Genomic DNA, 113,677 nt, shown 5'->3' with positions numbered 1-113,677 from the left:
TGCACTCCCACCAGCAGTGTATGAGGGTTCCCTTCTCTCCACATCCTCTCCAACACTTACTGTTTCCTGTCTTGTTAATTATAGCCATTTTGATGGGAGTGAGGTGATATCTCATTGTAGTTTTGATTTGCATTTCCCTGATAGCTAATGACATTGAATATCTTTTCATGTGCCTGTTGGCCATCTGTATATCTTCTTTGGAGAAATGTCCATTCAGATCTTTTGCCCATTTTTTAATTGTGTTGTTTTTCTGTTGTTGCAATGTATGAGTTCTTTATATATTTTGCATATTAACTCCTTATCACATATATGGTTTGCAAATATCTTCTCCCAATTGTTAGGTTGTCTTTTCATCTTGTTGATGGTTTCCTTTTCTCTGCAGAAGCTTTTTAGTTTGATGCAGTCACATTTTTTTACTTTTTCTATTGCTTCCCTTGCCCAGTCAGACATGGCAATTGAAAATATGCTGCTAAGACCAATGTCAAAGAGTGTACTGCCTATGTTTTCCTCTAGAACCCTATGTTCATCACAGCATTATTCACAATAGCCAAGACTTGGAAGCAACCTAGGTCCCCATCAAGGGACAAATGGATAAAGATGTCGTATACTACTCAGTCATAAGAAATGATGAAATCTGGCCATTTGTGACAACATGGATGGACCTTGAGGGCATTATGCTAAGTGAAATGAGTCAGAGGGAGAAAGTCAAATACTGTATGATCTCACTCACAAGTAGAAAATAAAAACAACGACAAACATAAAGACAGGGATTGGATTGGTGGTTACCAGAGGGGAAGAGTGGAGGGAGGAGGACGAAAGGAGTGAACAGGCACATCTGTGTGGATTGTAATTAGTCTTTGGGTGGTGAACATGATGTAATCTACAAAGGAATTGAAATATATAACAATGTACACCTGAATTTATATAATGTTATGAACCAACGTTACTGCAATTTAAAAAAAAAGAAAGAAAAAGGACATTAGGTAAAAACCAAGGAAATCTGAATAAAGTTTATAATAATGTATCCATATTGGCTCATTACTGGCAACAAATGTACTTTACTAATGTAAGATATTAAAATAGGGGAAACTAGGTGTGCAGTGTATGCAAACTCTGTACTATCTTTGCAACTTTTCTGTAAATATAACTATTCTAAAATAAAAATTTTATTCAAATAAAAAGTTTTTTAAAAAATTTAAAAAGCATGAGTATAGCTTAGTAAAGTATACTATGATCTTAAAAATAACCCAAAAAAAGACAAAATATATCTCTTACAATATAGAACTAAAATCTACATTCAACAATTAGATTTCTCCTCAAATTCACATAAAACACTTATAAAAATTATAAAAATTATCCAGGTACTAGGCCATTGAGAAATTTTCAACAAATTTTTAAAAATAGGTATCTTATGGGGGCTGGCCCCGTGGCCGAGTGGTTAAGTTCGCGCACTCTGCAGCAGGCGGCCCAGTGTTTCGTTAGTTCGAATCCTGGGCGCGGACATGGCACTGCTCATCAGACCACGCTGAGGCAGCGTCCCACATGCCACAACTAGAAGAACCCACAACGAAGAATACACAACTATCTACCGGGGGGCTTTGGGGAGAAAAAGGAAAAAATAAAATCTTTAAAAAAAAAAAATAGGTATCTTATAGACCACATTCTCTGAATATGTTAAAATTCAATTAGAAGGTAATAAAAAATATAAGTCCCCATCCACTTGGAAATTTTTAATAATTCTAAATAATTAATAGATCAAATAAAAAGTAATTATGAAAATTTAAAACACTTAAGAAATTAGTGAAAATATTCCATATCAAAAATTGTACAATGCGGTGAAAGTGTGCTTTGGGGAAATTTATCGCCTGAAATACTTATATTAAAAAAGAAGTGGGGCTGGCGCAGTGGCATAGTGGTGAAGTTCATGAGCTCCACTTCAGTGGCCCGGGGTTCCCAAGTTCAGATCCTGGGCACAGACCTACACACCACTCATCCAGCCATTCTGTGGCAGCATCCCACATACAAAATAGAGGAAGACTGGCACAGATGTTAGCTCAGCAACAATCTTTCTCCAGAAAAAAGAGGAAGATTGGAACATGTGTTAGCTCAGGGCCAAACTTCCTCACCAAAAAAAAAAAAGAAGAAGAAGAAGAAAGGCTGAAACCAGAGGCACCAAGTAGCCCATTAATGAGATTAGAAAATGACTAAATAAAACCCAAAGAAAGCAGAAGGAAGGATATAATACATATTAGAACAGAAATCAATGAAACAGTAAACAAAGAAACATTACAGAGGATTAACAAAGCCAAAGTCAAAAAAATAGCAACCTCTTAGGAAACTAATCAAGAAATAAACTAAGAAGAGATTTTACACTTTCCAGTGCTTGAAAAACTCTAAAGAGGCATAATATTTCATGACATGTGAAAATTACATAAAATGAAATTTCACTGTCCAGTGGAACACAACCACGCTTGTTCATTTACGTGTTGTCTGTGGCTACTTTCACACTCATATGGCAGAACTGAGGCGTTGGGACAGAGATAGTATAGCCTGGAATACATGACTGGGCTGTGTGGTCCTCAGCTCCACAGGCTCAGAAAGCATCCCTCGGCAGCACACGGATTGCCTGTCAGGGTGAATTTGTGCTTGTAAAGTTCAGTGCCAACTTGTTAGTTTATAAGAGACTGTGTTTGTGTTGACCTCACAGTACAGCATCTGGGAAAACACATCATCAAAGAGTTACATACGAGCCTGGGATTAGAACAAGGACAGCGCAGTAATTTTGAGAAGCTTTTCTCAGTTCCTTTCCCTGATCAGGGTTTTACCAATCTTTGCTTTTTTTTTTTTTTTTTTACTGCAGTAACATTGGTTTATAACAATCTTTGCTTTTCGGAGGCTTCTTTTTTCTGAGTTCCACGATTACAGACAGAATATTAAAGAACCTACTAAATTACAATGTTTCAGTCAGCCCCTCTGATTTTTATTTCAAGGTCACCTTGATTAGAACTTTGAGCCTTCCTAGGTGTTATTTAAAAAAACAAAAACAAAAACCTAGTTAGATCTAAGATCCATTTCAAGTTAGTTTTTGTGCACAATGTAAGGTCTGTGTCTAAACTTTTTTTTTTTTTGGATGTGGATGTCTAATTGTTCCAGTACAATTTATTGAAAAGACTATTCTTTCTTCATTTAATTGTCTTTGCTCTTTTGTCAAAGATCAATTGACTGTATTTGTGGGGATCTATTTCTGGGCTCTCTATTCTGTTCCATTGATCTAATTGTGCATTCTTTCATCAAAACCACATTGTCTTGATTGTGGTAGCTTTATAAAGTGCTTTAAAGCTGGGTAGAATCAGTCCTTAGATTTTGTTGTTCTTCTTCAGTATTGTGTTGGCTATTCTGGGTATTTTGCCTTTCCTTATAAAATTCATAATCTGTTCATATCTATGAATTTTGATGTTAGATTTTTAACTTTATTTTAAAATATTTTAAAATTTTTATTGAGACTTTTTTTGACCATGTGTTATTTAGAAGTATGTTGTTTAATCTCCAAATATTTTGAGATTACCTAGCTATCTTTCTGTTATTGATATCTAGTTTAATTTCATTATGATTTGGGAGCATATTTTGTATGATTTTTATTCTTTTAAACTCGCTAAGGTGTGTTCTATGGCCCAGAGTGTGGTCTATCTTAGCGACCATTCCATGTGAGTTTGAGAAGAATGTGTATTCTGCTGTCGTGCGATGGGATATTGTGTAAAAGGCAATTAGATTCCAATGACTGATGGTTCTGTTCAACTACATCCTTCCCGATTTTCTGCCTGTTGAATCTGTCAATTACTGATATATGGTTGTCGAAGTCTCCAGGTATAATAGTGAGTTCATCCGTTTCTCCTTGCAATTCTAGCAGTTTTTGCCTCATGTATTTTGATGCTCTGTTGTTAGGTGCATACACATTAAGAATCATTATGTTTTCTTGGAGAATTGATCCCTTTATCATATGTAATATGCCTCTTTATCCCTGATAATTTTATTTGCTCTGAAGTCAGCTTTATCTGAGATCAGTATAGATACTCCCATTTTCTTTTGATTAGTGTTAGCATGCTGTGCTTTGCTCCTCTCTTTCCTTTTTTTTTTTTTTTTTGCTTGAGGAAGATTGGCCCTGAGCTAACATCTGTTGCCAGTCTTCCTCTATTTTATACATGGGTTGCTGCCAGAGCAGGGCTTTGATGGGTGGTGTAGGTCTGTGCCCAGGATCCAAACCCAGAAACCCCGAGCCACCAAAGCAGAGCACGCCAAACTCAGCCACTATTGCCACCAGGCTGGCCCCTATCCTCCCTGTTACCTTTTAACCTATCTGTGGCTTTATAATAAAATGGTTTTCTTATAGGCAATATATAATTAGGTCTTATTTTTTTATCTGCTCTGACAGTCTCTTTTAATTGGTGTATCTAGGCCATTCACATTTAAAGTGATTATTAATATAGTTGGATTTGTCACCTTAGAAAGTGAATTTGCCTGTTGTCCCCAAAATGACTTTATTCAGGAAGAGCCAAAAGTTGCAATTTGGGATGTGCACGCTATGGCAAACCACAGGCAAACTGGAAAACAAAGCAAGGGAGCTGCTTTTATAGAGAAAAAGGGGGAGTAGGAAGGAGCTGCTCTAAATGAAAATCCATTGGAGGAAAGTAACTATCGAGGGCAGAAATGGCTTCCCATTGGCTAAGCTGTGGCATTTCCCATTGGCTGGGCTATTGCCCAGTGGCAGGGAAATCTTCCTTCAGTAATAAAGTCCTTTCACTTCCTATCAGAGATGCAAGTCTGTCTTCTCCAGTTTGGAGTAATTGACATGTGTGATGGGGTGAGAGCTTCCTCTACAGGCCTTCCCAACTCCAGTTTAGTTAAGGTTCTTTTATTAATTTCCACAAATTAATACGCACCTTGTGTGTAACTACTTTTTATTCATTGTACTTATTTCTTCTTTAAAATCTTCCCCTCTTTTTCTGTCTTCTCTGATTTAATTAAGCATTTTATCTGATTCCATTTTTCTTTCTATTTAGCTTATCAACTATGCTTTTAAAAATATATTTTTAGTGGTTATTTGGAACTAATCTGAGTCCACCTTCAAATAACACTATACGGCTATACAGGCAGCATAGGTACTTTATAACCAAGTATTCCCAATTACTCTCTCCCATCCCTTAAGACATTGCTGTCATTCATTTTAATTATCCATATGGTATACTATCCAATACATTGTTGCTATTATTACTTTGAAAAACAATAACCTTTTAGGTTAATAAGAATAAAAGACTTGACTTTACCTTCACTGATTTCTTCTCTGATCCTTTCCTTTCTTTACGTAGCCCCGAGTTCCTGATCTATATCATTTCCTATCTCTCTGAAGAACTGGTTCCAGCACTTCTCGCAAAGCGGTTCTACTGGCAACAAAATCTCCTCCACGGCAGGTCGGCCAGTAGCATCGAGTCCTTCGGACTCCTAGAGAGGCCCGACCGAGCCCTGGGATCCGATTGGCGGGCGAGCTGGGTGGGGCGGAAGTTCAGGCGGGCGTTTCCGTCGGCGCGTCTGGCGCGCTGCTGCCGGCGTCGGACCCCCGCCCCCTGCGGCGGCGGAGCTGAGTGAGTGCGGCCGGGCGCCCGGCGCGGGCAGAGGGCGGCGTGGAGGCGGAGCGCCGGGCTGTGTGCGCGGAGGGCGGGCGCGCCGAAGCCCGCTCCCACGTGCCGGGCTCGGGGCCGCTGCGCGGGCGGCGGCGCGGCGAGGCCTCGCCGAGGAGGCGGAGCGCGGGCGGGGGGCGGACGGCAGCGGCCGGGCGGGGACGGAGGGGGCGAGTTCAGTGCGAGGACGGGGGTGGGCGGCGGGCCACGGGCAGCGCCGGGACTGGTCCCCCGGGCCTTCTTCCCTCCGTGGCGCTCGCTAGACGCTGCCCGGACGATGACCGTTAAGGTTTAGTGTTTTCCTGTGTGGTTTGCAAACACTAGGCGAAGCGCTGCGTGCGTTTTTCTCACGTAACTCAAAATAGCCGGTGACGGTCAGCGGGGGTGTCGCGTCTGATGGTCTGTGGGGAAACTCGAGTCGCCCCCCGGAGACCCTTACACTAGCAGGTGCTGGGTCCTGCCGGGGTCCAGAGCCCTGCTTCCGACAGCGCTCGGCGCCCCTCGGATGGGTCCGGAAGAGGAGGCAGAGCGCGTTAGGAAGGGCCGTCTGTGAATCGAAGAGGGCGCGCCAGGCCCGGGCCAGGGCTGGCTGAGGGTCAAAGGCCGCCCCTGGCCCACGTGGCCTCCGGTGGAGACTCAGGGAGGCCCGGGAGAAAAGAAATGGGCATCGGTAAGCGTGGGGTCACCTGCTAGTCAGAGAAAACCTTCCGGAGGCCAAGTGATGGTCAGAGGCTTGAGTGGCGAAGGTGGCACAGACAGGCTTTGTTCCCGGATGTGCCTGAGGTTCTCTGGGTTTTCCCTCAGGGACACTCTAGACGGAAGTGTTTCTCCTTGTTTCCTTTTTATCATCAGGGAGGAAAAGCCCTTCTTAGAAGCCTCTTGGCAAACTTTCCTTCACATCTTCTTGACCAGAACTGGACCTCGTGGTCACCTAGGGGCAAGGGAAAGCTGGGCGAGAAAAAGGGCGCGTTTCTGCCTGGACTAAGGGGCTGTTTGCTTGGAAGTTTGGCTGGGCGGCCAGCTGTGTATCAGAGGCCAGTTGGGAAGGTTTTCCTGGGAGTGACACCTGGCGTCACATGTCAGTCTAAGGTAAAACCAGACCACGTTCTAAAAGTCATGTGTCCTGGTAGTTTCCGTTGTGCACCCAGCGGGCTTCAACCTCTCCTGAATGTTGGACCTGTATAGCAAATGCCTTCATTCTCCACTTGTAAGTCTAACACCATGTGCAAAACAGCTTTTAATTTTTACCCTTCAGATATACTCCTACAGTCTTATCTTTCTGAGTAAATGGAAATTTTATCATTTCAGTTGCTTGGGCCAAAGATCTTGGTATCTCATCCCACGTCTAATTCATCAGCAAACCTTGTTTTATACCTTTGAAATGCATGTAAAATCTGACTACTTATCACCTGCTACCACCCGTCTAGTCCAATACACTGTCATTTCCAGCTGGATTATTGCTAGAGTCTCCCAACTGGTTTTCCTGCTTACACCCTTACACCTCCACCCTGACCCCCTAGTCTTTTGTCAAAGCAGCAGCTGGAGAGGCCATGTGTCACGTCATGTCACTCTGCCCAGGCCTTCCAGATGCTTTTCGTCTCATCCAGAGTAAAAGCCTAAGTTCTATAGCCTGTGAGGCACCCCTGTCTCCTCTCCATTGCCATCCCATACTCTGCTTCAGCTCCTCTGGCCTTCTTGCCCTTCCTCCAACACATCAAGTGTGCTTGGGCCTCACAGCCTTGTCACTTGTGCTTCCCCATGCCAGGGATGTGTCTCCCCTGACATCTACATAGTGCCTTCTCTCACTCCACCCAGATCTCTACTTGGATGTTGCTCTATCACGGTGCCTTCTGTGGCAGTCCTGTGTGAAGTACCCACCACCAAATGCTGCCCATTCTTTCTGTCCCTTATCTGTCACTTGACACAGGTATTGCATCTGTCAAACTGTTCACTTGTGCACTGCCTTAGAGCAGGACCCTGGTCTGCTTGTCCTCAGCTGTTTGCCCACTGCCCAGGACCTCTTAGGTGGGCCCAAGCTGCAGCCCATTGTCTCCTCTGACCAGGTGCACTGCCAAGGATCTGGCATTTACGTGGTGGCCTTGGGATGCTGTCATACCATGGAGCTGCTTGGGGGACCTCATGGGAGGCAAGGGGATATGGTCTCAGGCTGCTGGATGCTCAGTCTTTCTGCCCTTCCTGGGGTTTTCAGGCAGCCCAAAACTGGGTCTCTGCTGCCACAGACCTCTTGAGGTCCAGGCCCAGAAGTCTCAAAGTTGCTGGGGGAAACAAGCCCCGTCACAGTCTTCCCTCTCCCTGCAGCTCTGCCTGCCTCCTCGAGACAAGCTGCAGAGACCCAGTGATGGCCGTCAAGCATCTCCTTCCTGGTGGGCTCCAGGTAAGTGGTCCTCATGGAGACTCCTCTCTGTGGCCTCAGACTTTTCTTGCCTGGAGTCTCTCCATGGTTCCCTCTATCAGAGGCTAGTCTCAGAGGGTAGACAGCTCCCTGTTCTCACCGATGTCTTCAGCCCCTGAGTTGAAGTCCCTGAAATGTGCTCCACACTGTGTCTTCCAATCCCTGAACTGGGAATGGTGGAGGGCAGGGGCTGGGCAGACAGAGGCAAATGAAATGGTGCCTGCCTTGGAGAGCCCACTCTCAGAAAGACAGGCTGGTACGTGTGCTCAGAGTCGTTTGCCTGTCCTGAGCCTAGTGTCTCCTCCCCACCCACGCCCACCCTGGGCTTGCAAAAAGATCTTGTCATTCCAGGTCTTGGTCTCCTTTGAGGATGTGGCTGTGCTCCTCTCCCAGGAAGAGTGGGGCCTTCTGGACCCTGCTCAGAGGGGCCTCTACAGGGACGTGATGCTGGAGACCTACAGAAACCTGGTCTCGCTGGGTAAGGCTCCTCCCCAGAGCTCAGCTCTTGGCTTCCTGCTACATGAATGGCCCTGGGGACTGGGGCTGGGCTCGAGGCTCCTCACCTCCCTGGGCCCAGACATGGGGCATTTCTGACCCTGGGCCGAGGCAGGCCTGGTCTGCACAGAGGAGGGGACGGGCAGTGCCGGGGACACCCCCGCCCCAATTTTTTTGTAGGGATACAGAAGGAAAATGTCATTCACTGGTCACCAAGTGTATTTACATCCCCTGAGTTAATCTTCATTCATCTTCGAGGTCGGTGGTGAGATGCACTGTTACAGATTAACTTAAAGCTGACAAATATCTTAAGTTCCTTAAGTTCAGACAGGCAGTCAGGGGAAGATCTGGGATTTGACTCCGTTTGGTTTCAGTGCCCTGCCTTATCCCAGAATGTGCTGCTGCCCTTTAGTCCTTCTGCTGGACATCAACACCTCCTCAACCACGAATCTTCTACTGTGATGTGTTCAGGCCCCAATTCTATTCCTTATCCATGGCCCCCAGAAGAACTGGGTTTGATTTTTTTTCATCTGGGCCGGAGGCTTGCGTCTGTCTCCATGGTTTGGAGACCGGGTGACAGAGGAGGTCACGACAGGCGTACAGGCACTGCCCACAGGGCAATCCTGCCCTGGACCTGGATGACTGATCAGTCTTGCTTCCTTTCTCTGGGGCAGGACTTCAAGGTTGCAAATCTGATGTCATCTCCAGGCTGGAGCAGGGGCAAGAGCCATGGGCCCCACACTCACCAAGAATTGAGGCGAGCTGGATCTGGAGGCTCAGGAGTGAAGGTGAGTCTGCAGGGACACCCCCTGCTCTCCTGCCTCTGCTCCCGGTTCTCCAGGCCCTTCTCCATGGCCTCTGGACTGAATCTCTTGTTAGCACCAGGGCTTTGCTTTCATTCTCCATCTTCTCTCTCTCCTCTTTTCTGGCTGTTAATGGCTCCTATTCTGTGCCCATAAATGGGTTCCTGTTTTTTTACCCTAGAAAATGCTCCTACAATCCCAGAAAAGAGCTCAGGTGTCTTTCCCTAGCAGCTAGCTCCCTGCCCTGGCTACCTCCCAGTTTCTTCCATGTCACCCACTCTTCCTCAGACCTTGCTGGCCAGCTCTGCCTTGGCTGCTTAGAGACACCACTTGGGGAGACCACCTAGAGAGAGACATGCCCTCCTGCTCAGACTCTCACTCCTGCCATTGCTTCCTCACGGTTCCCAGGCCCTTTGTGTTTCCATGTGAATTTTAAAATCAGCTTGTTGATTTCTGAAAAAAAGCCTGCCGGCATTTTTGTTGAGATTGCATTGAATCTATAGATCAATCTGGGGAGAATTGACATATGTTGAGTTTCCTGACCCATGAAAAAGGTGTATGTCTCCATTTATTTATATCTTAGTTTCTCAGTAATCTATTACAGTTTTCTACATGCAGGCATTTTATAACTTTTGTCAGATTTATCCCTAAGTATTTCATAGCTTTTGATGGTATTGCACAAGGTGTTCATTACTTGTATGTAAAAATACAGTTGATTTTTGCAAATCATTCTTGTACCCTGCAACCTTGCAGAGCCCATTCATCTAACCTTGTGCTACATAGCCTTTTGTACACCATGGTGGATGCATGCCATGGGAACAGTGGGCATGTGGGAGAACAGGTCCCTGTTGGCAGGAAGGAGGTGCAGGTAGCAGAGGTGCAGTAAAATAACTGAGTGGTAGCATGGCCTCTCTGTCTCTCTCACCTGATGAAACAGAACCAGTTAAACTTACTTTTGGGGTCCCCCTCAGTTTCTTCACATGCAGTGTACCACCCTCTGTGGGTTAACAATCTCTTAAACATTGTCCCCTGATGACTCTTTTCTGTCCTGTCGTTCTTCCTTGCCTGTACAAAGAGGTAGTTTATCTCCCAGGAGATTTCCCAGAGCCTGTGATGCAACCTCCCATATGGCTTCTTAAGGGCTCAGTCTGTGCTAGGATGGTAGATCCTTTGTATGAGTTATTTCTAATTGTCATATAATCTACAAGAATGAAACTTCACAGCATTATTTTCCCTATTTCATAGGCGAGGAAGCTGATGATCAGAGAGATTCGTCAGTTACATCTAGCTGGGGAGCACTGGGGTTTGAAGCAGGGCCACTTGGGCTCCAGAGACTGTGTGGTTCCTTCTGCACCACTTGAGACCAGTGTGGACTTTGTCCTTCTGCCCAGTTGCAAGGGTGTTCCTGCTCCTTCAGCTGAGAATTTGACATGCTTCTCCTCCAGGTGGCTTTGTGGCATCCTGTGGTTTTGCCTCCTGGGCAGGAGGAGGAGCCTAAAAAGGAACAAAAAGCAGTGGGGAAGTAGGGGTTGCAAGGACAAGGAAGCCCAGGCAGAAGAGTTTGTCAAGGACAGGCTGGTCAGTTAGTCAGGGAATGTGGATGAGTTCAGATATGTCAGTGTGTGCCAGGTGCTCAGCTGGGCTTTGGCTTATGATGGTGAACAAGCTAGGTGGCATCCTTATGTCTCTTGAGCCCATAGTATGCAGGGGAGAAGAGGCCTGAACAGAGACACATGTTCAAGAAGTGGACAGGACCACATCAGGTAGGGCCTGGCAAACTGCGTTAGATGTGATTCTTATCCCAGGGGAGTAGAAAGCTGTGAAATGTGTATTTAAAAATAATTATTTTTATACAGTGAACACGTATCATTTTAGGAAAACAACAAAACTGAGCCATGTAGGGAAGTACAGCCGTGAGAATAAAACATCACCCCAAATCTTGCTGCGCAGACATGTTCATTCTTGGCATTATATGACAGTATTTCATAGACCCAAATGCATTGGCTCAACCAGATGGAAATTTGTTTGCCTCATTTAGCGGAGTCCCTGTTTAGTGGGTTCTCTGTTTGACATGCTTCTTCGGAGGCTGGTTTGCGTGTCTGGTTTCTCTCCCATCCTCTGGAGCAGCATGCCCAAATGCTCATCTGCAGGTTTAACACTGGGTCAGACGCCTCTGTCCTCAGGCTTGTGAGAAGGGGAAAGAGAGTGGAGGAGGCAGATCGACTGCTGTGGAGGCTCTGGCCTTGAAGTAGCCCGCCTCGCTTTCACTCACATTCCACTGGTGAGAATTCAGTTATGTGGCCACACTTCATACCATTATTTTCCTAGTTGTTGCTCTAGAACTTACCATGTACATGTTAACTTATCAGAATCTACTTCTGGTTTATACTGACAATTCCAGTGACATGGAATTGTTACTCCTGTATAGCTCTATTTCCTCTTCTCCCTTTTTGTGCTCTTTTTGTGCAATTACATCTATGTATGTTACAAACGCAACAATACATTTTTATAATTATTGCTTTATATAATTTTATGTCTATTATGGAAAAGAGCAAGCATATGTTTATAGTTTGCTGCTGTCATTTCTTTACTGCAGTACAATTCTGCTGTCACCCACCTCCTTTGTGCTGTTTTTGGCACATGTAATACATTTCTATCTGTGATACCGTGATTTATATTAAGAAGTATGTATTTGGTCCTTGTCCCCATTGCTGGCACAGAACTCCTAAAACCCTTGGAATTTCCTAAATGATGAGAACAATAAAGATTGCTCTCTTGCGGGCCAGTCCCATGGCTGAGTGGTTAAGTTTGCACGCTCCGCTTCGACTCGCATGCTCAGCTTCGACAGCCCAGGGTTTCACTGGTTCAGATCCTGGGCGCGGACCTAGCACCACTCATCAGGCCATGCTGAGGCAGCGTCCCACATGGAAGAACCAGAAGGACCTACAACTAGAATATACAACTATGGTTTAGTGAGCTTTGGGGAGGAGAAGGAAAAGAAAAAGAAGATTGGGAACAGATGTTAGCTCAGGTGCCAGTCTAAAAAAAAGATTGCTCTACTGCTTTTGACAGTGCCCTGGGGTATAAATAGCTCAGCAGTCTGATTCACTTAAATTTGGGCAGCATTTTTTTTAAGTCAGCCTTAGAGGTTTGTTCCAACTCCAGGAGGGTGGGTGGAAGAAGGGATCCCCTGCCCACTCAGCCACGCTCACCAGCGATTTTGTGTCTTTAACTTGGAGTTGGAGGGAGCAATAAATGCTGGTGGCCTAACCTCCTGGTGAGAGACGGTGAGCCTTCCTTGGGAGCTAAGGGGAGAGGGAGCCCCTTCTTGCCCCACCTAACTGGAGTGGAGCATCTGTCATGCTGAGCTGAGAGGATGGGGGCGGAGTGGGTCATGGTTCAAATGCCACACACTCAGAGTTCTTACCAAGTTTTAGTAGATTTTCTTGAATAAATATTTCTTCGTTTGCTTTGGGTTTCTTTTTTAGAAGGATATACTTTATTTTATTTTTTTGCAGAGGAAGATTTGCCCTGAGCTAACATCTGCCAGTCATCTTCTATTTTGTATATGGGTCACCACCAGGGCATGGCCACTGACAGACGAGTGATATAGATCTGCGCCCAGGAACCAAACCAGGGTCATTGAAGCAGAGCATGCCACACTTAACCACTAGGCCACCCGGCCCTCTACGTTTGCTGTTTGCCCTTAGGACAATTTCCAGAGACTTTATTTTGTGTGTGTCTGAGGAGGATTGGCCCTGAGCTAACATCTGGTGCCAGTCTTCCTCTACTTTATGTGGGACGCTGCCACAGCGTGGCTTGACAAGTGGTGCTAGGTCCCTGCCTGGGATCCAAACCTGTGAACCCCAGGCCGCCAAAGCGGAGCACTCAGACTTAACCACTATGCCACTGTGCTGGCCCCTCCCGAGACTTTAAATGGTTCTTAGTTTGGGGCTTTTTTTGGTTTGGGGTTTTTTTTAATAGTTCCTGCCAGCTTTGCTTGCTTTCCTGTGATGTGGATCCAGAGTTCTTTACACTGTCATCCTGGAAGTGGACTTTCATGGCTTTCAATTTTGAAGAACATTTTTGCTGGATGTTAAACTAGGTTGGCGGTTACTTGCTTCAGCACATTAAAATGTGCTTTGATCTGCTGTCTCCCACTTCTAAAGTCAGAAAGTCAGTCTGCAGTCTTATTTTGCTTTGAATGTGACCTGTCTTTACTCCTGCTGCTTTTAATGTTTTCTTTCTTTGGTTTTCAGCAGTTTGACTATGTTATACCTAGGTGTGGTTTTCTTTGAATTTATCTTACTTAGGGTTCTTAGAGCTTTTCGAATCTATTGTCTGTAGACTTTTATCAGTTGTAGAGAATTCTAGGCCAGTATTTCTTAGCATCTCTCTTCTGCCCTGTTCCCTTTCTCCTCTCCTGGGATGTGATTGTACACACTGCGCCTTTCTGCCATGTCACACTGCCTCCTGCACTCTCTTCTGTATTCCCTGTTCTTTTCATTCTCTCCGTGTTTCAATCCGAATACTTACGTGCCTTCCTGTTGAGTAATCATCTGTTCTGTTATGTCCTGTCTGATAATAAGCTCTCTCTCTATTGAACTCTTAAGTTTTCATTTGATTTCTGGTGTTTTTCTTACATATTTCTTTGTTTTCTTACATATACTAAACATAGGTTTGGTTTGCTTTTTTCTTTTTATCTTGGTTCATGACTAACTGAATCAGCTTTGGGTTTGTTTCTATTGTATATTGTTTTTCCTCTTGGTTTCTTGTCATTTAGTCTTTTTTAAACATGCCTTCTGATATTTAATTGAGTGTCAGTTATTATAGATAAAGAATTATAGAGGCCCTATATGATGTTACACTCTTGAAAGAGGATTAAGTCTCCTTCTGGCAGATGGATAATGTGCCACTGTGCCACCTTGTCTGTCAGGGGGTTCGTCTTAGGCTTTGTTAGGGCTGGTCTGATACTCAGAAAAAAAATTCCCTGCTCATTGGTGACCTTTGAGGAATGTAAGAAACTGATTTATTATGCTGGACATTGGTAAGTAAAAGAATCAAGTATTTATTCTGCCTTTACTAGATATATTAAATACCTCAGGATAACTAAACAATTGATGAGTAGAACTTTCTCTTCATTGAAGTTCCAGGTGAAAAAGAATGAATGACAGGATTAGAAATCACTATTTTGCAATCCCAAATTTAAAAACAAATATAAATAATGATTACTAATGGCTGTTAACATCACAAAAAGAGAAGCAACAAGACATTTTGCACCTCCTGATGGGAAAATATTCTACCACATGTGGAGAGGTTTTTGTGTTAAAAAAAAAAAAAAAAAAGAAATCAAGCCTAAATCCTGAGATATCAACTAAAATACCTACGTACAGAAGCAGCTAATACTACCACATCCTTCCTCTAACCCTGCGTGAAGAATATCCAACAGCAGGCGTCTTCTACCTATGGCAAAAGCTAGGGGATTGCCTCAAAAAAAAAGAAATAGCCCTAGAGCAAAGACCTCCAAATTTGAGCATTTGGGGGTGCCCTGGCCTTATAGCTACCACCTCACTCAAGTGCCCTTCCAATTGGCAACACCACTCATACACAGAGTTCCCAAGCATCTTCTTAGTGCCTCTGTTTAAAATACAGACAGGCAGGGGCCGGCCTGGTGACGTAGTAGTTAAGCTCGCATGCTCCACTTCAGCAGCCTGGGGTTCACGGGTTTGGATCCTGGGCGCAGACCAGCACACCACTCATCAACCCACACTGTGGCAGCATCCCACGTACAAAATAGAGGAGGATTGGTACAGATGTTAGCAACAATCTTCCTCACCAAAAATTAATTAATTAATTAATTAAATACAGGCATCCAGGGGCCACCAGATATCTGAGGGAAATGGCAGGGTGAACCAGTGTGAGACATTGCTTCGTGATTCACAGATCACTCTGTTCTGTGATTTGTCATTTTTTTCACATTCTTTATTCTGTTTCCTACCTGGTGAAATACAACCTCTTGATTAGGATCACCTTTTTAGACTCTGGTCCTAAGATGCTGAAGGCTCTTAATACCTCAGATAACCCTGACAGAAGCCACAGGAGTTTGGGTGTTTGCCATCCACAACCTGCCCCTTCAGGCTACTTATGGGTTTCTAGAATAAATTATCATTTGCTTTTTACCTTTAATACTTTGAATATTACAATAAGTCCCTTTGAAATACTGCGAGTGGTTCACTGAAGTCTCTTAAGACTACTTAACCCAATTTTGGACCCTGTCCAGTTAACATTTTCGGCTCAGCCTTCCTGTTCTGGCTAAACAGCCAGAAGTAACAGCCTGTTACAGCTCTGATCACACCACTGTCTACAGGAGAGATTCCACTGTGCTTTTGTGGTATCTCAAATAGGGCTCCCCTCTGCCTGTCCTGACCTGGCCTGTCCTTCCAACGGTCTTTGTATCCATGTGATTCAATGATTTTGTCTGGGTTTGGGGTTTTTTTGTTTTGTAAATTTCCTTTCATTGGGACTAAATTCAGTGGTACTACAGTTTTTACAAATTTTCAGGTCCTTTTATTCATTGGGAATGTGTGGGGTGGACTGTTGCACACATTTGGCTTTTTTGCCTGTGCTGTGCCTGCTATTTGAATGAGTAGGTTGCTTCTTCATTTCTGTTTTTCTCTATTTTCCCTGCTTTGCTTCCGTGAAACTAAGTTGTGCAGATCAAATGGTTTTTCTCATTATCCATTACTCTGTATACCCTACATTCATTATAAGTCATTTATCATTCATTTATTTTTTCAACAAATGTTTGGATACTTGTTATGTGTAAGCCATGAAAGATACCTTGTTCACAAAGTTTACAGCAGTGACAGGATCACCACAGGCAGTGAGGTTCCCCGCCACCACTCCCTTCTTCCTCATCGCCCTCCTCACCTCTGAGAACTTTCCCCTCCGGTCACACCTCACTGTCCCTGCCCATCGTGCCAGTGAGCCTGTCTGCAGATGTCAGCCTCTGGCCTCGGGCTTCTTCCTCCCTCCCTCCCACACCAGCTTTCATTGCTGTGATGGCATGCTTCCCTCTCCTCTGCTTTCTTCTCCTCTTCCCAGTGAGGTTGTTTGTGGTTTTTTGTTCTGAGAATCCACTAAACCCCCGGGAGACAGTTGTTTCATATAAGTGTTCTTATTTATGCTCTAATTCTTTCTCCTGTAGTAAAACGCAAGTAACTCATTTTTTCTTCATTCTTTCAGGTTATGAGTCTAGGATGGAAAAGAAGGAGCTAACTCCAATGCAGGAAATGTCCGAAGAAATGGAATTCCAGAGAGCAAAATCAGAAAAATATTTAAGGAATATTTCCAAGGAACCTGATTTTGAAGGGATGAGTAAAATTGAGGGCAAATTAAAGAATTACTGGAGAAAATCTTCAGTGGAAGGACTTAAGAAATCCTTGTCCCAGAACAGCAGTTTCAGGCCAGTGACAGTGACACATGTAAAAACCCCCACAGGAGAGGAATGCCAGAGATTCAGTGCTATTGAGGTAAACTGCGCTGCAGACCGAAACCCTGTCAGCTATCATAGAGTGTCTAGAGGGGAGGGTCTCCTTCAGAGTGTGTCACGTGTAGAAAACTTTCAACAAAGTAAGGAGCTCGTTAACCTCCAGAGTTTCCATCTGGGAGAAGGAGCATTTCAGACAGACGTGTTTGTGAGTTCGCCCAGGCAGAGTTTAGTTCTTAGTGAGAACCAGAGGATTAACAATCCACAGAAACCCTGTGAGTGTACTAAGTGTGGGAAAAGTTTCCGTCAGAGTAGAGCTCTTGTTCAGCATGAGAGGATCCATGCTGGAGAGAAGCCCTTCAGGTGTGGTGAGTGTGGAAAAGCTTTCAGTCGACGCTCTTTCCTTAGCAAACATCAGAGAATTCGCAGTGGTGAGAAGCACTACACATGTGGTGACTGTGGCAAAGCTTTCAGTGCTCGTTCGTGCTTTGTGCAGCATCATAACAGTCACTCTGGAGAAAGACCCTACAAGTGCAGTGAATGTGGGAAAGCTTTCAGTACACGTTCATCTTGTACTCAACATCTTAAAATTCACACTGGGGAGAAACCTCATGAGTGTAATCAGTGTGGGCAAGCCTTTAGTCATAGCTCTAACCTGATTCATCATCAGAGGATTCACAGTGGAGAGAAACCTTACAAGTGTAAGGAATGTGGGAAAGCCTTCAGTAGACAGTCACACCTCGTCCAGCATCAGAGAGCTCACTCTGGAGAGAGACCTTACGACTGCACTGAGTGTGGCAAAGCCTTCAGTGCACGGTTGTCTCTCATTCAACATCAGAGGATTCATACGGGAGAAAAACCCTATGAATGTAATCAATGTGGAAAATCCTTTAGCCTGAACCGAACGCTTATTGTCCATCAGAGAATTCACACTGGAGAGAAACCCTACAGGTGTAATGAGTGTGGAAAATGCTTCAGTCAGCGCTCACAAGTTATTCAACATAAGAGAATTCACACTGGAGAGAAGCCTTATATCTGCAACGAGTGTGGAAAGTCATTCAGTGCTCGCCTGTCTCTTGTCCAGCATCAGAGGATTCACAGTGGAGAAAAGCCTTATGGGTGTAACAAGTGTGGGAAAGCCTTCAGTCAAAAGGGACATCTTATTCAGCATCAGCGAATTCACACTGGAGAGAAACCCTATGAGTGTAGTGAGTGTGGAAAGGCTTTCAGCCAGAGCTTTAATCTTATTCACCATCAAAGAACACACAATGGTGAGAAGCCCTATGAATGCAACGAGTGTGAGAAAGCCTTCAGCGTGCTCTCTTCCCTCGTTCAGCATCAGAGAGTACACAACGGAGAGAAGCCCTACGAGTGCCACAGATGTGGAAAGGCCTTCAGCCAGGGCTCACACCTAATTCAGCATCAGAGGAGTCACACCGGAGAGAAGCCCTATGAGTGTAACGAGTGTGGAAAAGCCTTTGGGCAGATCTCTACTTTAATTAAGCACGAGAGGACGCACAATGGAGAGAAGCCCTATGAGTGCAGGGACTGCGGGAAGGCCTTCAGCCAGAGTGCACACCTGCTCCGCCACCGGAGAATCCACACTGGAGATCATCCGTACGAGTGCAGGGACTGTGGGAAGGCCTTCAATGTTCGCTCCTCTCTCATCCAGCATCACAGGATTCATACTGGCGAGAGGCCTTATGAGTGTAGTGAGTGTGGCAAGGCCTTCAGTCAGCATTCACAGTTTATTCAGCATCAGAGGACTCACACTGGAGAGAAACCCTATGTGTGCAATGAGTGTGAGAAGTCCTTCAGTGCACGCTTATCCCTTATTCAACACAAGAGAATTCACACTGGAGAGAAACCCTACAAGTGCACAGAATGTGGAAAATCCTTCCGGCAAAGCTCTCACCTTACCCGACATCAGAGAATTCACAATGGAGAGCGACCTTACAAGTGTAATGAATGTGGGAAAACTTTCAGTCAGAGAATAAGTCTTATCAGTCATGAGAAAATTCATGAGGTTCATGTTGGAGAGCAAGCCTGTAAGTGTAATAAGTGTGGGGAAGTCTTTAGTGCACAGGCAGCTTTCATTCAGCATCATAAAGTTCACAGTGGAAAGTAATCGCCTTATTCGATCAATTCTTCACTGGTTTACATCAGGAGAGTCACCCTGATGACACTGCCACTGCTTAATGACATTCATTTCAGATATTCAGCTCTTCAGAGATTTAACTGTCTCCCAGTGAGCTCCTAACCAAAGGCAGGCTGCCAAATTACATGGTACAACTTCTAAGGCACTGTGCCTTCCCTGAGAGTCAGAGGATGGCCTCTGCTTGAGGACTTTAAACAAGTGCAATTGAAATACACTTATTTAGGGCGTGTTTATAGCACCAGATGTTAAAGTACAGTTAGGTATTTCATTTGGCCACTGGCTTTTCTTTTCTTTCTTCTTCATCATCTATTTCAGCTTCAAAAAGAGTAATTGGGATCCTTGCACTTTCAAGTGTGATGGAACCAGGTTGAGGCTTTCTTATGTATTTGTTTGGCCCTTTTCAAAATGTTTTTGTTCAATTGTGAGAGATATGGTACTTTAACTTCAAAAGTGTTACTTTTTTTCAGCAGCAAATAACCCACACAGGAGAGAAACCTCATGAGTATAAGCAAAGTCTGTTAAGGAATGAGATGAGGCTTGTGTGTAGATTCAAACAGTTGAGATCCTGCCAAGAAGTCAAATGATAAGTGTACAATGGGTTTTTCTGCAAGGTAATTTGGAAAGAAAAAACCCTGTGAATTGGGAGGAAAATAGGCATAAAGTAGATACGTGATGGCATGGGACACAACTTACAGATTCTGTTCTTAAAGCCAAGATTGGTGTATCCCATCAGTTCCTACAGGAAAGCAGGTGAGTAGCCGTAGCTGCTCCCTTTTCCTGGGCAGCTCAGCACTGAGCAGGGTGGCGGGGAGGGCGGGTCCTGCTGCTGCCACAGGACGGGACCAGGTGAGGCAGGGCCATGGCAGTGAGCAGCTTTCAGTAGGTGGATACTTGTGCAGGTTGTCAACGCGTGAGCTGGTGTCTGTGCTGGAAAGGTGCCTGTTCTTCTCTGGAGCCATGTTGGTCAACAGTGTCTCAGTGTCCTTCAGTTCTCACCTGGTGTTTGAGATGAGGGTAAATGTCCCAGGAGCTCTGTTTTCCTAAGCTCAGTCGTCAGAGTTGCTGCCCCTGTCCTCTGGGGCCTCTGCCCGATTCACTCACATGTGGTTCACTCCAGCATCCTTAGAACCCTGTTCTCCGGAAACTTCTATAGTACTGTCGTCTTATTTTGTGGAAGAAAGAAGATTAGCATGAAAATGGGCTGAAACAGGGTTATAAATATGAGAAATTCAGCAAAAGCAGTCTGTGAGAGAGAGTTCCAGAAACAAATCTGGCAACTGAAAGTGGCTATAGAGTCTGATGAGCAAGCTGGATGTCATATATGCAGACACTTCAGAAGGGGTTGACCACTCGTGACTTGGGATAAACTGTAATGGAACAGTGCTTTGTGTCTAAGAATCAGGGTAAGGAAGAGATGAAATGAAAGAAAAGGTAAGAGCAATGAATTATTTAATAATTGGACATTATTCCCTTATAATATTCTTTTCACTAGTAAATTGTTCCAGTTTTCCTATTTATTAAAGGAACTTCCTCTTAGAAGTTGGCCGATCTTTTCTCCTTACGTTAACCTGGCCTGTGGCTCAGGCCTTATTCGCCAGCCTTTGTCCATATAGTAGTAGTGGTGGTCTTTATTCATTTTAGGATTTTGAAAAGCTGATTGGAAAATCTGCCTCTTGGTGATAATCTTCCTAAGCACACTTCACCACAAATAGCTTTGACTTGTTTTTTTTAACTGGGATGAATTCCCTCTGAAGATAATGGTTATCATGTGCTGAAGAAAAATTCAGTCAACAAACCTTTGCCTTTTTTACCTTAGCGTGTGCCAGGAACTGTGATAAATGCTACTGGGTTTTCTCATTTAATCCTCGCATCAACTCAGTGAAGTAGGTACTTTGATTAACCCCGTTTTACAGTGAGACTCAGGCACAGAGGCAGCTCAGTGGCTGCACTGGCACCACGTGGCTCTACTTCCCGTGCTCCTGGAACACCTCCTGAGCACCTGCTGCAGGCTGGCACCCCAAGAGTTAAGTCACTGCTGGCAGGGAGCTTGCCAGTCTGACTAATTCTAGGTGGGAAGTTGTACATTTTACTCAAACATGGTTTGGTAAATGGGTCTTCCAGATGTGTTATCAATGAAGGAAAATGAGAAAACAGTCCAACAGTGGGTCTCTGGCTTACAACTTACTAATCATAGCCCAGTGGCCACGTTGCCCCTGAAAGGGGGAGAATAGCTGTCTTCCTAAGCTGGCTGGAAAGCTTAATCTCCTGAAGTTGTGTCAGAAGCTCCTTCTCACCCAGGTCTCTGGGCTTGAGTTTGGGATGGGGCCTTGGAGCTCTTTACCCAGTTACAACTTCTGCTTCTAGAGAAAGAACTTTTAGGAGAGGAGAAAAAGAAAGTCACTATTTTTTGCTCTGAGGATCTCTTTGGCATCCTTTCAAGAGACAAAGGATGAGAAAGCCATGGCAGTGTCCCCCTCAAGGTTGCATGATTAGAGTGCTAAATCAGGAGGAAATATTTTGGCTTTTTCTTTTTCACTCCCATCTTTATGTACGTTGGAGGTGTTTACTTAATTAAGAACATCAGCTTTTATTCTAATCCCATTTTAGGTTGTATGGCTAAAACATCTTTATGACTAATTTCTATGATCAGTTTGGATTGTTTTAGTTTTCAGCTAAAAATTTCATGCAATTTGTATTGAATTTTATTTACATAGTTGCAAATGTTCTCAATTCCAGTCAGAAATTTCTGTTACCCAGTTTCTTACTTAGCTAGGTGAAGGCGTTTCTGTCCGTTGGTAGCCAGACTGTCCCCTGATGGTGCAGAGCCTCTGTGCTACACTTGATGATTGGCACGGAGCAGTCGTCCACTCGGTGCCTCCTGGCTGTGAAACCAAGTAATTTAGTTACAATTAAGAAGAGAAGGGCATTTCACTTTTTCCAGTTTCTGGAGGAGTTTTATGCCAGTGCTAGCAGATGTACACCCTTCCAAGAACCCCACCATGGCCCACACCAGTGGCACAGGCCTTTGTCACCTGAAACACTCTGGAAGCAAGGAGACTGATGTTAGACAGGAGAGTTTTGAAATCCAGGAATTTGAGCTCTGCTCAGTAGACATCATACTCATCTAGTAACTCATTCCAAAGACGCCCTTATTCGTGCTGTTCCCAGAGGGAGCTGCTCTGTCTAGTCATGCCCGTTGCCCTCACAAGTAGGGTATTTTCAGGTCGCCCTGGAAGGCTGCTGTTCTAATGAGGCAACAGGTGTTTTCTCATAGTTCCCTCTTACTAAGTAGAAGGTGGATGATGGCTCCCACCTCATATGTCTGTGTATCAGTAATTCTTCCCACAGGCTGTGTGGGTCATGACAGCAAACAACTTAGGGTGGTTAATACTTTGAGATGTGGGCCTGATCTGCTGCTCAGTGAACTGGCAGAATTCAGCAGTTTGGATGGTCTGCTCTCCATGAACTACTTTTGTAGCCTGACTGGACTTGGGAACCAGAGATATTGGGAGGGGAGTGTTGAGAACGACTCTTACCTTCAAACTTGTACTCCAGGAGCTGCCAGAGTACTCAGCCTTCCTGGCAGACTGCGGTCACAGTGAGATGGTGGGCCGTGGAGCTCAGCCAGGATCTGCTCTGGGTGTGGGGGTCAGGAGTGGAGTATTTATAAGTCCAGGGTGGTTTTGTTAGTTCTGGTGCCTGGCTATTGCCAGAACATGGGATTATTGAGTAAAATTCCCAGAGACTTTGGGCAGCCTTTGCTTGAGGAGAAAGGATGCCCCAGGCAGTGGAGGTAGGTGCTGAAAGGTCACAGGAGCCCCTTCACTTTTCCTCTGGGTCTGCCTGTCTTACGGCATTTCCATTGCTGCCTTGGTGTGGTGGACTTAAGGTTGACCTATGGCCTTGACCTCCACCACTAGCCCTCCACCCACAGCTGAAGATGTGAGTCAGGAAGGGACTGAGATCTGGTCTTTCTGCTGTGAGAGATGTTCTGTCCTTCAGTGCCTGTTAAGTTGTTGTGTATATTCCTGTGACAATCCTACTGGTTTACCATGTGTAGTTGATATTTCAATTTTTCCCACCAATTCTTAAGGTTTGAGTTTTATATGTTTATTCACAAGCATTAAAAGGTAATGAGTGGATTCCGTTATTGCATTGCCCGTTTTCATGCAGGAGTGGGAGCCACCTGGTATCATTGAGAAACTGCAAGATCTTTAGGACTCAAGTCCCTGCTTCTGATCCCAATTTCTGAGGACCCAACTCTCTGGGCAGTGGGATTGAGCTGGGTTTTTTCACTCTAACACTGCATACGCACAGCATCTTCTGTGTATCTGAAGGTGGGGCCAGAGGAAAACTGCAGGATTGAAGTTTGAGGGGTTGTGTGTATTAGGACTCCTAGTTGGAGGTAACAGAAACCCACTGAAGATAACTTGAGCAAAGAAGGGAGCATTAGCTGTGAGGATCCAGGGATGTCTCAGGAACCCCAGGCAGGAAAACAGCTGGAGTCAAGAACTGGAAAGATTTCAGGATTTTCCACCCCTCTATCCTGGTTTCCCTACAGACCTGCTTTCTCAGTTTCCTAGTTCACTGGGCTAAAACTGGCCACCACAGTTACTGGGTTCGTATCTGCTGCTTCTGAGAGGCCTGCCGGAATAAGGCTGGGAACTGCGTGTTTCGATTCATATTCTAAGGAGAGCATTCTGGTCATCTCTGGTCAGGTGTGCACTCATAGACCCATAAACTTGCAAGACTGATAAATATGGCCATGGGTACAGAGTTTGGGGGAGGAACTCTGGCTCACCTGGGTTAGATGTCAACACCTATCCAGCTGCCCCTCTTAAGAGGGGCAGGGTGGCTGCAGGAGCCACTGTGTGTGTTGAGTGGGCAGGAGCAGGTCCTTGAAAAGGGTGTGGGGCATTGGAAAGCCAGGGAGATGACCTGGGGAGGAGAGTGCAGGACGGGAGCGCCTTGTGAATGGAAGGGACTAGAAAGGAACCTACTGCTCTCAGCAGGAACTTCCGAGCACCCACCCAGTGCCAGCTTTGCAGAAGGATAGGGTGCCAGAATTGGGGTGAGGGAGACCTGCCTCCACCTTAGCAACCTGCTCTGGCCATTCAGTCCTAGCAGCACCATCCTTGGGCATGGCCACATCAGCAAGACTTGGAGCATCAGGCCAGGTGCAGGCTGGTCCAGAGAGAGTTAGGATGAGCAAGGGAGGCAGTTTCTCTAAGGTGGTGCATGAGGATCCTAGGGCGAGGGCATCTGGACTGAAGTTTCACCTTCCCAAGACATGGGCCTGGTATGGGGGCATCTCAGTTGAACCTGAGGCCATGAGCTTCAGGGAAGAGCTGGGATTCAGGGGTCGTGTTCCAGGCCTGCTGACTGGAGAGGCTCGTTCTGCAGTGGCCAGAAGTTTTGGCAGGTGTCCTGTTCCTGGGGGGAGAGAGAGGGGGGACCATGTGGACTCCCATCTGCACCAGTGTCCAGCACCCAGGATCTCCTGCCTCCACCGCCACCTTCTGCCACAAAACCCACTAAAGCTTCTCCAGTGCTCGAGATACAACCAACCTGTATGGGAAGATGGGCAAAGCTCATTAGTAATCATGGATGTACAAAATAATGTCACCGTGAGGTGCCATATTACACTCATCAGACTGGCAAAAATTGTCTGACAATAACAAGTGTTGCAAAAAATATAGAGCAACAATTACTCTCATACAGTATTTATGGGAGTGAAATTGGAACAACACATTGGAAAATAATTTGGCATTATTAGTAAAGATGCACATAGCCCAAACCCAATTCTACTCCTATACATACATGCAGGAAACACTCTTGCATGAAAACCAGGAGATGTGTCTCAGAATGTTCACAGCAGCAGTGTGTGTAACAGCAAAATGTGGTAACTGATGTGTGTGGAAAGAAGACAAAAAGTTTTTTTATTCATACACGCAATAGAAAACTACATCACAATGAATTACCTACAGCTACCCTCATCAACATGCCTGAAGCTGTCATCTTACAGGAAGTGTGAGTTTTCCTCAGCACACACCAATTTGGTTGCTTCTAGCAGTGAAACTCCAGCAGACCCAGGAGATGAGTGCAGTTTGACCTGAATAGGAGTGCCCTGCATGGGAAAGAATGGAAAGATTTTGCCAGTTTGCTATCCACAGAAGCCTGAGTCATGTGACTGGGAACAGACTCAGGCCATTAGACTAGAGAATATAATGCCGGATTGGGCTGAATTCATGATATGAGTGCACGGATGGCAGACTGGAGTCTGTGCTAGCTTCAGCAGCAACAGGTTGATGGAAGTCTATTTGGTCGTGGCCTACACTGATGAAGCTGGCATGCCAGAACTGCCTGAGTTTACAATGGCGGATAGGGGCTCAGGGAGATGGGAATGCTGGAGTGGATGCTGAGGAACCTGCTCGCCTATCCCTGCCTGTGGCCCCCAGGAGGGTCTAGAGACACTTTCACCCGGGCTTTGAGAAGTGCATTGGTGAAGGGGTACTAACACCCGTGAAAGACTCTACAGTGGCTATTTTCTTTTGGCTTTTTGGGGGGTTTTTTTGGTGAGGAAGATTGGCCCTGAGCTAACATCTGTTTCCAATCTTCCTCTTTTTTTTTTTTTTATTCTCCCCAGAGCCCCAGTACATAGTTGTATATCCTAGTTGTAAGTCATTCCAGTTCTATGTGGGATGCTGCCACAGCATGACCTAATGAGCGTGTGTAGGTCTGTGCCCAGGATCTGAACCAGTGAACTCCGGGCCACCGAAGCAGAGCATGCAAACTTAACCGCTTGGTCACGGGGCTGGCCCCTATACTGGCTATTTTCTGTAGGCTAGGAATGGCAGTAGGAGGAGCTGTCATGAAAATGGGTTTCCTAACTCAGTGGAGATGGTCGAATGCCAGACAGCAGTATGTAACCCTTTCAAAGACGGGGAGGTTGTGTCACTGTAACAAGCACAGCCAGAGCAGTAATCAGAATGGTTTGACCAGACATTTTGGCCCTGGATAATAGTGATGGTGTCTCTAGGACTGAAATAGGTAGACTGCCCACTAAAGTCATTATCAGTACAAGTGGAAAGACATTAAATCTGGTGAAGAGATGCCTGAACTTTATGAAAGAAGAAGAGGCTAGGTTTCCCTTAAGGAAAGATGCTTATACTCTCTCAAAAATTTATACTGTATCTCATTCCCTTCCCCAAAGGACATATGGCCATTTACCGAAGTAACTGTACATTGGAGGACAGGAAATACCCACACTTTCCAGGGATGAGAAAGTGAAAATTAGCTTGGACTGAGAAGTTAAAAGTGTTACGCTATTCCTCTGGCTAGAATAACAGACACGGATAAAACCAGCTTCAAAGGTCATGGGAAACAGTAGTTCGCCCAAAGATATGCACAGCTGTAAGCTGTCATAACGTTTTACCTCTGCCTTCTTACTTACTGAGAAACTTTGTTCTCTAATGTCATAGGCTAACAGAAACATGTTAAAAATTGCATCAAGAACGAAACACTCCACTCTTTCCTAGTGGATGTAAGTCACTTTGACACAGAGAAGCAGCCTTGGTTTACAACTGGAATCACGGAGTTTTGACCACATCCCACATGTAAACTTTGTGATTTCCAAGAAAACAGGAGCCTGGGTCCAGACCTGATGATGACCCACTGCTCAACCCTGCTTTGCCACCTGCCCATCAAAACACTGCTTCATTTGGATTTCACCTGAACTCCAACCTTCCCCACAGTTCCGTAGCAACTCTGCTCTCGGGAGAACAAACACCCCCATAGTTCTCCCGTTTGTCACCTCGTGGCAATGGGCCCATAGCCCTGACTTTGTCAGAGTACAGGCTTGTTCCTGGTGGTCTGAGCTGGCACAGGGATTACTGGACTGTGGCTCTGAATTGACGTTAATTCAAAATACTGCTATTGTTCACCAGAGTAGGAGCTTGTGGAGTCAAGTGGTGAGTGAAGTTTTAGCTCAGGGCCATCCCACAGCAAGATCACTGTGGGACCTAGAACCGCGCCCCCCCCCCCCCCCCCCCCAGTATTCACCCAGATCCAGAAAACAGATGGAGTAGACATCTCACACCTGGCAGAGTCCCCACGTGAGTTCTCCGGCTCATGGAGTGGGGCTCTTGTGAAAGGAATCTGGATTAGGAGGCCTGGAGGTGAGTCCAGCTCCCTCCTTGTGGCTGGATTACTCTGGGTAAACTAACATCTCCCATGTGAGTTTTCTTATCTGCAAAATGGGGATAAGAATACCAATCCTTGAAGGGCTGCTTAGGGATTCGGCAGAACCAAGTGCGCAGAGTAGCCAGGGTGCTACTGAGAATGCAGTGGGCGCACAGCGGAGCGGAGGCCCCCTGCAGCCTTGTCAGGGCAGCAGGCACAGCAGGAGGAGCACACCACCATTGGTGGGGGACAGCCTGGTGACAGTCCTGGCTCCACCTCACTGGCCTGTTTTCTCGTTTGTGAAAGAGGCCATAATATAACTCGTATTACAGAGAGATTTATGTGGGACCTTTATAATGTTGTGGCATAATTTTTTCCCAAATACCACTCTCTCCCCTTCTTAAAAGAGAACTAATATAGTTGACTCATGGATTCATTTAATCAACAAGTGTAGATAATGAGTACCTATTCCATCTGTGGTTCTAGTCCCGGGGACAGAGCAGTGAGTAAAACAAAAGCTCTGCTCTCGTGGAGCATGCATCTATGGGGAGAAAGATGAAAAGCAATTAACTTGTCTGGTTCTGATGAATGCCCTGAAGGAAAATAAAGCAGAAAAGAGAACAGAATAGCTGGTCGTGGAACAGAAGAAGTAGGTATCCTTTCCATCCACCGTGGCCAAAGAAACATATCTAGAAGCTCTCATCTCAGAAGAATTTGGCAAGTAGCTGCAGGGCCCGGGTCCCCAAGCCCTGTAGGCATGGGTGCTCTGGGATGGTGACATTTGTTTTTCCCTCAACACTGTGGGGCCTTATTAAGGATGGTCACTGGCCATTATTTGCTTCTGTATCTTAAGTATTTTGTGTAGATCAGTGGTCATTACATGTTTCAAACCCTGGCCAACCATGGAGAAATTTCAAGTCGCTCATTCCCCACCCCTTACACCCATCCCACGCCCATGGGAGGCCAACCATTGGGAAGAGGGTGGGGGTTCAGGTTTCTGCTTTGGGGCTCACAGGCTTTTCTCTGCTGCAAACCTTCAGCACCCAGGCTTCAAGGATGCATCTGGGGCTGGCAGGTGAGGGAGAAGAGAGCAATGAGAGAGAGTGTAGGGTACCCAGAGCTCACCTATCCCAAACTTCCTCACCAAGGCGGGCAGCTGGTCGTCAGCTTGGGCATTCACTGTGAGCAAAAGTAGAGAACAGGCAACAGTAGCCCCAAGACCCAGGAGACAGCAGAGAGCCTAAGTGGGAGCCAGGAGCCTCAGGGAGCTGCCACTGACCCTGCCAGATCCATCTTCACACGTCCAGATGCTTGGGCTGTTCCATTTGCTCCTCGCGGGTTCAATCCCTGTTCTCACCCACCTGGACTTCAGGGTTGTAGTTCTAACTTTGTGGAATGAGAGGAATGAGATCAGGAAGGCGCTCTGTATTATTCACAATCCCATTTTCCAGAAACCTGCAACTGAAGGGGCCTTAGAGGCCTCCAGCTGCGTTGAGAGTCCCTTTTTCTGGGAATGAAGATTCTCTGCCACACTGAAACATCCATGATGTGTCCAATTCCTGAGCAGTGGGAAAGGCCTGCATTGCATCCAAAAGCCCCCTGGCTGCATTTTCAGGGCAGTTTCTCTGGCCTTTTTTTTTTTCCAGGTTTATTGATATATAATTCACAAAAATTATATGTATTTAAGGTATACAACATAGTGACTTTATACACCTATACATTGTGAGATGATAACCCCAATCAAGCCAGTTAACACATCTATCACCTCCATAGTTTTTCACATCTTTTTTATGTAATGAGAACACTTAAGATCTGCTCTCTTAGCAAATTTCAAGTATAATATACAGTATTATTAAGTCTAGTCACCATGCTGTACATTAGATCCTCAGAACGCATTCATCTTACAAGGTTGTACTCTTTGATCAACATCTCCCCATTTTCCCCACCACAGTTTCTCTCTGCTTGATGTCTGTTCCAAACTTCTTCATCAGAACACCAAACAACTTCCTAAAAACCATTAAAATGGAGGAAACACCACCCAAGTGAACAAACTCATGGCTAAAAACAGCCTCCCTCCCACCTACCCCAAAACTCTGAGAGCCAGCCCTCCCTCAGCACCCACATGGGAACATACAGCTCAAATACCCTCAGTTTCTGAGGTGAATACAACCTGTGGCTGTTCGAGCAGTAATGTCACCTTCCTCTGCTCCATCTCCAAGTGAAGGCTGAGAAAAGGAGGGAGGTGGGAGAGGGAGGACCAAATCTGGGTGAGCCAGGGGCATCAGCCAGGCAGTGAGGGGAAAGGGACAGAAAGGAACCAGGGCAGGCGTGACAGCAGGTGAGTGTGAGCACAGGGGCCATTCACATGCTGGGTGCAGAGTCCCAGGCAAGCAGAGTCAGAAGCTGAGACTGAGAAAGCAAAAAGCAGCCCAGTTGTACAGGACCTTGTGGATCGAGATTGAGCATTGACTGTAAACAGAGGGGGCACTGAAAGCTTTGAGGGTATTTGAACTGGATCCTGTTGGGACCTTGGACAGATGACTAATTTTATGGAGTGTTGCTTTAATCAGCCAAGATAAGAGACAGGGAAGTGGGTGTTACAGGCCTACTGGTAGGGAAAGGAATGAGGAGATTTTAGGGGTGATCCAGGTAAAGGTATATGTGACTTACGTGGTGGCAGGGAAATAGGGAAAAAGGATGTGTTAATCCCGGTGAAGTGATATGGAAATGCACCTATTGGAGAGAAATGGGTAAGGGAGGTGTAGGGTGATGCCAGGAAAAGGTGTTATCAGACTGAAAGGGATAGGAATCATCCAGGACAAAGATGATATGGTACTGAATTCATGAAAAGCGTGCAGGAGAAGGAACAGAAATGTTTAAGGGGCAAAATTGGAAGGACAGGTGACTGGATGGGTTTGGGGAGTGAGAAAGAAATAAGATCAAGGATAACCCCTCATTTCTTGTTCAGGTGTCTGAGTGGATCAACCAAGATAAATTTGGGGTATTCTTTTGGGGGGCAGGGGTAGATGAGATGGGAAAGAAGATGAGGAAGAGATGGTGCTCTGGGCCTTGCTAGGGCCCGTAGATTGGCTGAAGTTTGGAGTGGAAAAGTAGGGGCTGGTGTCCTGGGCAAGAGAATAATGGAGGGCAGTTAGAGGAAATGGGATCCATCAATGAGAGAGGGAACTCATTAGTGGAATCAGAGTGGAATCAGGATCCTGGTAATGTTGAAGCAAAAGAGAAATTCAGCGGATGGGTGATAAGTGGATCAAATACTGCAGAGGCCCTTTACATAAGGACCAAAAGTGTCCCAGGATTTGACACTTAGGATGTCAACTGGAACTACGAGTACAGCCCAGGGAGAGTGAGATAGGGGCAGGAGCCAGGCTGCAGTGGGAATGAACGGGTGTGGGCAGCAAGTGCAAACTTCTGCCAACACTGCAAGCTGAGAGGGCCAGGGTCAGTTTAGTAGTAAGGGCTATGTAAGGTCAAGAGGAAGGGCACAGAGGGAAGCAAGCTGAGGAAAGTCCTTAGGAGGGCATAAGACCACGAAGCACAGGCTCTGGGCTCTGCTAGTAGACTGCATGCACCTGTATGAGGATTTGGGGCGCACAATGGGGCTGTTGGGGGGATAAAGGCTAATCTTCAAAAGGTGGAGCTGCTTGAGGAGAGCATGTTAGCACTAGAAACACTCGAGGTCCTGGACAAAGAATGGGATGCCCTCGGGAGAAGTCATGGTGATATTGTTGGCACAATGAGGGAGCCAAGTTTCTGGTGTTAAAGCAGAGAGGGGTCTCCCCAGGATGGAGCCTTCAGGAGTGTGGAAATTAATTAGAAACCTCTACTAAACTGGAGTCACGGAGGCCTGTAGGGGAGCTCTCACCCCCCATCACACCTGTTAATTACACCAAACAGGAAGAGATGGGCGCTTGCATCTCAACAGGAAGTACCACTACTTTACTTCTGAAGGGAGATGTCTCTCCCCACCTGGTAACAGCCCAGCCAATGAGAAACAGCACAGCTCAGCCAATGAGAAGTGCCACAGCTCAGCCAATGAGAAGCACTGCAGCTCAGCCAATGAGAAACACCACAGCTCAGCCAATGAGAAACACCACAGCTCAGCCAATGAGAAACACTGCAGCTCAGCCAATGAGAAACACCACAGCTCAGCCAATGAGAAATGTCACAGCTCAGCCAATGAGAAACACCACAGCTCAGCCAATGAGAAATGCCACAGCTCAGCCAATGAGAAACACTGCAGCTCAGCCAATGAGAAACAGCACAGCCCAGCCAATGAGAAATGTCACAGCTCAGCCAAAGAGCAACACCACAGCTCAGCCAATGAGAAACACCACAGCTCAGCCAATGAGAGATGCTGCAGCTCAGCCAATGAGAAACACTGCAGCTCAGCCAATGAGAAACAGCACAGCACAGCCAATGAGAAATGCCACAGCCCAGCCAATGAGAAGCCAGTGCCACCCAGAACTCTTACTCTCCCTTCATGGACTTTCCTTTAGAACAGCCCCTCCCTCTCCCCTTTTTCTCTATAAAGTCAGCTCCCCTCCTTTCTTTTCTGGATTTGCCTATGGTTTGTCATGGCATGCACATCCCAAAATGCAATTCTTTTGGTTATTCCCAAATAAACTCATTTTGAGGTTTTACAAGTTAACAGGAGTGGGCAGTGACCCCCACCAGAGAAATCTTCCCCATCTTCTGACTCTCAAAGGGGAGCTTGTGCAGGTCCCTGTGAGAGTCAAGAGGTGAGAAGTGCATCCTGGAGGGAAGGGAACAGACGGGGCAGATGGGCCAGCAAGCATCCCATTTCCCCACATCCCTGACTTCCGATAGTCCTTCTGTCCCTCCCCACAAGGCTGCTATCACATCATTTTCCTTATGCTTCTCCCTCCCGGGTGAACTCTGTGCTGCACGGGGCCTGGAAATCCATGGGGAAGCTGGGGAGAGGGGACCTGGAATAACAGAGGAGATTAATTACCTTCTCTCTAAAGGGTCAAGGTCCATCCGTTGCCACTTTAGGCTCTCTCAGGAGAGTTCGCTCAGCTGGGAAATAGGAGCCCAGGTCGTAGTGTTGAAGGGAGGAGCAAAGGGACCTTGTGGGAGCCTGTCTTCTTGGGCATAGACTACTTCAAAATTTGACGGTCAGCACCCCGGGAATTAGTGTTCAAGGTCACAGGGTCAGTGAGCACAGCAGTAATGCCTAGTCTGTGACTGCTGGGTCACGTGGAAGGTACTTTCACCACACGTCCCAGTGGCCATCACAAAAACCGGCATCGGAACAAAGGATCTATCATACTTAATTCAAGTGTGTTTTTCACTCAGCACATTATAGTGGATTTTTGCTGTGTTTTCTTAAGACCTTGTCTTGGCCATCTTTATCTGTTTTTTCCCCTTATAATTTCTGATGTTGCTTCCTGGTGTTGTATTTATTGTGTTATTTTTCTCTTGCAGTAGATGTGCAGAATCTGCTGGTTGTCCCTTACTATCTTTCCATTCTCCCTATCCTTTTTAGAAATGGAATTTTAGCTGAGTATTTGCCCATTCAGACAAAAATGACGATTCTAAGCTGTGCTGCAGTGAGATGTGGCATGTGGGCCATGGGCGGAGGGATGTGTGCATCTTCTCAGTGTGTCCTCAAGGTCTCACCTTTTCCTTTTCCAACTGGCTGAGATGGGATGTGGTAGTGCGGCATCTTTGGCCACACAGGTGATGGCCATGCTCTGGGGAGGGTGGAGTCCTCAGGTGGAAGGGGCCTGTGCCCCTCCATCTTCAGGACAGCCACCATCCCCCCCCACCCCCCCCCCGACATGGACTGTCACAGGTGTAAAAACTATTTCTGAACAGCTCTCTGCCTTGCTGAAGCCGGTGTTAGTGTTGAGCCTCTTTACATCAGCTGAGCTTTATTCTAACTAATTAAGAATTTGATACCTGGAAGTAGGGCAGTGCCAAAACACAACCTAATACATGTGGAGTTGGCTCAGTGATCAGGCCATGAGGGCACAGGTGTTACAAGTGGAAAGCTGGCAACCCCTGCTATGCATGGAAAAGCACTTGGTATGACTCTTTCTTGTGATATATTAGGAGTAGACTACATGTGACTAAAACTATAGCCCTAGAGGAAATGGTTGAAAATAGTTCGAAATGTTGGCAAGTGTTGGTTACTTCTTGCCACTTTCAGCAAAGCCATCCTAGAGATGCAGGCTAGAAGAAGGCAGACAGAAGTGCAGGTGGAAGAGAGCACAGCTGGACAAGGGGATTTCCCTCTGCCTGTGGCTATGGATCTGTTCTCACCCGGAGTCTGGTAAGTGGGCCCCACAAGGCTGAAAACACCAGCTTCTTCTGAACCCCACATGAAGCTTTGAGAAAGCAAGGCTCTGAAGAGGCAGCCAATGTGCCCCACAATCCTCCCAAATACTCAGAGTTCTTGGCCAGATAACAGGGATCAGTCCAGCATTAAACCAAGCTTTTGCCCTTCTAAGCACAGAGCCCTTGTCACTGCACAGATCTAACGCCCATGAAGATGGTCCTGCCCACAGAGAATGGGCCTGTGTCTTGTGCATGGAAGGTAATTCTGTAAATACTTGGTGGATGAATGGCCAAGTTCAGGCTGCCATCTCACCTGAGTTTGTCAATACAGGTGGCCTCAAGGGAGCCATATTGAGCTAGAGAGATAGAGGAGGATGGTGAGGACATAGAAGCCAATAAATAAAAGATAAGGGTCTTCAGACTTAAACCCAAGACTAGATGGGGCATTTGAATCTGGAGCTGAATAGAAGTGTGTAGCCAAAAAGCTGACCCAGGCCTCCAACTGCCAATCAGGAAACCTCTGCAAAGCTGTGCAGCCTTGCCTAGGGTAGCCTCTCACATCGCTTTGAAAGTAGGTATGGGGATCATGGACAAGGAAGCCCCGCAGAGGGTCAGGTCAGACCTGATGAGGCCCAGAGCCGAGGGACTTCCTCCCGTAGCTGAGTTTGGGCACGAGGGTGCTGTCCCACAGCTCCCTGCCCTGCCAGGGAAAGGGTCTCCAGCATTTATACAGAGGTGCCCATGGGAGGACGCTGCAGACCCTGCAAAAGACGACTGCTAGGCTCGCTTACATATGTGAAAACTTTGCATTCAACACAACTATGCAGTGTACACAATAACCACATGCCAGACTTATTCTTAGACACTGCCAGCAGACCGAATGCTGCTATGTGTTTCCTCCTCCTTCTCCACACTGCAAGCTGGGTGTGTAGGGGCAGGCGACTTGCCCTTCAGTTCTAGGACCTGGTGGAGAGGCTGCACCTTGTCCAGAGGGACTGGATGAAGAGGCATTAGGGACTGGACGGGACTGTGGATTGTTCCTCTTGGCCAGAGGTGGCATCCTGATGCAGCAGGTAGCCACATGGAAAGGCTGTGGCAGAAGCAACTGTCATCCCTATTATCCATTCTCCTCCAAGTCAGCCAGCAGAACATCCAGGGGAGGCACCTGGGTCCCTGATCACTGTCTAGGGGAACTGCCATACAAACTTGTGATTTTACATGAGAGAAAAATATTTGAACCTCAAGTGCTAACACTGGTATTATCCAGGCTTCTAACTTTTCCAGCCCAGCAGTGTGAAGTGGTATCTCCTTGTCATTTAATTTGCAATTCTCTGATGGCTAATCAGCAGAGCATCTCTTCCAACCCAGGGTCTCAAAAATATTTCCTGTGTATTTTTTTCTGCTAATCTCATTTCTTTATGGTTCATATTTAGGTCTTTAGCTCATTTAGAGATGACCATTGTGTGTGTTGTTGGGTAGGAATCCGGTTCTGTTTTTCTCCATTGAGTGAGCTCATTTGCTCACACCTTCTACCAAACAACCCACCCTTTGGCCATTGAGTGTGGTGCCACTTTTATCATCTATTAAATTTCCATCTGTACAAAAGTCTGTCACTGAGCTCTTCACTGTGCTGTTTTGCTGTTTGTCAATTCTGTGCCAATACTGATAGCACACCCTCTCCTTCCCTTTTTAGGTTGATTTGGCTATTCACTGATGTTTCTTTTTCTATACACATTTTGAGTTTCCTCCTAAAAATTCAAGTAGAAGTTTGATTGGATTGCAGTAAATCTGTAGGTTAAATTGGGGGAAATTTTACATCCTTGAAATACTAAATTGTCCCATCCAAGAGCAAGAAATCTCTCTCCATTGATAGATCATCTTCTGTGTCCTTTACTAGAGTTTTCAAAGTGTTCTCTCTTTGGCCTAGAGTGCTCTTTGTTAATTCCCAGTGTTTTATAGTTTTTCTTGCTGTTGTGGAGGACATTTCATTTTTTGTTACATTATCTGATATGTTATTGCTGGTGCACAGAGATGTATTGTTCCTTTTTCTAGCTTCTTAAGATAAATGCTTTTGTCTTTTTTTTTTTTTTTTTTTTTTTTTTGGAAGATTGGCCCTGAGCTAACATCCGTGCCCATTTTCCTCTACTTTCTATGTGGGATGCCTACCACAGCATGGCTTGCCAAGCGGTGCCATGTCCGTCCCCCGGATCCTAACCAGCAAACCCTGGGCCGCTGAAGCAGAATGTGTGCACTTAACCGCTGCACTACTGGGCTGGCCCCTGCTTTTGTCTTCTTTAATAATGAAAATGTATTTAAGGTGATATACTTATATATTTTTCTCTAAAAAACATTCAGGGAATATTATATATTTTACAGTGAGTTTCATAGGTGTGAGAATGAGATGTTTTCTTTTCATTGCTTTGTAAATAGTCTGTAATTTTCCAGCTAATATCATTTTTGATTCAAAGGTTATGTAGACACTGTCTCGTAAATTCCAACAGTTAATGTGTTTTTGGTCAACTTTTTATCATGTATTTCTAATTTTGATAGTTTTATCCGCCTGTAAAATACAGAATATTTGTATTCTCTATGTCTAAGTGTATAATGAATTTTTGTAAATGTCCCACGAAATTCCTATTCAAGGAATTTTGGCTTTTCCATCTGTGTGTCGAATCACTTGCTGACGGCGGGATTCCTTTCTTCTACATATATCTCCATGTGCTTATCAATCTACAGCCTGTTCGACTCTAGGTACCCGGTATCCAGGCCCCACGACAGCGGCATATCTGGTTCTCCCCCCATTTCTAACAGGTCATCTTCCGCAGCTAGTTGTCATCTCGTTAGTTGCATGGATACACTCGACCCCAGGCCTCCCACCGCCTAGAGCGGCTACGCTGGCCGGGGCGGGGCGTGCCCGCGTTCCGGAAGTCGGGGCGGGACTTCCGGGGTCCGCCTCGGGGCCTTGCGGCTTCGGGGCTGCAGCTGGTGCGCCCTTCGCAGAGCGACCCCCGGAGTAGGGGCCTTCGCGCAGGCCGGGCTCCAGGTTGCCGACCCCGCGCCCGCGGGACTCCGCTGCCGCCGCGGTGGGTTCCGGGCCCGCGGTCCAGGCTCGGACGGGCGGGGGTCGCGGGGGCTGCGGAGGGGCGCGGGGGCGGCCGAGCCGGCGCTGGCCGGGGGCTGGTGGCGGGCCTGCGCGCGAGGCCGCTGCGGAGCGCGGGGCGGGTGTGCGGTGAGTGGTGTCCCGGCGCGAGGGGCGGCGCTGGAGGGGCCGCGGGCGTTCGGCGCTCACGCGGGAGCGGCCCGAGCCGGGCGAGACGTGGGGCTGCCGTTCAGGGCCGGGCGTCCCGCCCGGAGGGCCCGGCGGTGGCGGACTCGGGACGGGGGAGTCCGTTCTCCCCCGTGGAGCGGGCCCGCGAGGGCCGGGCCGTCCTGCGGTCCTTCCAGTCGTCTCTGTTCGGCGCCGGGTTGAGCCCTCAGCCGGGAGAGTCCGGTGCCTTGAGTTCTTGCACCGAAGTGCATGTTTCCTCGCTGACCGTCCTTCGCTCCTGGAGGCCCAGTCCTTGCACGGGTCTCTGCGTCTCAGAGTCACAGCAGCTCATGCGGTTAGATGGGGGCCACCAGGACAGTCCAGGCCCGTCCCCTTCGCTCCCTCTGCACAGTCTGTGCTGCTGTGTGGTGGAGCGTGACCACAGGTCCGGGGATTCGGTGTGGACGTGGTGGGGAAGGGCATTCTGTCTGTCACAGGTTGGTGTCAGTCCCCGAGCCAGAGCCGACGTGTACTGAGGTGAAAAAACAGGATGTAAAGCGAACATAGTTGGGTACAGTTTATAATAAAAAAATAAAGAAATATATATAGGTGTGTATATATATATATACATATATATATATATATATTTTTTTTTTTTGCTTGTGTAGGCTTAGAATAATCTGGAAGGGTGAATTAGAAGTTGGGAAGGGGAGCTGAGTGGCCGGCAGGGAGGTGTTTCGCCATAAGTCCTTTTTTACCTTTTGGATTTTGAGCCATCTTACTGCATCTGTTCAGTGACAGTGATAATGATTTCAGGAATTTTAAAATAAAATTAACTAAATAAGTATTGCCTATGATAGAGTCTTCCCTCTGGAGAGGGATACTGAAGGTCCCCCATGGCTGCGGCACCTGCTCAGTTCTGCTGCCGCACAGAGGGACGCCTTAAGTCGGTGCTCTGCCTGCCCTGCGCCGTCCCTCTGGGCACCAGGGCCAGGTCAGTCTCCCTGAGATGTTCGGTCAGTTCTGTCTCCTGCTAGCGAAGTGTGGCCAGCGCCTCCCATTCATCAGGCAGCCTTGGCCTCTCATAGTCTTTCCTGCCATGCCCCTGCCCCTGAGCTCTGCCCACACCTCTATCCCATTTCCCCTCTACCTTCTCCCACCTTTCTAACCAGACTTGTCCTAAGCCCCCTTCTCTGGGCCTGGTCTAAATGCCCCCACCTGCCCCAGGGCTCTGCCCCTTGACTGCTGCCTCTGCCCAGAGCTCTTGCCCACCTTACTGATGTATTTGCTATGACCTGTCTCCTCGCTAAGGTCCCTGAGGAGGATGGTCACTGCTGTGCCCTCACACCATCCCCAAAACAGACCCTGGTGTGTGGTGGGTGTTTGGGAAACACAAAATGCATGTCCAAGAGGAGAAATCCAGTCCTTAGATTGGAAGGCAGTGTCCACAATGGGCTTCTGACAAAATTTCCTGCCTCATCTTCTCTACCCCTAAAGGGTAGAGGGGTCAGTGGTAGCTGTCAATGGTGCAGTGTGAATAAGGGGCCAAGGGGTGCCACCACACTCCTGGGTGGGCCGCTGGACAGGGCATGGTGCATTTGTACAGAGCGAAGGCAGTGGGAGTGGTGGGGGGAATCAGTAACTCCGTCCATGTGGGGGACCCAACTTGTGTCCGGGTGGAAATGCCCTGTTTCCTGCTCAGGGAGCAGTTAGGACTGGAGATGAGCCCAGGTTTGGCAGTTTTCACAGGATAAGGGATGTTGATGCCTCAGGACTGGACAAATTAACCAAGGAAGTTGGTATAGATGCAAAAGTGAACCGTGGGGCACCAGCACGAAGAGGGAGGTGAGGAGGAGCCTGGGAGGGAGCTGCTGGTGCAATGGGAGGACAGCCCAAGAGAGTGGAGACAGGGACAGCCTCTGTGGGTGCCGTCAGGAGGGCACAACCCAGACAGACCTGACCACTGGAATGACTAACTGCACATCTGCCGCACATGCTGCCCAGCTTCTGAAACTGCTGCCCCTGCTGTGTGGGAGGCTGGTGGTCCACCCTCAGGGTGTTGTGTCAGGAACGAGGGTGCAGGCTTTGTGGGGGCTGCTCTTCTATCATGGCAGGCCTTGGCCCTTCCAGGAGGTGCCCACAGGGCACTGTGTGCTCATCTTGCCCTGGGTCAGCATCTTACCTATTCCTATCTGTGGCCCTGGCTCGGGAGTCTGTGTCCCCATGGCTGGCTCCCCCTCCCCCTGGGTCCAGGATCAGGGAATGTGGCATTGGTCCCTGACACCCAGCGCCACACCGTACTCAGGTCTGGGCTACAGGGTGGAGGAAGAGACCCCTGCCTGGTGGGAGGATGGGCCCCTGGAGCTAGCCCCTCTGCACACTCACCTACGTCCTTGCTGGTCTCCAGGTCCCAGCCATGCCCAGCCTCAGAGCTCGCCCCGAAGAGACAGAAATGGAGCCCTCGGTTCCTGGACCATCCCCTTGGACCCCCACAGCCCAGGCCTGTGTGAGTGATGCTCCCAGTGTGAGCCACCCTGGATCTGCCTTCCGTGGTCCCCTCTGCTGTGGCAACACTGAGCCAAGAACCACCTCCCGTCACCATCAGCAGCCAGGTATTGGGAGCAAGTTCCTCACTGGTGCCTTCCCTCTGGGGGACCTCGTCCACCCCCAGGAGGTGTCTCTGTCATCATTAGGGGTGGGGTGCCTTGTGGACTTAAGAGGCCAAGACTGGAGGTCAGCGAGGAAGTTACCTGGCCCCTGGCACCCTAAGCAGGACACTAGTTTCCCCCCTGGCATAGAGGGGTCGTCATGATGGTCGTCAGCTGTGCCTTGTTTAGCCCAACCACCAGGCTGGTGGTGGTCCTATGACCTCAGAGTTCTGCCATAATCCAGGCCTTGGTTCTGTTCCCTCCTGGCTGCACTCACACTGCCCAGCTGCTCCCATCCCCTTCAGAAGCCTATCAGAGGGTCCTCCCTGAAGGCTTTCTGGCTCACCTCTTGTGGACCCTCAGCAGTGATTAGGATGGATACTCAGCATTAAGCTTTCCTTACTGACACTTGACAGTGGCTGTTTTACAAGAGGACACTATTAACTACATGGCACCTGTAATTACAGCCAGGACATCTGGGCGGTGCCTCTGTAGCATCCTGTGACATCCTGGTCAGACCCTGTGTGGCCAGGAAAGGTTGGCCTAAGGGCAGAGATGGTGCAGTTCAGTCCTGGGTGTGCTGGAGGAAGGCAGTGGATAGAGAGTGAGAGACCCCAGAAAGTGGCCCTGAGAGACAGACCTGCTGACTGTCTTGGGCAGAGGCAGAATGTCAACCAGATGGCCAAAGGGATGCCAGGCAGAGAATGGGAGGGAGGCCAGGACCTTGCTCCAGAAAAACACCAGGTTGATGGTACCTCATATTTAAAAAGCCATTGCAGAGCAAATTAGTAGAGTAGGCAGTTCCGAACACTCGTTCCTCCACATAAACATAAAAATACAAGCAGAAACTGTCAGGACCAACTTTGTCAGAAATCTGAAAGTCAGGTTTACAGCAACTAAGAGAATGCTGAATCAAGAAAAAGGCTACTTATGGGGCCAGCCCAGTGGCATAGTAGTTAAGTTCGCGTGCCCTGCTTTAGTAGCCTGGGGTTCACGGGTTCAGATCCTGGGCACAGACCTAAGCACCGCCCATCCAGCTGTGATGTGGCAGCGTCCCATATACAAAATGGAGGAGGATGGGCACCAATGTTGGCTCAGGGCCAGTCTTCCTCACCAGAGAGAAAGAAAAAGGCAACTTAAAAATGGCAGGAGAGCTTTGTGGTGTTTTTACTTGTTCATGCCCCAAACACTCCCTGGCTCAGTAGCAGTCTTAAAGTGAGCAGCCTGCATTCCCAGTGTGGGACCCTGGTTCTACTGGGAACAGAGCAGACCTTATTCAGAAATTATTTTGTTTGTTCTAACGTGTGTAGGATTAGATTAAGGTTTGATGCAAAGTGCTCATCTCTGTTTTGCCCAACTCAGAACTTACTCAAGGCAGAAAAGCAGTGGGCTCAAACAACATTGTAAGGTGAACTAAAACCCCACAGCCACTGGCAACATCACCTAACAGTACAGTTAACCATGTCAAGCCTAGGAGGGAAAGCTGGGGAGATGAGGGCATTCCAAGACCCCCTCATACATCAGGGAATTTAGGAAAGACAGGATGTGTGCTCACAAAAGACCTATGAAGGTTGTAGCTTCACCTCTGGCTGATCTCCAGGACCTGTGAAGGCAGGAAGCTGAGGCAGAGTCATAAATGATGTTGGAGAGGCGCCCCAGCACAGAGCCAGTCCACAGAGACTGTGAGAGATGATTATTTTTCTTTGAATGTTGGTGTTCAAGGAAATCTCTGTCAAAACACTAGCGGAACACAAGCTAGAGAAACAGAGACCTCAGTGACCACACAGGACAAGGAATGCAGTCCTTGCAAAAACAGTTTGGAAAGTCACTAAATGAACAGACAACTGTAGCCTTCAACACTCAAGAACAGAAAACCCTGGAGGAGGGAGAGAGTGATTTACAGAGTTACCACAGTATATATTCAGAAGTCTAGCCAAGAACACAAAGACGCAGGAAAATATGGCCAACCCATTCAAAGGAAGAGAAATTATGCCAGTTATTGTCCCTGAAAAAGCATAGCTTCTTGACAGACTTTAAATCAACTGTCTTAAATGTGGTCAAAGAGCTAAAAGGAAACGTAGAGAGAACTCAAGGAAACCAGGAAAACAAAATGAGACTATCAATAGAAGACTTTAAATTTATGTAGTTAGAAGTATATGATTTATATTTATATAACTATAAAAAATATAATTTATGTTATATATAATTATAGAAAGGAACAGAATAGAAATTCTACAGTTGAAAAGTACAATAACTAAAATGAAAAATCCACTAGAGGGCTTCAGCAGCAGATTTGAGCAGGCAGTAGAAAACCAGAGAACTTGAAGATGGGAGAATTGAAATTGTCCACTCTGAGGAGCAGCAAGAAGAAAAGTTGAAGGGTCTGGCCTGGTGGCACAGTGGTTAAATCACACGTTCCACTTCAGCGGCCCAGGGTTCGCCAGTTTGGATCCTGGGTGCGGACATGGCACCGCTCAGGAAGCCGTGCTGTGGTAGGTGTCCCACATATAAAGTAGAGGAAAATGAGCACAGATGTTAGCTCAGGGCCGATCTTCCTCAGCAAAAAAAGAGGAGGATTGGCAGCAGATGTTAGCTCAGGGCTAATGTTAAAAACAAAAATGTTGAAGAAAAATGAACAGCCTAACCGACCTGTGGGATACCATCAAGCAAACCAATATATGCATTAGGAGAGTCCAAGAAGGAGGAAAGAGAGAGAAAGGAGCAGAAAGAATATTTAAAGAAATAATGGCCAAAACATCTCAAGTTTGATGAAAGACATTAAATCTACACATCCAGAAAGCTCGACAAACTCCAACTGGGATAGATTCAGAGATCCACATCAAGACTCACTATAATCAAATTGTTGAAAACAAAAACAGAGAAGCACCCATCTCATATAAGGGATCCTCAATAAGATTAACAGCCAGTTTCTCATCAGGACCCATGGAGGTCAGAAGGTAATGGGATGACATATTTAAAGTGCTGAGAGAAAACAACCTCAACCAAGAGTTCTTTATCTGGTAACATTATCCTCCAAAATGAAGGAGAAATTAAGACATTCCCAGATAAACAGAAGCTGAGGATATTTGTTACCAATAGACCTGCCCTACAAAACATGCTAAAGGGAATCCTACAGGTTAAGATGAAAGGACACTAGACAGGGGGGCTGGCCCCGTGGCCGAGTGGTTAAGTTCGCGCACTCCGCCGCAGGCGGCCCAGTGTTTCATTGGTTCGAGTCCTGGGCGCGGACATGGCACTGCTCATCAGACCACGCTGAGGCAGCGTCCCACATGCCACAACTGGAAGGACCCACAACGAAGAATATACAACTATGTACTGGGGAGCTTTGGGGAGAAAAAGGAAAAATAAAATCTTAAAAAAAAAAAAAAAAAAAAAGGACACTAGACAGGGACTCAAAGCCATACAAAGAAATAAAGATCTCCAGTACAGGTAACTAGCAAGGGAAATATAAAAGCTGGTATTACTGTGTTTTTGGTTTATAATTCCACTTCTTATTTCCTACATGATGTAAAAGACAAATGCATAAAAATAATTATAAATCTATGTTATTGAACACACAACATATAAAGATGCATTTGTGACAACAGCACAAAGGGAGGAACAGAGCTGTATAGAAGCAGAGTTTTGTATGCTGTTGTAACTGAGTTGGTATCAATTCAAACTTGATGGTTTTATTTTGGGGATCTAATTACAGCATGGTGACTGTAGTTAACAATACTGTATTATATACTTGAAAACTGCTAAGAGAGTAGATCTTAAAAATCCTTACCACAAAAAAAAAGTACCTATGTAGGTGATAGATGTTAATTAATGTTACGGTGATAATCATTTTCCATATAATCATATATCCAATCGTCACATTGTACACCTTAAACTTACACAGTATTATATGTCAGCTGTATTTCAGTAAAGCTAGAGAGGGAAAAACAGCTGGGGAAACAAACTAGATTGTTTTAGGATGTTAAGATGTTAATTGTAATCCCCACGATACCACTAAGAAAGTGTCTTAAACTATACAGAACAGGAAGAAAGAAGAAAATCACAATGGTACACTGCACAAAATAAACTGAACCCAAAGGAAGACAGCAATAGAGGAAATGAGGGATAAAGAGGTAAAAGGTCAAAACGAACAGCGAATGGCAGAAGTGAGTCCTCCCTTACTGGTGGTTACGTCACATGTAAATGCCTTAAACTGTCCAGTCAAAGGCAGATATTACAGAATGGGCGAACAGGCATGACTCAGCTGTGTGCTGTGTACAGAAGGCTTGCTTTAGATGCAAAGACACACATAAGTTTAAAGTGAAAAAAGATATGCCTGCAAATAGTACCAAAAGAGAGCTGGGGTGACTTCGCAAATGTCAGACAAAATAAACTAAGTCAAAAACTGTTACAAGAGAAAGAAGGACACTGTATATTGATAAGAAGATTGAAAACATTTAAAGTCTCATCTCCAACCAATAACAGCAGGAAAATTGGAAAATTCACAAATATGTAGGAATAAAAACAACACACTCTCAGCCAAAGAATCAAACAAGAAATGCCAAGGGAAATTAGAAAATACCTACAGACAAATGAGAACAAAAGCACAAAATACCAGTAAAACTTACGGGATGCAGGGAAGGCAGTGCCAAAGGGGAAATTTATAGCCATAAAAGCCTACATAAAAAAGGAAGATTGATCAGTACTGAACTTTACATCTTAAAGAACTACAAAAAAGAAGAGCAAACTAAACCCAAGGCTATCAGGAGGAAGGAAATAAATGTTAGAGCAGAGATAAATGAAGTAAAATAGAAAAACAGTAAAGGATCAATGTTGATTTTTTGAAAAGATCAATGAAATTGACAAACCTTTGACAAAGAAAAAAGACAACAAAAATCAGAAATTAAAATGGGGACATTACTACCAACCTTACAGAAGTGAAGAGGAATATGAGAGAATACTGTTAACAGTTGTACACCAACAAATTAGATAACATAGATGAAAGAGAGAAATTCCTAAAAAACACAAATTAGGGGCCAGCCCTGTGGCCAAGTGGTTAAGTCTGCATCCTCCGCTACAGTGACCCAGGGTTTCACCAGTTCGGATTCTGGGCATGGACATGGCACTGCTCACTGAGCCATGCTGGGGTGGCGTCCCACATGTTACAACTAGAAGAACCCACAACAAAAAATACACAACTATTACTGGGGGGCTTTGGGAAGAAAAAGGAAAAATAAGATCCTTTTTAAAAAACCACGGAAATTAACAGGATCAGCCCCGTGGCTGAGTGGTTAAGTTCACATGCTCTGCTTCGGCGGCCAGGGTTTCACCAGTTGAGATCCTGGGCACAGACATGACACCACTCATCAAGCCATGCTGAGGTGTCTCTCACATAGCACAACCAGAAGGGACCTACAGCTGGAATATACAACTATGTAGTGGGTGGGTTTGGGGAAAAGAAGAAGAAAAAACAGATTGGCAGCAGATGTTAGATGCCAATCTTAAAAAAACACACAAATTACCAAAAGTGACTAAAGAATAGGCAGGAACTCTGAACAGACCTGTGGCAATTAAAGATTGAATCAGTAATAAAAACCCTCTTAACAAAGAAAAGCCCAGGACCAAATGGCTTCACTGGTAAATTCTACCAAACATTTAAGGGAGAATTAATACCAATTTTTCTCAAACCCTTATAAAATTTAGAAGAGCAAGGAAAGCCAAATAAAGACATCACAAGAAAAGAAAGTTACATATCAAGATCTTTTATGGCTATGGATGTAACACCGTCAACAAAATACAAGCAAACAGAATCCAGCAGCATATTAAAAGTATTTTACACCATGACTACATGGGTAATAACCCTGGAATACAAGAGTGGCTCAGCATAAGAAAATCCGTCAGTGTCATTTACCATGTTAATAGAATGAAGAGAACAAACCACAATCTGGATGCAGAAAAAGTATTTGACAAAATCAAACACCGTTTCATGATAAAAAAAAAAATACTCAGAAAACTCATAATACAAAGGAATCTCCTCAATATGATAAAGGGCATTCATGAGAAACCCACAACCAGCATCATACACAATGGTGAAAGATTTAAAGCTTTTCCCCTAAGATCAGGAAAATATGCCTGCTTTCACCACTGCTATTCAACATTGTACTGGAAATTCTAACCTGAGCAGTCAGGCAAGAGAAAGAAAGACAAGACATTTAAATTGGGAAGAAAGAAGTAACACTATCTTTGTTTGCATAAGACATGATCCCATATATAGAAAATCCCAAGGAATCTGTTAAAAGGCTACTAGAGCTAATAAATGAATTCAGCAAAATTTCAGGGTATGGGTCAACACACAAAATCACATGTGTTTCTATACAGCAGCAATGAGTAGTCCAAAAAGGAAATTAAGAAAATCAATTCTTTTATAATAGCATCAAAAAGGAAAAAAACCCTACAAATAAATTTAACCAAGGAGGTGAAAGATTTGTTTGCTGAGAACTACAAAGCATTGCCAAGAGAAATTAAAGAATACCTAAAGAATTGGGAAGACATCACATGTCCACGAGTTGGACTGCATAGTGCTGTGATGTCAGTGCTGTCTAGAGCAATCTCCAGATTTGATACAATCCCTATCAAAACACCAACAGGCTTTTTTACAGAAGCAGGAAAGTTGATCCTCAAATTCATATGGAATTACAAGGGGCCCCAGGTAGCGAAAACAAGCTTGAAAAAGAACAAAGCTGGAGGACTCATACTCCCCAGTTTCAAAACTTACTACAAACCTGCAGTAATCAAAACAATTTGGTACTGACGTAAGGATAGACATGCAGATCAGTGGCATAGAATTCAGAGTCTAGAAGTAAACCCATACATCTGTGCCCAATGGATTTTCAACAAGGCTGCCAAGACCATTCATTGCAGAAAGATAAGTCTCTTCAACAAACGGTGCTGAGACAAGTGAATATCCACATGCAAAAGAATGAACTTGTACCCCTACCTCACACATAGATAAAACTTAACTCAAAATGGTCCAACAACCTAAATATAATAACTAAAGTTGTAAAACTCTTAGAAGAAAACAGGTGAATTTTCATAACCTTGCGTTTGGCAGTGAATTCTTAGATACAATACCAAAAGCATGAGCAAAAAGAAGAAGATAGGTAAATTGGACTTCATCAAAATTTAAAACTTCTGGGCATCAAAGGACATTATCAAGAAAGTGAGAAGACATCCTACAGAATGGAAGGAAATCTTTGCAAATTGCGTATCTAGTAAGGGTGTAGTACCCAGAATATATAAATAATTCTAACAACAACAAGAGACAAACAACCCAATTTAAAAATGGGCAAAGTACTTGAATAAACATTTTTCCAAAGAAAATACACAAATGGTCAACAAGCAAATGAAAAGATGCTCAAATTCATTAGTCATTTGAGAAATGCAAGTCAAAACCACAATGAGATTACCACTTCCTGTACCCTAGAATGATTATAAGTAACAAGTGTTTTGAAGGGTGTGAAGAAATTGGAACCCTAGTACACTGCTGGTGGGAGTGTAAAATGATGCAGCCACTGTGGAACACAATTTGGCAGTTCCTCTAAAGTTTAAACAGCATTACCGTATGACCCAGCACTTCCACTGCTAGATATGTACCAAAGAATTGAAGACAGGTGCTCCAGCAAGTACATGTGTATCATGTTCACAGCAGCACTATTCACAATAGCTAAAAGGTGCAGACAGCCCAGATGTTCACCAGTAGATGAATGGATAAACAAAATGTGGTATATCCATGCACTGGAATATTGTCCAGCCATAAAAAGGAATGAAGCACTGATAGATGCTGCAATGCAGACAAACCTTCAAAAACGTTAGGCTAAGTGAAAGAATCCAGGCACAAAAAGTCACATGATATGATTGCATCCATGAGATGTCAGGAGGAGATATCCAGAGAGGCAAAATGCAGATTGATGGTTGCCAGGAGCTGAGGTGGGGAGGCATGGAGATAACTGTGATGGGAAAGAGGCATTGCTCTGGAGTGCCGGGAGTGTTTGGGAACTAGATAGAGGTGGTGATTACACGGCACTGTAAATGTACTAAATGCCACTGAATTGTTTGGTTTTTTGTTTGGTTGGTTTTTTTCTGAGGAAGATTCGCCCTGAGCTAACATCTGTGCAGTCTTCCTCTTTTTGCATGTGAGCCACTGCCACAGCATGGCTACTGGCGAGTGGTGTAGGTCCACACCAGGAACCAAACCCAGACCACCAAGGCGAACCCTGCCGAACTTAACCACTAGGCCACCGGGGCTCGCCCTGAATTGTTTATTTAAAACAGTTAATTTTATGTTTGTGAATTTCACCTCAATAAATTATTACGTAAAATGAAACAAAAGCTGCTGTGTGAGAGATGGAAGATTAGTGGAGCCCCCACCTGAATGTGCAGGGGCACCTGGGGGTCTGTAAGGCAGGTGGCTCAGTGAGGCACTGGGGGGTGCAGTTGCTGCTGTGCCACTGGCAGCATCCTGTGACCACAGGCACACGTGGCATTCGCCCAAGCTTGGCTTTCACTTGGGTACTTATCTAAAGTTGTTTTTCACAAACCTGGAAGCTACTCATCATGAAGGTCTTCAGTGAGCATTCTTCTTGGTTGATGCTGTAGGTTTAGTGTGTCCTAGAAGGGCTCAGAGTCCTCATTCTTTTGTCCAGTTGGTGTCAGTTGTGGGGTCAGCAAGGACAGTGCAAGCAACTGTGTTTGCCTTCAAATCTTTTGCTTTGCCTTTAAACCCAAATTTTACTGGATTTTTTGTTTTTTTAGATTTTCTTAAGGAAAACCATATTTCTGGTTTTGTATTTCTTTTCAAAAGAGGAACTTTCATTATTTCTTCCAAGAGTTCTTATGTTGCAGAGAATTACATCAGATTTAACAAATCCAAAGTGACTTCACCTTCCTCACCCACAGGACTCACTTTCCTTTCCTGTCTAAATAAAAGACTTCTAGGCCGACAGTGGCTCAGGCCCCAGGACTGTTTCCATTGCCGCCACCTGTGCCACACAAGTGACTGTCTCAGTCAGGGCTCAGCAGACTATGGCTGCAGGCCACATCCAGCTGGCCAGTGGTTTTTTATGAGCTGTGAGCAAAGACTGGTTTTGAGAGTTTTTAAGGGTTGTTAGAAAGCAGACCATGTGACAGAGAGCATACAGCCACAAAGCCTCAAAAGGGTCCTCTGTGACCCTTTACAGGAAAGCTCTGCTGACTCCTGTGTGTGTCATCCCCTTCTGGTCCTTTCTCCACATGCAGCAAGAAGAGAGGGGGGGCTCCCTGGGTCAGTTGCTGGGGGCAACAGGGGGCATAGTGAGCCCCAGGCCATCCTGTCCAGACCCTTGTTTCCTGCTGCACCCTCCCTTTGTGACTCCTGGGAGCCTAGCAGCATGTGGGCATTTCCTAGACACCCTGAGGCAGGGCTCCCAGCCTGAGGGACTGAGGCTCACTGGAGGACACGGTCAGCCTGTGTGCAGCGTGTGGCAGTGGGCCTGCCTCAGGGTCAGCAGGAAGGTAAAGCACGTCACCCACATAGGAGAGAGGCCTGGCACAGACTCCATGCAGGTGACTGGAATGTGAAGTATCAGCACCAGATGTGTGCACATCTGAGACATGCTGAGCATGTGACCAGCCAGGTCTGCCTTGAGATCACTCTGGTGACTCCAAGGAGAATAGAGGCATCCATATGAGGCAGGAGAAGTTCCAGGCAGTGTTGGCCCAAACTGAGGGGCAGGTCAGAGGGCCATGGGCCCAAGGAGGCTGTGTGGTGGGGGTCTTTCACCCACCCACTGAGCGCTACTGACTGCAGCCAGACGAGTGGCTGCCCAGACCCAGGACACGGAGCCCTGTCAGGGAGCGATGGGGGTTGTACAGGAGATGGCCAGAGGAGGCGCTCCAGTTAGGTATCTGAGCAGAGGCCAGGAGGGAGGGAAGGGGAGCGTGAGAACCATCCAGGGAGGCTGTTCAGCAGGTGGATCCTGAGGTGAGCGTGTCCACCTGCTGAGGGCACAGCGGGAGGAGAGGTGGGTATGAGCTTGGGAGGGCCTGGGAGAGTCTTGAAGTACCTGGTGTCACCGGGCTGTCTGGGCATGAGGGGAAGGTGGGGGACCAGGTAAGCTGCTCAGTGTCCAGGCAGGAAAGGCGGCAGTGGCATGGATAAGGGGTTCAACTTCAATGAGACGGAGACTCAGGATCTTCGCTGAGGTGAGAGATCCAGGAGAGCGAGCGTTTCCTTGTTCCTTCAGGCGGGAAGAGAGAAGGGCGAGGTGCCGAAGCCCTTCTGGTGTGGCGAGGAGGCTTGTGCATGTCTCCACCTTCCCAGAGAGATGCAGCCACTTCAGCATTGTAGCATAGCGTGAAATCGCCCAGCTAACCCAGTCAGGACTCTTAGCGGGTCTTAAGGGGTAATAGTGGCTTTGGCAGGGCAAGGCCTCTGAAGGGGCCCCTGTGGAATGAGACAGACTCTGATGCTTCACACAAGTCCCCAGCACAGCCCTCAGCCCACCACACCTCCAGAACCAGCTCTGCTTTTCTGAAGGGAGGGGGCTCCTTGCACCTGCTGGTGGCGGGCCCACCCCCCACACTGGCAACTCCTCAGGCAAAGTCTGAATGCCGTTAGTTGGCACTAGGAGGACAAATGGAGGCTTGAGAAACTGACACCATGCATTGTGGTCAAGAAAAAGGAGTAGAGCGTTCAACAGTGTAAGGCAAAGTGTGTACTGCTTTCCCTGTGCACATGGGAGGGGTGAGCACCTGGGTGTGGAACACACTCCAGGTAGAGCTGACAGGACTCGCTGATGACCTGCTGCGGGCAAAAGGAAGGCAGCTGAGGGGCACTAGGATTTTGGCCTGAACCAGTATGGAGATTGCTGGTGATTTTCTGAGATGGGGCTGAGGGTCAGTCTTCGTTGCTCGGCAGCCTTATCCTCTCGGAGCTCTCACAGCCCCTCCCTGGCCCCCTCAGGAGATCTGGGACTACCACCCCCAGTAGGTCCCACACCCCTAGACTCACCTGTGTATTATCCTGTTTCCTTCCAAGTGACTTTGTTTGTCATTTCAGATTGGGACACCAGGACTGAAGGCAAGGAATTTCTTCAGAAGGAGGAAGTTTCTGAGAATTTGGAACTACAGGCAGGAATGTCAGAAAACTATACCAGTGATGTTTCCCAGGCACCTGAGCTTGGAGAACTCTGTGACGATGTGTTAGAAAGAGACTGGGGAGTCCCTGATGACGAGACACGGGTGCAGTCCCTCTGCTGGAAGGGGGACTTCACACCAGTGGCCGTGCTTCCTAAGGGCCCTTTAGGAGAGAGTGAGCTGGACTCGGATGATTTTGAGAGAAACTTCAGTCTGAGCCCAAACCCAGTGGCATATCCGGGAGTCCCTGTGGAAGAGAGACTGCCTCCGTACGACCTGTGTGGCCAGAGCTTCCAACACGGCGTGGACCTGTTTAGCTGTGAGGGGCTTCGCACAGCTGAAAGCCCATTCATTTGCAATGAGTGTGGGAAAACCTTCAGCCAGAATTCAGTTCTTAGGAATCATCAGAGGTCTCATGTGCGTGAGAAGCCGTATGAATGCAGTGTATGTGGGAAGGCCTTCAGTGTGCACTCAAACCTCGTGAGGCACCAGGTGAACCATGGTGGAGAGAAGCCTTATGTGTGCAGTGAATGTGGAAAGGCTTTCAGCCAGAGCTCGAGCCTTAAAAAGCACCAGAAGTCCCACGTGAGTGAGAAGCCCTACGAGTGCAGCGAATGTGGGAAGGCCTTCAGGCGGAGCTCAAACCTCATCCAGCATCAGAGAATCCACTCCGGGGAGAAGCCGTACGTGTGCAGTGAATGTGGGAAGGCCTTCAGGCGGAGCTCAAACCTCATTAAACACCACAGGATCCACACAGGCGAGAAGCCTTTTGAGTGCAATGAGTGTGGGAAAGCTTTCAGCCAGAGCTCACACCTGCGGAAGCATCAGCGGGTCCACACTGGAGAGAGACCTTATGAGTGTAACGAGTGCGGCAAACCCTTCAGCCGGGTCTCCAATCTCATTAAGCACCACAGGGTCCACACTGGAGAGAAACCCTATAAGTGCAGTGACTGCGGAAAGGCCTTCAGTCAGAGTTCGAGCCTCATTCAGCACCGGAGAATTCACACTGGAGAAAAGCCTCACGTGTGTAGTGTGTGTGGGAAAGCCTTCAGTTACAGCTCGGTGCTCAGAAAGCACCAGATAATCCACACAGGGGAGAAGCCATATGAGTGTGGCGTCTGCGGGAAGGCCTTCAGCCACAGCTCAGCCCTCATTCAGCATCAGGGCGTCCACACAGGCGACAAGCCCTACGAGTGTCACGAGTGCGGGAAGACGTTCGGTCGCAGCTCCAACCTTATCCTCCACCAGCGAGTTCACACTGGAGAGAAACCCTATGAATGTACTGAATGTGGGAAAACCTTCAGCCAGAGCTCAACTCTCATTCAGCATCAGAGAATCCATAATGGATTGAAGCCCCATGAGTGTAACCAGTGTGGTAAAACCTTCAATCGAAGCTCAAACCTCATCCACCACCAGAAAGTTCACACTGGGGAGAAGCCGTACATGTGTGTTGAATGTGGTAAGGGCTTCAGTCAGAGTTCACACCTTATTCAGCATCAGATAATCCACACTGGTGAGAGGCCCTATAAGTGCAATGAGTGTGGGAAGTCCTTCAGCCAGCGTTCAGTCCTTATCCAGCACCAGAGGATTCACACTGGGGTGAAGCCCTACGACTGCACTGCTTGTGGGAAAGCCTTCAGCCAGCGGTCGAAGTTGGTCAAGCACCAGCTGATCCACACCAGGGAGTGAAACTGAGTGTGCTCTCCCTCCAGCTCACTGGCCGTGTCTCAGCCTCTCCAAGCTCCAAGACCTGAAGCCAGGCCCACCCGCTGCCCTCCACGCCACGTCTCTCCATCCACAAAGCTGGGCCTTCTTTTGAGACGTCCTTTACAGGCTCCCTTCCCTCCTTCCCCCTGCTGTCACTCCTGCCTCATGTGCCCTCTTGTTTCTTCTTTGTTTTGTTTTACATTTTATCATCAGACTGCCATATTTGTTAGGTGGGAAAAGATGATAGAGGCTGCATATTCATGAATAGAGTTTATTACTGTAATCAAACGTAACCAAAAAAGTAAACTGACGTTTGGTTCAGGATAACCACAGTAATTCTGTTGTGTGGTAATTAGACATAAGGAATGAGTTTTTTGTCAGTGGCTGTAATTGATATTCTGTTTACAAAGTCAGGCTGAGAGTTTTCAGGTCTGCTTGCTGTCACCCTCCCCCAGAGGTGGTGTGTACTCATTACCACCAATTCCTCCTCCTTTCCTATTCTTTCTGTAATTGCACACAGGACTCCCCCACTGTTCCCTTTCCTTTGTGTCCATCTGCAGTCTCAGGTCCTGCTTTCTCCTCACAGCTCCACTGTGACTCAGGTCCCCATGGCCCCACTTGGGGCTGCTGCACAATTATGCATTCGGCTGTTTCCCAGCCTCCAGTTCTGTGCCTCACGGTCCCAGCTGTCAGCCCTGCAGAGGCCAGCTCTCTCTGTGCCCGTCTTGTTCTCCCCACAAGCTCCCAGGCTCAGTTTTTTCCCAGGTCCATTCATCACTAGACATTTATGGAGCACTCGCTAGGTGCCAGGACCGCGCCCCCCTTCCCCCCCCCCTCAGTTTCCCAGAGCTGTGCTCCTGCTCCCTGAGCAGGGGCATCTTGGCCCAGAAGCAACATGTCTGCCATGAGGGAAGCCCCTGTATGCCAGCCACCAAGTCCCAACCTGGGGGTGTCATAGGATGGATGGATGGATGGGTGGGTGGAGCATCTCCTGCATTGTTCCAGGAGGAAATAGGCAGATGAGGTCAGGTTTGGTAGTTATGGTGGGAAGGTAAGTGTTTGGCTTCTATGTTTTCAAGGAAGTAGAGGCAAGGCTGTCAGTCACAGATGGGGAAGAAGTGGGAGGTTTGAAGAAAGAAGAAAGTGTGGAAGAGTTGACTCAAGGATGCAAAGGTTGGCCCATCAGCTTGGGCCAAAGGCTGCCTACCCTCATCTCAGAGACCATCCAGAAGAGCCCGTCACCACTCACCTGCAGAGGCACTGCTCGCCACACTCGCACCTCGGGTTTCCGCACCCCTTCCCCTCCACCGCAGCCCCCCTTTGCCAAGGCAGCACCCTAGACAAAAAACTGCCACATCGCAGTTTGGATGACAACCTTGCCTTGTTATCCTCCAGCTCACTTGGTTGGTCTTCTCATCTTGTGGAAAACTCCAAGGTGTTGACCCTCATGCTTTCTCATTGTCAGGTAACCCTCTGGCTTTATTTCTCCTTGTCCAGCCTGGCTCTGAGCATTCCTTCTTTCAGTAAATACTTGTTGAATGCTTGCTATATGCATATAAACAAGACAGACAAAAATGCCTGCCTTCAAGGAGTGTACGTGCCAGTGGGGAGAGAAAATGCCCTAATGGTAGTGATTGCTGTGAAGCAAACTAAGGAGGAGCTGGGGTGTGGCTCAGTTTTAAGTGGGGGCCTCACTGAGATGTCCTCTGAGCAACAACTTGAAGCAAATAATGACCAGTGAGATGGGGGGGGCGGGGGTCAGTGAGAATGGCCGGTTCAGAGGCCCTGAGCAGAAGTGGGCCTGGAACATTGAAGGATCATCAGAGGTCAGGTGGCTAGGAGTAGAGCAAGCAAAAGGAGAAGCAGATGAGGTGAGCGTGATGGCCTTATCGCGAAGGGCCTTGTGGCCATGACCAGGACTTTGGCTTTTATGGTGGGTGAGATGGGGAAGTGTTGGAGGGTTTGATGTGACTTCCATTCAACAAGATCATCTGTGTGGAGAAGACACTGGGGGCAAGCACATGTCTCTCTCTGTCACACCCTTCCTGACTCCTTTCACCCCTTCCCCAGCCTTATTATTTTCCTCAAAAGACCCTTAAGTATTTAAATTCCTGGTTTATATGGTAGAGAAACTGAAAGAGAGATTGGGGAGTGGAGACGGGAAGTGGAGAGGACAGAGAGGGAGAACCCATCACACTCCATGCTGGGACGGGGGTCTGAATACTGCTCCCACCTCCTAAAACGCCCATCCCTCTCTTACCGTGTTCATCCGTGGACTCCCGCCCTCCCTGCCCTGGCTACTACTCGCGTCTCAGGACGGCATTTGTTAAAAGGACTGAAATCGCCCAACAAGTGAGAGCTAGTGCCTACCCCGCCCCGTCTTGTTGCTGCCAATCCCCCAGTTCCTTCGTGTGGTCTGGGGGAGTTCTGGGTACTACAGAGGCAACTGCCATCCCTGATCACCCCGTGCAGGGGCAGGGCCAGCAATGAGCACATCACTAGGCGGCAGGTGGTAAACTCACACACCTACAGACACGTGCCTGTGACAGTGTAACAGCCATGATTCCAAATGGAGCTTCCCCAATTAAATTTTTAAATCAACATCATTTGAGAAAATGCACATTTGGAAAAGGGAAAAAGAGTTATCTCACAAAATTTCACCACTTAACACGTTCTCTAGGGACACCGCTGCAGGGCTGAGTCATGTTCACCAGGCTTTCTGGGGCCATCTGTGCCTGCATGCAGGAGGCTGAGAATCCCAAGCAGGAAGCAATGAGGAGGGAGCACAGCAACTGTCCAGGGATCTACCTCAGACCAACAGTGGAATGGGCAGTCTGAGCCTGAGTTTTGATGTTTGTTGACAGCATTTAGCCTTGCCCCCTACTCGCCCCTTGTGCCGACATAAGGGCACACTGGTAAGAAAGCCTGGGTGCTCCCTCCCTTGATACCAGCAGAAGATTCAAACCACTCTGCTCGAACGTGGGGGGCTCGCCCCAGCCCCACCCCAACCACAATAAACACCCAGGCCAGTCTCCTGTCCTCATGCTCTCAAACCACTTTGAACCCGTCCTACCGGCCTCAGTCATGTAAGGAATAAACCTTTTCATACCCTCATGGTGTGTGTGTGTGGCATCATCAGTCTTGACATCAGAACCTAATTTGGGGTTGGGTCCATCTGCCTCTGTAGGTGAACATGAGAACAGGACTTGGCACTGCGAGCAGACAGTCTAGATGATGGCAGTCATCTAGACTGTCTAGATCAGCCCAGGGAGCCACCTTCTCTTTGGCTCACTTGCCAGCCCTTTGCCTGCAGGCTGGTGTGCACTCAGCCGTGTTGCAAGTGTTGCATTGTTGAGTCCAATGGAGCCTCTGTTACAGATTTAGCTGAACAAAATCAGCAGGTTTGATAATTGGTGTTTTAGAGACAGAAGTATGGGTTTGGGGCCCTCCTTCAAGTGGCCCTGGGTTCTGTGTCTGATCCCAGGCCTATCTGTATGTGAAAACAGAGCTGTGACTGACTCGGCTCAGAGGAGAGACTCCACCCTGTGCAGGAGGTGCATCTTTTGGGGGGAATACACAACACTCATGAGAGCATATTTGGGGGGAGGCATTCGGTGGCATGCTAAGGAAGAAATGTATCAACGTGAGTGCAGTAGAGAGGCCCCCCTGAAGTATATCCAGTGACCCCAAGAAAGGAAGGAAACCTGGATACAGGGTGAGGAAAAAAACAACCAAAACAGAGGTCCACAATTTGACCCGCTGGAAATTCAGAATTTACTAAAAGAACTTATGTGACAAAAAGATGAAAGTCTTTCGCGTCTCTATAACATGGGTTCTGAATTTACATCTGAAGAAATGCACCAGTTGGCAAACCTTCAAGAGTTGATATTGGGTGTCAAATTACAGTTACACCTGGGGATCCCATCACATTTAAACACGGCTCCATAATTATGACAGAATCACTGAATATAAAATAGAGGACAGATGGTATGTGTAGGGTCACTTGCTCAGCAATAGCTGCGAGCCCTTTAAGAGCCACGTGTCCCGGGCAGGAGGCCAATATTCCGGGATTTGTAACAGTTCTGGGCCTGGCCAACCCAGATCAGAACTTACCTCAAGGAACACAGAGACCCTCCCCGTGATCTACGGTTCCTGGGAACACTGGCCTACCAGGGACAGCCCCTCTTGGCAGGCACAGAGTCTTTGTTGCCCGCCTATATAAGCAACCCCTCCCTGTTCACGGCAGCGGCTGCAGGTGCACAACGCCATCCCGCCAGCCTCTCCTAGACAGTCCCCAGAAGTAAGACCCAGTGAACCTTTATGTCTGGAACGCCATCTCTGGGTCTTGTCTTCAGTCTCTCCGCAACCTGACCTGCACTGCTCACGCAGCTGGACGTGCAGCCAGACAGCATGCCTCACCGTAACCATCGGAACTGTTGCCTTGCCTAAACTCCCCATCATCATAGCACTCACTGCCCTAAAGTATTCCATCGTGGGCATGGACGCTCCGACCCAGTAAGCAAGCAACTAAAATTTAATTAAGTCTTTGCCACTTACAAATTAGCTTGACAATATGGGACCCCATGGACCCCGCAGTTAAAATAGTTAATACAGCCCCATGTAAATTAAAACAGGGCATTTAAGGATTGAAACCCACGATACATGACTTATTTAAAGACCACACCCAATATTATTGAAATTACTGACTCCATCCAATCAGCAATTAAGTATTTGGCTATGATAGGGGCCGGCCCGGTTACCAAGTGGTTAACTTCGCGTGCTCCGCTGTGGGGGCCCAGGGATTCGTCAGTTCGAATCCTGGGTGTGGACATGGCACCGCTCATCAAGCCATGCTGCGGCAGCGTCCCATATGCCACAACTAGAAGGACCCACAACTAAAAATACACAACTATATACGGGGTGCTTTGGGGAGAAAAAAGGACAAATAAAATCTTTAAAAAAAAAAGGATTTGGCTATTATAGATTTGGCTAGTTTGTCCCATTCAGTGCCTATTTCAACAGCCTTTCAGCCACTGTTTGCCTTCACCTCTGAAGGGACACAACACTCCTTTTCTAGGATGCTCCCGGGGTACCTCAGCAGCCCTACTGTCACAGGCAGTCTTGGCAGACAAGATCTTAACTGCATCCACCTTCTGCAGGAGCACAGGTGTGACATTACATTGATGACCTCCTCCTCCAAGGAGATTCATTTGACATTCATTCATTCATCATTTATCAGGACACAAAAATACAAAGGAGCTCACAAAGAGGGGATGGCCCACTGCCCCAAATGTCATGCAAGGCCCTGCCACCTCTGTTAAGTTACTGAAAATGACTGGTAAACCAAGAGCCACTCCCTCCCTGATGCTGTCAAGAAACAGCCATTGACCCTCTTAACACCCACAATATCTTTTAGGTGTTTCGGGAGTTCTGGAGGCAACATATTCCTCATTTATAAATTTTGCTTAACCCCATTTATACTGTTACTTGCAAATCGGCCCACCTTAAATGGGGCCTCCTCCAACAAAAGACTAGAATCTGTCCAGATTGCAATACCACAGGCATCCCCAATACTGCCCCCTACCAAGACCCCTCTATCGTAGGGGCTTCAGCGCCCTCCTTTCATGCCCTCTGGAGTCTCGGGACCACCCATGATGGCCGTAAGTCGTCCAAGGGCTTCTGATGCAAGAAACTGCCCTCCTTGCCCCCATATTATGTGTCACTAGAGCTGCAAAATACTGGACCCTCCCGGAATTGGAGGCTCTCACAGTCCCTAAGCCTGTGACCCTCTGTCCTCAGCTGCCCATTCTGCTCTGGGTCATGGAAGCAGCCCCCCACAAGCTCAGCACTGCTGCTAAGGCCGCCTTCGTACAGGATGGGGCCAAACCTGGGTCCTCTGGCATATCCCACCTGCAGGAGGGGTGGCCTCCCCCATCCTCAGTCCCTTGCCAGATGCCAGGGTGCTGGAGGTCAGCCCTCCCTAGACCCCTCAGCTACTTCGGTAGCCCCTTGGAATGAACTAGGTGAACAGCAGTGGGAGTTCATGACTATCTGAACAGCACTGCCAGCCACAAAGGTGTGGAGCTCAGTGGGGAGCTGCTGCTCATTTCTGAACCGGGACATCCTTGAGGGTTGGCACAATTGGCCGAACTTCAGGCAGTTATCTTAACACTGGATGGCCTGGCTAACAAAGGGCCCCATCTGCACATTTTTACACACTCTTGTGTTATTGCCTAAGAGTTGCCCCCTTTGGGGTAAAGAACTCCAGGAATCTCTCTCCTCACAGATGCCCCAAAATACCAACAAAGGTCACTGACGACTCTGTGTATATGAGCCCGAGGCCCCGTCCCCTCTGGAGTTCCAGACTTTACCTACAGTGGCAGAGGCACTCACGTCACTTCTCAGAATACACAATGCCAGGCTCTTGAAGAAGGCATTCAGTGGGGTTTTCACCTCCCTTACCAGCCTCAGGCTGCAGGCTGCAGAGAGTGCCATAAGGTTTATTTAAACAAGCTCTAATTCAGTTAAATGAAACATGGTATGTCTCAGCCATAAAACGTCAGGGTGAATTGTAATGAGTGGTCTGGCCCCATTTTTTGATGTTTGCTGACAGTGTTGAAGCCTCATCTTCCTTTTTCTCCATGCCCACATCTGGACAAGCTGATAAGAAAGCCGAGTGCTCCTTCCTTTGACATCAGCAGGAGAGTCAAACCACATAAGCCCTTGCCTATGCGTGGGAACCCTCCTGCCGGCCCCATCTGCTGACCACAATAAAGACCAGGCCGGCATCCTTTCCTTGCTCTCTCAAGCCATTTCAGACCTGTTTGAGAGGCCTTCACCACTCTGCCCAGAGACCTTCATTATGTAAGTAATACACCTTTTCACACCTTCAAAAAAAAAATAGAAGCCCTCCTTAGCCACACCTTCGACGCTGCTCTGGTTTATGGACATCAACAAATTCCTCTGAATTGTGACTTCTCTGAAAGTTTCCTTCAGCTTCTTGTTTTAACTAAACCGTGGCTGCTTCCTGACCACACAGGTCGCCTGAAGCCCTCTCCCCGCCACCCCCCGCCCCATGCACCACTGGAACTGGAGACTGCAAGGATGTGCTTCCTTGCTCCTTTTTTCCACTTCCAGACACTCCTACCTCCAACCAACAACCCCAATTTCTTTGAGAACAACAAAGAAAGTAGCCCTAACAGCTGGGAGCAGGCCTGGTACCAACCGAGCCAGGATCTTCACATGCTTGGTAGTTCTGCGAGATCTCCTTCACGGACTCTCACAGCCCAGGCCCCACAAGTGGGTCCTGCAACTTGTGGGGTCAGATTGACATGAGGGAAGAAAAAGTCTCCCCCGAGAGGTCCCCGTCCACACAAGGTGAAGCAGAGAAACTCTGGAGCGCAGTGTGTGGGGAGTGGGGCCAAGATCCCCGGCAATACTGGAGCCTCCGTGGACCGGGAGGGAATTCCAGGGTCTGAGAGGAGAACAAGGCCCTGATGGCTGAGGCCACACGTGGCAGCTGTGGCAGCAGCAGAATCTCAGCTGGACCACTCACCTGGGGCTTGGCAGGCAAGGGCCGACAGTCCTCACTGGGCCTCCCTGGAATTAACACAAAGGCCTGGGGGCCCCCGTGTGGCTTGTTCTACATGAGGGTCTTCTGTATCCATGGGCCAGGCTCTGGGTTTTTCCCAACATCAGAACATCTACTGGTGAGACCACTCCCATGTGGAAATTTGATGTAAGAAAAAGGTGGCATCCCAAATCTGTGGGGAAAGGATAAACTCACAATATGTAGTATTGGGATAACCAGACAGCCCTATGGAAAAAAGATAAAATTAGATCCATTCTTCACATCATATAGCAGAATAAATTCAAAATGGAACAGAGATTTAAATGTAAAGAAACAAAACCAAACAAGTACTAGATGAATTCCTCCAGAACCTGGACGTTAGGGAAATTTCACTATGACTCAATCAAGAAACAATAAGGGAAAACACTGATAAATTTGACTGCAGAGAAATAAATTCTTGCATGACCAATAACATAGTCAAAGTAAAAAAACAAATGACAAACTGGGGGAAATATTTACAACTTATATTACAGGTAGCATATATAAATTAATTTACAAAAGATTATTTTAAAATTAGGGTTTCATTTTCAACAAATGATGCTGGAACTATTGAATAACCATATACCAACAAAATGAACCTCAACCCTTACCCCACACCATAAATATTTGAGTTAGTTTTTATATACGTATCATCAGGGGCTGGCCCCATGGCGTAGTGGTTGAGTTCGTGCGCTCTGCTTTGGGGGCCTGGGATTCACAGGTTTGGATCCCAGGTGCGGATCTATACACCACTCATCAAGCCATGCTGTGCCGGCATCCCATATACAAAGTAGAGGAGGATTGGCACAGATGTGAGCTCAGGGACAATCTTCCTCATGCAAAAAGAGGAAGATTGGCAACAGAAGTTAGCCCAGGGCTAATCTGCCTTGCCAAAAAAACAAAAAAAAAAGTGTCACTAACCAAAATGTAAAGTAGAAACTTCTAGGAGAAAACCTTAGTGACACTGACTTTGGCCAAGATGTATTAAATAGGATATGAAAAGCATAACTTTCAAGGAAGGAAACCAGTGAATAGGACTTCATCAAAATTTAAAACTTTTGCTCCTCAAAAATGAAATGAAATCAAAAGGCAAAGCACAAATGAGGAGAAAATATTTGTAAAACATATATCCAGCAAAGGACTTGTATCCCATCCTATAAAGAAGCCCTACAATTCAATTAAAAGAAGACAAATGACCCAATAAAAAATAGGCAAAAGATTTCAACAGACATTTCACCAAAGAATCTATCTTGGCAAATAAGCACAAGAAAAGATACTCAACATCATTAAGCATTAGAAATGCAAATTAAAACCACAATCAGACAGCACTCTGTACCCACGAGAAGGGCTAAGTTTTGAAACGACTGACTATACCAAGCGAGGGCGTTATGTGGAGCACCTGGAGCTGTCACGTCTGCTGGGGAATGTAAAGTGGTAAAAACACTTTGGAAAGAGGTTAGCAGTTCCTTAAAAAGTTAGACATACATCTACTATACCACCCAGCTATGCCACTCTAGATATTTACCCAAGAGAAACAAAAACAGGTCCACACAAAGACTTATATACAAACATTTGTAGCAGTTTTAGTTGCAATAGACAAAACATGGAATCAACCCCATGTCTAATAACAGGTAAATGGGTAATCAGAGTGTAGTATGTTCTTACAATGGATACTTCCCAGCACTCAAAAGGAACAACTATTGATACATACAGCAATATGGATAAATCTCAAAATAATTACGCAGAGTGAAAGAAGTCAGACCCACCCACCCCCAAAATAATATCTACTCTAAGATTCCATTTACATAAGATTATAGAAAGTGTAGACTGTGAGACAGTGACAGAAAGCAGATCAGTTGCCAGTGATGGGGGGATGATTTTAGAGCTGATGAATATGTTCATTGTCTTGATTGTTGTGCTGGTTTCACAGGCATATATTTATGCCAAAATTTTCATCAAATTCTACACGTAAAATATGTGCAATTAGAAATACCATATGATCCAGCTCTCCCACTACTGGGTATTTATCCAAAGAACTTGAAATTAACAATACAAAGAGACTCATGCACCCCTATGTTCATTGAAGCATTATTCATGATAGCCAAGAAGTGGAAGCAACCCAAGTGCCCAACAACTGATGAATGGATAAGTAAGATGTGGTGTGTATATATACTATGGAATACTACTCAGCCATAAAAAAAGACAAAATTGTCCCATTCGCAACCACATGGATAGACCTTGAGAGTATTATGTCAAGCGAAATAAGCCAGACAAAGACAAACACCGTATGATTTCACTCATTTGTGGAAGACAAACAAACACATGGACAAAGAGAACAGTTTAGTGGTTACCAGAGGGGAAGAAGGCTGGGGGTTGGGGGTTGGGCACAAGAGATGAAGGGGCACATCTATATGGCGATTAACAAATAATAATGTACCACTGAAATTTCACAAGGTTATAAACTATTAGGACCAAAATTTTAAAAATGTGCAATTTATACTTCAATAAAGCCATTAAAAAGACATAGCACTCAAATATTTTAAAAAATCAATGTATTATCAGCCACATAGTGTATTTCTCCCTATGATATTTCCACTTCTGTTCTCTGAACATGGTATTTCCAAATATCCTCAGTTGTGCACATTAATTAGGTTGAGGATGAATTGAATAATGATAGCTAATGAAATCAGATTAAAAGTACGTAAATTAAAATTGATTTTGAAGTCTACTCTTTATAACCATCTCTCTGGTATCAAATTGATTGCTTATTACAACTTGTCAAAAAACTATAAGGGTTGGGAGTTTTTTTGCAAATTTTAATCTTAAAACAATTGATCAATTGGTGCGTTAAATATAGGGTTTTTAAGATACCTGCAACTTACATCACAAAGGGTTAACATAATGGCGCTTCTAAAACCAGAGTTAAGAGGCCAACAACCCTGTAGGAAAACGAGCAAGTTCAGAGATGAATTAAGTGAAAATGGTCCTTAAACATATGAAAGGACGCTCAACTTCCCCATAAGAAAGATGCAAAAGGAAGCCACACTGAGATGCCATTTCTTACTTCTCAGATTGGCAAAATTCCAAATACTTGACAACATACTTGGTTCACAAGGCTGTCAGGAAACATCGCCCGTGGAAATGCAGGATGGTAAAACCCTATGGGGGAGAACTGAGCAACACACAGCAAAAACACATTACACACGCCCATTAACCAAGAAATTTCTAGGGATCTATTCCAGAATTAAACTGGCAAAACTATGAAAAGACTCACATAAGCAAAAAGCAAAAGCAGCGTTCAGCATCTGTTGGCAGCGAGCCGCCAGAGGCAGCGCGCATGCCCAGAAGCAGCGGGCGTGGCGGAGTCGGTCCCAGGACCACTAGCGGCGCCTCAGCATCAGTCGCCGCATCAGCCACTGTCGCTTGAACCGTGTCTGTGAGCATCTGTACTTCATCTTGACTTATTTTGGTAGGTTATTTTTGGGGTCTGGGAACACTCAAAAAATTTTCCCATATAAATTACTGGTAGTTGCTTCTTCACTTTACACCATTTCAGCTTATGAAGGGTTTCATAGGAACGCTCTACTTTCAGATAGCGGGGGAAACCTGTGTTTCAACTTAATTTAAAGCAGAGTAATATCCCAAATGGGATATATCCTAACAAGAACAACTGCAAAAGAATTTTAGACTGTTTTCAATAATTATACTGGTAATAATATTGACAGTTATTCTGACACAATTACATATAAATAATAAAGTAATTGTGTTAAGATAATTTGGATTCAAGATTTTTAATATAGACATCCCCCGGAAATATTGTGGGTTTGGTTCCAGATCACTGAAATAAAGTGAATGTCGCAATAAAGTGAGTCACACAATTTATTTTCCCCAGAGCATATAAAACTCATGTTAGGAGCTGGCCTGGTGGCGTAGTGGTTGTTTGTGCACTGTGCTTCAGCAGCCTGGTCTTCCTGGTTCGGCTCCAGGGTGCGGACCTACACATTGCTTGTCAAGCCACACTGTGGTGGTGTCCCATATACAAAATAGAGGAAGATTGCCACAGATGTTAGCTCAGGGCCAATCTTTCTCACCAAAAACAAGAAATTTATGTTTACACTATACTGTAGTCTATTAAGTATGCAATAGCATTACATCTAAAAAACCAATGTAGGGGGGCTGGCCTGGTGGCGTAGTGGTTAAGTTCATGCACTCTGCTTCGCGGGCCCAGGGTTTAGAAGTTCAGATCCCTGGTGTGGACCTACACAACACTCACCAAGCCATGCTGTGGCAGCATCCCACGTACAAAATAGAGGAAGATGGGCACAGATGTTACGTTAGCTCAGGGACACTCTTCCTCACACACACACACACACACACACACACAATGTAGATACCTTAATTTAAAAATTTGTTGTTACTGCTGTCGAGTCAATTCCAACTCCTAGCAACCCTGTGTACAGCAGAGCAGAACCCTGCCCCGTATTTTTGTGCCATCCTCTCATCTTCCAGAGCTACCTCAGACAGTGTTCCTCTGCTATTCACAGGGTTTTCAAGGCCAGTTTTTCAGAAGAGGGTGCCCTGGTCCTTCTTCCTAGTCTGTGTTAGTCAGGAAGGTCCATTGAAGCCTGTCCACCATGGGTGACCCTGCTAGTATTTGACATATCCGTGGCATAGCTTTCAGCATCACAGCAACATGCAGCCACCACAATGTGACAGCCAACAGACGGGAGATGTGGTTCCCTGACCGCGAAATAAACCCAGGCTGTGGCAGTGGGAGCACCAAATCTTAAACACTAGACTATCTAGGTTGGCTAATTAAAGAAAAGAAATACTTTATTGGTCAGGGTGGTGGATGCTGAAGGCTGGGGTGCCTGTGGCAATTTCTTAAAGTAAGACAACGGTGAAGTTTGCCACATCAATTGACTCTTCCTTTCACAAATGATTTCTCTGTAGCATGAGATGCTGTTCGATAGCATTTTTGCCACAGTTGACCTTCTTTCAAAAGTGGAGTCAATCCTCTCAAACCCTGCTGCTGCTTCATCACTAAGGTCATGTGATGTTCTGAATCCTTCGTTGTCACTTCAACAACCTTCACAGCATCTTCCCCAGGAGTAGATTCCAGCTCAAGAACCCACTTTCTTTGCTCATCCATAAGAAGCATCTCCTCATCTGTTCAAGTGTTATCATGAGATTGCAGCAATTCAGTCACCTCTTCGGGCTCCACTTCTCATTCTAGGTCTTTTGCTGTTTCCACCACATCTGCAGTGACTTCCTCCACTGAAGTGTTTCACCCCTCAAAGTCATCCATGAGGGTTGGAGTCAGCTTCTTCCAAACTCCTGTTAGTGTTGGTATTTTGACCTCTTCTCATGAAGCATGAATGTCCTTAATGGCATCTAGAATGGTGAATCCTTTCCCAAGGTTTTCAATTTACTTCACCCAGATTCATCAGAGGAATGGCAACTACAGCCTTATGAAATGTATTTCTTAAATAATAAGACTTGAAAGTCTAAATTACTCCTTGATCCATGGGCTGCAGAAAGGATGTTGTGTTCGCAGGCCTGAAATAACATTAATCTTGTTGTACCTCTCCATCAGAGCTCTTGCGGGACCAGGTACGTTGTCAATGAGCAGTAATATTTTGAAAGGAATCTTTTTTTCTAAGCAGTAGTTCTCAACAATGGGCTCAAAAGATCCAGTAAACCATGTTGTAAACAGACATGCTGTCATCCAGGCTTTGCTGTTCCATTTATAGAGCACAGGCAGAGTAGATTTAACATAATTCCTAAGGGCCCTAGGATATCTGGAATGGTAAATGAGCAGTGGCTTAAACTTAAAGTCACCAGCTGCATTAGCCCCTGATAAGAGAGTCAGCTTGCCCTTTGAAGCTTTGAAGCCAGGCATTGACTTCTCCTCTCTGGCTATGAAAGTCCTAGATGGCATCTTCTTTCAGAATAAGGCTGTGTCGTCTACACTGAAAATCTGTTGTTCGGTGCAGCCCCCTTCACCAGTGATCTCAGCTGGATCTTCTGGGTAACTTGCTGCAGCTTCTACACCAGCTCCTGCCGCTTCACTTCACTTTCATGTTATGGAGACGCTTCTTTCCTTAAACCTCACGAACCAACCTCTGCTGCTTCAGACTTTTCTTCTGCAGCTTCCTCCCCTCTCTCAGCCTTCACAGAATTGAAGAGTTAGGGCTTTGCTCTGGACTGGGCTTTGGCTTCAGGAAATGTTGTGGCTGCTTTGACCTTCTATCCAGACCACTCAGACTTTCTCCACATCAGCAATAGGCTGTTTTGCTTCCTGGTCATTCATGTGTTCACTGGAGCAGCAGCTTTAATCTCCTTCAAGAACTTTTCCTTTGCATTCACAACTTGGCTAATTGGTGCAAGAGGCCTAGCTTTCTGCCTATTTTGGCTTTCAACATGTCTTCCTCACTAAGCTTAATCATTTCTAGCTTTTGATTTACAGTGAGAGACATAAGATTCTTCCTTTCACTTGAACACTTAGAGGCCATTGTAGGGTTGTTAATTACCCTAATTTCCCATCTCAGGAAATAGGGAGGCCCAAGGAGAGGGAGAGAGATGGGGAACAGCTGGTCGGTGGAACATTTTATCAATTAAGTTCACCATCTTATATGGGCTGGTTTGTGGTGCCCCAAAACAATTACAATAGTAACATCAAATATCATTGATCACAGATCACCATAAAAGATATAATAATAATGAAAAAGTCTGAAATATTGTGAGAATTACCAAAACGTGACACAGAGACATGAAATGAGGAAATGCTGCTGGAAAAATGGTGCTGATAGACTTTATGCAGGGTTGCCACAAACCTTAAATTTTTAAAAAACAAAATATCTGCAAAGTGCAATAAAGCAAAGCACAATAAACTGAGAGAGGTATGCCTGTATATGAGAGATACAAATATAAAATCAAACAAGTTAATAACCACCTAGCCCTAAATTTGTATTTGAAATATCAATGTGAACTCATAATTTTGTTACGTTAAAAAAAAAATGTTTCCTAGCTTTGTCCTCTGAGAAGACCTAGAAGGAAAGAGCAACCCAGTAGCAACAAGCTCTCCTAGAGCCCCAGTTCTGTGCTCTAAACACCATTTCCCACCAAGATGGGCTGGAGCTCCTTGAGAGAAGTATGCCCATGCCAGGTCTCAGGATCCAGGGATTATGGGAGATGAGCCGGGGACATCTTGTGACATCAGAAACTGAAGAAGCTGTCGATGATCACAAGGCTCGTGTCAAAAAGACTCAGGGTGAACTTGAAGAGGCTCCCACTGGCCAAAGATGGGATGACAAGAGTATTAATTTTTAAAACTGTAATGGATACAAACACATCAAATATACTTAAATCTTTGAATTCAAATGATAATAGAAAAAAAAACTGGTCACCTCTGGAGAATGCTAGGAAGCCAATTCATTTTTCTGAAAGCTAGTAAATAAAGGCAATCATTAAGCATTTAACTTCCCTGTACGGACCTACTTCAGGACAACCAGTTGATGGAGGGGAGTTTGTCTTTGTAGACAAATACAGAATACACAAATACAGAAAGGATGCCAACACCAGAATGTCACCATCTTGCAAACTCCTAGTGAACTGCATGTTGGCAATGACTGTCAGTGGACTGTCACAGTACCCACTTATGAGGTATTCTTGCCCCAACCTGAACCTCACGTGCTTCTATCTCTAAGTTTGCAGGAACTTCTAGGGACAAAAGGACACCACAAGAATGCAAATGGCAAAATCCCAAATATGAGAAACTCCACAGGATGCATGAACTGACTTCAATAAATAAATTTCAAAGAGGAAAAAAAAGAAGTAGGAAGGGGCAACAGATTAAGAGATTTACGAGCCTATTGACCAAATGCATTGTGTGTACCTGATTTGAATCCTGATTTACACAAACCGGTTGTGAAAAATAATAAATGTATGAGACAAATGGGAGAATCTGAAGACTGATTAGATGTTTGATGATAACAAGGGATAATTGTTAATATTTAGGTGTGATAATGGTCTTCTAATTACCTTTTTTAAGAGCCCTTATCTTTTAGAGACAGATATGGAAACAATTATTAAATAAAATGACCTCCTGTATGGGATTGGGGAAGGAGGTAACTGGATAGGGAAATAGGTGAAAAGAGATTGGCTATGGGTCAATAATTGTTTCATGGGCACGTGAGTTCCTTATACTACTTCCTCTACCTTTGTATATCATTGAAATTTTCCATAAGAAGAAACTAAAAGGAAAAAAGAAAGAGTGAGGGGGGAAAGTGGCTCCCCACAGAGGGGCTCTGTCCCCCTGGTCTGCTCCATTTTTCTTCCCATCCCAGCACACTCGCTGCCTGAAGTCATCTTATTTGCATGTTTATGGTGTTCCCTCACCAGGACATGAGCTCCACAGAAAGGGGCTTACCACTGCACTATTCCCTAGAACCGAGGGCAGGATTGGTAATAGATGTGTCAATCGGATAAAGGAAATCAATAGGCTGGAAGATGGGTGAGTAGGGATAGTCACCTCGTGGACAAGTGTCTCCTCACACCCTCCTGACGTCCAGCAAAGGACCAGTGGAGGCACACATGTCATTTCCCACACACAGTCAGACCTGCGGGGTCAGTTTACAGAAGAATTACTGGATGAAAAGGCACGTCCCTTTGTGATGCAGATGGATATTGCTGGATTGGCGTCCCTAGTTGTCCAGATTTGCAGTCCCTGTGGCAGTGTGTGAAGGTGTGCATTTGTCAGTCATTCATCCCTCCACGTATTCACATATGTGCACCCACTGTGCACCAGGCCCTCTTCTAGGTACTTGGGACATGCCAGTGAACAAAATGAGCATAATCCCTATAGCACTTACCTTCCAGAGGGGTGTGTGGGAAAGATACTCAGGAGAGATTTAATTTGAGAATAAATTATTAAGAGTGATGTTTTAAGAGTCATTTGTGGGGCCAGCCCCGTGGCCGAGTGGTTAAGTTCGCATGCTCCACTTCAGCAGCCCAGGGTTTCACCAGTTTGGATCCTGGGCACAGACATGGCACCATTCATCAAGCCATGCTGAGGCGGTGTCCCACATAGCACAGCCAGAAGGACCTACAATTAGAATACACAACTATGTACTGGGAAGGGTTTGGGGAGAAGAAGGAGAAAAAAACAGAAGATTGGTAACAGATGTTAGCTCAGGTGCCCATCTTTAAGAAAAAAATGAGGGGGCTGGCTCCGTGGCCGAGTGGTTAAGTTCGCACGCTCTGCTGCAGTGGCCCAGGGTTCGGATCCTGGGCGCAGACATGGCACCACTCATCAGGCCACGTTGAGGCGGCGTCCCACATCCCACAACTAGAAGGACCTACAACTAAGATATGCAACTATGTATGGGGGGTTTGGGAAGATAAAGCAGGAAAAAAAAAAAAAAAGAAGATTGGCAACAGTTGTTAGCTCAGGTGCCAATCTTTAAAAAAAAAAAATGAATACAAAAAAAGTCATTTGTATTTCCTTTTTTGTCAACGGTTCATATTATTTGCCTAGTTTTTCTTAATGATTAGTGGAAACTCTGTATTTTAAGAAAATTTGCCCTTTTGCTATTATATGAGTTGCAAATATTTTTCCCAATTTGAGGGTTGTCTTTTTTGACCTTGCTTATGTTGGATTTTTTTTATGTAGTAAAATTTATGCTTCCAGATTTGATTTAGGACTTCTGCAGTGTGGACTATGTGATAAGAAAGAACGAACAGTTATGCATGGAAGGCTTTCCCAACACACATTAGACCCCCAAAGGTCAATGAAGATGAAGGTTTTAGTGGTAATTTCAAACACACGCTTTGAGAACTGTGGGATAGGATATGGTCAACACAACTGGTTGCCTATGAAATATGCCTTTCCCACTTCTTCCCTCCTGATAGAACTCCAGTTTTATTCAGCATGGTACTGTTCCCAGCTGAAAGGCTACATTTCTCAAGCCCCCCTTGGAGCTAGAGCTGGTCCTGTAACATACTTTAGGCCAATGAACTATAAGTCAGTCACTCAGTGCAGTTCTGAAAAAGCTCTTTACAACGGGATTGACGGAGCAAGTATTTGCTTTTGTCTTTTGCTTTTTCCCATTCTGCTTGGAATGTGGATGTGATGCTAGAGATGGAGCAGCCTTCTTGCAACAAGAAAGAAAATGACAATGAAAAACCACATTTTAAAATGGCCAATGGGAAATAAGGGAGAAGCTAGAGGCCTAGCGGCATTGAGGGGACTAGACAGCTCACATCGGGACTTCTTGTTCCTAGGGGAAAAAACACAATAAACACTTCTTTGGTTAAGCCACTGTTGTCAGGTTTCTGCCGTACATAGCCAATGCCAATCCTGAGACAGTAACATAATGTGTTAAATTGGCCGATGTAAACGCAACCTCAAAAGGACAAGTTCCAGCTTGGCACTCTAACAATGCACCAAAAGCACCAAAAATTTCAGGTGCACCTCTGGAAGCCCAGACTTTGGCCTCTCATCCTTTTCCAAAAGCAGTCAGGGATCCTGAGGGGACTGAGTCCAAAGCTACAAGCCAGAAAAGCATGGGAGCCCTAGAAGACCCCGTGGTCAAAAATCAGGGCAGGTTCAATGTCAGCCCAGCTCAGAGGCTCCCATGACCGTCTGGGACAATTCGGACATTTTTAAATGTAACTAATAATTATAATGGCAGTTAATTGGATCACGTAGAGTTGGTGAAAGGCCTTGAATTCACTGTGCACTCAAAAGAGTTAATAATAAATGAAACAAAAAAGCAGTTATAATAGAGTGACTAAATGTCTAATTCTCCATTTGCTTTAACAAATAGGAGTACGCGTGTGCGTGCCCAAGTGTGTATGTGTTGTCTATAAGTATAAGGTATCAGGGACCAATCAAAGAAGCAGAACCACTAGTAGACAGAAATTACATGCATACTATATACTATCTGTTACAGGGGTTGGACCTCACGCAACTGCAGGACATGAGCAGTTCCTGCAGGCTGCTGTCTTTGATCTGATGCTGGAGCAGGACAGGCAGTTGGGATGAGAAGACAAATGTGAAGTGGGGAGAGAAAGAACAAGCTGGAACCTACATCACGAGCTTGGACCTATGAGGCTAGACTGGAAACCCTTTGTTTTCCTGGATGATGTGGGTGTCCTGAAGAAGTGGGAGCCTTTTCTCCTGGAGCTAAACACAGCCAGGAATCAAGGAAGCTGAAGGATCCAGAGGAAGGCAGAGCAGCTGCAGACCTGTTGCTGTCCCGTGCCGCCCAGTGAGCCAGGGGATGTGTGTGAGCGGCAGTGGCACCTGCCCAGACCTTCCACAGCACTCACCGCCTCTGAACACACCCTGCATCCACATCTTTATTCTGTGTACTGCCTGCCTTCCCCATTCACATGTAAGGTCCACAAGGACAGGGATTCATGAGGAATGTTGCTTGTCTTGTTCAGTGATGTCACCCCAGCACTCAGGACAGCGCCTATCACACACAGCACTCAGTAAGTGCTGTGCTTGTTAAACAGAGACAGAAAAGAGGTGACAAACTAGGCACAAAAGAGATGAGCTGGGGGAAATACTAGTTGTTGAACTGCCAGAAAAACTAGCAAAATATTAGCTGTTGAAACTAAGGAAAAGGTATACAAGTGTTCATGGTATTATTCTTTCAACTTTTATGAACATTTGCAGAATGAAAACCTGTGGGGGAGAAAAAGAAAGGGTGTGCTGAGAAGGTCCTAGAAGCATCAGTTGGGACCAAGGTGGCTGGGACAGAGCTCACTCCTCGTTGTTAAAGGGTAAACTGAGGCATGTTAAACTCTTGAAGAGTTTATCTGAGCAAACACGGACTGGAACCAGCAGCACCAAACCGAGAGCGGTCAGGAGGGCTGTGCCGACAGGAGCCAGGGAAGAGGTTTCTAGAGAAGACTCGGAAGCAAAGCAAGGAGCCTGACTGGCTGGCTGCAGCTTGGCAGCGCCTTATTTGGCAAGCCTAGTTGGGGTTTGCTTCAGTAGGTACCAAAGCATTAGAGCCACCCCAGTCTAAGGCCTCCCTGTTTAATTACTTTAACACTGTCAACCGGCAAAACCATCCGGGACCAACAACGGGGCCAAAGTCTGAAGAGCCTGGTCCTGCGCTTCACGGAGCCTTGGCAGAGGGGACCCTGCGCCACTGGGGTGTGGGGTAGACGGAGTGCCCTCCGGCAGGCCGGCCTCCCTCTCCATAAAGCGGAACTCCCGCCCTCTCGGCTGTCAGGAGACGCGTGGACGCACCCGCACAGGGCTCGGTGCCCACGTGGTGCCCAGCGGCACACACACCCAGCCCCCGTCGACCGTCCGCCCCGCCCCGATCAGACAGACGGTAGCTCTCCGCACGGCAGTCAGGGCGCCGGCGCGCCCGCAGCCCCCGGAGCCTCTGGGCCCGCCTGCCCTTCCTGCCCGTCGGGCTCTTCCTGCGAGCCTCGGAGCCCAAGGCCACCCGCGCCGGATGGCGGGACGCGGGTGTGGCCTGCGCGTCGGGGTGCGTATCAGAAGAGCGAGACCCCTCGGCCAGTCTTCCCCGCTCCCCAGCTGCTCCTGCAGGTCGGCCCTAAGCGTTCCGGGCGGCCTTCAGGCACTGGCCGCCCGAGCCGCCCCTCAGGCGGGTGCGCGCGCCGCTGGACCGCCTCCGCCGGGCGCACGGCTTACACCCCCCAGACGAGGTACACACCGGTGCAGGTGGACGAGGAGGCGGTCCCTGTCACACGTGACGACCGCCGCCAGGCCCTTGCCGGGTCCCGGGCACAGCCACGAGCCACGCCTTCTAGGGGACGGCACCCGGCTGAAGCGGAGCAGGCACCACCCGGAGCAGAGACCGGAATACGGCGACGGACGCGCGGCTGGCGCTCCCGGAGGCGCACCGGAAGCTTCCTCGGAGCTGCCGGAAGTGCGGCCTTGAGCGGCCGGAGCGCGGCGTCGCCTCTCTAGGCATCACGGAGGCCTCGGCTCTCGGTGACTCAGGAGGGCGAAGCACAGCCGTCAGCCTGGAAAAAGGTGCCGGGCGGGGGAGGGGAGCCGACGGCTGGACTGGGAGGTGTCGCGCTCTAGGATTGGTGGCCCAGGAGGCATGGGCGGGGCCTGAGGAGGCGGGGCCCGCAAGGATTGGTGGAAGCGCAGACGGGGCGGGGCGTCCTCTTTGTCTGAGTGCGCTCGAGGCGGCCGCCCTTTAGCGCGAGAGGCTGCGGCGTGAATGGTGAGTGCGCTGCGTGTGTGGGTGCCGGCCGGCCGGGAGCGGCTCCTGTGGCTGACGCCGGAGCCGCGGCGTGGTCCGCGCGCGTCCGGGTCTTTCCGCGGCACGCGCTGCTCCCTCCCCCTGCGCGAGTTCCCTCGCCCTCAGGACGTGCAGGGGGCCCCTCCTCCCCGGACCCTCTCCGAGTCCCCCAACCCTTTGCCGCACCCGGACGCCCTCCTCACGCCCCCAGACCTCCACTCCTAGGCCCCCGACACCCTGGAGCCCCCCGCCCCCCACCCCTGGGCGCCCCCGACCTCCCCCCGCCCTCGATCTCCACCCGAGCGCCCCTGACACACCCCGACCCTCCCGGGTCCCGTGGACGGCGAGCCTGGCCGGAGGTCGAGCGGGGTGACGGGGGCCCCGGGGAGAGCGGTCGGCGCCCGCACGTCCCAGCCTGGCGCGGGGGCTCCCCGAAATGCAGAGCCGCGGGCGTCTCGGCTTCGCGGCAGGCGGGCCGGGCGCGGCCCCCGGACCCCTGCCTTCCCCCGCCCGAGCCCCGAGCCCCGAGCCCCGCCGTGTCCCCGCCCTCCGGCGCTCGGGTGTCTCCCCGCCGGTCGTCCGCTGTTCCGTGTTCTGCTGGAAGCGGGCGGCGGCGCTTCTGAGCGGGCTTTGTTCGCCGCTGTCCCCGCCGCCGCCGCGCCGCCCTCCGGAGGGGCTCCCGCGGTGGGGGCAGGGTTGGGCCTGGGGTCCGCGCTTTCCGCCCCCGCCGCTGGGCGAGGTCGCTTGTGCTTCCTTTGTGCTCTGCCGGTTCCTCTTCCTTTCCGTATGTGTTGAAAGTATTCTCACGTTGTCACTGGGCTCCTGTTAGGGCGTTTTGTTCTGCTTTGGGGGCTTTCTGAGATAGGAATTTTCAAGTTTTTAATGGTCAAACGCTTACTCTTAAGGCTTGTGGTCTTCGTGCTCTGTTTTAAAGGGCATTCCCACCTCAAGACTCTTTGAAATGACTCTTGTTTTCCCTGGTGCTTGTAAAATGTTGGGTCCATCTGGAATTTATTTTGGTGTGGGGTGTGTTGGGAATCTAGCTTCCTTTTTTCTCTAAATCATGCCGTTTCTAACACTACCTATTGAATAATTCATCTCTCCATTGATTTGGAAAACCGCCTTTGTCGTGTGTTGAATTCTTACGTGTCTTTGGACCCATTTCTGGAATTTGTGGTGGCTTTGATGTGCATGAGGTTTTTATTTTCGTGCGGTGGATCTGTGGGTCTCTGCCCCCCAGGCTTTCTGCTTTTGATCTTTTTCTTAGAAAGGCCCTTCCCACCTAAAGTAATAAAATTTACCTGAATTGTGGTTCAAGTTCTTTTTATGATGTAATTTTAACTCTTATTCATTCATGGCTCCTTTAGACTTTTGATAAAGGGTATGGGAAGATCTGATTTTTTTCTGTCGTATTTTTTATGTCTTTGCCTTTGCTTTGCTCTCTGGGAGATTTGTGGAGCTTTATGTAAAGGTCTAATTTTATTTTCCCTGAAGCATCTGTCCCCCAGCGGTTTGGATCACCTCCTCTGTCCCCCGTTTGTTTATATAGAGTTGGCCCTGCTCAGCCCAGTTCTGGCGCTGCCCCTTCTCGGCCAGGCCCACTTGGCCCTCAGCACCATGGCTTTGTGGGTACAGTGGGCAGAATCAACATTTATAAATGTTATCGTCACATTTATTCATCACATTTCTAAGTTTGTTTCTTGTTGCCCTTTGTGAACAGAATCTTTTTCCTTGTGTATTTGCTGACTGGGTGTTGCTGGTGCGTAGCAAAGCTGTCGGTTCGTGTGCTTATTTGGGATCATTTGCTGCTGAAGCTTTCGGGGTTGTGCTTTGTGCCCACAAGCAGCTCAGAGCTGCCTCTTCTGAAGGTGGTTTGACCCTGGAGGGTGGGGCTCCGTGGAGATGAAGAGGGGCAGGGCATTCCAAGCAGGAAAACCTGGGGGTGCGGATGGGGAGGACAGAGAGAGGGAGACCTGGGAGCCACCCACCCGAGACCAGGGACTCAGTGTGCCTGTCGCAGCCCGTCACTGTGGGTGGGGTCTTTGGAAGCACAGGCTTACTTGATTTTTGGCATCAAGACCATCTGGAATTTCGACAAGGGTGATAAGTTCCCAAAGCTTAGCTTACGAAACAAAATAATAATAGTAAACCTTGAATTGTAAGTTCTTTGCATCTCTGCAGTCACTTTTTTGTTGGCTGTCCGTGTTTGCGGCTGCTCAGTCATCACAAGAGCCGGAGCCGGCTTGGCAGAGTTCCTCACTGCAGTGTGGCTTCCTTCCACTTTCTTTAAGTGACCACTGCTGCTGAGAACATTGATCTGTTCTGCTTTTGTTTGGGTTAGTCCCTAGGGAGACCTCCCAAAACAAAATTCCTGCATCTGAAGAATGACAGTGATGATGGCCGGGTTAGGGTCAGGGAACAGTGTCACGGGTGCTGTTTGTACTTGCTCCTGTATTGGGGCCGCACGGCCTCCCCAAGCGGCTCATCAATGTCTGTTCTGACATTCAGTGGTGATGGTTCAGGTCCTGGGGGCCGTCTGGGGGCACTTGTCATGCCCACTGTGTCCCTTCCTGTCTAAATTCCTGTTTTTCCCGCAGAGCAAAGCCTGGAGTTGGGCTTCAGAATCCTGAGGGGCGCGGAGGGAGGGGTGCTTGTTAAAAGCCAATTTCGGTGCCCCATATGGCTCTGTGTTTTCCTGCCTTGCAAGTGTCCAGTGGTTTCGATTTGAGACTCACAGGGTTTTGCACATTTTTGCATCTGATCACAGACTTGTTCCAGAAGACCCAGACCTTTCTTACCAAAGTATAAGTAAAGAAAAATTAAAAATTAGTGCTACTTTTAAAATTTCTTTTGTTCATTTTTTATCAGACTACAAGTGTCTTAGTCCATTTGGGATGCTGTAACAAAATGAAACAACAGATATTTATTTCTCACAGTTCTGGAGGCTGGAAGTTGGAGAGCAGGTCCCCACACGGTCAAGGTGAGGGCCCTGTTCCTGGTTGCAGACTTCTGGCTGTGCCTCACATGGAAGGGGCGAGGAGGTCTGTGGGGCCTATTTTATAAGGGCAGTAATTCCGTTATGGGGCTCCACCCTCACGACCTAAGCACCTCCCAAAGGCCCCGCCTCCCAACACCATCTGTTTGGCATTAGGATTTCACCAAATGAATGGGGAGACACATTCAGACATAGCAACAAGCATACTTTGCGGTATGCTTTTTTCTCTTGGCAATATGCAAAGGTCATCCTAGGTAGAGATCTTTTGTTTTTATGCTTTTCTAGGACTCACCCCAGGTGGAAGTCTTTTCTGCTTCTCCCTCTGCCTCACGCATATTGACAGCCTAATCCAGTCGGAGGAGATGACTCCCAGTCCAGCAGCATCTGACTGTACCGGGCAGTTCTGAGCGGTCTTTTCACTGACCTTTCGGTCCTCATGAGGCCCTGAGAGGAGGTGTGTAATCTCCCTGTTTCACAGATGGGGACAAAGTGCACACATCCTTTATGGCCCTGGAGTCATTGTTTATGAAACAGGAGCATTGTTAACATGCTCTCTGCATCCCCTGCTTTCATTTACCTGTCAAGCCACCTGGCATAGCATAAATCTTTCTGTTAGCTGGTGTGTGACCTGTGTGTGGAAGGACCTTGGTGGCCTTGGTGGCTGCACCTAGAGCCTGTGTCCATCCCAGTAGGGCACCTACTGTCCAAGGGTGATCTGATTCTCCTAAATACTGCCAGGCAGCTTTCCTGAGAAAGAGTCTATTAGAGATTTAGAGATTCTGCTTTCCCATCCCTGCCAGCGGCAGATGCTGGTACTTGGTGTTGTTCTAAAGGATGTAAAGTTTGGTCTCGTTGCTCTTTTAATTTCATTCGTTTATTCAGTAAACATTGGGCCGCTGCCTGCTCTGCTGGGGCAGGAAGGGAGGGTCTGAGAGCTGGACAGGCAGAGGTCCCCAAGTGGGGTCAGGAGGAAACTCAGTGAGAGGGCAACATAGCCGAACACTGGCCAAGGGGTCAGAGCCTCCCTGGCAGAAGTGAGGCTGGGCAGGGTTCTGAGCAGCCTTGCAGGAGTCAAGGAGCGGCTGGAGCCAAGGACAGTCACTGTGTCCCATAGGGGGCAGAGGCAGGACTGTTCTGTAGCAGGGCCAGGTTCTGGGTGCACCTGGAGGGTGTGTTGGGAGTAGGGAGTGAGAGTGTGAGGAGGAAAGGCAGCTTCAGGACTGTGTCTTGTGTACCAGAGCACAGACCGAGCTGTGGGCAGAAATAGGGGCTCAGGGTTGGATGTTAAGTGTCTGAGATGCTATGGAACATCCACATGGAGATGTCCTGTTGGAAAGAAGGGGACCGCCAGCTCAACCACACCGAAAAAGAGCCCCTGGGCTCCACTGAACATTTAGGATTGTAGGATGACCACACCCAGTGCCAGGTATGTTCAGGACGTGGGGCAGGAAGCAGCTCAGGTGCACAGACACAGGACACAGGCAGGAGCAGGAGGGGGCCTGGCCCAAGGCCTTGTGGCCACATGAGGCAACACCTCCTGGATCAGCCGTACCGGCTGTCAGCACCCACTGGAGAGGCCCTGAATGGGGTTCCTATGGGTCTTCGTTGTTGGATCCCAGCCCAGGTGCAGTCGGGCTGTGGTGTGAATGACCGTCCACCTCTGCCAGGTCCCCAGGGGACCGGCGCTGGATTGTTCACGAAGGTCGAATTCTCATGCAGGTGAGGATGGACAGAGGCTTCTGCTAAGAGAGCAGTGTCCAGGAGACCTAGTGGAGACTGAGTTACAGGAGGACGGGGTGACCGACTGCCCCCACTGCTGACACTAGACAAGGGTTTGGCCATGTGGTGGTCATAGGACACCCTGACCAGGGCCACTTGGTGGGGGAGACCACTCATGGGGAGGCATCTAGACAAGGCTGTGGCCCTTGGGAGGATGACTGACCATGAGAGATGGCAGGTCTGTGGGTGACTCAAGCATGGGACAGGGTGAAGCAAGAGAGATGATGCTGTTCCTCGAGGGGGTGTGGGTGGTGGATATGCCACCAGGAGGGCGGGAGGCAGAACACATGGTGGCAAGGGCTTCCCCACTGTTGGTTCTGAGACCTGGAGAGACCCCAGACCCCTGCTTCTTTCGTATTCTATTCTTGCCTACTCCCCAGCATCCATCGTTCACAGGACTTCTAAGTAGTTTTATAGTCACTCCTTCGAAAGACTCCTGTTGGAATTCTAATTAGAGTTGCATTGCACTTACACACAGATTTGGGGGAATGGGCATTTTAGGTGAACAGAGGGACAGGGCAGTGAGAGGCAGCCACGGTTAGAAGTTCAGTGTGTATCTTCCCGAAAGTTGTCTGTGCAAACATATGCATACATCTGATGTTTTACACAGAAAACTGGGTCACGGCGCCCCCTGACTTCTTGCCCCCAGGCTTCCCTCCCCGTGGCCCAAGGTGTGAAACCTCCTGTTAGTGGAGGTGCCTGCTGAGTCGTGTGCAGAAGAAGGTTGATTGCATTCTTATACCGTCTTCCCTGGAGTGATCTGCTGGCTGGGCGTCTGTGTCCCTGTTGCAGACCCCCTCAGTGCTCAGAAGATGTGAACCCTGCTCCTCCGTCAGGAGAGCTCCCAGTCCCCCCTTTTTTCCAGCAGTTCGGATGTGACAGACATCTCAGCTTAACTTGTCCTATGTCCCCAGAGCCCACCCGCCCCCAGGCCTTCCGGTCAGGTGCTCAGACCAAATCCCTGGGTCACTCTGAACTTAGTCCACCAGAACCCAAACACGTCTCATGGTCCACTGCCAACTCCTGGTGGTGCCACCACCGGGCTGACACCCTTGCCTCATCGAGTACCACGGCCCTCGGGGCACGACCCAGGCATGGTGAGGCATCAGCGTGCCCACAGGAGGGCCGTGGTCAGGTCAAAGCGTGCAGGGCCTGGGGTGAGGTCCCCACAGGAGTGTGGGCCTCGAGCAGAAGCAGTCATTCCCAGCTTCTCTTCGTTGGGGGTTATCTCTGGAGGCAGCCTGGCCTGGCCCCCACACAGATCTAATGACAACTTAGACCTCTGTGGGTGTCCTTGTGCGTGGACCATGGACCAGGCCAGGTGAGCTGGGCAGGCGGCCCCGAGCCCTCACTGGCTCCCTAGCCACAGGTGTGGCTGGCCAACCATGAGGAGCCCAGGGGTCTGGGACACAGAGCCTTATGGCCAGACCCTCAGGGTGCACAGGCATCCCCAGGTGTCTCAAAGATGGGACCTTCCTGGGCCCATGGCCAGAGAGCCCCGCAACTGCTTGTTTTTGCAGCCCCTGAACTATGGAGTCAGAGTTCACAGGGGGCAGGGTCCCCCTGGAAGTCAGGGTTTACAGGGCAAGGCAGGGCTTCTCATGTGCCCCCTTCTCTTCCTCAGCCCTCAGGCTCCTCCGATTTCCATCTTCCTCAGAGACCCCAGGGCCCAGGTGATGGCAGCAGCAGGGCTCCTGCCGCCGCCGGCAAGACCGCAGGTGAGCGGCCCCTGAGGCCTGTGCAGCAGCCCTGCATTCCTCATGGTCCTCCTGTGCCCTCGGCTCCCAGGGCAGCCCAAGTGTCACGGTGGCCCCTTCCTGTCGACCCTTGACTCTCAGGGTGCATCCCCCCATCCCAGGGCGTCCCCCACCCACCTCCACGCTGCATGCACCCACTCTGTCTCAGATGTGGAGACTTACTCCAACCAGCAGCAGCCCCTGTCATTGCAGGCTGAGGTGACCTTCGAGGACGTGGCTGTGCTCCTCTCCCAGGAAGAGTGGGACCGCCTGGGCCCTGCTCAGCGCGGCCTCTACCGACACGTGATGATGGAGACCTACGGGAACGTGGTCTCGCTGGGTATGGCCTCTCGGCAGGCGTTGTCTGTGTCTGTGTGCCCAGCCAGGGGCCATAGGGTGGGGGCCTCAGGGTCACCTCCTGGGTGCTCAGCTCCAGAGGGAGTTCAGTACTGGCTGTCTCATGCCCGCAGGCCCTTGGGTGGGGTGTGGGTCCTCACCGATGTTGTGTAGACAAAAGGACTTTCCTCCCCACGAGCAGGACTTCCAGGATCCAAGCCCAGCATAATCTCCCAGCTGGAGCGAGGGGAAGAGCCGTGGGTGCTGGACGGGCAGGGGACTGAGAAGAGCAGGGGCCCAGGCAGTAGCCACTCAGGTGAGTGAGAGGAACTGGCTCTCCTTCACCGAGAGCTGAGCAGGTCCTGGTGGTTGTGGGCACTGACGGGAGACAGCAGGAGTGGCTTCCACCGCGGGCTTCTCCCAGCAAAGGAGCCTGCAGGTGGGGTGGTGCTGAGCCAAGCAGAGGCCGAGTGCAGGAAGTCCGTACGGAGGTGAGTACAGAGGGCAGTGAGCTGGGCATGCATAGGAAGGGCGAGGGAGAGAGTACCCATGTGGTGATCCCCCTGCCAGGTCCCTGGTCCCTGTCCTTATGGGAAATTCAGATTTCGAGGGTTCCCGGGTTGATTCAGAAAAGAACGAATGAAGCATCCTAAGTGTAGAAGGGAAGTTTCTCAACCTGATACTTAGAGTGAGGGCTGAAGGCGTGTGTGTGAGATGAAGACCCAGACCAGGGAGCCACCATCCCTGTATCTGTATAGCATTGTCCTGGGGGTCCCACACACAAAATAAGGCAAGATAAACAAACAAAACGAAACAAAACAAAACAAGAAAACTAAAGCTGTAAGAATTGGAAAGAGTGGGCTGGCCCCGTGGCCGAGTGGTTAAGTTCACGCACTCCGCTGCAGGCAGCCCAGTGTTTCGTCAGTTCGAATCCTGGGCGCGGACATGGCACTGCTCATCAAACCACACTGAGGCAGCGTCCCACATGCCACAACTAGAAGGACCTACAACGAAGAATATACAACTATGTACCGTGGGGCTTTGGGGAGAAAAAGGAAAAAAATAAAATCTTTACCAAAAAAAAAAAAAAAAGAATTGGAAAGAAAGAAGAAAAGTGTTGTTTGCAGTTCATATGATTGTCTGCTTGGACAAACATTGCTTAGAATTCACCAGAGTTTACCAGTTGGCTGGATACAAAATCAGTTTTATTTCTATTTGTCGGCACAAAGGTGTGATTTCTTTTTTCCAGTTTTATTGAGATATAATTGGCATACAGCACCATATAAGTTTAAGTTTACAGTGTAATGATATAACTTACATATATTATGAAACAATTACCACAATAAGTTTAGTTAACATCCACCATCTCATATAGACACAAAAAAAGAAACAAAAAAGTTGTTTTAAAAGGTGTGATTTTTAAAAAGATAACATTTACAACAATATCAGAGATATAAAGTATCCAGTAATTAATGTAACAGAAGATGTGCAAGACCGTTATGGAGAAAATTATAAACAGGAAGATGACGGCAGATACGTCCAACCCTGAAGGTGGTGTTCAGCAGTTGCTTTAGGCGGAGATGTGCAATGAAGGAGGATGACATCTAAGTCTGGGGAGAACCTCCGTCAGCCTGTCCTGCAGGACGTGGCCCCCTCCGGGTGTGTGGGGGATGGCTTGGCACCACCCTGTGGCTGATCGGCTTCACAGTCTCAGGCGTGGCACTCTCCCCCTTGTTTCTAGGGACTGTGTGGACAGGGCACCAGGTGTTACAGACAGCCCACCTCTTACCTGCAAAATCAGATATCCTCAGAGAAACAATGAATGCGCCAGTCTCAGAGGAACTCAGTTTCCCAGTGAATAGTAAAAAAAGACAGCATTGTGTTGTAGAAATCTCGCCGAGGACTTTAAACTGTTTGCTGACTGAAGCCATGGTGTGCAAGGAAACACAGATCTGCTGCCAAACCATACCTGGCTCCCTGGGCTGGCTGTGGGCTCACCTAATCGAGCTGAGATGAGTGCCCTTCAGATTTGATGCCAAAGAGATTATGAAATTCTCCAAGAGCACAGTGGGTTGGAGATGAGAGACTTTTGTACAGAAGTTCCTGGTTACTCTGCCCCATGCATAGGCCTTGGAGGCTCAGGGCACTGAGAGAAGGATGTGCATGGAGCAGAGCAGCCTGCTGTGGCCTGGGGCACTGCCACGGGCACTGGAGCAAGGAGGAGCAGGAAGGGCTGCACAGCTTGCGGCTTTGCCCTCTGCAGGATGGATAAGCTGTGAGAACTGCCCTGCCCTGCTGTTGTTAACTCAGTGAATTGCACTTACATGTTGTAACAGCAAATGAAAGGATTTTTCCACTTTTAAGACAAGTGTTTTGTTGTCTCTTCAACTCTCTGTTCCTTTTGCAGACAGCCTCAAATGTGACCACGTGACAGCTTGTATGCAACAAGACAGTTCATCCTGTCCATGGGGTAAGTGTATGTCTGATCTTTTTAATCCAGTACAGTCCCTGAAGGTGTTAACGCTCGTGATTTACAGAATGTAGAGGTTCCTGGGGCGCTCTGATGCAGAACATGTGTTCTCATCATACAGCACATGCAGTCTCTGCAAAACTTTGGGGAGGGGTTTTTTAAATTAAAAATTTGTTTCACTGGAATTGCTTTTTTCTCTTTATTTGTCTTGTTATACTTAAAACATTCTTCCGTACCTTGTACTTGAAACAACGGCTGAAGCCATCATTCTGAAAGCGAGGGGCTCTTTGCTCATAGCCAGCTCCTGCAAGCATGGATGAGAAGTGGCCTGTCACTGGCGTTCACAGCAGCTTGAGTCTGTCTGTGAGCATGAACGTTTGGTCATACGTTGCTTTTATGCCATGGATGATTGAGTGAGTTAACTTCTCCACAATTAGTTTACTTGTTTACTGCTAAAGTCATCTTACTCATGTTGTTACTTTGGCATCAGGCCAGAAGCCACCCACCCATTCAGGAAGCTTCCAACAATAGAAATAATATTTTTCAATGTAAATGAGTAATTATTTATTTGGCCCATCAGCCTTATTTTGTGAAAATGAGGCTTAGAAGTTGAAAAATAAAGAATTAAACTTGTTTACCAGTTGAAAAAACACATACTATAACTTCTTAAAAATAAGTTACGTAAAAATCTTATTAAGCAGATGACAGTGAACTCAGATATTTTTTAATGAAGAACCTGAAGAATACTGTTACCATTTATCAATATAGTACACACTTAGTAAATAAATTGCTTTGAAGAGAATAAAAGATACAGAAAAACCCGATAAGAAAAGTAGGCACAAAACTTGAACAAGTTCTGTTAGAAGTGGAAAACAGGGCCAGTAAAAAGTGAAAACATCCTCAGCCTCATTATTCATCAGCAAAGTGGAAATCAAAACCATGTTCACCTTCAGAATGGAGAAAATGGAAAGATCCGACAATACCAAGTGGGAGTGAGGGTGCAGAGCAGCAGACGGGTGTGTGTGCACACGCTCACTTTGGAAAACAGTGGGGTGTTATCTCATGAAGCTGAAAATAGGAGTCCCCATGTTAAATACTTCCGCTCCCTTGTGCAGACAGTAAGGACGTTTGTGTGGAAGCACCAGGAATCATAGGCTTCATGACAGGAAAAACTGGAAACAACCCAAATGTCCATCAGCAGTAGAACAGACAGATAAATACGGTGTTTTAATATAACAGAACATATCACAGTGCTTCCTAATAAAGAACCCCAGAATGAGACACTTACCACCTGATTCTGGCAGGAAGGGACCACCCTAGGCCCCCGTCTTGGGGCCGCCTCTTCAGGTCTTTGAACATGGAGGAGCAGAGCAGAATGTGGGTTCCCCGAGCTGGAAATGCCCAGTTCTTACCCAGACAAACCAGTCATATCAGTTATTCTCGCCCTGGAGAGGAGGGAGGGGGAAGAAGCAGTCACCACACGCGCACTCTGATGCTGTCCTAACAGGAGATCTCTTGGTATCTGTGTCAGCGTTTGTAAAACTCCCCTCAAAGGGCTGCTGGCCCCCCAGCACCTGTCATAGGCCCTGAGCGTGTTGTTTGACAAGAGAGAGAATTCCCTCCTTGGATCTTCCTCTGCCCACAGGGCTTCCCATTCTAGAGTATCACTCAAGGACAACATGGTCTTTAACCGTCCCCACGAGACCTTGGGAAGCTAGAGGCGGCAGCATGGTGGGTGGAGTTGGCATCCTCAGCTGCAGGGCTTAGATTGGACACCAGGAGAGTTCACAGGGAGGCCTGGCTGCGTCTGTCTTCCAGGAGGAAGAATGTCCTGTCATTTGGAGTCGGCCTCTGGCCCCTAGCAGCCCTGACTGGGGCCAGCTCCACCTGTTGAGTGTCCTCAGTGAAGGTCACTGAGCACAGCCTCTCCTCCTAGAACATGCCTGTTCCCCTTGTAAAGTCTTGGTCTCTGAGTGGCATCTTGTCGTCTCAATAGCTTGGTCTCCAAGATTTAAAAAACTTGTCCTCAGCACCTGCTGCTCTCCTCCACTCACACAGTCAGCCCCCAGAGCCCTGACCTAATGGTAGAAATGTCTATCCCAGCCTTCTCGGCCATGTTCACTGCTGCGCCTCAGGCCTCGTCTCCAGCCTAGACTTGGCGGGGTTCCCATCGTGTGTCTCTCGTCTTGCTCCTAGTGCTTTCTGCACAAAGAGGACGTTACGGCCTCCCATGTACATGTCTGTTGGACCCGGACATGAGAACCCACACATCTCCCCACCTGCCCCACACTAGGCTTCGCTGTCTGTGTTGCTGTCTGCTGGACAGGGCTCCCCACAGTTGTAGGTGTGGTCCCGAATTTATTCCTGCTCCAGTGGCTTCTGGAAGCTTGGTGCACAGGAGGACTCCAGGGAGGGCAGGGCTCAGGCAGTGATGGGCTGTCACCCCACTGCTGTGTGCCATATGTGCACCTCACACATGGAAATGACCTCAGACTAGAGTTTGCACCTTACACTGCACTGTCAGCCTGAGCACGTTTCTAGTTGTATGATGTGGTTTTTCTGCTCCTCTGCAACTGACACAGCCATGTGCGTTCAGGGACCAGGTTCCCACCGGCCACCCCACTTCAGCAAAGCCACCTTCATGGTTCCACTTGCTTTCGAGTTTTGAGTGGATTAGCATTTGAGTTAATATTTTCACTTTGGATTTGTTTCAGAATATGAAAACAAGGCAGAGAACCAAAATAGAGACTTGAGTCTTAAGCCATTCATTTCAGAGGAAATATCAATGATTCTGGGGAAAACACCCACAATGTGGGTTGATCAAGGCAATTATGAATCTGAGCGGAGCTTCTGCCTGAGTCCAAGCCCTGTTGGCCCCACCCAAGTTCAGGTCCTGAGCCAGAGCGTGGCTGTCACTCAGCATCAAGCCGCTCCTAACGGGGAGAGACCCTACAAGTGCATGGAGTGTGGAAAATGCTTTGGCCGGAGCTCCCATCTCCTCCAGCATCAGAGAACCCACACTGGAGAGAAGCCCTATGTGTGTGGTGTGTGTGGGAAGGCCTTCAGCCAGAGCTCGGTCCTCAGTAAACACAGGAGGATCCACACGGGGGAGAAGCCCTACGAGTGTAATGAATGCGGAAAGTCCTTCCGCGTGAGCTCGGATCTTGCTCAGCATCATAAAATACACACGGGGGAGAAGCCGCACGAGTGTCTTGAGTGCCGGAAGGCCTTTACTCAGCTCTCACACCTCATCCAGCACCAGCGGATCCACACCGGAGAAAGGCCGTACGTGTGCCCGCTGTGCGGGAAGGCGTTCAACCACAGCACGGTCCTGCGCAGCCACCAGCGGGTGCACACCGGCGAGAAGCCGCACGAGTGCGCGGAGTGCGGGCGCGCCTTCAGCGTGAAGAGGACGCTCCTGCAGCACCAGCGGGTGCACACGGGCGAGAAGCCGTACACGTGCAGCGAGTGCGGGCGCGCCTTCAGCGACCGCTCCGTGCTCATCCAGCACCACAACGTGCACTCCGGGGAGAAGCCCTACGAGTGCGGCGAGTGCGGCAAGGCCTTCAGCCACCGCTCCACGCTGATGAACCACGAGCGCATCCACACGGAGGAGAAGCCCTACGGCTGCTACGCCTGCGGCAAGGCCTTCGTGCAGCACTCGCACCTGATCCAGCACCAGCGGGTGCACACCGGCGAGAAGCCCTACGTGTGCGGCGAGTGCGGGCACGCCTTCAGCGCCCGCCGCTCTCTGGTGCAGCACGAGCGGATCCACACGGGCGAGCGGCCCTTCCGCTGCTCGCAGTGCGGCAAGGCCTTCAGCCTGAAGGCCACGCTGATCGTGCACCTGCGGACGCACACGGGCGAGCGGCCCTACGAGTGCGGCCGCTGCGGCAAGGCCTTCAGCCAGTACTCGGTGCTCATCCAGCACCAGAGGATCCACACGGGCGAGCGGCCCTACGAGTGCGGCGAGTGCGGGCGCGCCTTCAACCAGCACGGGCACCTGATCCAGCACCAGAAGGTGCACCGGCGGCTGTGAGCTCCGCGCGGCGCGGCCTGGCAGCTCGGCGGGGGCCCCCGGAAACTCAGTGTCACCGAGTGACTCCGGAGAGAAGCCGGGCGAAGCTGCAGGGGACGCCCGTTTCATCCTTCTCCACGGCTCCAAGTTGCGCAGGAGAGGAATCACACAGCTGTGGGTTTTGTAAAGACACCATAATTCTTTAACGTTAGACAGTGTATTTGAACTGAGAAACTAAAGGAAGCTAAGGCATAGGATTACTGTCGCAATAAAACTTTCTGACATTCCAAATAACCTTTTTTTTCTTAGAGTATTGCGTGCCTTCCCTAAATACAATGATTATTCTAGTTGAAATTAGAAAGTTGGACTATTTTCAATATTCTGTTAAAGCACTAAAGTGCTGTGTGGATAAAATATTTTTAAAAAGATTGTCATCAAGTATCATGTAGTATGGCTGGAAATCTTAAGTGTGTGGAACTACCTGTTTGGTAAGCAAAGGAAAAAGTCTAGAGGTTAATTCGTGAGAAATGATGTAAATTTAGAAAACCCTTATCTAGTGCTTTAACTTTATTCACGATCAGAAGGGATGTCCTAACTTTTTAGTGAAAATTCAACTCAAAAGTGGATCTTTTCCTTAAAACCCACCCTCATGATACAGAATCTGTGGCCCCATAATCATGGGATGTCTGGGGCCTCTGGGCTCCAACTGGACATAGGAGGGGGGCTCTGATCTCAGCGCCCAGACTCCACAGTTGCTACACCAAGCGGGTGCCTCTTTACACAGTAATGGTGTTTTAAAAAAAAAAGTTACTAAAAAGTTCTTTCGTGCATAATTTTAAAACATAAAATTCTCAAATTCAAATAGCTCTTTTCACTGTCTCTAATATCACTATTCCTGTGTTTGAGGGGTTTTTTGTTTTGTTTCATTTTTTTACTCCCGGTTCCAAGATAGTCTAGTATCCCATTGTCATGTACTGTGATGCATCTGGTTTAGTCATAATTTTAGTTATTTTCTCTTTCTTGTGAAAACTTTATCAGCATCTCAGGAAAAAGTGAGCGCTAGGGCATTGATCCTTAAGGCCACAGCCGTGCACGGTGACGCAGATAAAACCTTGTTCTCACTTCTGCAGACAGCGGTGAGACAAGGTCACTGGATGTCATCACAGAGGAGACGAGGTCACTGTGTGTTACTTCTGAGAGGAGATGAGGTCACTGGGTGTCACATCCCAGAGGAGACGAGGTCACTGGGTGTTACTTCTGAGAGGAGATGAGGTCGCTGGGTGTTACTTCTGAGAGGAGACAAGGTCACTGGGTGTCACATCCCAGAGGAGACGAGGTCGCTGGGTGTTACTTCTGAGAGGAGACGAGGTCGCTGGGTGTTACTTCTGAGAGGAGACGAGGTCGCTGGGTGTCACATCCCAGAGGAGATGAGGTCGATGGGTGTTACTTCTGAGAGGAGACGAGGTCGCTGGGTGTCACATCCCAGAGGAGACGAGGTCACTGGGTGTTACTTCTGAGAGGAGACGAGGTCGCTGGGTGTCACATCCCAGAGGAGACGAGGTCGCTGGGTGTTACTTCTGAGAGGAGACGAGGTCGCTGGGTGTCACATCCCAGAGGAGACGAGGTCACTGGGTGTTACTTCTGAGAGGAGACGAGGTCGCTGGGTGTCACATCCCAGAGGAGACGAGGTCGCTGGGTGTTACTTCTGATGCGCCGCAGAGCAGCTGTGATCAAGGCTTACTTCAGAGGAGCTGACATCACTGAAGTGGACTCCCTGAGGAGTCATTTTAGAGAGGAGAAGAGCTCACGGAGGTGCCGCCACACTGGAGCTGGGTCACACGGCTGTGACTTCAGGGCTGGAGCAAGTGTCTGTGGTGATGCTTTAGGAAGGCTGAGACCATGAGGTGACCGGGTAGAGAGGCTGAGATCACTGGGCTACTGAGAGAAGCATGGATCGCTGAGGAGTGACTGCAGAGAGGAGGTGAGATCACGCAGGTGTTAGTACAGAGAGGAGCTGCGGCCACATTTCGCACCCCCGTTGGCTGGGTCCACAGCTGGCACGCGGCCTGGAGCCCAGCGCTGCTCGGCACGATTCCTAATCATGGGGAGGAGTTAGAGTAAGAAACAGTCATGTTCCAGTCCGGATGAAAACAAGAGTTCAATTAAACTCAATGTCCAGAAATACTGTTTGGAAAGACGCTCTCTGTGTATCACAGGACTACTCAAGGCACACAGTACATGTCATGCTGGATTGCTAAGTCCGCCAGAGAACCTGGGGTTTTCGGGAACATCTTTCCAAAATGTACAGTTTGCTTTCTTGCCTTCGTGAATGAAGTGTACTTGGTATCGTTCTGCCTTTTCTTGCTGTCAGCTGCCCGTGACCCACTGGGGGGCGTGCAGGCTTGGGCGTCCACGGAGCTGGGAGGTGAGCTCTAGTGCCCCCTCCCCAGGGAGGACCCCAAGGACACGCATTTTTGCCACTCACGTCCTCTCCAAGGAGCAGGAGGTAGCACATCACGTACTGGAACATATGGGCAGTCTGTCTTTTGTGGAAGTGGCATCAGAGGCCAAAATGATCTTTGGGGTCCCCCTCACCCTGATAACAGCCTTCTCGGCCATTACCTCCCACCTCTGACTTGTCAGCAGTACTCCACACTTATTTTGGATTTTTTATTTTTATTTGGAAGTCTTTACATTTTATGTATTTAAATCTTTCTCCATCATTTCTCTTTATAGCTACCAAGAATTTGAACTTGGTTCTCTTACAATTTTCTGTTATTTGGAAAACATTTTAGTCCACCTGAAAGTTACTTCTCTGTACTATGTATAATCTGACATATTTTCCAATAAAAAAGCAGTGACTGCAACACATTTGTGGGTGAAGGAAGCTCAGTAATTTTGGCATAAGGATCTCCTACAAATCAGTGACTGCAGGACGTGAGCCGGCAGTTCCCCAAAAGGGAAATACAACCAGGAAAGCTTGGAAAAGGCTCAAGTGTGCCAGTTCCAAACTAAAAAAATTGCCACCTCCTCCCAATCAATTAGTAAAGTTTATCCGTACTACGCAGAGCTGTGGAGGAATGGGAAAACGGGCGCTTTCACGTGTTGCTGATAACGTTCTTAATACAATCCACCTGTGCCAGGTGTGGGGCCACAATAGCGTGACCCATCTCTTCTCTGGAGGAAGATGACTGCACACCAAGACTTGGCTTGGCAGGTGCCAGGCAGCCCAGAGGTGGCCCCAAGGGAGGCCAGGGCACTCCTGTAGGACAGGCTGGGGAAGCTCAGGCCACCAAAGGCCACTCCACGCACAGAGGGGCTGATGGTGAAGGTCCAGGAGGTTCTCTCCCAGGAGTTAGACTTGCCCTGGGGCACAGGGAAATCATAGGAGGTGGTAATGAGAGCAGCACTGGGGGGGCCTCTACTCTGGCCCACCTGGATGAGTTTGGGGAACACTTGGTTTCATGTGTAAAAGTTCCCAAGCTCAGAAATGCAGGTGAGGTAAAGTTCAGGGTCTCAAAGACTGCCCTCACTTGTGACTCCAATTGCAAGTTTAGGGGGTCCCCAAGATCATCCTCAAGTTCAGTAATTTGTTACAAGGACTCCTAGAACTCACACTGAAAGCTGATATACACATGGTTACAGTGTATTACAGGGAACAGACACAGATTGAAATTAAAATTGACATTGGCCAAGGGATTGCATGGGGCAGCATCCATGAAAAGTAACAAATTCTGAACTTCTGTTTTCCTCTCCCTGTGAAGTCTCGGACCATTACTTTCCCCGCAGTCATGTGTGACAATGTGCACGGGGTATTGCCAACAAGGAAAGCTCACCTGAGCCTTGGCATCCAGAGCTTTCATTGGGGCTCAGTAACATTGACGCAGCTGGCTGCCTGCACAACGGCCCTCAGTCTCCAGCCCCTCCAAGGTCAGGCTGATGCCACATGGTCCGAAGCCCCCACCATAAATCTCACTGTTAGGGTAGACTGTCTGGCATGGCCAAAGGCCAGCCCTCTCAGGGGGCAGGTTAATCATTTCAGCACAGGTGGTTCAGAGTAGGTCGGAGCCCAGGCCTGCCTCCAACTGCTGAGACATCGGTCCAGTCACTTCTCTTCCTGAACCTCAGGTTCTCACCTGTAGACAGGAATCCCACCATCCAGGTCATAGGGTTACTGTGAAAAATTAAATAAAATCACTGCAGGAAGACCAGCCCAGCACTCAGTTCTGTGTGGTCTGTGTGTTGTGAGTTCGAGGGACTCTGGACAGGTGCAGCCACCAAAGGGGGTTGGAGGCCATGGAGAGGAACGGGTTGGGGGAGCAACTTACCCCCCCAACAGGGGCCAGCCGAATGCTCCACAACCCCAAGGTATCTTGGAGAAGCTAGTGATGCATGCAGGAAACTGGGATGGGGCACAGCCGGCCCTAGGCAAGGCCTCATTCCCTTCTTAGCCTGAGAGGCCACACAGCCACCTCCAGTGGGGATTCAAGGAGAGACTAGAGGCCACTAGCCCCAGTGGGCACCTGTGGACTGGCCCAGCCTGAGTACAGAGGTGAGAGGGCCCAGATCCAGCTCCCAGCAACTCTCTGGCACAGATCTTACATCCTGCCTGGGTCTTCCTGCCCCGGGAGTACCCGCAAGGCCAGCCATAAAGGCCTAGGCCATGGGGCACCATTCATGCACACAGTAAGCATGACCCCACCCAGCCTCAGCACTACCTTCAGGGTGGGTCCATTACCTCTCTTTTACCCAAAGATGCTGATTCAAGACTCCTCTGACAAGCCAGGGTCCTCAGCTGTCTGACCCTCTCCCCATCTCCTGACTCACTGCTAGCTGCCCAGAGCTATTAACAATTATTAACAAGCAGCCCACGGTCTGAGATGACATCGCTCCCAAAGGCCCTCTGACACCAGCAGGGTGACAATTCCGTTTCTGATCTTGTGAGCTGAGGAGACAACAGGACGGCCACAAGGAGTTAGTCCACCAGATGCCCAGGAGTGACTGCCCAAGATGGCACAGTGGAAACATCTAGAACCAATAGAGCCCTTTGCCCATGTTCCCTCCCCACCCCTAGACAAGACTGACACTGGGCCCCTGTGAAAGTGTGGTAAGTCATGCTACCAGCCCTCAAGTCAAAACCAAACCAAGAAAATCTGTCAACCCATACGTTCTCTAGTTTTGTACAATGGGAAGAACCAGCACATTTTTCTTTTTCTGGGTATACTTTATAAAAATATGCTTCTTCAGACTGCAGTACCCCATTACCCCTCCCTCCCTCTCCAGCCCTTCCACCCAGGGCTGTAGGGCTCCCTTCAAGGGCCACAGTCCCTTGACGTGCCACTGGCTCAGGGGGCATCCATGCTGACAGGACGAAGGAGTCCCAGAGGGGGATTCTTAACAAACACCCAATGAGAAGCATCTGGGCCACAAGCAGTAACAGGGCAAAGCACATGAAGGGAGAGGTGGTTCCTACAGAAACTGACGTGAAGAAACACAGGTTCCCTGAGTAATCAAACTCAGTAACCAGTGGCAAAGACGTGCCTACGTAATTAGCAAACAGAGGGTAAAAGTACAACATCCAGTGCAGGGAGTTTGTGCGGAAATCACTGTTCTCTACTCAGCTTTGCATCCTGGCAGGCAGGGAAATGGTCTTCCAGGGGTTCAGTGCTGGTGACGTTATATATTGGGTACAGCCACTTTGGAAAGTATTTACATATAGTCATCAGTGTCCTTTAAAAAGTTTATCTTGTTCCTAGGAATGTATCCTAAAGACATAGTTTGAAAGAATAAGTTAAAGGCATGAAATTAGTCACTATGGAATAATATATGTCCAAATGTTAAGTTTTATAAACTAAAATATGTCAACTAGGGGACTGGCCTGGTGGTGCAGTGGATAAGTGTGTACATTCTGCTTCGGCAGCCCAGGGTTTGCCGGTTCAGATCCCCGGTGCGGACATGGCACCACTTGGGAAGCCATGCTGTGGTAGGCATCCCACATATAAAGTGGAGGAAGATAGGCACGGATGTTACCTCAGGGCCAGTCTTCCTCAGGAAAAAGGAGGATTGGCAGCAGATGTTAGCTCAGGGCTAATCTTCCTCAAAAAAAAGAATAAAGAAAAGGGGCTGGCCCCGTGGCTGAGTGGTTAAGTCTGTGCGCTCCGCTGCAGGCGGCCCAGTGTTTTGTTGGTTCGAATCCTGGGCACGGACATGGCACTGCTCATCAAACCACGCTGAGGCAGCGTCCCACATGCCACAACTAGAAGGACCCACAACAAAGAATATACAACTATGTACTGGGGGGCTTTGGGGAGAAAAAGGAAAAAATAAAATCTTTAAAAAAAAAAAGAATAAAGAAAAAAGAATTTAAATTTAAAAAAAACAAAGAGAGTAGTAAACTTCAGTGAATTTCCACATTTGGCATAGCACCTACCATGCCTATGCCCTGGTGCCACGGCAGGCAGCTGTGTGGACAGTGGCCTGCATTCCTGGTGCAGCTTGCTGAAGCCAGGATGGGCAGTAAGGACCTTGTCCTCCAAATATCAGGGTTGTGTGTTTTGATGATCGATTACCACTGTTGATCACTGCAGGGCTGGCGCAGGTGTGACTGCTATTGTTTTAACCACTGAAGAGGTTTCTAGGGGGAATTAAAGAGATAATACTTGTTTCTTGCCCTTTTGGAAGCCAGACATTTAAGGAAATCTTTTTCAGGTCACTAGATGACCACACAGATAATGGGACAGAAACTTCAGGGGCCACACACATCAAAGAATACACATTCTGTTGGAGCCAGCCCCGTGGTGTAGCAGTTAAGTGCATATGCTCCACTTTGGCGCCTGGGGTTCACAGGTTCAGATCCCGGGCACAGACCTACACACCACTCATCAAGCCATGCTGTGGTAGCATCCCACATACAAAATAGATGAAGATTGGCACAGATGTTAGCTCAGGGCCAATCTCCCTCACACACACACATAAAAGAGAATACACACTCTACAGAAAGTCTTTAAAAGTCACAGATGGCTCCAGCCCACAACAAGCAAAGGGGCAGGAGACAGAATTCCAGAGTTACCACAACATAATACTCAAAATGTCCAGTTCTCAACAAAAAATTACAAAATATACAAAGAAACAGGACAGCATGACCCAATCACAGGGGAAAAAGAATTTGACAGAAACCATCCATAAGGAAGCCCAGACACTGGAATTATTAGTAAAGGATGTTAAATCGATGGCCTTAAATATGTTCAATAACCCAAAGAAAACCAAGGACAAAAAAACTAAAGGAAATCATAAAATGATACATGAACAAGATAAGATTAATAAAGAGACAGAACTTATAAAAAGGAAGCAAACTGGAGCCGGCCCCATGGCCAAATGGTTAAGTTCATGTGCTCTACTTCAGCAGCCTGGGATTTCACTGGTTTGGATCCTGGGCGCAGACATGGCACTGATCATCAGGCCATGCTGAGGTGGCATCCCACATGCCACAACTAGGACCCACAACTAAAATATACAACTATGTATTGGGGGGACTTGGGGAGAAAAAGCAGGAAAAAAAAAGAGAAGATTGGCAACAGTTGTTAGCTCAGGTGCCAATCTTTAAAAAAAAAAAAGAGGAACCAAACAAATTTTGGAGCAGAAAAGTACAATAACTGAAATGAAAAACCTCACTAGAGTGGTTCAACAACAGATTTGAGCAGGCAGACAAAAGGATCCAGGAACTTAAAGATAAGACAACTGAAATTACCTGGTATGAGGAGCAGAAAGAAAAAAGAATGAAGAAAAATGAACAGATCTGAGAAACCTATGAAGCACCATCAAACATACCAACGTACACATGATACGATTCCCAGATGAAAAAGAGAGAAAGGGGCAGAAAAGATATTTGAAGAAATAATGGCCAGGAACTTCTAAAATCTGAGGAAACATGAATATATATGTCCAAGAAACTCAATGAACTCCAAACAGGATAAACTAAGAGATGCATACTGAGACACATTAAGTCAAATTGTCAAAAGACAAAAGAGAAAATTTCAAAAGCAGCAACAGAGAAGCAACTCCTCACTACAAAGCCTCCTCAGTAAGATTAACAGCTAATTTCCCCTCAAAAACTATCAGGCCAGAAGGTAGTGAGGTGATGTATTTACAAGCCTGAAAGGAAAAAAACTGTCAACCAAGAATTCAATATCCATCAAAACTGTCCTTCAAAGGAGCTGAGGGCATACAATGGAGAAAAGAAAGCCTTTTCAACAAATAGTGCTGGGAAAACTGGAAAGCCGCATGTAAAAGAATGAAAATTGACCATTCTTTTTCACCATTCACCAAAATAAACTCAAAATGGATCAAAGACCGAAAGCTGAGACCTGAAACCATAAGGCTTCTAGAAGAAAATGTAGGCAGTACACTCTTTGACATCAGTATTAAAAGGATCTTTTCGGACACCATGTCTTCTCAGACAAGGGAAACAATGAAAAGAATAAACAAATGGAACTTCATCAGATTAAAGAGCTTCTTCAAGGCAAGGGAAAACAGGATTGAAACAAAAAAAACAACCCACTAACTGGGAAAAAATATTTGCAAGTAATACATCTGACAAAGGCTTAATATCCATAATATATAAAGAACCCACACAACTCAACAACAAAAAATTAAACAACTCGATCAAAAAATGGGCAGGAGACATGAACAGACATTTCTCCAAAGAAGATATACAGATGGTCAATAGGCACATGAAAAGATGTTCATCATCACTGATCATCAGGGAAATGCAAATCAAAAGTACACTAAGATATCACCTTACACCCATTAGAATGACAAAAATAACTAAAACAAATAGTAACAAATGTTGGAGAGGTGTGGAGAAAAAGGAACCCTCATACACTGCTGGTGGGAATGCAAACTGGTGCAGCCACTATGGAAAACAGTATGGAGATTCCTCAAAAAATTAAAAATAGAACTACCATATGATCCAGCTATTCCACTACTCGGTATCTATCCAGAGAGCTTGAAGTCAGCAATTCCAAAAGTCCTATGCACCCCAATGTTTATTGCAGCATTATTTACAATCGCCAAGATGTGGAAGCAACCTAAGTGCCCATCAACAGATGATTGGATAAAGATGTGGTATATATATATATATATATACAATGGAATACTACTCAGCCATAAAAAAGAACAAAATCGTCCCATTTGCAACAACATGCATGGACCTTGAGGGAATTATGTTAAGTGAAATAAGCCAGATAGAAAAGGACAATCTCTGTATGACTCCACTCATATGAGGAATTTAAACCTGTGGACAAAGAGAACAGATTAATGGCTACCAGGGGAAAGGGGGGGTGAGGGGTGGGCACAAAGGGTGAAGTGGTGCACTTACAACACGACTGACAGACAATAATGTACAACTGAAATTTCACAAGATTGTAACCTATCATTAACTCAATAAAAAATTAAAAAAAAAAAACATGGAAGTTCTCAAATCAATAACTGTACACTTTAAGGAACTGGAAAAGGAAAAAAAAAATAAACCCAAGATAGCAGAAGGAAGGAAACAATAAAGATAAGAGTGGAGACAATGAATTAAAAATAGAGAAATAGAGAAAATTAACAAAACCAAAAGTTGGTTCATCAAAAAGATTGACAAAATTGACGAACCTTTAGCTAGACTAAGTAAATAGAGCAGGTGCAAACAACTAAAATCAGAAATGAACAGGGGGATGTTACAACCAACCTAACAGAAATAAAAAGGATTATAGAAGAATATTATGAATAACTATAAACCAACAAATTAGATAACCTAAATGAAATGGACAAATTCCTAGAAACACACAATCTACCAACACTGACTCATGAAGAAATAAAAAATGTGAATAGATTTATAACTAGTAAGAAAATTGAATTAGTAGTTAAAAACCTACTAACAAAGGAAACCCCAACACAGACAGCTTCACTGGTCAATGCGACCAAACATTTCAAAAATAAACACCAATTCTTCTCAAAATCCTCCCGAAAACTGAAGAAGTAACACTTCCTAACTCATCCTATGAGGCCGGCATTACCCTGATATCAAAGACAGACAAAGACAAAAACTATGGGTCCAAATCCCTTATGAATACTGATGCAAAAATCCTCAATAAAATACTAGCAAACTGAATTCAACAGCATATTAAAAGGATTATACACCAGGACCAAGTGGGATTTATTCCTAGAATGCAAGGGTGGCCAACATATGAAAATCGATCATTGTAATACATCACATTAGTAGAATGAAGGAAAAAACCACTTGATCATTTCAAGTGATGAAAAAAAGCTTTTGACAAAATTTAACAGTTTCATGATAAAACACTGAATAAACCAGGAGCAGAAAGAAACTTCCTCAAAATGACAAAAGCCTTATAGAAAAACCTAATGTCATACACGATGGGGAGCGACTGAAGGCTTTAAGATCAGGAACAAGTAAAGGGTGCTTACTTTTGCTACTTCTGTTTGACATAGCACTGGAGGTTCTAGCCAGAGCAATTATGCAAGAAAAATAAATACAAGGTATCCAAATTGGAAAAGAAGTAAAATGATCTCTGTTCACAGGTGACATGATCTTCTGTGTAGTAAACCCTAAAGACCGCACACACACAAACAACACAGACAAACATAAGAGCTAACAAACTCACTCAGCAAAGTTGCAGGACACAATATCAAGACGAAAACTAGTTGCATTTCTGTATACTTAACAATGAATAATCCAAAAAGGAAACTAAGAGAACAATTCCACTAACAACAGCATTAAGAGAAATAAGATCCTCAGGAATGAATTTACCAAGGAGGCAAAAGACTGCACAGTGAAAGCCACAAAACGCCACTGAAAGAAGCTCAAGACACACAAACAGCAGAAACACGTCCTGCGCTCATGGACTGGAAGACAACACTGCCAAGATGCTAATACTAGCCAAAGTGACCTACAGACTCAGTAAAATCCTTATCAAAATCTCAATGATCTTTTTTGCAGAAATAGAAAAACTCATTCTAAAATTCATATGGAATCTCAAGCGACTTCAAACAGCCAAAATAACCTTGAAAAAGAACAAAGTTGGAGGAGTCACACTTCCTGATTTTAAAACTTACTACAGAGCTACAGAAATCACAACAGTATAGTGCTGGCATAAGGACAGCAATAGAGACCAAAGGAATGGAGAGCCCAGAAGCAAACCCTTGCATATATGGTCAATTTACTTTTGACAAGGGTGCGAAGACCATTTGTTATGAACCGAGCGTTTGTGTCCCCTCCCCTAAATGCCTATGTTGAAGCTCTAGCCCCCAACGTGACTGCATTTGCAGACAGAGCTGGTGGTGATAAAGGTGACATCATTGGTCAGGAAAATGCAAACCAAAACCACAATGAGATGCCACTTCATACCCAATAGGTTGGCTATTATCAAAAAAATGGAAAATGAGTGTTGGCAAGGATGCTGAGAAACTGGAACCTTCCTGCATTGTTAGTGGGGATGTAAAATGGTACAGCTGCCGTGGAAAAATAGTTTGGCCATTCCTCAAACAGTTAAACAAAGAATTACCATATGAGCCAGCAATTTGAACCCTAGGATTACACTCAAAAGTACTGAAAGTAGGGATTCAAGCAGATACTTGCACACCCATGTTCACAGCAGCATTATACACAATAGTCAAAAGGTAGAAACACCCGAGTGTCCATCAACAGATGGACTGATAAGCAAAATGTGGTATCTACACACAGTAGAATATTATTCAGCCATAAAAAAGAATGATGTGCTGATACTGGCAACAACATGGATGAACCCTGAGGACATCATGCTAAATTAAATAAGCCAGACATAAAAGGCAAATGTTGTCTGATTCTACTTATATGAGGTACCTAGAGTAGGCAAATCATAGAGACAGAAAACAGAATAGAGTGGCTGGAAGAAACGGCACATGGAGTGTTATTGTTTAATGGGGACAAAGTTTCTGCTTGGGATAACAAAACAGTTCTGGAAATACATAGTGGTAATAGTTACACAACATTGTGAATGTATTTAATGCCACTGAGCTGTACACTTAAAAGTGATTAAAATGGTAAACTGTGTTATGTATATTTTACCACAATTAAAAAAGGCAATTATCAACTCTCTTAAGTGACACAGAAAAGTATGACTCAGTTATTGTTTTTAAATTTACCATATGTAAAAGAATCTATGTGGCATTCTCTCCAGTGTGAGTTTTCTGGTACTGAGGAAATAGCAGAGGTGAAGATCCTAGCGCTACGATGACAAGGCTGTTTTCTTTTTAAATGCTCCTACATGTGTCTGAAAGGAAACTTAGACTAAATCAGCAGCAACGAGGTCTCTCTCTCTAAGTAAGGGAGGTTACAGGAGCTTTCCCTTTTTGCTTCCTTACTCTCTCTCAATTTGTCTAAAAGGAACAAGCACTGCTTTTGGTTTACGAAGAGGTTTTTTTAATTAGACAGAAATGCCCTTTGACCTGTGACATCGCTGTGTGGACAATAAATAAAGGGGTGGGTGGGTCATGTAGAGCAAGTGCGCAGAACTCACAGGCCCTCCTCCACTGTCACAGGGAGAGGGGTTCCCGCTATGGATCCTCTGATGCAGGAACACAGTGGACTGTGCTGGAACGCCTTCCTACGCTTGCCATGCTTGCAGGGCTTCTCCCCTGTGTGGCTCCTCGGATGTTGAACAAGTTTGATTTTTGGATGAACGCTTTCTCACATTCGTTACATTTACAGGGTCTCTCCAGTGTGAATTCTTTGATGTTGGATAAGGTTAAAACTTTGGGTAAAGCCTTTGCCGCATTCTTTACACTCAAATGGCTTCTCTCCAGTGTGAGTCCGACGATGTCGGATGAGGATTGAGCTGTCACTGAAGGCTTTCCCACAGTCGTTGCACTTATAGGGTTTCTCTCCAGTGTGGATCCTCTGGTGATATATAAGGGAAGGGTAGGCGCTGAAGTGTTTCCCACACTCGCCACACTTGTAGGGCTTCTCCCCAGTGTGGATCCTCTGATGCTGGAACATGTTGGAACTGTGCCGGAAGGCCTTGCCACACTCGCCACACTTGTAGGGCTTCTCCCCCGTGTGGATCCTCCGGTGCTGGATGAGGTAAGCGCCCTGGCTGAAGGCTTTCTTGCAATCACTGCATTTGTACGGCTTCTCTCCATGGTGTGACCTTTGGTGGTGGATGAGTCTGGAACTGTTGTGGAAGGCCTTCCCACACTCACCACACTTATAGGGCTTCTCTCCTGTGTGGATCCTCTGATGTTGGATGAGGTGTGTGCTCTGGCTGAAGACTTTGCCACAGTCATTACATTCATAGGGCTTCTCTCCAGTATGGCTCCTCTGATGTTCAACAAGTTTGGTTTTTTGGATGAAGGCTTTCTCACATTCGTTACATTTATACGGTTTCTCTCCAGTGTGAATTCTTTGATGTTGGATAAGGTTAGAACTTTGGGTAAAGCCTTTGCCGCATTCTTTACACTCAAATGGCTTCTCTCCAGTGTGAGTCCGACGATGTCGGATGAGGATTGAGCTGTCACTGAAGGCTTTCCCACAGTCGTTGCACTTATAGGGTTTCTCTCCAGTGTGGATCCTCTGGTGATATATAAGGGAAGAATAGGCGCTGAAGTGTTTCCCACACTCGCCACACTTGTAGGGCTTCTCCCCAGTGTGGATCCTCTGATGCTTCATGAGGTTGGGCCTCCGATTAAATGTCTTCCCACACTCATCACACCGGTAGGGGATCTCCCCTGAGTGCATCCTCCGGTGATTGATGAACTCGCAGCTCTGGCTGAAGGCTTTCCCACACTCATCACACTTGTAGGGTTTCTCTTCACTGTGAAGCCGCTGGTGCTTGACAAGGTTAGCACTGTACCTGAAGGCTTTCCCACAGTAACCACAATAATGCAATCTTTTCCCAATGGGAATTTTCTGATCTTCTTTAACAACTAAATTTGCACTGAAGATTTCCCCAGAATCATGAACTGTATTTGGTTTTTTTGACCTGTGTACACGCTTATGGTTATTGAGGTATGATCTCTGTTCAAAACTTTGTTCACATATGTCACACTTGTGAGGTCTCTGATCAGGAACAGGGCTTGACTCCAATGTGAGGCTTCCCCCAGACTCCTGGCCACTTGCATCATTGGTCAGTGTGACTGGCCTGGGGCCTCTCTGTGCCACAGGCTTGTCCACGCACTCTTCCAGCTCCCCGGCACGCTCACATTCCTCTCTTGGCTCAGGTCCTTGGGGAACAGTCTGCCTGAGTCGGCCCAGTTCTCCACCATCAAGCATCTTCCCTGAAGTCAACTCCTTGTACTCAGTCCTGGTCTCATGAGCTGAAACAACAAACAGAACATCTCAGAGTCACCTGTTCTGACTCTGGAAGGAAGGTGTGAAGATGCTGCTGACCACCTGTGGCATACCAATTCCATCATCCCCAAAGTCACACCACCTTGCAGGGATGAGAGCCTGGAGCCTCAAGGCTTAAAGACCTCACCCAGGGCCATGGCCACATGGCAGCACAAGCCTTTAAACACAGATCTGACAACTCTAACATCCACACCCTTCCTGCCTGCCTTCTGCCCACAACCCCTGCCTGAGTGGGACTGCAGGACACCTGTCCTCATTACAAAAGGACAGAGATGGAGGCTTCACAGCACCATGGAAACCAATGCAAGGAGGGGCCCTGAAAGGCATGGAGGACATCTGACTGACAAAGAAATTAAGGCCAAGGAGCATAAGGCTGACTAACAGCAGCTAATTCACGCTGGAAAACCAGTCACCTCCCCAGGAGGGCAGAGGGCTGAGTTTGTGCCAGCTGTGGAGGAGAAGGGCAGAGCAACAGAGGCCGGGGTGCCTCAGCTCCCCCTAGCAGGCCACCCCATTCCCACGGCTCTTCCCACAGGTCTGAGGCGTCGCCCAGGTGAGCCACCAGTACCTTAAACTCAAGATGCCACACAGAATGCTTCCTGGTGCTCAAGCCTCCATTCCTTCCTTCCCTGACTAGATGCTCACACTGACTCCACTTGCAGGAAAACACCCACCAGAAATGCATCCTCTGTGAGCCAAAAGACAGATGCACAATGCCATGATAAGTACAACCAAATGTCCTCTACAGGTAGAATGGAAAATGACTTGTGGTTTGTTCACACAACAGAGCAGTGGATGGCAACGAGAAAGAAGAAACGCACGCAGCATGGCGACCCTCCCAGGGTTCAGATGCCCCACCCGTGTCCAGACAGACAAGCCCCAGGGCAGAGCAGCCTGCAGGAACAGAGAGAAGAGCCCTGTGGGGAGCAGGGGAAATGACAGAGGAGGCCCAGTGGGCACCCAGGGAAACGGAAACATTCTGTATTTTGATATAGAGGCTGGCTTTTTGTAAAAGTTCACTGAGCTCTAAACAGGGTCTGCCCCATTTCTGTAGGTATTTGTATTCAAATAAACAAATTTACAAGAGAAAAATTCAAATCCTTTGAGTCAGGAATTCCTTCCTAGGACTTTATCAAGACACGTGCAAAAAGATGCTCATCAGCCTTGTTCATGGCAATGAACCTAAAGAACACCATTCCCACTGGCACTTCCAGTGACAGCAGTGACCGAGACTCGTGGGTACTGAAATGGAAACAGGTTTAGTGAAAAAGTCGGGGAGACAGCAATGCACATAGGATCACTGCACTCCTGTTAAGAAGCAACGCTTGTCTACAGAGGTGGAACTGACGGTGCTAGAAAAGGGACACGGCACACAGGATCACTGCACTCCTGTTAAGAAGCAACGCTCGGGGGCTAGCCCCGTGGCCGAGTGGTTAAGTTCACACGCTCTGCTGCAGGCGGCCCAGTGTTTCCTTGGTTCGTATCCTGGGCGCCGACATGGCACTGCTCATCAAACCACGCTGAGGCAGCGTCCCACATGCCACAACTAGAAGGACCTACAACGAAGAACATACAACTATGTACCAGGGGTCTTTGGGGAGAAAAAGGAAAAAAATAAAATCTTAAAAAAAAAAAAAGCAACGCTCGTCTACAGAGGTGGAACTGACGGTACTAGAAAAGGGACACAGGGCACACCGGATCACTGCACTCCTGTTAAGAAGCAACATTCGTCTACAGAGGTGGAACTGACAGTGCTAGAAAAGGGACACAGGGCACACAGGATCACTGCACTCCTGTTAAGAAGCAACGCTCGTTTACAGAGGTGGAACTGACGGTGCTAGAAAAGGTACACAGGGTACACGCCAGAACACACTTGTATCTGAGGGTGAGATTTGGGTGACGTGTATCCTCACTCTCCTGCAATGGTCTATGATTGTCAAGTGGGTTAGTTCACAAGAGGGGAATGAAGCAATGGTCTCCATCACTATGTCCCCATCTGAACCCCTCGTAGGGCATGAGCTCTAGAGGGCAGGGCTCCACGGGGTCCCATGGACCCAGCCTTCCCTCACAGAATGCCCTTCCCTCTTCTCGTCTGCCAACACTGTCCCTCTCACTTACCTAGGAGATTCAGCTCAAGAAATCCCACTGAGATACCAAGGCTGAAGAAGGTGACCCAGGTTTCAGCAGAGACCACTCCCAAGGCTGCCATGCTGACCCTGATGCATCTTCCTCCAAACTCCTGAGTCATTAGACACACACCTTGGACCCTGACAAATGCTTGTTCAGCAACTGAGTTAGGGAGGCAGCCCCACGCACCTGAGCCATCAACTTTCTGTCGCTCTCTCCCCTCGACGCCCTGTGTGTCCAGGACCCATGGCTCATTCCCTCGCTCCAGCTGTGTGATCACTCCAGGCTTGGGACCTGCAGGCCCAGCTCCTGGGAAGAAGGGGACTGGGGTTAGTACCAAGGATGTAGGGCTGCGCCAAGCATGGTCTCACCGTGGGACTGCAGGGGGAGGGGGGAACACAGGTATAGTGGGGTGACAGAAATCTAGACACTCTCTGGAGGGCTGGGGTGGTCATGAAGATGAAGATCTGAGCATAAGGAACAAGAGCACAGGGGGCTCTCTCCACCAGGAAGTGTGCAAATCCCCCTGGGGAGGGGCCTGCCTCGGGTCTGAGGCAGTGGGGCAGTTTTATCCAGCTCAGAGGAGGGAAGGGCTGACCCAGCCCCACCCGCCCCCCTCCTCTGCACACACCGGGCTGCCTGGGTCAGCAACACTCATCTCTGGGTGGTGAAGCCCCCAGCCTAGCCCTGCTCAGCCCCCAGTCTCCAGGGCTGTTCCCTGAGCTGCATCCTAGGGAGGGACCTTACCCAGGGAGACCAGGTTCCTGTAGGTCTCCAGCATCACGTCCCTGTAGAGGCCCCTCTGAGCAGGGTCCAGAAGGCCCCACTCCTCCTGAGAGAGGAGCACAGCCACATCCTCAAAGGTCAGCTCGGCCTGGAATGACAAAGGCTGCTGCAGGCCCAGGTGTGGCTCAAGCTGGCCCTGGGGCAGGGGTAGCAGAGGCATGCTGGGGCAGCAGCACAGGGGTGCCCATAGGCATAAGCCCCCAACATGGCCCAGGGGGGTGTCCTGACCCTTTAGCCAGTGAGCCAGCTATCCAGGGAGGCTGTGGGAGTCCCGGGCGACTCTTCCTCTGCTTAGCGCCCCAGACCAGAGATGCCCGATAATGTCTGCTGAGGCAGAGCAGGCAGGGAAGCCCTGGGTGGAGAGCTCACATCTCCCGGGCAGGACAGACACTCACCTGGGGTGGGGCAGACAGGTGCAAAGCCGCCATCGCCTAGTACCCTGGACTTCCGCGGGGTGGTAGGCAGGAGCCAGTCACTCAGGTGCTGAGGGAAGAGAGAGGAACATATGGAGGCCCAGCCTGGCCCCTCCTGCAGTGGCTTCAGGGCCTCACTCACGCCCAACAGGGCTGGCCTCCCTGGCAGACTCCACTCCCTGCCTGAGGCAGCCCTGCCCAGTCCCACCCCCCCTGCCTGGATGGCCTCCCTCTTCTCGTGGGACCTGCCCCACCCCTGCCTTCCCCCCCTAGCCCACCACTCCTCCCTGCAGAGGAAGTTGCCTCATTCAGGAGGAGGACGGAGACACTCACTCACTTCATATGAAGGAATAAAGACAACACATTAAGGGTTGAGAAGGAAGTAAAATAAAAAATCAATAGAAGGCATAGAACAAAGACAAAGTACAGAAGGTAAAAATACAAAACTAGTACAAACAAGTCCAACAGATGAGCAATGGTGAGAAATAAAAGGATTAAACTCACCTACTGGAAGCACAAGACTCTCCAATTAGACACACAAAATGCACCCGTACAACCGGAAATAAAATAACCCAAGCTGAATATAAGACAGATGAAAGAAACACCAATCAAAATAAAGCTGTAATAGCTATAGACCTTTCCGGTGTCTTTAAAGCTCTTTATTGAAGTACGACATTTACACAGAAGAGTGAGTAAATCCTCAGCACACAGCTCAAGGGGCAGTCACAACAGGCCCATGCCCATGGAACCAGTGTCCAGGTCAGCCCTCCTGCCCCTGCAGGCCCCACGTCCCTCCTGAGCTACTGAGGGGAGCCTCTCTCCTGACCTCCACCACCACAGATCCACTGTGCCTCTGGGGAACTTTACTAGAGGGCCTCTGCCATCTACACTGCTCTGTGCCGGCTTCTTCCCCTCGCTGTAGTGTCTGTGAGCTTAATATGCATTGCTGCATGTGTTTAGTGATACTTATACCAATGAAAACAGAACTGAAAGTAAAAAATCATTAATAGGAACAAAAATGGACACCACATATTAATAAAAGGAAAAATCCACCACAAAGCTGTAATTACAAGTATGTGCGTATCTACCAACAAACTCTTGAAATGCAGAAAGCTAAAGCCAACTGAAGCAGCAAAGAGGGACTGGCAAACCCTCCCCTGGGATGAGAGGTTTTAACACACTTCCCTCAGAAACGAGTGGATCAAGTAGAGAATATTTACTTAAAACACAGACAATACACATTTTTTCAAGATGTACACTGAATATTATAAAAAACATCACATACTAGGCAACAAAGAAAGTTTCAACAAATTCCAAAGGCTGATATCATTCGGCAAAACATTCTCTGACCATATTGTCGTTTTAGTAGAAATATATGATAGAAAAAAATAACCCCTCCAAGAAAAACATAGAAGCAGAAACCAAGGCAGAAATGGAAACAAAGGCTACCTAGGGGAAAATGTGCTTCTGAATGTACTTATTTTAACACAAGAAAGACTGAAATAAATGATCTAAGCATTCAAGAAGAAATCAGACAGAATAAGAAAGTAATTCCAGGAAAGATGATGAAAGAAAATAAAGAAAACATGACTTAAAGAAACATAAAACAATCTCAACACCTGTTCTTTGAAAATGCTAATAAAATACATAAACATCTGGCAGGTCCAAGCCGGGGCAGGAAGAGATGGAAAATGAAATACTATTAAGAACAAAAACGGGGACACAATGCTAATGCCACACACACAGCAGTGGTTCTCAGTGTGGTCCAGGACCCTGGGGTTCCCAGCACTCCAGTCTGTTTCCATAACAGTACTAAGATAACACAGCAGAGGCACTCACAGGAGTCAGAGACAAGGCTGCTCCCTCCCCTGCTGCTATCCAACATCTACCAAAGATCCTAGCCCACGCAGCAGTCACAGAAAAAGAAACACAAGCCATAAGGATTGGAAGAGAATAGCCGAAATGGCCATTATTTGAGAATGATAAGATCATCAACATAGAAAATCCAAGAGTCTCAACTCACTGTTCGGATGATCAGAGTTCCCCAGGATTGCCATATACAAGGTTAATACAGACTAATCAATACCACTCCTATATACTAGCAATCAGCAACCAGAAGCTGGCATTCACAACAGCTGCAACAACTGTACGGCACCTTAGAAGTCAAACAAAAAATGATAAAATTTTATTGAAAGGCATTAAAAAAAAAGCGTATGGAGAAGCAGTCAATGTTCATAAATAAGAGAACTCAATATCATAAAAATGTCAGTTCTCCCCAAATCGATCTATTAATCCTGGGCAATCAAAACTGCAAAAGGATATCATGAAATCTGACCAAAATGACTCTAAATATCACAAGATTAACGATCCAGGATCAACCAAGGCAATGCCAAAAAAGAATGAAGGACAGGAGGGCCTGCCCTACTAGACATCAAGGCTTATTGTTGGGTTCTAGCAACAAAAGTGAGGTCCGAGCATAGGAGAGAAGATACTGCAATAGATCCAGGCACATGCGAAGGACACACCCGCAATGCAGCAATGGGCTATTCAACAAATTGTGCTGGCACAACTGATTTTCCACAGGAAAATAAAATTAGAACCCTGCCTTCTTTGGCACACAAAAATATATTTCAGGTGGGTTGAAGACCTAAATGTTCTTAAAAAATGCTGATAGCTAATATAAGGAAATAATATGCAAAAAACACAGTCCAAAAAGGAAAAGTTGTTTACTTTTACTCCAGCAAAAAAAATCTTCTGTACAAGACCCTACAAAATTAAAAGATGACCTGCAGAGTAAAAGAAGCTATTTGCAAATGTATATAACAAAAGACAAATATACAGAATATATTAAAAAATACAAAAAGGAAAAGACCATTCTATTGAAAAAACAATGAACACAGGATGTGACCTGGTAAATCACAGATAAAGAAATCAAGCTGCCCAATAAATAGCTGAAAGATTTTCAACATTATTAAGAATTAGATAAAGGCAAATTAAAAGAAGACTTCTCTCCCCATAAACTGGGGAAAATATAAAATTCTTCACAATATGCAATGTTGAAGACACAAGGAAACATGGAGACTCTGAGTCCCACAGGACTGTAAGTTAGTACCGTCACTCTGGAAACACTGGTAAAGCTGAAACCCTGCAAACCCCTCAGTCAGGAACCTAACTCTAGGTATGTGCTAGGGCAACTCTGGCTAATGCACACATAAAGACACACAAGAACATTACCGCACGCCTGTGTACAAGAGAAAAGGGAACGGCCTCAATATCCATCAAGGAACAGGCAAGGTCACAGTGTTTGAAAGGAATGAACCACATCACTGTCACGGAGACACAGCACAAAGCTGCAAGGTTGAGTAAGGCTGTTAAGTGTAGAATGTCAATAGTACCATATGTACGTAGATTTTAAAATACAGAAACACTACTAGGTGTGTAGAAGAAAATGTGCTGACAGCAAAATAATCAACAGAGTGAAAATGCGCCTAAAGAATGGAAGAATATACTCGCAAACGTATGTCTGATAAGGCGTTAAGATCCAAAAATACAAGGAACTCACACAACTCAACACCAAAGAAACCAAATAATGTGATTCAAAACTGGGCAAAGAACCTGAATAGGTATTTCTCCAAGAAGACATACAGATGGGCACATGGAAAGATGCTCAGCATCACTAATCATCAGGGAAATAAAAATCAAAACCACAGTGAGCTATCACCTCACACTTGCTGGAACAGCTGTTATCAAGATGCAAAAGCTAACAGGTGCTGGTGAGGATGTGGAGAAAACGGAACCCTTGTGCACTGGTGGCGAGGGTGTAAAGTGGCGCAGCCACTGTGGAAAACAGTATGGAGCTTCCTCAAAAAATTAAGAATAGAACTACCCTATGATCCAGCAACCCAAGTTCTGGGTATTTATTCAAAATAAATTAAATCTGGATCACTCAGAGAGATATCTGCACTCCCATGTTCACTGCAGCATCATTCATGATAGCCAAGACACGGAAGCAACCTAAGCGCCCATCCATGGATAAATGGATAAAGAAGATGTGGCATATAGACATATACAATGGAATATGACTCAGCTATAACAAAGAAGGAAATCTTGCCATTTGCAACAACATGGATGAACCTGGAGAGCATTACGCTAAGTGAAATAGCCAGACAAAGACGAATACTGACCATCTCATCTGTGTGTACATAGTCCAACTCACGGGAGCAGAGAGTAGAATGGTGGTTGCCAGGGTGTGGGGTTGGGGAAAAGGGACAGCTGCTAGTCAAAATACAAACTTTCAGTTATGCCAGATGAGTAAGATCTGGAAACCTGAGGTACAGCATCCTGACTGCAGTTAACGACACTGTATTGTACACTTTGAAATTTGCTAAGAGGGTAGGTCTTAAGTGTTCTCACCAAAAAAGAAAAAAAACAAAGAAAACGGTATCTTTGTGAGGCGATGGACACGTCAGGTTGAACGTGGTGATTATTTCATTTACAAAGTACACGTTTAAAACATCAGGTTGTACACCTTAAATGTATACAATTCCCGTGTCGATTGTATCTCAGTAAAGCTAAAAACAAAACTGTTGAAAGAATACTGTTCAAAACAGGGGTTACCTAACGAAGCGAACGGGACTAGGACTCTGGGTCTAAGAGTAATCTCCCTCAACAGTTTTCTTAAATTTATTACAAAAAAAAAAAAAAAAAGAGGCTTGGGGCTGGCCCCGTGGCCGAGTGGTTAAGTTCGCGCGCTCCGCTGCAGGCGGCCCAGTGTTTGGTTGGTTCGAATCCTGGGCGCGGACACGGCACTGCTCGTCAGACCACGCTGAGGCAGCGTCCCACATGCCACAACTAGAAGGACCCACAACGAAGAATATACAACTATGTACCCGGGGGCTTTGGGGAGAAATAAAATCTTTAAAAAAAAAAAAAAAGGCTTGAAACAACTGTGGCAACAAAGGAACTGGCAAGCCCAGTCACCAGTGTTTGCTAATCCATTCACTGTATTTCCTTCCATTTTAAACTTTCCTTAAAAGGGTTTGTTTTGTCTTGTTTTCTAACATACACTAAAAGCACAAAACCGTAGGAGAAATGAAAAGGTTTCCGACCTTGAATAAAGGCCCGTGCGAAGAGAAACCAAACTGCGGCTGCAGGGAGGAGGCCCCGGAGCGCCGGGAGCAGAGGCGCGGGGAGGAAGGTGGGCAGCTCGGCGGGGCGCGGGGAGGGCTGAGAGGGGCGTCAGGGGAAGGGGGTGTGCGGGCATCAACTGCCCCGCCGGGAGCCGGGGCGGGGGAAGCGGCGGGAGAAGGGGAGCGGCGGGGCGGGAGAGGGACAGACAGCCCAGAGCGTGCGCGGGGCGGGGGCGCGGGACAGACAGCCCCGAGCACGCGGGGCCGGGCTGGGCCGGGGCGGGGTTAGCGACAGACAGCTCCGAGCGTGCGCGGGGTGGGCCGGCCTGCGGGGCCGGGGTGGGGTTAGGGACAGACAGCTCCGAGCGGGCCGGCGTGCGGGGCCGGGGCGGGGCGAACCCCGAGGGGCCGTCAGTCCGTGGAGGGCGCGCCGGCGCGGGGCGGGGTCCCGGGGAGAAGGGACGCAGAAGCAGCCTCGTGAGGCGCCCTGGAAGGGGAGTCAGGCAGGGAGGCCGCGGCACGGGAGGCGTCGCTGACCCGGGGCGGCCCCGACCACGAGCCTCGCGGCAGTCGCGAGGGGAACGTCCGCGCCCGCCCCTGACGGACCCACACTCACCTCAGCGCCGCAGAGGAACTGCCGCGCGACCAGGCCCCGCCTACCCAATCAGCCCCGCCAATGGAAACCCAGCAGGAAGTGACGTAAAGCCCCGCGCCTTGGGAGGAGGCGCCCTTGGGCCGCTCTGGGAAACGAACTCCACATCTCGGTGGCCGGCCTCCTCGAGGACTAGTAAATGCAACGCCGTAAATCCGGGACACTGCCACCAGGTGGCAGGCCAGAACCATGACCTCGAGGCCTCAGCACGGATTTCGGATGCTAACAGATTAGAGTAATTCTTTTTTTAGTTCTCTCTTCCTAGTGAGGCGCTAAAGGCACTACAACCAAGATCCGACTTTCCTTTACACAAAACCACAGCCTTCCTCAGGGCCACGTGATCACCCAGAACGTTGAGTGAAGAGGATACTTACTGGTCAAAGCCCATTTCAGAGTTTAACTCGCTGCCCTAACTCCTGTACAAAGGGCCCAGTATCCACTCAGAATGAGACTCCTCGGGAGCCTGACTGCTCCTGGAACAAACCCTCCCTGATGGTCATGCCTTTGGCCAAGGCCCCAGGCCACATCACAGAGAAGCAAGCAGTAAAAGCAGCGGCAAGTTACAGTCCAGGCCACCACACCCAGTGCTCTTGCCTTCAGGACTAAACACTGCCCTGTCTTCTCTACCCAGGATCCAGGTCCTAGCCCTGCTGGGGTCACTGCCTAGGTATGCTGGGTGGCCAAGGGTAGGTGGGGCCCAGGAAGGTAAGACTGAGAACGAGTGAAGCTCACAGTAAAGACCCGGACCATAAAAGCAAGGTGCCACCTTGTTAGCCAGGAAACACACTGGTTCAGCCTCTCCAAACACCCCTAAAGTGACCAGTCCTCTTGCATCCAACTCAGGGAAGTCAGGAAGACTCTCTGGCCAGTGCATCTCCACCGGCAGCCTCAGGGACCATCTCACCTCACCAAGCCACCCAATCCTACTGTCCCCAAACTGCCTGCCACACGAGCAGTCAAAGGTGGTCACCTACAACTCCACTTTCCTGTTGGCTCACGAGGGGAACCACTAGGGCCTGGGGCTCTGGCTGGCCTCTGGGAAGAGAGCATTCTGGTCCTAAGGCATTGGGGGCCTCCACTCGCACCTTAGTGCCAAGTCTGCCCTGGTCCTATCAACTTTCACCAAATTGTCACAAAGTTTGCAGTAAAGTGCTGTGGGCCACAGACCCCATTTGTTCTGAGAACCCAGCCTGGCTCGGTCCTGGCCCTCCCACTGCAGCACACCTTCCTTGCCTCCCAAACTGTGGCTTTAGAAGTCCAACATCCACTCTCACCTAAATTCTCCAAGTGCTCAAGCCAAGTTAACGAATGCAGGTATGGTGGCTCCATTCCTCAGGGGTGGGCTTCTCTGCTCCATAGGCAGGGTGGTGACGGGTTCCCGAGGTAAGATGTGAAACCACGGGCACCCCCACCTGCTCTCTCCTGAGCTCCTACTGTTCACTGGTACATCTCCCGATGTCCCTGGCTCCCTATACCAGGGGCTCTGTAGCAGTTGGCCCATTAGGAATCCCACCCTCTGAGACCACAGGCAAACACAGCTCAGTGGCGGAAGGACCAACTTTATTGAGCTCCCAACCCTAGTTCTCTTTCTCCTGCACAGTCTTAGTTCCCCGGAGACGCCCGGTCCGGCGGGCAGCGATGAGACCCACTTTGCGACCAGCAGGGGCATCTCTGCGGATGGTGGAGGGTTTGCCGATGTGCTGGTGGTTGCCACCTCCAAAGGGATGCTCCACGGGCTGCAGGCAGAAGCAGACGGTGTCACGTTGGGGAGGCCCCAACCTACCTCAGGAGAGATTGGGGAAGGGCACAACCAACCAGCCTCTGCCTACAAACCACTGCCCAGAGCCTCACTACAGATCCCCTACCAGCGAGGAACACTCCAGGAAAGAACCTGTCCCCCCAGCCTCATGGCCCCTGTACCCTGAATACCCCACTGCCTGTTTCTCGGCTACTTACGTTCATGGCCACACCCCGCACACGCGGCCAGCAGTTCCTCTTTGCCTTATATTTGTGGTAGGCACGGCCAGCCTTGAGGATGGGTTTGTCAATGCGGCCACCTCCAGCCACCACACCTATTGGGGAGATCGGGTACCTCAGGGAGGTGAATCACACCCTGCCCAGCACTGCAGAACCCTCCCATCAGGCACTACAGTCCCTGCTGGGTCCTTGCCAGGGCCCCATCCCCTATCCTAATTACTCTCTCTGTACTGTCATACAGCATCACGCGGCTCCCAGGAACTTCAGTACGGCCTTGCAACTGTACCACCAAGGAGACTGTCAGCTTACAGCAAGTTTCTTCAGGCTCCGCGGTGCAGCCAAGGCAGGCCTTTAGCAAGCATCTGGAATGCCTATCTCAACCCCTGGTTCTTCAGAGAAGCCCTTCCCCGCTCGACCATCTGACACTGGGAGGTCACTCAACCTGTGAACACCCTCCAAAAGGATGGCTGACAGTCTGCTACATCTCAGCCACAGTTCTGTATATTCTACGACTCTACCCTCAAAAGTCTCCCCCATGCAGGACTGAGATTGCCACGGGGATTCAAGAATGCTATCAAACAGCAAAATCAACAAAGCTGAGTTCAAATCCTTCAACACACTTAGTGAGTGGTTTTCAGAAATCACATTTTTTAAAATATTACTAGCCAACTGGGCAAAAGCAGGAATCACCTGTATCCGAGTTACCCCACAGTGCACACCAGTCTGCCTGAGAAGCCCCAGCTGGCTCAGCCCAGCCTCAGTCAACTTCTGACCAGCGGGAAGGGAGGCACTAGGGTGGCCGCTCTGCAGATTCTCTAACTCAGAGACTACACAGGTGCTGGAACTCAGAGCCCACGCATCAGTGGACAGGCAGTTGGGGGCCAGGGTCTACCTGCTGGCTGTTAACAGGCAGCCCCCAGCATTCGACTGCCACCTGCTACTCACCGACCACAGCTCTGTTGGCCGAAGAGATGACCTTCTTGGAGCCCGAGGGCAGCTTCACTCGCGTCTTCTTGGTCTCGGGGTTGTGGGAGATGACGGTGGCGTAGTTCCCGGAGGCTCGGGCCAGCTTGCCCCGGTCACCAGGCTTCTCCTCCAGACAGCACACGATGGTGCCCTCGGGCATAGTGCCCACCGGGAGCACGTTTCCGATGTTGAGCTGGGCTGCAAGGCGAAGCAGCACGGGGCAGTCAGCACAGCGAGGCCGCCTATCTTGACCCCCACTACCCAAATGCAAAGCAAACCCACCCACCCTCGGCAGCCCCCCATAACGGCCCGCGCAGCATCAACGTCCAGCCGCTCCTCCACCTCTCCGGCCACGCAAGCCTCACCAGGTGAGCCTCTTCAGGCGCCCCCCGCCGCGGCGCGAGGCTCACCCTTCTTGCCACAGTACACGAACTGGCCGGTGTGGATGCCCTCAGCGGCGATGAACAGCTCCGTCCGCTTCTTAAACCGGTAGGGGTCCCGGAAGACCACCTTGGCGAGAGGCGCGCCGCGGCCCGGGTCGTGGATGATATCCTGCGGGCCGAGAGGGCGTGAGCGTGGGTCCCGGCCGGCGCCCCGCGCCCCTCCGACCCCCGCCCAGCAGGCGCCCGCACCTTCACGATGCCCTTGATGTAGCCGTGCCGCTCGGCGAAGTCCACGGCGCGCAGGCGCGCGGGGCCCTTGCGATGTTTCACATGCGCGCGGAACACGGAGCCGGCGCCCTTCC

At 47.8% G+C, this 113,677-nt stretch overlaps 5 protein-coding genes and 1 long non-coding RNA gene across 35 annotated transcripts in view; 3 read left to right on the top strand and 3 right to left on the bottom strand.

Moving 5' to 3' along the window:
• Window positions 1-5,551: 5,551 nt before the first annotated feature.
• Window positions 5,552-20,563, top strand: LOC106841951 (zinc finger protein 252-like). 3 transcript variants are annotated; one of them, XM_014858248.3, is made up of 5 exons: window positions 5,552-5,636; window positions 7,992-8,067; window positions 8,437-8,563; window positions 9,255-9,368; window positions 16,629-20,563. In XM_014858248.3, the coding sequence occupies exons 2-5, from the start codon at window positions 8,032-8,034 to the stop codon at window positions 18,998-19,000; spliced, it is 2,649 nt and encodes an 882-aa protein (XP_014713734.1). In that variant the 5' UTR covers window positions 5,552-5,636; window positions 7,992-8,031; the 3' UTR covers window positions 19,001-20,563. The 3 variants fall into 3 exon arrangements, with proteins under 3 accessions (XP_014713734.1, XP_014713733.1, XP_014713731.1); XM_014858247.3 differs by lacking the exon at window positions 5,552-5,636 and adding an exon at window positions 5,864-6,342; XM_014858245.3 differs by lacking the exon at window positions 5,552-5,636 and adding an exon at window positions 6,350-6,879.
• Window positions 20,564-36,458: 15,895 nt separating this feature from the next.
• ZNF16 (zinc finger protein 16) lies at window positions 36,459-60,068 on the top strand. 4 transcript variants are annotated; one of them, XM_044780845.2, is made up of 3 exons: window positions 36,459-36,615; window positions 39,187-39,391; window positions 50,523-60,068. In XM_044780845.2, exons 2-3 carry the CDS (start codon window positions 39,196-39,198, stop codon window positions 52,286-52,288), a joined length of 1,962 nt encoding a protein of 653 aa, XP_044636780.2. In that variant the 5' UTR covers window positions 36,459-36,615; window positions 39,187-39,195; the 3' UTR covers window positions 52,289-60,068. The 4 variants fall into 4 exon arrangements, with proteins under 4 accessions (XP_044636780.2, XP_070338041.1, XP_070338040.1 ...); XM_070481939.1 differs by having other exon boundaries at window positions 36,461-36,615; window positions 39,187-39,285; XM_044780846.2 differs by lacking the exon at window positions 36,459-36,615 and adding an exon at window positions 36,654-36,761.
• Window positions 60,069-60,385: 317 nt separating this feature from the next.
• Window positions 60,386-72,757, bottom strand: LOC123290255 (uncharacterized). The gene is made up of 3 exons (XR_006534636.2): window positions 72,620-72,757; window positions 68,789-69,021; window positions 60,386-67,209 (listed from the first exon to the last, which is right to left on the bottom strand). It is a non-coding gene; the product is annotated as an uncharacterized lncRNA (long non-coding RNA).
• Window positions 72,263-89,362, top strand: ZNF250 (zinc finger protein 250). 21 transcript variants are annotated; one of them, XM_044780854.2, is made up of 8 exons: window positions 72,263-72,942; window positions 76,028-76,139; window positions 76,440-76,608; window positions 79,558-79,651; window positions 79,883-80,009; window positions 80,208-80,321; window positions 82,413-82,475; window positions 85,190-89,362. In XM_044780854.2, exons 4-8 carry the CDS (start codon window positions 79,610-79,612, stop codon window positions 86,512-86,514), a joined length of 1,671 nt encoding a protein of 556 aa, XP_044636789.1. In that variant the 5' UTR covers window positions 72,263-72,942; window positions 76,028-76,139; window positions 76,440-76,608; window positions 79,558-79,609; the 3' UTR covers window positions 86,515-89,362. The 21 variants fall into 21 exon arrangements, with proteins under 21 accessions (XP_044636789.1, XP_044636784.1, XP_044636791.1 ...); XM_044780847.2 differs by having other exon boundaries at window positions 72,809-72,942; window positions 79,865-80,009; XM_070481950.1 differs by having other exon boundaries at window positions 72,813-72,942; window positions 76,096-76,139.
• Window positions 89,363-98,933: 9,571 nt separating this feature from the next.
• Window positions 98,934-111,449, bottom strand: ZNF34 (zinc finger protein 34). Of its 5 annotated transcripts, none has more exons than XM_044780863.2 (5): window positions 111,264-111,449; window positions 104,191-104,278; window positions 103,757-103,883; window positions 103,199-103,318; window positions 98,934-100,848 (listed from the first exon to the last, which is right to left on the bottom strand). In XM_044780863.2, the coding sequence occupies exons 2-5, from the start codon at window positions 104,221-104,223 to the stop codon at window positions 99,239-99,241; spliced, it is 1,890 nt and encodes a 629-aa protein (XP_044636798.2). In that variant the 5' UTR covers window positions 104,224-104,278; window positions 111,264-111,449; the 3' UTR covers window positions 98,934-99,238. The 5 variants fall into 5 exon arrangements, with proteins under 5 accessions (XP_044636798.2, XP_014713737.3, XP_044636799.2 ...); XM_014858251.3 differs by lacking the exon at window positions 111,264-111,449 and adding an exon at window positions 109,954-110,024; XM_044780864.2 differs by lacking the exon at window positions 111,264-111,449 and adding an exon at window positions 109,317-109,959.
• A 79-nt stretch (window positions 111,450-111,528) lies between these two features.
• The window catches only part of RPL8 (ribosomal protein L8), a 2,595-nt gene continuing 446 nt past the window's right edge, over window positions 111,529-113,677 (bottom strand). The window contains exons 2-6 of the mRNA XM_044780861.2: window positions 113,565-113,677; window positions 113,343-113,484; window positions 112,912-113,130; window positions 111,946-112,061; window positions 111,529-111,725 (exon numbers count right to left, since the gene is read on the bottom strand). The exon at window positions 113,565-113,677 is cut by the window's right edge and continues 34 nt beyond it. Coding sequence (XP_044636796.1) covers window positions 111,567-111,725; window positions 111,946-112,061; window positions 112,912-113,130; window positions 113,343-113,484; window positions 113,565-113,677 — 749 coding nt within the window. The 3' untranslated portion in view covers window positions 111,529-111,566. The remainder of the gene's footprint in view (window positions 111,726-111,945; window positions 112,062-112,911; window positions 113,131-113,342; window positions 113,485-113,564) is intronic.

Source organism: Equus asinus, chromosome 12, assembly GCF_041296235.1.
Source record: "Equus asinus isolate D_3611 breed Donkey chromosome 12, EquAss-T2T_v2, whole genome shotgun sequence".
Taxonomy (NCBI): domain Eukaryota; kingdom Metazoa; phylum Chordata; class Mammalia; order Perissodactyla; family Equidae; genus Equus; species Equus asinus.
Note: the sequence above shows the minus strand (reverse complement) of the source record. Positions and strands in the feature narration are given on the sequence as shown.

Coding starts and splice junctions, on each gene's coding strand:
- LOC106841951 (XM_014858248.3), top strand. CDS start 8,032: ATGGCCGTCAAGCATCTCCTTCCTGGTGGGCTCCAG. Junction 8,564..9,254: donor CAGAAACCTGGTCTCGCTGG/GTAAGGCTCCTC, acceptor TCTCTGGGGCAG/GACTTCAAGGTTGCAAATCT. Junction 9,369..16,628: donor CTGGAGGCTCAGGAGTGAAG/GTGAGTCTGCAG, acceptor TCATTCTTTCAG/GTTATGAGTCTAGGATGGAA.
- ZNF34 (XM_044780863.2), bottom strand. CDS start 104,223: ATGGCGGCTTTGCACCTGTCTGCCCCACCCCAG. Junction 103,884..104,190: donor ACCTGTCTGCCCCACCCCAG/GTGAGTGTCTGT, acceptor TTGTCATTCCAG/GCCGAGCTGACCTTTGAGGA. Junction 103,319..103,756: donor CAGGAACCTGGTCTCCCTGG/GTAAGGTCCCTC, acceptor CCTTCTTCCCAG/GAGCTGGGCCTGCAGGTCCC.
- ZNF250 (XM_070481944.1), top strand. Junction 80,010..80,207: donor CGGGAACGTGGTCTCGCTGG/GTATGGCCTCTC, acceptor CCCCACGAGCAG/GACTTCCAGGATCCAAGCCC. Junction 80,322..82,412: donor CCCAGGCAGTAGCCACTCAG/GTGAGTGAGAGG, acceptor TTCCTTTTGCAG/ACAGCCTCAAATGTGACCAC.
- ZNF16 (XM_044780845.2), top strand. CDS start 39,196: ATGCCCAGCCTCAGAGCTCGCCCCGAAGAGACAGAAATGGAGCCCTCG. Junction 39,392..50,522: donor CCGTCACCATCAGCAGCCAG/GTATTGGGAGCA, acceptor TTGTCATTTCAG/ATTGGGACACCAGGACTGAA.